Source organism: Eupeodes corollae, chromosome 1, assembly GCF_945859685.1.
Source record: "Eupeodes corollae chromosome 1, idEupCoro1.1, whole genome shotgun sequence".
Lineage (NCBI taxonomy): Eukaryota > Metazoa > Arthropoda > Insecta > Diptera > Syrphidae > Eupeodes > Eupeodes corollae.
In genome coordinates this window covers 234,232,301-234,376,479 of record NC_079147.1, presented here as the reverse complement: position 1 = coordinate 234,376,479, position 144,179 = coordinate 234,232,301, and the positions used below count along the sequence as shown (strand labels likewise).

General features: G+C 37.0%; 1 protein-coding gene across 1 annotated transcript; it reads left to right on the top strand.

Annotated features, from left to right (window-relative positions):
• The first annotated feature begins 23,499 nt into the window (after positions 1 to 23,499).
• Positions 23,500 to 61,568, top strand: LOC129939488 (tubulin beta-3 chain). The gene is made up of 4 exons (XM_056047511.1): positions 23,500 to 24,116; positions 59,188 to 59,296; positions 60,040 to 60,284; positions 60,347 to 61,568. Exons 1-4 carry the CDS (start codon positions 24,060 to 24,062, stop codon positions 61,295 to 61,297), a joined length of 1,362 nt encoding a protein of 453 aa, XP_055903486.1. The 5' UTR covers positions 23,500 to 24,059; the 3' UTR covers positions 61,298 to 61,568.
• The last annotated feature ends 82,611 nt before the right edge of the window (positions 61,569 to 144,179 follow it).

Here is a 144,179-nt window from a genome sequence, read left to right as displayed (position 1 = left end):
AGGGATTGTTTCGGTATACCAGATTGCCTTTCGGTATATCTAGTGCGCCATCAATTTTTCAGTCTGTTATGAACCAAGTATTATTAAATATTCAAAATGTGTCTTGTTATCTTGACGATATCCTTATCGGTGGTCAAGACTTTCAAAATTGTAAGAAAACCCTTTTAAAAGTTTTAACAAAACTTAACCAATTTAATAATAAAATTAATTTAGATAAATGCAGATTTTTTGAAAAAAAAAACATTATTTATTTAGGTCATTGTATAAGTGAAATGGGAATTTTTCCAAATCCAAATAAACTTAGAGCCACAAATGAAGCCCCAGTTCCAAAAAACGTCCAAGAACTACAGTCTTACTTGGGAATGTTAAATTACTATGGTAAATTTATTAAAAATGCTGCAAATGAATTGCATGACTTATACCAGCTTCTTAGAAAAGATACAAAATCTGTTTGGAATAGTAAAGTTCAAAAATGTTTTAAAATATCGAAGAAACTCATTACTGAAGGTAGTGTTTTAGAGTTGTACGATCAAAGTAAGCCTATAGTACTTACATGTGATGCAAGCCCACATGGTGTGGGGGCTGTCTTATCACATATAGTAAATGGTTTTTAAAAACCTATATTATTTGCCTCAAGCACTCTTTCTACAACTGAACAAAATTACTCCCAAGTACATCGCGAAGCACTCGCTATTTTGTTTGGAGTTAGAAAGTATCATAAGTATATTTATGGTCACAAGTTTAAATTATGTACAGATAGTCAAGCCCTAAAAGAAATTTTTAGTCCCAAAAAAGGAACATCAAAAATGTCAGTGTCCAGGTTGCAGCGTTGGGCTGTAGAGTCCCTCCAAACAAAACTGTCCCGCAGATGCAATGTCGCGTTTACCATTACCAGATAATACAGGTGTTGAGTATATTGGTATGTTGTCCACAAGTATTGATAGTCCAGTCGATGTAGAAAAAATAAATCAATATAGTAAAAATGATGAAGTCATACAAAATGTTTTAAAGTATATAAGAAGTAATTCTTGGCCGAAAGAAATTACAGCAAATGTCAAACCATTTCATAGAATAAAAGGAGATCTTTCTATAGATGGTGAGTGTCTTTACTATCGAGATAGAATAGTTATTCCTGTGTCATTACAAAATGAAATTTTAAGAATAATCCATGCTAACCATGATTATCAGGATGAAAATGATAGCTCGAAGTTTAGTATGGTGGCCAAATTTTAACAAACGTATTGAGGAATATGTACAAAGTTGTCCAAGTTGTCAAATGACTCAACATTTTTCAAAAGAAGTTGTTAGTACTAAATGGCCATCAAGTATGTTCCCTTTCCAAAGAATTCATTTGGATTTTTTTCATTTCGATGGAAAACTTTTTTAATTCTAATAGATTCCTACAGTAAATATATAGATGTACAAAGCTACGTAAAAACTGATGCAACTCAGTTATGTAAAGGTTCAAGACTGTTTTTCAAAACATTTGGATATCCTAGTGAAATAGTTAGTGACAATGGTCCTCCGTTCAATTCCAAAACATTAAATGAATTTTGTACTAAAAATGGAATTAAACTGACTAAAGCACCTGTCTATCATCCACAAAGTAATGTTCTAGCGGAGAGAGGTGTTCAAACAATAAAAAATAGTTTAAAAAAATATGTTTGTGATGTTAAATTTAAACATTTGGATGTACAAGCCAAAATCGATGCAATCATTATGGCTTACAATAATACACCTTCTACAACTACTAAGAGAACACCTGCATCTTTGATTTTTCTTATATTCCCCAAACTGAATTACATTTTTTGAAGAAAAAAGTATCTTTTTGTTTTGATGTTCTAACGCAAAATGTAACAAAAATGTTAATGAAAATAAAAAACAAATTTCGGGGGGAAAACTCAAGAAAAAAATAAATGTAAATAAAATACTATTCAGAAAATTCAAAGAAGGTGATAAGATTTTATATACAAATCATTTTAAAGAAATTGTTAAATGGATTAAAGCCACAGTTTTTAAAATTATAAGTCCATTAACTTATTTAATAAATGTTAATAATAGCACTAAATATGTACATCATAATCAAATTCGATTTTCAAAATTAAATGACAAATTCCATCCGGTTACTAAATCTGATGAATGCATTGATTTAAAAGTTTCAGATCCTGAAATCTCAAATAAAAAAGAAAAAAAAATTAACTGAATTAGAAAATCCTTTGCATGTAACAAGTAAACAGTTAATTTTGAGAAGAACTACAAGAACAAGACGAAAACCTGATAGGTTAATGTATGAATAAGAAGAATTGTTTAAAAATTAATTTAAAAAAGTAATTGCTTAAATTATTATTGAATTTTATAAAAAGGTAATTAGTATCTGAACACGAAATAAACGTGGGAAGATGTTATATATTAAAATTCTAGTACATTATTTTTATACTCGATGTAAGCTGGGTTTAAGTATAACAAAACATCAAAATATTAATCTTAAGTTCTTATTATATTTTTACTAAATAAATGACTTCCTGTTTGAATTGCAAAGTGATCACAAGTCTTTTTATATAATCCACGAACATCTTTTAAAACATAATAGTAACCAATTGGTATAATAATTCACAAATTTGAAAAAATGCAATTCAGCAAAAGAATATTACCTTCCAATCCTTTTCGTAACATTTAGTCAATGCAACATAATTAAAGAGGCAGATTAAAAAATGCTCTGAAGTGAAGATTTCAAACATGTTTGCAAATTTTTTCTTTTGAAGAAAAAAAAAACTTATGCAATACGGCAGAATTATTAGTCCTAACCGAAAACTTTGCACTTATGAATACAATCAGTTTTTGATCACTGAAAATGATATCATTAACAAAGTTTCAGAGCTTGACATTTCTTATAGTCCATATGGTGTACCTTCTTATATTTAAAAAATAATAGTGTCCTATTAATGATATCCTCTTCACAGTCTTGTCAGTGAATTTTTCTAAAACTGTTGGAAAATTTGTATAATCCCAATCCATTTAAAGAGCAGACTCTCCATTATTCTTAAGCTATTTGAGTCAATTTTTTGTAAGGCCCTATGATGAGATGATGTATTTTTAAGGGGGCTGTTTACCTTCGCAGTTTGAATATATTTCTAATTTAGACTTAATAAAAAACTTGCTATATGAAGGATTTAAAGGAAAGCATGAGCCTCAAACCCGGCCCGCCGCCCTGTCTATTTACATTGTAACATTTATCTTTAAAAGCGTTTTCCCAAAAGTAGTGTTTTTCAAAAATTCGATATCCTAAATCTATAAAGCGTAACTTACCCATAAAACATCTTGCAAGGTCTAGGCACAAGATTTTTTAAATTTTTATTCGATTTTATAGTCTTTTTTAGATTAAAAAACATGGTTAAAAAATGAAAATAAATTTTTTTTTTCAAATCACTGCTATTTTGTGATATTTTCAAACATTCAAAAAAGCTTGTTTCTAGACCTAATCAACGTTTTAAAAATTAAGTTAAAAAAATATATGTATTTGTTTCAAGTTCCTGAAGGTGACATATCGTGCCAGCCATTCTACTCTGTCGCAACGGCAATAGGGCATTCAACGAGGCGCCAAGAGGAATTTTATTTTTAAAAAAAAACACATTTTTCCTTGTTTTTAATTAAAGTTCAAGAATTTACTAGTTTTTTTGCAATTCATTCTTAAATAATCGGCCCGAAATTTGAGTTTAAAGGTAGACAACCCCTTTAATGGAAGTTACCACCAGATGACGCTTCCATGCATCAAGTTCTATACTTATTAATAGATATCTATGCGAATTCGCATAAATATAAGTTCGAAAAATATAATTTTTGGTGCTAAAAGTAAAATAAAACTATGAACTTTCCTTTCTTTCGTACACTGCGTGATATGAGAGGAAACAGACGGATCTTCGGTGGCGCCCTCATTTTATTGTCTGGTGATCTGGGCTAATGGCCACAAGCGTCCACAGGTTTTTTTCAAAACCCACCTCTGTCTATCAACTCCTATTCTCCCCGCGGTGAACATCGGGTGCCTAGTACCTCAACTGGAGATTGGGTTCCAACCCCAGTGGAAAGTTGTTGGGGGCAGCAAACGAGAGAGGGGGGAGAGGTGTTTCCACTAAGGCACCTCTCCTTATCCAGGCGGCAGCGGACGAATTCTCGAGATGGAATCAACGTTGGCGTCTACAGTTCCAGTAAGGTTGAACTACTTAGTGAACACCTTATAGGGCTTCTTCGACATATTCAGAGCCTAGGCCTGTAAGGAGCGGTTTATCCTGCTCCCCTTCCTTGGAGATATACTAAGGATCTGGCCCTCCAGGTTGGGTGTTGTAACCTCGGGGTGATTTACGGATACGGACAGATTCTCTGTTAATATCTGCTGCAAGGCAGATATTACCGCCATCCAAGAAGTGCGATGGGATGGACCGGGCCAACGCAAGCTATAAGACATCGATATATACTACGGCAACTGCTACCGAGAACAAAGACAGGGTCTATTTGGGTGTGGATTTGTTGTTGGAACTTGACTTAGGCAAAAAAGTCTTGAGGTTCAACAGTGTGAGCGAGCGCATCACGACAATCCGCATCAAGGCTAAATTCGCCAACATAAGCCTAATATGCGCGCATGCCCCAACTGAGGAAAAAGATGAAGAAAAAGGAACAGAAGACATCTTTGTTGGCATAATAGGGAGATACAGCCTGCACGACACCACCTCTGACAACGGATTCAGGCTGCTTGATTTCGCTACGGGGCGAGACGTTCTGGTAGCTAGTAGGAAGGTCACACATCTCAATATCCACAAGGGGACATGGAAATCTCCTGATCAATCAACCGTCAACCAGATTGACCACATTGCGATCGACGCACGACACTTCTCCAGTATCCAGGATATCCGAACATTCCGAGAGGCCAACATTGACTCGGACCACTACCTCGTTGTAGCCAAGGTACGGCTTCGGATATCCCGATCCAAGCCAAAACAAGGAAGTACTGTGGGAAGATTCGACGTTAGACGGCTACAATCGCAAGAAACTGCCATGTCCTTTTCCGATCGAGTCTCTAAGGAGTCCTATGCTTCCTGCATTAAGCATTGAAAACCAGTGGCAACATTGCCTTGCAGCCATCAGAGATGCCGCCTCTGAAGTGCTAGGTTTCACACGGCCACCACAGCGAAACCCCTGGTTTGACGACGAATGCCGGCAAGCGCTCGAAGCGAAACAAGAGGCATACAAAACGGCGCTGCATAAAAGGACTAGAGCTGCTCGCGAGCTCTACGAGCAGCAGAGGAGAGAGGAACACCGGCTTCTTAGATGGAAAAAAAGAGAGCATGAGAAGCGCGAGATCGAGGAGATAGAGGGATGTCACAACAGGAATGAGGTTCGTAAATTTTACCAAAAGGTAAAAAAAAACCTCCCAAGGGTACCAGAACCGAAAACTGTAAAGACGATCATGGGAACATCGTAGCAGAACCGCAGTCGATATTGAGAATATGGAAAGATCACTTCTCCAAATTATATGACGAACCAAATTCCGCTGTAAGGGAGATCAACAATTCCGCCTACCCGACTTTGACGAAGTGAAGATAGCTTTATCTAAATTTAAGCCAAGCAATGCTGCTGGAGCTGACGGCATCGCTGCGGAACTATTCAAAGTAGCAGGCGATGACTTGGTACGGAGCATACACCAACTCATCTGCAAAATATGGTCGGAAAAAAGCATGCCCAATGAGTGGAATCTCAGCATAGTGTGCCCGATACATAAGAAAGGAGACCCTCTAAACTGCGCCAACAGCAGATCTTGGAAAAAACCCAGGAGCTTCAAATCGATACCCACCATCTCTTTATCGACTTTAAAGCCGCGTATGACAGCATCTATAGGGAAGAGCTCTACCGAGCAATGTCTAGTTTTGGCATCCCTGTCAAACTTATCTGTTTGTGCAGAATGATGATGGAGAATGGACGCTGCTCTATCAAGTTCGGAAAAGATCTTACCGATGCATTTGATGTCAAAAAAGGTTTTAGGCAAGGCGATGCACTGTCATGCGACTTCTTCAACATCGTTCTGGAAAGAATTGTGCAAAACTCAACCGTCAACACTAGAGGCACATTGGGACGGAAGCGAAGAAGATGGGTTTAGTGGTCAATGAGGGCAAGACCAAGTATATGCTGTCATCAAAAAAGCACATTGAACAACAACGTCTTGGATAAATCGTGACCATGGACAGCTATAATTTTGAGGTAGTTAAGGACTTCGTCTACATGGACACCGCTATTAACACAGACAACGACACCAGCGCTGAAATCAAACTCTTGCAAATACCTGCTTCTTTGGACTTAGAAGGCAATTGAAAAGTAAAGTCCTCTCTCGAGCATCTAAAATCACTATAAGACACTCATCATCCCGGTTCTTACTTATGGCGCTAAGGCCTATACCCTGTCAAAGAAACATGACAGCGTCTTAGGATGCTTCGAGAGAAAAATTCTTCGGTTGATTTTTGGTCCCGTACGCATAGATGGAGAATGGATTAGAAGATATAACGACGAACTGTACGGGCTGTACAGCGACACTGACCTAATTAGCAGAATTAAAGTCCAACGGCTAAGATGGCTAGGTCATGTAGAGCAAATGGACATCAACGCTTCAGCCCGGAAGTTCTTCGAATCCAATCCCCAGGGACGGCGCAGTAGAGGAAGACCGCGACTCAGGGCACCCAGGTGGGAGAGGACCTCAACCAACTTGGCGTGCGAAACTGGAGACAGCTAGCTTGGGACCGAGCTGGCTGGAGACGCTTGTTGGTTGAGGCCCAGGTCCGTCCGGACTGTAGAGCCACCATAAGTAAGTAAGTGAGATCTGGGCTAATGGAATTTAATGAATCTACACTATATATCACCCTGCTATCATACTTCTGTAATATCACAGAAAGAATCGACAAATTGGTTCCAAAAATTTTCCTGAATATTGCACAAAACTATAAGAAAAAACATCAGCGTAGAATAGAATAGAGATCTCGGCCAAGAAAATGATGAACAATGTTATCAAAGCAACAGTTTTGATTGGAAAATTCGAAGGTGAAGACGTACTATTACCACGTATTCCAAAGATCCCAAAAGATATACCATTTGATTTCAAATGTTAACAGTTCCCGGTGCGACTCGCTTTCGCAATAGCTATACACAAAGCAAATGAGCAATCGTTACAAATGATTGGATTAAGTTTAGAGAACCTATGCTTCTCACATGGACAGCTCTATGTGGTTTGCTCACGTGTCGGAAAACCTTCTGTTTTATTCGTCTACACCCCAGATGTAAAAACAAGAAATATTGTGTACATCACAGCACAATAAACCTCGAATTGTCACAATTTTTTCGAAATAAACAAAATTGCTTGATACGTATTCAATATTTGTGTACTGATTTTTCTTCAAACTTATTTTTTCTTAAATGTATTTAATTTTTTTTACCTGGTTCGTGAGATGTTTGATTCAGATTTTAGGGACCTTGAAAAGTTCAAAGCGTCAAAATTTTCATTTATAAACTGACAGAGATAAAATAATCTCAAAAATGTACATATTCAACAGAAAGTGGTGTAAGCGATACATCACACGTTTTCTTGTTTACTGTGTTTTAATAATAATCAACTCAGCCGAAGTAAACAATTATCTGGAAAATAAAAAAAAAAAAGTTTAAGCTAAGTAAATTTGCAACCAAAAACTGTAGACCTAACATTTACCAATCTCCTTGAGTATGAAAATAGAATTGAAATTCTAATTTAAAAAAAAATCTATAACAATAACAAAAACAAAACCACAGCATAATATTTAACTCACAGTGTGCATTTCCTCAATTTGTTTTGGCCAACCAAACCTCCATTATATGCATTCGGCTATCGAACCAAACAATACGAATCAATGCCAAACTATCCACAGCCAGCGCCAATCTAATTACCTTCCAATCCCTGGCACAGAATTGAACCAAACTCAACGGAACCATAACAGAACAAAGTGCAAATACAATGTGGGCCTGTCATCTGCACACAACACTCATCCAATCCCAGAGCCCAGTACTCAGTTCCCAATTCCCAGTCAGTTCCCAGCACCCAGCACCCAACAGCTAACAGCCAACACCCAGTCCCTGTTTCTGATGTGAGTTTTCACAAGCTTCAGTTGCCTCTCTAATTCGAATATGCTATGTATTGTTGGTATAACGGAGTCTACGCCATTACCATCACCGGAAATATAATATATGTATTGTATATTCAGTTTATGCATATAAACCAAAATCTACACCCGAACTGAACCGACAATACTATCTCCTTCCTTCTGTATCGTGATCCTGTGCTCCTGCAAAATGCGTGCAGTTAATTACAAAACTGTCATCTGCAAAACTAGCGCTGATTTTGATGGCGGTTCTCCGTTTTGCCTAACTGTAATACTGAAATATACTGAAATTCCAAATACCATCCGTGTATCCGTATATGTATCTGCTATCAAAAGTCCTATACAATTTGTTTACAAGAATGCGAATACTGTTATAGTACTGGCGATGGCGATGACGATGGCTATGACGCTGGGCTGGGCTGGGTAAGGTATGCTGTACAATTTGTTTTTGTTAATTAATACGAGTAGATAGATGTGCGCACCTTTGGGATAATGGATTGTTTTGGCTCCATTTCTCTGTCTATAGTAACACACCCGCAGGTGCTAGGTCTCCCATCATCAGAGGCAAAGTAAACAATCGCTTAGTGATTATGATTCTAAAAATAAAATGCTGCGCTCTGCAAAATTTTAAACATGCAAATTCAATTAAAAATTTAAATTTCATCGCTCCGCTCGTTCAGTGCCCAGTGAAACGGAGCGGTGGCGGCGGCGGCGCGGCGTTGATATGATTCCCAACGACATGCATAATAAAAGTGTGGGGGTTTCACGTTGGGCGCCATTCGAATGGCGAGGTATTGGTTTGATTGGGCGTTGGTAATTAGCAAGCGAAATGCTTTCGCATTCCAATAGAGATTAGTTTACGAATCCAATTGCCGGCCACAAATGGCGTTTGCACAAGTGCAACAATTCCCAGCGTGCTCGAATGAGCAAGCAATTTCCTAAAAGCAACAAAAATCGTGCCACAAAAATACAAACGAGGAAAAAAAATCCAATATAGTAGTTAACAAATAGACGAAGGATAAAAGCGCATTCACACGCAATCCTTATACTCTCTAGCCCGAGTTCGAGCCCGGACTCTGTGCTGAACTGGCATCAGAGTGTGCGGCACTTCCCACAAGCATGTGAGTTAAGGGCGACGACGGACGATGGAGAGAAGTGACGCAGACAAAACGACGAACAAACCGGTATGGTGCGGTGCGGTGGCGAAACGACAAACGGACAGATAGATAGACAGGACAGGAGTGCTTTCTCTATGGATCTGGAATCGGTGAGATATGGCATTTCTTGTGGCTATACAGATGGGATTACCAGCATCATCCCAGACAGAGGGGAATGTGCCTAGCGTGGGCAATCGGTTTGAGATTGGGCTTGTGCTTGGGCATTGGCATCGGCAGTGGCATCGACAGTGGCAGTGGCGTGTGTCAATAGCTTTGGCCGCGAGATATAGAACACATGAGAATGAGAAATGAGGGTTGGTTATGTGTGGCATGTTCTGTGTCGAACTTTGGGAAGCGCGAATGAATGGGCAATAAAGAAGCGGCTTTGTATTTATTTACAAATCAAAAGGCGAATGGGGTGGTGGCATTTAGTATCAATTCAAAGTATCTATTGGGATTTGTATACGAGTTGATTGCAGTAGTTGCAGCAGTAACAGTAATATAGCAGCAGTGACAGAAAAAATAACCCTCTTACGATGGCGATGTGGCGATGGTTTAAAATGCTTTGAATTTAGCAATTCATTCGATTAATAGAAGGATTTAAGGGATAAGCTATAAAGTTTTAAGTTGAACGTAAATATGAGTATACTCGAGTGAGTATCGCATTGTATATGCATTAATTGTGCTTTGAAAATAAACTGTGTCTCGAACAGATGATCAATCTAAAATTGTTTCTTCTCTGCCATGTTAATTTAGGATTCACAGCTAAAAATGAAGAATTAAGAAATATTTTTGTAAAAACAAAAACAAAATTAAAGACGTCTTTGACATTAGTTTATAAAATGAACGTTGGCTAAAGCAACGTTGTTTTTGTAGCGAAAATGTACGGTTGTTTCAAAGGTCGCTTTTCTAAAAGTAATTCCAAAATATTGAAACAAGTAGAAAAACAGAATTTCACTCCGATTACGGAACATTCTTGGCAAACCATTGAGTTACACTTTAATCTAGAACCTAAAGAGATTAGGTGTTTTGCGAAAGATTAGACCTTGAAGCTTGAACTATACTTATTTCATGTACTTGGCTTTTAAATGTTTGATTGAAAACTGAAAAGCAAAGATTAATTAATGTTTTATAAAACAGCTGTTGAACAGTGAACTTGAATATTAAATGTTCCTGTTTTATTTTCAGGCCGTGGAAGTGGATCTAGTCCTGACTATTGCACCCTCGAATTTTCTGTAGTAGAATTTTAATATTAGTACACTGTTTTACGTAGAAGCTTAATTGAATGATTAAATTTCTCAGAGGTAAAATTTGTTACTAAATATTTTAGAAATCCAAAACTTATTTTTACTTCAGTTTGTATAATTTTCATCACGAACAAATGCATGAGTCTTCTTAATATCGAAACTCCGTAGCCAAAAAACCACTTGATTGCGTTTCGTTTTCAATAAAATTGCCTTGCTTAAACGGGCTGACGGCACAATCCAATGCTCTAATATTGTGAAAAATGTAAAACAAAGACAAATTATTATTGTTAAATAAAATCACATACTGCTACTACTACAGTAAACAGACGATAAAGGGGGGGAGAGGTGTTTCCACTAAGGCACCTCTCCTTATCCAAGCGGCAGCGGACGAATTCTCGGGATGGAATTAACGGTACAGATCCAGTAAGGTTGAACTACTTAGTGAACACCTTATAGGGCTTCTTCGACATATTCCGAGCCCAAGCCTGTAAGGAGAACATCGTAGTAGAACCGCAGTCAATGCTTAGAATATGGAAAGATCACTTCTCCAAATTATATAACAGCGATGACGAACTGAATTCCGCTGTAAGGGGTATAGAACCACTCAACCTCGGCGACGCAGATCAACAATTCCGCCTACCCTACCTTGACGAAGTGAAGAAGCTTTATCTAAAATTAAGTCAAACAAAGCTGCTAGTGCTGACGGCATCGCTGCCGAACTATTCAAAGCAGTAGGCTATGACTTGGTACGGAGCATGCAGCAACTCATCTGCAAAATATGGTCGGAAGATAGCATGCCCGATGAGTGGGCATAGTGTGCCCGGTACATAAGAAAGGAGACCCTCTAAACTGCGCCAACTACAGAGGTATCAGTCTCCTTAACATTGCGTATAATTTAATAAAAATATGATTTAAAATCATGAAAAATGAATTTAAAATAAACCAGCATGGTGTTCAAAATATGCGTTTCGCCCCGATGCAATGGTTGGGCTCATCAGAAGATGACCTTGCAAGGAAATAAAAATAGCTACAATTTATCTTCTCTGAAGACTTGTAGCAACCATATAATTCACAGTAGCTCTATGTAGCTCATATTATATGGATTCTCGATTTATTCTAGAAAATATGCGTCAAGACAAGGTGCAATGATCATCTTCTGATGAGCCCAACCATTGCATCGGGGCGAAACGCATATTTTGAACACCATGCTGGTTTATTTTAAATTCATTTTTCATGATTTTAAATCATATTTTTATTAAATTAAACGGTGTTCAGGAAATAAAAATTCGACTGTTAACAATCAAAAACTTCATCTTCATTGCGTATAAGATCCTCTCTGCCGTATTATGTGAACGTCTGAAGCCATTCGTCAACAACCTGATAGGTTTTTATCAATGTGGCTTAAGACCAGGAAAGTCCACTATCGACCAAATATTCACCCTACGGCAGATCTTGGGAAAAACCCAGGAGCTTCAAATCGATACCCACCATCTCTTTATCGATTTTAAAGCCGCGTATGACAGCATCTATAGGCAAGAGCTCTACCGAGCAATGTCTAGTTTTGGCATCCCTGTCAAACTTATCCGTTTGTGCAGACCAAGTATATGCTGTCATTGAAAAAGGAGACTGAACAACCACGTCTTGGACAAAACGTCACCATGGACAGATATAATTTTGAGGTGGTTAAGGACTTTGTCTACCTAGGTACCGCTATAAACACAGACAACGACACCAGCGCTGAAATCAAAAGAAGAATAGATCTTGCAAATCGCTGCTTCTTTGGACTTAGAAGGCAATTGAGAAGTAAAGTCCTCTCTCTAGCATCTAAAATCACATCTACAAGACACTCATCATTCCGGTTCTCATTTATGGCCTGGACCCTGTCAAAGAAAGATGTGAGCGTCTTAGGATACTTCGAGAGAAAAATTCTTCTGGTGATTTTTTGGTCCCGTATACATAGATAGAGAATGGAGGAGAACTGACCTTGTTAGCAGAATTGCAAGTCATGTAGAGCGAATGGATATCAACTCTCCAGCCCGAAAGGTCTCTGAATCCAATCCCGAGGGACGGAGCAGTAAGGGAAGACCACTGAAGACCCCAACCAACTTGGCGTGCGAAACTGGGACAGCTAGCTAGGGACCGAGCTGGCTGGAGACGCATGTTGGTTGAGGCCCAGGTCCAACCCGGACTGTAGCGCCACCTTAACTAAGTAAGTAAGTAAGCACCTTCTAAAAAAATTGATACACTTTTTCATACTTGGGTAAAAAGTAGTAGAAACATGCATATTATGGCAGCATAATCGTAGTCGTAAGTACACAAAATTTTCTTATGATACTTATTAATAAATTGTTTAAAATTGAAAGTAACGGGTTATTTCTTTTGCGGCTTTAAAAGTATAGGGCTGCAATTCGACACCTGTCAAAATAAGTTGCTAAACCAATTTTTTTTTCAGTTAAAGTCGGACATTTACAAAAATGCATCGCTTAACTATCGCACAAAGCATACAAATTGTTAAAACCTGCTACAAAAATAGTGACGAAGTTTTAACTAGCTAGAAGTTTTAGAAGCTAGCTGACCATTCAATACGTCGTAGATATGTACGTCGAATGGGTGCTTGAATCAACAGGTGGTGGATGGCAATTTTTCTAACAAAATTATCTTCAGCGACGAAGCACATTTCTCACTCTGTGGGTATGTTAATAAACAAAATTGTCGTGTTTGGGGTTTTAAGAAACCTCAAGTAATTGAAGAGACGACATTACATCCACAAAAAGTCACTGTTTGGTCCGGAGGTGTGATTGGATCTTACTTCTTCAAAAACGACTGTTATCGTCAATTCGGGGCGTTATTATGATATGATAAGCGATTCTTTTGCCTGCTATTAAAGAATACAACTTATAGAATATGTGGTTTCAAGAAGACAGTGCCACATTCTACGCAACTCGAGCGAATATGACTTTATTGCAAGAGACTTTTCCTGGCCGCGTAATTTCTCGTCGTCGTGGCGATATCAACTGGCCACTAAACCATGCAATTTGACACGTCTTGACTTTTTTGGTGGGGCTACGTGAAAGATCGTGCTTATGCAGATAAAACTTTAACTCTTGAGCACTTAAAAACCAACCAAATGAACTTCAAACTAATAAAAACAAATATCATGAAAAAAAATATTTTATATGTGTTTTTTTTTACGTTTACTTTTGAAACAGTTAAATGGATAACCATGTATTGATTTTGAGTGAAAATATAGCTTGATATATTTCCAGATCGTAAACTTGTACGTAGTACCCGTGGAATGATGGTTAGTGCGTTGGATTTTAGTTCTAGTTTTAAGTAGTTTATAGGTAGAATAGGTAGTTTAAGTTAGTTTTAAGTTTTATTTAAGGACCTTATTTTAAGTAGTTTGCGAGGAATTGACAAATTCTCCAAGATTAATTCTTGTCATAAAAAGTGCTTTCTCAAATTTTCCGTTCAGAATCGGCTTTAAACTGTAGGTCCCCTGCATCCCTGACAACAGTACTTGCACACAGGAATGGTTGAGAGTTGTAAGTCACTAGGCCCAGTTCTCAACTGACTGTTGCGCCACCCAATTTATTTATTTATTTAAACTTGTACGTGTCATAATAATAGGTATATATTTGTCATTTCAGCTTACTACAAATTTGGTTCTTCAACAAGTAGCACATCACGAAGATTATGATCGACCGACTAGGCAAGCATTATTAATATTGTGAAAAAACGTTACTGATGTCTAAGGGCTAAGCATCATTATAACGCACGTTCAATTGTTTCATTTTTCAGCACTCCATTGAACGTTTTGTATGAATTACTACATATGTCCGATGATTTTATTTTACTGCTTGGATGATATTTGGTCCCAACAAGGCAGGGTGAGAAGCTGAAGAATACTGATAATTATAGGATAATTCCCGAACTTCATAGCTCTATACTCATTAAACTTATAGTACCCAAGTTATGGCTAAGATAGCACCCACAATGTGGTTAAATGGAGTGCGTGAAGTAGGCCCCCTTTTTTTTGATTTTCCAATTTTGAAAAGTTGTTCCAGGTTGTTCCCGGTTTGTTCGCCTATGTTCCAAAGTTTTTTTGAAAAATACCCAAAAATGGGGGTTTTAGACCCCAAAAACTGTTTTTGACCTAGGTCCCCTTTTTTCGAAAATCGATTTTTTGAAAACTGTTCCAGGTTGTTCTAGTTGTTCTGAACATTTTTCCAAATTTTTGGACCTCTATGATCAAAATTTTAAAAGTTATGGGAAAAATTTGAAAAAATTCTAGCCCCATACTAAAAATCAAATTAAGAAACGAATATCAGGAACAATTTAGAAAAGCCGCGGAACAATTATGAACAAGTTTTGGAATTTTTAATTTCGGAAAAGGGGGCCCAGAATATGTTTAACAGAGTAGTACACTGTTAAGTTTTATTTGGACTTAATATCTTTATTTTTGAACATATTTGATTGGATATGAAAATATTTTTTAAATGTGGGTGTTTGTAAAGTGGGGGAGGGGTTGGGGATGTTTTTTTGAATGTAGGCATTATAATTATTAATTTCATAGAGTCGGAATCTTAAAGACATTTTGGTCTTTGCTGAAAGAATACAGCTTTGGCTTAAAATTTTAAAAATTTTCGAGGGGGGGCACTAGGGAGGATAAATATTATTTATTTCGTGTTTGTGCGCCTTCAGCTTTATTTGCTTATGGTTTTGGACGAAATTTGGATACGAGCTGGGAGAAGTATGGTTTGACTTGGAACACTTTTTTAATTTTTGATTTTTGAAAAGGGGAGGCTAAAATATTTTTTACAAAATAGAGATTTTTTTGAAAGATCGATCATCAGCGTAAATAATAGGTTATAAGCCAAGTTTTGGTTGCTGTGCATGTGCTTAATCACGTTTTATTAAAATGTATTCTTAAAAAAAAAAACAATTGGGAATTGCATTTTTGGAACAAAATTTGGAGGCGATATCTTTTAAAATATAGATTTTACGACTGTCATTTCTAGGAACAATGGTTACAAGACTTTTTAGAATCTAAAAAAAAAATAAAAAAGTTGGAATTTTGAAAAAGAGGGGGCAAGAATTTTTTTAAATTTTGATTATAGAGGTCCAAAAATTTGGAACAATGTTCAGAACAACTAGAACAACCTAGAACAGTTTTCAAAAAATCGATTTTCGAAAAAAGGGGGCCTAACAGTCAGGTCAGACAGGTCAAAAACAATTTTTGGGGTCTTAAACCCCCATTGTTGGGTATTTTTCAAAAAAAACTTTGGAACAATGCGGAACAAACCGGGAACAACCTGAAACAACTTTCTAAAATTGGAAAATCAAAAAAAGTGGGCTAACTTCACGCACTCGGTTAAATGTTGTTATTCTTCAAATAAGCATATTCGCTAAAATAAAGGGTTTTTCAATTGGAGCGGGTAGATTTTGGCGCCCCGTGGCGGTCATTTTGTTGAGGTGAAATCTGTCAAGTCTTTTGTTTATTATCCAGTTATTTATGCCAAATCATCAGGGCAAGTTACACGATTAAACAGCACTTACCAATTCAAATGAAAAAAAATTTAAAATATCAAAATGAATGTATTGCTCCCATTTTACGGTAGACGTGGTGACCCTTTACAGTCGACTCTTCTCCTTTTGATGGCCAAATTTTTGAACACCGGTTCAGTAAACAATCAGCCAACACCCGTTGGTTCAAGAAACTCAAGATCGGCCGAGAACAACGGCTCTATCCGTAAAAGTGTACAGCAGAACCCGAGGCAGTCTAAAACAAGTTGCACAAGAACTCGGCCTTCTAGAATTTTGAGTTGCGACTTGGGACTACACCCGTATAAGATCCAACTGACCCAGGAATTTAAAGTTCATGACCATAGAAAACGCCGTTTGTTCGCTGAGTGGGCTTCGAATCGTTTGGAAGAGGACCCCAATGTTGGCCGAAAAATCATCTTTAATGACGAGGCGTATTGTTGGATGAATGGTTGTGTTAACAATTAAAATTGCCGCATATGGGACTACACCAACCCAAGCGAGGTTCACCAGGTGATAATGCATTTTCAAAAAGTTACTGTTTGTTGTGAATTTTGGGCCGGCTGCCTAATTGGTCACCGTCAACAGCGAGCTCTACAGAACGATGATAACGATATGGGCCTAGACGACATGTGATTCCAGCAGTATGGTTCTACGTACCATATAGCAAATGCCTTAATTGACATTTTGCATGAACGATTTGAGTGTAAGGTTATCTCTCGCAGGGGTGATAGGAATTAGCCAACAAGGTCATGCGGTTTGGCCCCGCTAGACTTTTTCCTGTGGGGTTTCTTTAAGCGCAGGTCCTTGCAAATAAACCACAATCGACCGATAGCCTAAGGGTCAACATAACACAGGCCATCGCTCAAATTCAGTCGGATCTATGCCGAAGAGTCATTGAAAATTGGACCACTCGGATCCTTGCCACCGTAAGAAGGCGGATATTTGAATGATGACATATTCCACACTTAATGGCATACATGCGCCTTTCAAATAAAAAAAAATGTTGTTAACACCTCATACACAGCTTGTTTCATTCCATTTCACAGTCTACCCGCCCTTCTTCAAAAAACCTTCTGTATTGGCACACAATTTTAAACAACTAAATGTTAAGCGCTAAACATTTTACTCAATACTTTTCTTAATATTTATGAATTTGCTGCGGCGACTCCAAGATTTTGAACATTTCTTTTCGTTTTGCTAAATAGTAAATTTCTAATTCCATTTCTTTTAAAATCGGGCATCCGAACGTGTCTTAATAGTAAGAGTTCGTAATTAGTTTTAATCCACGAATAACAAAAAATAAACAATTTGAATATGAAGTAAAATTGGCAAGAAATGTTGTCTAGGATAATGCAAAATGCCAAATGGATTTAGCAAATAGGTCAAAGTTAAAGTAGCCATTTCGTGACTTTAACTTTATAAAAATGTTTAGAGATAGTAAGATGTAAAAACACTTCAGAATTTACTAAATTGGTTGAAACTTTGTGCCATTTTTAATTTTGTTTTTAAACAATTGCTTAAAACTATTCAATTGTACCAAAACAAAGAAATGAATAAGCGAACTATGCTTCAACCTAACTTTAGATCAAAGAGACTATATAATTTTAATGCTATAACATCTGCGTCTGATTTTAGCTCATAAACTATAAAATTCAGGTCAAATGTGCAAAAGAATATTTTTGCACTTGTAGGTTTGCATAACGTTTGCAAGAAGGTGTGCAGTCTTTCTTCCCTCATTTTCTCCCTAAGTAAATCTATTTACAGCACAAATTTTTGCGTAACGCAAGCCGAAAAATAATAAATATAATACCTGCGTATACGGTTTATTTTTGGTCACTTGCGTGTTCCACGCCCTTTAAGTATGCTCGATGGCCTGTTTGGGGCTATAGCCGAACTCGTCGTCGTCGTATTCTTCGTCATCATCGTCACATAATGCACCACACAAACTTCTATTTTTAAATAAAATCTTGTGACTAAAAAAATTTGGTGTGCAGTCTTAGTAGTTTTCAAGTTTTGTTGGTTTTAATGGTGTGGCTATCCAAAATGGATTATCTCTCGTCTTAAACTCCTCACTCGATCAATTCTTAATGAATAGGAACTTAACATGCAGTCGAGGCCACTTAATATCCATAAGATACCATATCCCATCATCCATAAGACCCATACATGTCATGTCAAAAGGCAACTTCTTCAAGAATCGACCGAAGAAAGCCATCCAAAAAAATTAACAACAAAAATGGACAAAATGAAAATATATGAAAAATAAATTTTAATTTGCAATAATGGTTGCCAAATGCGTTTAATTTTTCAAAAGCTGTAAAGGAAAATAATCCCAATTTACTTTCCATAGAAAATATAGAGCAGCATTTTTATTAAAAGTATTTTTTTCTTTTCAGTATTTTATTTAGTACTAGCTGACCCGGTGAACTTCGTATCACCTACATAGTTTTCTTGCACAAAAAAGGGAACAACGAATGAACGAATGAACGCGCAAACGTGATTTCACACATTTCAAAAAGTCAATTTCAAACAAAAAGACATTTAAATTATAAGAAACTAATTGGCACTTATGTGAGGATAATAAAATTTTAATTTTGTCCTCTTAAACAATTTTGTAAAAACAATTTTGTAGTAACGAATCTATTCGCGTTCCACATACTATCCACACTGCAACGAATAAATTGTTCGGGCGCAGCTTAACCTCAAAATTATAACACTTTTGTTTTGTTTTTTGTGTGAAAGATCATGGCTGAGGAAATTATGGTGAAAAGGGTAATTATAAATTGACAATTCGTCGCTGTCAGAAATAAAGTTCATGTGAAAGAAAAGTCAAAATATACGAACATTCACTGTTCGCAGTTCGTAGCTCATGTGCAAGATGCTTTACCAACCTTTGATTTGTGATGACTTTTTGTGCTATGTTTCTTTGAATTATTTATACTCTATTTAACAAAAATAGTCAGCACAGGCCTGATGGGCAACCTTTTTCCAGGGTAGTGGCACCTGATTTATCCTCACTACTCTGCATTGAGAAAAATGAACCTAAAAATGAGCCAGCCACTGAAATTCCTTAAAGAATTGTTGTTGCACACCATATGCGGCTAATCAGTCTATACGAAATACGGATATGCTTAAGTCCACCGATTGGCCTTGAGATTTGTGTATGGTCTGCTCAATACGAATACCAAGCGAACATGGAATTGTAGTCGCTTTAAAACAAACAACAAGTCCTTTTTAAATCATCGATATACGTGATTCCATCTAAAGATAAATCCCGCCTTGAAGCCTCTCTCTCTCTCTCTTCTTCGCTATTGGAACTATATTTTCTTGATAAAATCCTCCTTTCTGACTTACAGCAAATAAGCTGTATTAAAAACTAAAAAAATCTAATTCTCGATTTAGTATTTCTTCTGAAGCTATAAGTACTCTAGAATCTTGATCAGGAATTGCTAATATTGATAAATATCAACCTCCAATCCCTTGGACTAACCTTGAATTAAGTTATAATCTTACTGAACACAGTAATTCTTATAAAATTTTGATTTCAGAAGAGCTTATTTCCAGTTGTTGTCTGATGATTTAATCATTTCTGAAATTGTTAACATGTTACCATTTTCTAACATTGACGAAGCAGTTTCAACCTACACGAATGAATTAAATTTACTGAGTAACAAAAGAAATAAAGATTGGAAAACTTTCCTCAAAACTTTGTTATGTTTAATCAGATGGCTTTCTTGAAAAGTTATAAATTGTCATTCAAATGCTTTTGTTGCTCAATCTGGTGTTCCCCAGGGATGCCATCTTGGCCCTTTTCTATTATCTATTAACGACGTATCGTCATGGTTGAGTGGTAGTGTAGTTCTAATTTTTGATGATGACATGAAGATTCTTTTACAAACCGATATAGTTGGTTTCACATCATTATTTTAGTGTGGGAAAAATAGCCTAACTATCAGCCCTATTAAGGTTGTCAATTATCAATACGCTAGCTGACATTTTTCAATAAAATTGATGAATTGGTATTATCGTTGTCAGCAATCAAAATTTTTGATAAACTGTGAACGCTTTTCAGAAATTAGATCTATTGTGAATGATTCAAATTGACAGTCTTGGTATTATGGTTGTCAAAATATTTGTTAATTATCAAATTTTCAGTCAATAACAAATTCCTTGTTGATAAAATATTTTACGGATCGCGAAAGCCAAAAGCATGTCTACTATTGAACTATTTTTCGGTGAAAATGAAAATGAAGAAGAAAATACTTTGGAGCAAGCAAAGATTCGAAGAAACTACGCGATGCTTCAAATCCGATGGATTTAACTGAACATATGTAAGTAGATAAAAGATCTTTTTTAGTTACATTACAAAATCTAATTTGGCTCACTTTTAGATTCATTCAAAACTTTAGACTTTCGAAAGAAGCCTTCCTTAATGTATTTTTAGATATCAACGACAAGTTAAAACCAACGAAAAGACAACAATCCATCCCAAAGTAAATAAGCACTATTAACAATAGATTTTTGATCTGTGTTCAAATCAAATGGGGTGGCGCAACAGTCCGTTGTGAACCAGGGCCTAGTGACTTACAACTCTCAACCATTCCTGTGTGCGAGTACTGTTGTCAGGAATGGAAGGGACCTACAATTTTTAGGCCGAATCCGAACGGCTAGTTTGAGAAAGCACTTTTTCATGACAAGAATTACTCTTGAAGGATTTGTCAATTCCTCGCAAGAGGCAGTACCCGCGAAAATTATTTTGTTTAATTAAGGTGGCACAGGCAGGGATTGAACCCAGACCCCTTGCATGACAGTCCAACGCACTAACCATCATGCTACGGGTACTACGATCTGTGTTCACAATGGATCAAAAAATGATCAACTCGCGTTTATAATACTAATTTATCAATTAATTGTATTTGATTATTGTATATCACAGCAAAAACTCTGTCGCGTCTTCACTTTTAAGGGTTCAGGTGTTCATGTCTATTCTAACTTAGAATTTACATATCACATTTATTTTATTGTCAATAAGGCAAGTTTTATACTTGTTTTTATAAAACGCTCATCTTGAATAGGCTTCACCAATATGGACTCCCTATTACGAAATTCATAGAAAACGTATTCAATCAATCTTCCTTGGGATAATCCTTATGATCTGCCTCCCTATGAACATCGTATTCTGCTTCTTCAAATGCAATCTCTCCATAATAATAAATATAATTGTATTATTATGATTGGCCTCTGATCGTAGTTTGACGCTTGCTATAAGCTAACTACTTTCTGAAGTGTACATAATTATTCATGTGCTCTTTCACCAAAGGTCTTGGATTTAAACCCTGCCTGTGCCAACTAAAGTTTTTTTCATTCCCTGTCTGTGCCATCTAAAAACAATATTACAACACTTAGTTTTCAGTTTCGATTAAAAACAAATAGTACTGTTAAAAAATCTTCAATTGTAATTTTTGATTATAATAACATACTTCTGGCTTTCAAAACCAATATAAAGAAATTTATTAAATAATAATCATCTTTATTTTTTCAATTTAATACATTTTTTCTAAAGCTGCCCCTATCTTCGTAACGGCGGAAGATAGAACCCACATTAATAATTTCCCATCCATGCTTGTCTGTCGTTTTTTCAAAAACTTTAAAAAAATATTAGTTAAAAAAAATGTGTGTAAGATACAAAATTTGAATTCAATATCTTTCTTTGTTCTTATACTCCTTGAGTCGAAAACCATTCCTTATCAGTTTTGAGTTGTTTTCATAGGCTTTCGTGTTTTGTAAAAGAAAGTTGTCAATTGAATTTTTCCAAAAAAAAAATTACTTAAAGTTAGCAACAGTATTTCACATATAATAAAAAAAAATAATTTGATTTCAATATGTATTATTGTTTTCGACATTATAAGTCGAAAACTATTTTTTATCAACTTAAGCAACATTTTTTGAAAGTTTTTATTTCTTATACAAAATAATACCGGCTAGTTTTTTCTAAGAAATTAAATATTTTTAAAGTTAATACCTTATCTATTCTCCAAATATTTGAATCGAACATCTGCTTTTACCAATTTTGTAAAATATTTTAGTAGATTATTATTTTTATAAAAAAAAATACTGACGGTTGAATTCTTCTTAAAAAAAATGATTGTATGTTAAAAACAATAGTCTGAATATGATTAAAATAGGTTGAGTTCAATATTTTAAAATTTTCCTCGATATTCGAGTAGAAAACCAATTTTTACCAACTTTTAAAAGTGTTATATTTAAAAAAAAAAAAAAAAAAAAAAACAAATTGCTTCGACTTTCTCAAAATATTGTAAGGTGTTGAAAACCATCGTTGCATAAAACTATTCTCGAAAAACCGCTCATTACATTTTTATCAAAATTACACTTATTTGGTATCACGTCACATAATAAATTAAAAAATTTGATTGAAGTCGCTAGCGTTATTGGTTCGTGAGGTATTTGGAATGAAATAAAAGTCTTTTGAAAGTCTTTTTTGAATATTTTGATTATGATTATCTGTAAAGCAAAATTTATTTAAAGTCGATATTGCTACTGGTTCTTGAGATATGGACGTAGAAAAATGGTATCCAGAATGTACAAACGTAAAAACGGTAGAACGTTCGAAAGAACGTACAATTGGACATCTCTTTCAAAATCTAGAAACCTTGAAACGTTTTTAATTCCACAAATCGGCCTGCTTTCATTAACTTCAATAAATATCGGAAGTTTACAAAGATAGCCCAAAATGGATTTGTTAAAATCAAAATATACAATTTCGCTAATGTGGCAATAGTGTTCGCTCCACGCCGCCGCCGGCCGGCCGTTCCTTAAGCTAAAAAGTCATACAGAAAAGAAATTAAATGAAAACCAAAACCAAAAAAAAGAACATACAAGAACAAAACGACGAAAAGAAGGCCTAAAAATGAAGAACCAAATCGTTTGAGGAGGATGAGGTAAATATGATGGGGTCTTTCGTCTTTCACAAAGAAGAAAGAACAAACCAAAGAAGAGGAAGTCATTGCATGTCGACTTCAGTAGTACTTAACGTAGTATAGTAAATGCAATGTATCTTCCTCTTCGACATCGGCTATACGTTCAGATATATAGATTAAGCTGCATATACTCGTAGATAGAATGATGAACTGCTGAATATTTAAGTATGTCCCGCTTGCGTTCGACCCAACCCAACTTTGTTTCGAGTCTTGAGATTGAGAGAGTGAAGAAGTAGTAGATAGCATAGTTGGTGGAGTCGCATTATATAGCTAGCGTAGCGCCCCCTATCTTCTTCTTTTCTTTGCTCTACTGGCTGCTTCTTGTTTTGCTTTTTGACTTCTTCAAGTATGCTGACTTTTCACTCGATCCGCAATAAGTCTCATCATTCCAGAAAGTGACGAGCTGCAGTTCGGTCGAGTGTTCTCTTTATACTTAAGCGTTAAGGTTTTTCGTTTTGAAAAAAAAAAAAGAAAATCAATTTATTTTTAATTTTGTGCGCTTTCTTAAAAGTTGAGATATACTCTTTTATCGCCGCCTCCTAAACTAATTCGACTCCAGAGATCGACGAACCCCCAAGAGCGAACTCGCAGAGAACAATCGGGAATATATACAATTTTCGATTGAGTGTTTTCCTTTGGGTCTTAGAAAAGTATATTTAAAGTATCTATATACTTTTTCAACATCATCATATTATTATCAACATCGGTGCTTTGGAGGAGCCTCAGTCTTAGAACTTCTCTCAGTCAGTAACCGATCGTGCTTCGAAGTTGTCGCAGTTTCTTCTCTGCCTTTAGCTTAGCATACATTGCTCTAGAACTTCGGTTTCGATTTTCTTTTTTTTAATTGTAATTTTATTCGTGTGCAATCAAATTGCGTGTTTTTGTAATAAAATACATTAAACTTTTTATTTATCGACTTGAAAATAAAAATCTTTAAACACAAATATGAGGGAAATCGTTCACTTGCAAGCCGGTCAGTGTGGAAACCAAATCGGCGCTAAGGTGAGTTGATTTTTAGAATTACTAATAAACAAAAAAATTGTGTTAATGTAAGCAAATATTTTGTTATGAAAATGATATTTTTTGTAACTTGATTTGATTACCTAAACAGAAATTTAATACAATGATCGAAGGAAATTTAGATAACATGGAAATAAAATAAATAATGAGAAAAGATCGTTTTCGTATCTACGAGTTCTTTTGCATATAAAAAAGTATCTGTATATTTTTATTTATCAGAAAACCCTACATTAGAAGCAACAGACCACATTAGATACTTTTTAAATGGATTTGTTTAGATTGTGCGGTTTTAAACAAATTTTTCTGAGAGATATACCTATCTATCTGTATAGGCTTAGGTATACCTATACCCTACCCTGCCAATAAAGATAATCGTTCTGAATGTCGATCTTTTACGAGTTTTGATAATGGGAAAGAGTGGAAATGAAGATCTCGCGTGTAGAGTAGATACCTAAATAGACAAATAAATGAATATTTGAAACAATTATCAGATGGATTTTATAATTTTGTTTAATTTCTTTTTTTGCGTTCAATGTATAATAAAATATTCTTTTTTTTTTAATTGGAATTGTGCGATGTGTGTATAATGGTTAATTTAGGAAGGTTTTAAGAGCTTAAGTGAGTAATAAGATCAGATGGTTAACGTCGTCGTAGTCTTGAGATGTGCTGGGAAAATCTAATTGAATTGAATTTATATGTGAACAAGGGTATGTTGTTCATAAATTATAATTGAAATTTATGGCAAAACGAGCTTTTTTAAATTTGAAGAAAATGGTAATTTTGCAGTAATTTTTCATGTTGCAAATAAAAACTAGGGGCTTGTAGATTATTTTTTTAAAAGACATATTTTCTTGAAGGTTTATTGATCACTGAAAAAAATTCAATGCATTTACTATCTATTGAAATTAAAAATGTTTGATAGTTTTGAAGAAACATTATAGAAACATTTTAACGAAACATGATCGAGAATTTTAAAATTTGCATCGTGTGATTTAAAGAAAAAAAAAAATATCTGTCTTTATCTTAAATTTAAATTAGAACTTTTCTAAATAAAGTTGAAAGATATACAACAAAAAAAAAGATCCACTTAAATGCAACACAAAATGTGAAATAAAACAAAAATAAATAACGAATAAATTTTAATGTTTTAAATACTGATTTTTTAAGACCTGTTTTTGTTCTAGATCTTTTTGATTTCGAGCTACTTATTATAGCCCATAATAGCTAAGATGAATTTGTTATCTTTAGCTCGATATATATCCCGTTTTTGGAACCGCATTTTAATTTTGACTTAATTTTATTTGTATTCTTAAATTAAGAGGAGTTGGAGGGTGTGATAATTTATGTTTAAATGGCAGTATCCCAAAGATATGAGAAAATAAATAAATAAACAACTTCTTAAAAGCTTTCTATGTACCTAGTTAGATCGATAGGTAGGTACTTTATAAAAGACAAACACAAAAAGAATCTGTTCAAATAATCCGAGTAAATAATTCAGTGCAAAAATAAACGTACGAACAAATTACTTCGAAAACCAAAACAGATACAATTTCAAAAAAAAAAGAATAAATGTGAAAAAAAACAATCAATCCGATGTCTGAACCGTTTTCAACATTCAGTACTTAGTCTTTTTTAAAAACTTTAGTAACATTTTCTTACAAATTCATTCAATTGTGTATTTTAAGTTATTTTACAAAGCTTGTTTTAAGTAATAATTGCATTTTAGAAAACACACAGATTAATTAGCCGAACCGAACCGAAAAATATTTTTAAATTTATTATTGCAATCAGTATTGATATCTCAAACTTAATTATTCTTAACCCTTAGCTATTTAACCACTAATTTAGACACCTACATGAGGACTGTAGTAACCGTGGCATGATGGTTAGTGCGTTAGCCTTAATAAAAATGAATTTAAAAAAAAGTGTACAAAAAAAACCAAAAGTGCGTTGGACTTTCATGCCAGAGGTCTTGGGTTCGACCCCTGCCTGTGCCATCTAAAGTTTTTTCACGGGTTACGAGAAATTGACAAATTCTCCAAGAGTAATTCTTGTCATGAAAAGTGCTTTCTCAAATTTGCCGTTCGGATTCGGCTTAAAACTGTAGGTCCCTTCCATCCCTGATTCGCACACAGGAATGGTTGAGAGTTGTCAGTCACTAGGCCCTAGTTCTCAAACGGACTGTTGCGCCAACCAATTTATTTATTTAGGAGAAATTGAAAGTGCCTGTACCGTTTTTGACATTCAGTACTTTAAGATCTACATTTGTCTTTTTTAAGAATTTCAGACAAGTTCTTTGGCAGATTTATCCAATGCGTTTTTACTTGTTTTTAAAAAAAAAACATGTTTTAAGTGAAAAATTAGGTTTTAGAAAATAGTTTGCGAAAAATCACATAGATTTATTATCAGTCGAAGAATGTCTACAAATTTCTCAAACTTAATTATTTTTAGCCCTTATACCCATTTATCTCCTATTTTAGTCACCTAACTACCTACATAAGGACTTTTAAAAATGCTATTTGCTGATATTTGACGAAATTTATGAAACTCAGCAATACGATGCATAATCTTTGGAATATTAGATGAAAATTTTAGCTTATGCACACGCCTCTCAGATTTCCAGATCAGTCAGTGTTCTGACAATATAGCTGTCAATGAGCTGACATAACAAACCTTTTAGCAAATAAGTTTAGTTTAGTTGAGATACAAATTGATTCAATTTCATTATCATATGATTCGATATTTCTTTCGCACAGAAGATTTTTTGCATAAATGTCAGTATTTCTTATGAGAGACTTGACAACTTTGAATTTAATTTTTGAAAGCACGTTTTCACTAATCATCAAACTGTCATTGTCTATTTATTCAGTAAACTCAACATTCAACTAGTTTCAAAAGTTTCAGACTAAAAGTTTTAGTAATTTTTAGTCGGAAGTCGTACCACACTTCAAAAGTGTGCTAATTCTTAGTCGGAGGAATTTTTTCTGGCGATTTCTGGCCTGGTTGTCAAATTCAATTTGACGTTCACGGCAATTAATGACAGAAGGAAAAACTATTTTTGATTAGTGGTTGACTGAGTAATTGTTTTATTTTCATTTTAGTTTTGGTAAATGTGAATATTGTTTAAATATTGTTAATAAATCACATAATTTTCATGAAATGTATATCTTTTTAATAAACTGCTACTGAAGAAGAAATTTGTATTACAAAAAACATATATTTATTAAAAATGGTAGTGATTTTCATTTAAGTTTTATAATTTAAGGAATTTTTTGTATTTTTATTTACTTAAGTTGATATTTATTTTATTAGATTTTTGTTCATGATTAAGTTGATTAAAATTTATCAATGATCTTTGGTAACTCTGCTCGAGTATATTTTTTGACATTAAAAAAGTAGTCCAAACTCGTGCAAATTGGTGCGAAAACCGTTCCAGACATTTTGCTTTCACTCTGAAAGCATTTCATCAAATTTGACAAACTTTTAGTGCGAGAAATGTCTGGAACATAGCCCTTATCATTATGGTAAAGTACACGACCACATCTTGAAGAACTTGATCTCAAATTTTCGTTCGAAATTCTCGCACATTAGTAGAAAATTTGAATCTACATATTCGTTGTGTGATATTGCCATACGTGAGTGAGACAACGGGTTGCTAGAAACTGTAACACTACCGTTCAAACCTCCGTAGCAAACTATCCAAATCAATCAATTTTACGGCAGTCTCAAGAATTGGAAATCACTCAGACCACATTAAGGCGTATTTTACATTAGGACTCAAGAATTGATGCCGTAGACCATTATCAAATAAAATTGACGGCACGGCGCGGCGTCCGTTGCAAACTATTCAAATCAATCAATTTTACGGATTTCTTAAGAATTGGAAATCGCTCAGATCACATTATGGCGTATTTTACGTAAAGACTCAATAATTGAAGCCGTAGACCATTGGTCTCCAATTAATTTCGTTGGGGGTCCGTTTAAAGAAATAAAATGACCATCGTTGTTCGCACATTTTATTTATAAGAACAAATATTTATTAAACAAATGTAATTAAGGAAATAACAATGGTATTTTGTTACATAGGTATCAATACGAAAAATGATATTTTTTGTTACGAATTATTTGTCTGAAGTTTGGAGTAAAATTGGTGCAAAATATTGACTTTAAATCCTGGAGATGTTCAGTAGTAAGTCGAGATCTAAATTTATTCTTAATGAACTTCATCGTCGAAAATGCTGCTTTACAAATATATTTCGATCCAAACAAAGAAAGAAGTTTCAAAGGTAATTTTTGTAATTCTGGATATTTATTACCAAACACAAATTTTATTTAGAACTTTTCACTGGAAACTTCCGATTTTTTGTGTTGTCTTGGAAGTCGGTAATTTCCATATGCAGAGTAGCTTTATCCCTTCCGAAAACAATTGCAGCTTCATTGCTCTATTCACCATCAGAATGTAGAGAGTAAGAAATTCTACAAAATTCTCAATTTTCTTAAAATCTGCGAACCTTTTTTGAAATTCCGATTTAAGATCCAAAATGATCGTCTTGAATTGGCTGACGTCAGTCTCCTTGTCACTGCTGATTATTTTATTTAAATTTTGGAAGTGTAACCAGTCATTTCCAAGATCAATAATCAAGAGAAACTTTTGACATCTGACATGAGCTCGCATACCAGCTTTCCCTTGCCTTGAAGTTTATGGTTCAGGTCATTGATATGGTTTAAAGTATCCGTTCAGCAAGCAATGACAGCAACATTTTAGTTTTCGTTTAGAAAGCTTCAGTACACGTTTGTTACAGTCTGATCACTGTTAAAAAGATATGTCTTCAAGTGTTCTAAAATGCTGAAGAATCTTTCTTAAACGCAGCCTTTACTTAACCATTTGACTTTATTATGCAATAGTAGATCGTCATATTGTGCATCAACTTCTTCAAGAAATGATTTCAATTCACGATGTTGCAATGATGATTTAACAAGAAGAAAGTTTAGTTTTTTCATCACTTCTTGCATAAGCACAGTTTGATGAATAATACAGTGGTAGGAAATCAATTTTTCATTACATCTCTCATTGCTTCTCAACAAGTGAACTTTTGTATTGCCAACTTGTTGACGCTCCGTCAGTAGTTACCGATAAGAGCTTCTTCAAGTCTAACTCATCTTTTTCAAAATAATCTCTCACTGCTTTGGTCATGTCTTCTCCTCAGGTTCTTCCTAAGAGCGCCCAAAGAGCCAATATCTTCTTAACAAAAGTTTCTCTCGTTTTGTCCAGGTAGCGTACAACAATAATTAACTGTGTGACATCACATGATTCATCCATAACCAAGGCGTAATAGTCAACAACATCCTATTTGTTCTCAAATAAAGCATTTTCTGCCTTAAGAAAGCATTCTTTAACTACGTCAGCATCAGTAAATGGTTTCATATGTTAATCCAGAGTCTAAGAAATACGTAAAGAAGCCTCACTACATTTTTCCTGCTCAGTCATTAAGCGACTTATGATCTGGATCGAAGATGAGTAACTTGATAGTAAACTTGCAATTTAATTTGTGTCGGAAGTAGTCTTAAGTGTAAGTCTTTAGTGTGTTCTCGCGGGTCTGCAGAAAATGGGGCAGCGGTCCGGATGTGGACCTATTGTTTTAAGCTGAATCCGAACAGCTTATTTGAGATAGCACTTTTCATGACAAAAATTATTCTTGGAGGAGTTGTCAATTCCTAGCAATAGGCAGTACCCGTGTAAAAAAAAACTTTAGATCGCATAGGCAGGGTTTGAACGCAAGACCTCCGGCTTGACAGTCCAAAGCACTAACCATCACGGAACGGGTAAAGGTTTACTTTAGTACTAATAAATGTACAAGACTTCAAGACTCGTTGATATTTTCATTCTTTTAAGAAATTTAATTAATTACTTACTTAAGGTGGCGCTACAGTCCCGGCGGCCTGAGCCTCAACCAACATGCGTCTCCAGCCAGCTCGGTCCCTAGCTAGCTGTCTCCAGTTTCCCACGCCAAGTTGGTTGAGGTCTTCACCCACCTCAGTGCGCTATCTGAGTCGCGGTCTTCCTCTACTGCGCTGTCCCTCGGGATTAGATTTGAAGACCTTCAGGGCTGTAGCGTGGACTAAGTCGTTGGACTTTAAGTCTGCTAACTATGTCAGTGTCGCTGTACAGCCCGTACAGTTCGTCGTTATATCTTCTCCTCCATTCTCCATCTTTGCGTACGGAACTAAAAATCACCCGAAGAATTTTTCTCTCGAAGCATCCTAAGACACTCTCATCTCTCTTTGACAGGGTCCAGGCCTCAGCGCCATTAATGAGAACCGGGATAGTAATTGTCTTATTGATGGTGATTTTAGATGCTCGAGAGAGGACTTTACTTCTCAATTGAATTCTAAGTCCAAAGAAGCAGCGATTCTTGGTCTTGCCCTTATTGACCACTAAATCCATCTTCTTCGCTTCCGTCACAATGCTCAAAAACGCTCCACTGACATCACGCTTTGATCTTCCAATTATGTCAATATCATCTGCGTAACCGAGTAATGGACCTTTGGAAGATTGTGCCTCTAGTGTTGACGATTAAGCTTTGCACAGTTCTTTCCAGAACGATGTTGAAGAAGGCGCATGACAGTGCATCGCCTTGTCTAAAACCTTTTTTGACATCAAATACATCGGTAAGATCTTTTCCGACATTGATAGAGCAGCGTGCATTCTCCATCGTCATTCTGCACAAACGGATAAGTTTGACAGGGGAGCCAAAACTAGACATTGCTCGGTAGAGCACTTCCCTATAGATGCTGTCATACGCGGCTTTAAAATCGATAAAGAGATGGTGGGTATCGATTTGATTAATTCAAAATTAACCGAACATAACTCAAATCATTTTTATTACACCTTAGAGAAAGTAAACTTCTATCTTCATCAATGTTTGAAATGAATTTATACCATTCTACAAACTGCAGGTCTACTAATTTCAAACCCTATTAAATCCAATAAACCATGTTTGTACTAATACATAGTAAGACTTTCTTGAAAATTGTATTTCATCTCTTGATTTATTTACCTATCCTTCTAAATTTTTCGAAACCAAGAAAGAACAATATATTTACTTCCAGCAAATATACCCACCTAAATGTAATTAAGTATATGAAATGCATTCAAGCATGTTCAACTATCTCCACATATCCCAAAGCCCTCAAATTGTATGATGCTGGCTTTCGATTGCCACTATTTCAACACCGCAAAAGATCAATATGTAAAAGTTCTTCTATCGTTGTTGTTTAGATTTCTTAACATTAAGAAGAGAAAATGCATTTAATTTTCTATTTAACTTAAATGAAGATAAATGAAATCAAAATTAATTGAAAAAAAAGAAAGATACACAAAATATTTCTTCTTCCAAATAAATAAAAATAAAGTACCTACATACCTATGTTTGAAGTTTTGAAACCAACATTAAAGACTCTCCATCAGTTATGTACTCGGACTTGAATGTATGGTATGCAATTAGAAGGGTTCAATTTAAATGCATTTTCTTCGGGAAAACTAATTACGCTCCATTAACGAAGTCGAGAGAAGAATTGAAGAAATCGCCGCATATCATCATCTTCATCGCTGCTGCTGCTTCATCTCCTCCCAATCCAAATCCGTATCCAGTAGTTTGTAGTTTGGATTTCGATAGACTATCTCAAAAGATAACTCTTCAACCATATGGCTGCATGTGGCCGAATTACGTATGGTTTGGTATGCCACGCTGTATCGGTCGGGCGGACTCAGCCGCAGTAGCGTCAGCACGCAAGTGCTCAGATTAATTTCTTCTGGTTTATTAGTGCATGAGGCACAACCCACCAGAAGCTGATACTGATATCAAAGCTATTTAGAATAATTTCACTAAGAATTTCAAGTGCTTAACAACGATAGTCGTTGATTCATTGAAAAACATAACCTAGTCTACAGTACATAGAAATAATTACTCTAGAGTGATAAGGGTTTTCCTGTGAAAAGTTGTGAGTCACTTTGAAAACAAACAAAATAAACAACACATGACTTATGTATACTTTGTGTGTCATCATGACGTTCTATAAACCTGACGTATTTTTGTGGCTGCTCTTGACAAAAGTACCTACTCGTTTATAAATTCGGATATCCTTTTTGTGGTGACCAAACCAAAAAGTGCAACATCAAATGTTGGGTATAACATAATGGACATGTAACCATAACTTTATATACTCTTTATACTTATAGCTCTTCTTTTCTTATGCAAATGTCGTGTACATTGACAAGACTTCCTGTAATTTGAGACTTTTTTGAAACAATGTTTTATAGAGGCTTCCAAGGAAGTAGACACTCTTTATATGTCAACTTAATTTGAGTATGACGAATTCAATGATTGTTGTTTTTTTTTAAGTTTTGAATTTTGATGTTGTGAGTCTTCATCATTCAGAACCTATTGACCTATGCCCAGATATAGTCTTCTCTTGATATTTTATAAGTATTCAAAATGCTTTTGAATTAAAATTGATTTTCAAAATAGGACTTATACGATACGCTAAAATCGTTACTTATAATGGATTTTCCAATAAGAAGTTTAATTTTGATATTTTTTAAAAGTGAGAAGCTAATAGACTTTTATTTAATTATGAAGAGAAAGGTATCCAATTAATACATTTCAAGGCTAAGATTGCAGAACAATTTCCATTTCAAGACATTTTATATGTTAAATTTACACATTTGCGATTGTATGTTCTGGAAAACTTCACGAATTCCACTTTTGAGTTTCCAAAATTTCCACGGTTGTTGTCCACATCAATAACTTCTAATTTTGTCTCTCGGAAGTTCAATCTAATCACAGTTTACGAATCTTTTTTTTCGAATGAGTTAAATATGTACATTTCGAATGACATTTTAGAAATGAAGCGGCTTTTTATCAATGATTCATAGAGTTTCCGAGCTCGAAATGAAAAAATTCCACTTGTAGAACGCACCCATCACGTTCAACTTTTGAAACTGTCAAACCGGCATGAAGAGACTGAAAGATGACGTTCGATCCATATTGACGTTTTATCTATGATGATGGGCCTCTGGCTATGGAGTTTTCTCTGTCAAGTCAATCATTCTGTCAATTCAATTCAATTTAATAATGTGTGTGCCAAGACAAAGGATTGTTATTTTAATTTCTTTAAATTTAAACTTAAACTTATTAGATTAAAAAAAAATGCGTAAGAAGGCACTACGCCGAAACACCACTCGTTAACGCCCGGATCTTCCGGGTAAAACTGAACATATTTTTCGATGAAAATCAAAATCCTTATAATTTTATTCGATTTCGATTCTTAGACCAATAATTTGACGCAATAGCTGAAATTGGTCTGCTAGTTTTAGAATCGCTATCTGAGGTGATTAACGATGCAAAAAATTGTTTTCGTTTTTAGTAATAATTGTTTTTACTTGTCAAATTTCAAAAGCGATAGTTTCATCATTGAATAATAAATAATTGGATATTTTTGACAGTTTGGTAATAGCATTGAAACTTTTTGTCATTGGACACAAATTTCCAGATTGGAATCAAACATTTAGAATGAGAGACAAATTGACAGATGGCAATGAAAATTAAAAAAGAGGATGGGATGCGACCCACACTGATAACTTCCATCCCGTCTTTAGATTTGTTTTCCTTAAAAAGTAGGTTTTCGTGTTTTGTTAAAAAAGTTGTCAGGTGAATTATTCTTAATTTTTTTTTAAATGTTTGTATATGATGAAATAGTTTGAGATTTTTAGACGGAAATCATTTTTTACCAATTTTGCGTACTATTTTTTTCTGATTTTAATTTTTTTATGAAAAAACTGACTTTTGGATTTTTATAAAAAAATTAATGAATGTTTAGATTTTAATTTTGTATGAAAAAAGCTGACTGTTGGATTTTTATAAAAAAAATTTACCGAATGCCAAAAACAATATTTTCTATCAGATAAAAATAGTTTGAAGCCAATATTTTATAATTTTGAAAAGATATTTGAGTCGAAAGTAAATTTTTACTAAGTCTTAGTATTGTTTTTTTTTTAGGTTTTTATTTTTTGTAAAAAAACTGTCAACTCAATTTTTAACTTCCCAAAGGAAGTTATTGTAATGGGTCCGATTTGTCAAATTGAAAATTTTGACATTTCTCGACGTTTCAAGTTCCCTAGAGTCGAAATAAAAGATTTTTAGAAAGATGTCTGTGCGTGCGTGTGTACGTACGTTCGTAAATCCGTACGTTCGCGACGTTTTTTTCGTCCTCCATAGCTCAAGAACCAGAAAAGATATCAACTTCAAATAAACTTTGCTATACAGATAATAAGGTAGTACCCGTGGCATGATGGTTTGTGCGTTGGACTATCATGCAAGGAGTCTTGGGTTCAATCCCTGCCTGTGCCACCTTAATTTAAAAAAAAAAATTAATTTTCGCGGGTACTGCCTCTTGCGAGGAATTGACAAATCCTTCAAGAGTAATTCTTGTCATGAAAAAGTGCTTTTTGAAATTAGCCGTTCGGATTCGGCATAAAATTGTAGGTCCCCTCCATTCCTGACAACATAACTCGCACACAGGAATGGTTGAGAGTTGTAAGTCACTAGGCCCTGGTTCACAACGGACTGTTGCGCCACCCCATTTGATTTGATTTGATACAGATAATAAGTCAGAAAGTGCAGAAAAGGCTCTCAAGAAAATTGCGTGGGTGGATTTTTTTATCATAGCAGTTTGAAAAAAAGGTGAAAATTTTGGTTAACCCTAAATATCTTACGAACCAAAAACGCTAGAGACTTGAATTAAATTTTATATAATATATTGTAATGTGATACCAAACAGGTATATTTTTTGAAAAAAATGAATATAACGGTTTTTTTATAAATCAATAAAACTGAAAAAAAAAATTGTCACCTCCAAAATTTTAGGACTGAAATATGATTTCATCTCTAAAAAAATTTTGTGCAACGAAGAATAATGTTTTTGATATCTGATAAAATTTTGAGAGACAGTTCTTTTTATAAAAAATAAAAATTTAAAAAACACTTTACTCAAAGTTCGTAAAAATTGAATATCGATTCAAATATCTTTTCAAAAACTTGAAATTTAGCCTTCAAGCTTATTTTATCTTATAAGAAATATTGTTTTCAACATTTTGAAAAATGTTGAGAAAAATCAAATTGACAGTTTTTTTTACAAAAAATAAAAACCTAAAAAAAATGTATAAGAATTGGTAAAAATTGATTTTCAACTCAAATATCTCTTCAAAACTTTTAAATATTGGCTTTAAACAAATTTTTTCTTATAAGAAATACAGTTTTCAAAATTTGGTAAAATTTTTAAAAAATTCGAATTGACAGTTTTTTTACAAAAAATAAAACTCTAAAAAAAATAATACTAAAACTTGGTAAAATTTACTTTCGACTCAAATAGCTTTTCAAAAATTAAAAATATTAGCTTCAAACTTATTTTATTTCACAGAAAATATTGTTTTCAATATTCAGTAATTTTTATATAAAAATCCAACAGTCCGATTTTTCATAAAAAATAAAATCTACAAAAAATAGTACTCAAATTTGATACGAGTACATATAGCAAAACAAATCGACAGACGGGATGGGAAGTTATCAGTGTGGGTCGCATCCCAGCCTCTTTTTTTTTTATAATTTTGAAAGATGTTGAAAACAATATTTTTTTATAAAATAGAATTAGTTTGAAGCCAATATCTCAAAAGAGTCGTAAATTAATCAAGCCTCAATTTTTTACCAGTATTAGTAATGTTTTGTTAAGGTTCTTATTTGTGTAAAAATAAATTAAAAATTTAAGTAAATGTTGAAAACAATATTTCTTATGAGATAAAAACCATTTGAAGTCAATATCTCAAATTTATTTGTGTCAAAGATATTTGTGTCGAAAGTCAATTTTTAAAAACTTTTATTAAGGTTTGTTTTGGTTTTATTGTTTGTAAGAAAACTGTCTATTCGATTCTTCGCAAAATTTTAGCAGATGGTTAAAACGTTATTTTTCGTTGCACAAAATTTGTTTTGGAGATAAAATCATTTTTTGTTTGTAAAATTTTTGAGGTGACAAATATTTTTTCTTCAGTTTTTTTGATATATAAAAAAACATCTAGATAATTGGATATTTTTCAAAAAATATATTTGCTTGGTATTTACAATATATAGCATAGAATTTAAATTCAAGTCTCTAGCGTTCGTGAGACATTTAAGGAAAACCAAAATGTAGGTGGGCAGGGAAGTTCAGTTATGGATCTGTGTGTAGTGAATGGTGATTGGCTTGAGGCTGTTAATGATTTTGAAGTATTAATTGCAACTTTCGCGTCTCATTTAACAATTCTGGTAAATGAAAACTTCTTGCATGAAACACATAGCCCAAGCTTAGAAACAGTTTCAAGGCTTAAATGAATACCTCAGGAGGGAGAGATTCCGAGAAAGATTAAACCTTCATGTTGGGTCGCCGTTAAATTACACCCCCCAAACCCCTCTGCAATTGACCAATTAAGAGAACAAATAAGTGAAAGTGAAGTTGTCCCAAACAGCTGCAACCCCGAAATAAATGGTTTGATTCCGAATGTTTCTAGGCTCAGAAAAAATCTTTCGCTTTCCTTAAGTTATTTAGAAGATTTAATTCAGACCACTTTAAGTCTGCATATCTGGAAGCTAACAAAATATACAAACAGGTCTGCTAGGCTAAAAAGTTAAATTACACACTTAATTTAGCGACCAGCTTAGAAAGGTGTAAGGATTCAAAGAATTTTTGGAATAATGTACGGGAGTTGGTTGGAAATAATAGTTTGTATTCAAGTGTATTACAAGCTGAAGTTTTGACATCCCATTTCTGATCTTTGTTGACATTTCATTACCCTTGCTCAGACACAGCCTATGATTTGCTTGATTCTGTAATAGTCCTTGATGAACTGGAACTTGCTCTTTTTAATATGAAAAACAGTAGGTCCCCAGGAATTGATGGAATTCCCGTTGAATTTCTAAAAAAATCGTCTATATAATGCAAGCAATATCTTTTTTCTTTTTACAACAACTTGTACGATTCCGCTTGCGTTCCCACGAGCTTTAATGAAGCTGTTATATTTTCAATATTAAAAAAAGGTGATTCTAGCTGACCCGAGAATTACAGAGGAATTTCAATATTAAATTCCGTTAGAAAAGTATTTGCTAGAATCCTATACTTATCAATGGGGTAGAATCAAACAATCGCTTTTCAACAGTTGGCCATATTTTTGCTTTATCGAATATTGCTTACAAATTTATCCAAAAGAAAAAGACTTTATCGACTTAAAAGCTGCATTTGATACCATCAATCGACAAGCTCTCATTAACAAAATAGCCTCACTTGGTATATCTAAAAAATGTCTAAATATCTACGAAAATTTTGCACGTAAAACTTATGCGCCAGTTTGGGATGGGGCCGAGGTTTCAAATTGGTTTCAACCGACTGCAGGTGTACCCCAAGGATGTATCCTCAGCCCAATCTTGTTTGCCCTCTACATTGATGATATTTCAGATAATTTACCCGGTGACGTTTGTTTTTCTGATATTCGTATAAAAGTACTTCTTTACGCGGAAGCGAATATCCCATCTTCTCTGCAGCTACTAATCAATAGGCTCCAAACGTACTGCAAAACTCAGAGAAAACAAAGATAATGGTATTTGAAGCACGGAGTTGCAGAAGGTTGGGTTGAGAGAAGAAAGGTGGTTCCTTAACAAGTACAGGAATTCAAATATCTGGGAGTCTTGATGTCTGCTAACGGTAGCTTCAAAAAATATGTTTAGCATAAGAGTAAAGAAGCTAAATTAGCTCTCAACATAATGTGGCTAACTTTCTTCTCAAACAAAATATAGACTTAGAATCTAAATACCGAGCTTTCCAAGCACCCATTAACACTTACTTGTCTTACGGTATTCAAGTGTTTGGTCACAACTGTTTTGAAGAATTTGAGTTGATACATCGCCTCTTTTCAAAAGATTATTTTGTTACCTAGTTCGACTCCAACCTATGCAATTCATGTTGAGTCTGGAATTGCGCCGATTTATATTAAAAATTTGAAATCTCAAGGTCGAAACTTCACAGATCTATCATGAAGGCTCTTCTGCGAACAGAATTATCGTCATTTAAGGAATGGACTCAACTTGCCCGGTTGCATAATGTTTCTCTTGAACTGACTGAGTTTAACATAGATAATTGGCACGATAGATTTTGGAATGTTATCGCAAAAGTTGATGAAAATATATATCTTCAACATCTAAATAGAGCATCATAATCTTCAACAAGAAAAATTTATAGAAATCTAAGCCACCCCTTAAATACTAATCCGATAAATTGTTTCAATACTAGACTTTCTGCGAGAGCTATAGGCACAATTTTCAGAGCAAGTCTCGAAATATTGATCTTAAATTATATTCCGCATCGGTCAGATCTACCTCTCCTTTGCAATTATTGTAACAGAAATGAGCGTGACGATATTTACCATTTTAAAGCTATTTGTCCGATACTACAAGAAATTGGAAGGCTCCAGACTGCATTCGTAAGCAATAAAACCTTACAATAAATATGGTAACACTGAATAAAAGTTCCTTCATAAATATCTTAGTTCAAAACCAAAACAATGAGGTTCCTTTAATATAATTTGCCTTTGAATCTTGGTACCTTAATACATAGATAAACAAGACAAACCACAAAAGATCTTTGTTTTCCATCATCATCATTATTGACATTGGATGGGAAAACTTGAACAGAAAATCAGTTAACATTTTTTCAGGTTGACTAAGCAATTGACATCAATCAACAATTTTCTCACGATAGTCACCATCACTTTGCTTTAGACAATCATTTAATGGAGAAAATCCGAACCAAAGACGTAACAATTTATTCCAGTAGTTATCGTTCACTTAGTTCTTCAGCAATTACTCAAATTTTATCAATTATTCTGCTATGCGGATTATCTTAATCGGTTTGAGATCAATTTTATCGGAAGTTTAAACTATTTGCTCGTTATTATAATTAATTTCTCCGATTAGGTGGAAAATTAGAAAACTATCGTCAGATTTTAAACCCATTTTGAATAAAAAATCTGCCCAATGAAAAACTTACATCGAGACGTTGCGGCATTTTGCGTCCATGAACTTGTATATGCATCAAAAGCGAGTATCATATAAAAAAAACCCTCGTTCGTTCGCCTTGTTCAAGTTAAATCGCGAGAAGATGATGTTTATTTTTGCCATGCTGAGCTGCGCTACTCTCGGTTAGCTTAGCCTGTCAATTCAATTATACACTTGTATCTTGTATCTCCTCATTGGCTAGTCAACAGCAATTATTCTCATTATAATATATATCTGGAATGAGTTGCTCTTCCATATCTATACTACATATATACGATAATATAGCCTGACAAGGATAAGCAATATAAGCGTATATCTCAAAAATGATATATCTAGACACAAAAAAAAAGATAGATAATCTCTTGGTGTAACGTGATCTGTTTGCTAATAAATTGTAATATGCAACTTCTATAGATCTATGATCGAGTATACAATAAAAAAAAAATAGAGCCAGTCGCACTTGTTATGCCCCTTAAAACTAAACAATTAGTCCCCCAAAGTAGTCGTATCCATTGAGAACAGCTTTTGCTTTTTGAAGTCTTATGTGACTATGAGTGTTGTATTATAAGATGAAGTATTTTGCCTCGGTCAACATCAACTACATGTCACAACAAAATCACTTGATTGCCCACCGCCCAAATTAGGAATCATCTATGTGATAAAAATGCAACAAAATATATTCATTAAATGTTAAAAAGAAATTGAGAGCACCTGATTGAGCACGCGTTACATGTGCTGCTGCTGAAGCGAATAGAGCAATAATTAAGCTCGAGGCAAGGCTCGTGTTTATTTACGCACGGATGCAAATGTCCTCCCCAATTGGATATAACCTGAGACTTTTAAGTTGAAATCGGTTTTGGTTTTTTGTTTATGTGGATTTAGTGAAAAATAAAAATAAAACAAAATTAAATAAAAATTAAAAACTTAATAAAAATTCCCATGTTAAAAATTATAAGATTCCAAATTTGGAAGGCATGCACAATTTGCCATCAATGACTTGGATCGGGCTATAAGACAAGAGTGAGTTGTTATTAGCAAGGACGGAATAGAATAGGTTAGCGAACATGGTTTAGAGGGCGAATAAAATGTAAAGGCTTACGTCAATGGATATGATTTTCGTCATAGCAAAATCTGTTGACGCAATAGAAGCTGTATGGATTAAGAGGGCGAGGGGAAGACGGTAATCTATTAGAATCTGACGTATACTAAGTCAAACACTTTATAATAAGTCTCGAAAACTTCTTCTTTAGCAATCTCAATATCCTATCTGACATTTACTTGAAAACTTCTACTTTAGCAATTTCAGTATTCTATCAGAATCCGACATTTACTTAGTCATAATAAGTCTCGAAAACTTTACTTTACCAATCTCAGTATTCTATCAGAATCTGACATTTACTTAGTCAAACACTTTATAATAACCCTCAAAAACTTCTACTTCAGCAATCTCAGTGTTCTATCAGAATCTGACATTTACTAATTCAAACACTTTATAATAACTCTCAAAAACTTCTACTTTTGCAATCTCAGAATCTGACACTTACTAAGTCAAACGCCAGAATCTGACATTTACTAAGTCAAACACTTTATAATAAGTCTCGAAAACTTCTTCTGTATCAATCTCGGTATTCCATCAGAATCTGACTTTTACTAAGTTAAACACTTTATAATTAGTTTTAAAAACTTCTACTTCAGCAATCTCGGTATTCTATCAGAATCTGAAATTTACTAAGTCATAATAAGTCTTGAAAATTTCTACTTTAGCAATCTCGGTATTCCATCAGAATCTGACATTTACTAAGTCAAACACTTTGTAATAAGTCTCGAAATCCTCTACTTTAGCAATCTCAGTATTCTATCAGAATCTGACATTAACTAAGTCAAACACTTTATAATAAGTCTCGAAAACTTCTACTTTAGTAATCTCAGTATTCTATCAGAATCTGACATTTACAAAGTCATAATAAGTCTCGAAAACTTCTACTTTAGCAATCTCAGTATTCTATTAGAATCTGACATTTACTAAGTCATAATAAGTCTTGAAAACTTCTACTTTAGAAATATCGGTTTTCTATCCGAATCTGACATTTACTAAGTCAAACACTTTGTAATAAGCCTCGAAAACTTCTACTTTAGCAATCTCGGTATTCTATCAGAATCTGACATTTACTAAGTCAAACACTTTATAATAAGTTTTAAAACTTCTACTTTAGCAATCTCGGTATTCTATCAGAATCTGAAATTTACTAAGTCAAACACTTTATAATAAGTTTTAAAACTTCTACTTTAGCAATCTCGGTATTCAGAATCTGACATTTACTAAGTCCAACACTTTATAATAAGTCTTGAAATTCTTCTAATTTAGCATTCTCAACATTCAGTATTCTATCAGAATCTGACATTTAGTAAGTCATAATAAGTACCCGTGGCATGATGGTTAGTGCGTTGGACTTTCATGCCAGAGGTCTTTGGTTCGATCCCTGCCTATGCCAACTTAAGTCTTTTCACGGGTACTGCCTCTTGCTTTCTCAAGTTTGCAGTTCGGATTCGGCTTAAAACTGTAGATCCCTTCCATCCCTGACAACAGTTCTCGCACACAGGAATGGTTGAGAGTTGTCAGCCACTAGGCCCTAGTACTCAAACGGCCACCTTATTTATTTAATTATTTATTGTAATAAGTATTGAAAACTTCTAATTTATTAATCCCACAAAGTCAAACACTTTATAATAAATCTCGCAATCTTCTACTTTAGCAATCTCAGAATCTGACATTTACTAAGTTCTATGAAAATCTGACATTTACTAAGTTAAAAGCTTTATAATAAGTCTGGATAACTTCTTCTTTAGCAATCTCAGTATTCTATCAGAATCTGACATTTGCTAAGTAATAATAAGTCTTGAAAACTTCTACTTTAACAATCCCACTAAGTCAAACACTTTATGATAAGTCTCGAAAACTTCTACTTTAGCAATCTCAATATTCTATCAGAATCTGACATTTACTAGGTCACAATAAGTCTTGAAAACTTCTAATTTAGAAATCTCAGTATTCTATCAGAATTTGACTTTTACTAAGTCAAATACTTTATAATAAGCCTCGAAAACTTCTACTTTAGCAATCTCGGTATTCTATCAGAATCTGACATTTACTAAGTTCTATGAAAATCTGACATTTACTAAGTTAAAAGCTTTATAATAATTCTGGATAACTTCTTCTTTAGCAATCTCAGTATTCTATCAGAATCTGACATTTACTAAGTAATAATAAGTCTTGAAAACTTCTACTTTAGCAATCCCACTAAGTCAAACACTTTATAATAAGTCTCGAAAAATTCTACTTTAGCAATCTCAATATTCTATCAGAATCTGACATTTACTAGGTCACAATAAGTCTTGAAAACTTCTAATTTAGAAATCTCAGTATCTATAGCATAGCAATCTCGGTGTTCTATCAGAATCTGACGTTAACTAAGTCATAATAAGTCTTGAAAACTTCTACTTTAGCAATCTGAGTATTCTATCAGAATCTGACATTAACTAACTCATAATTAGTCTTGAAAACTTCTACTTTAGCAATCCCGGTATTCCATAAGAATCTGACATTTACTAAGTCATAATAAGTCTAGAAAACTTCTACTTTAAATATCTCAGTCTTCTATCAGAATTTGACATTTACTGAGTCAAACACTATAATAAGTCTTGAAAACTCCTACTTAAGTAATCTCAGTATTCTATCAGAATCTGACATTTACTAAGTCATAATAAGACTTGAAAACTTCTACTTTAGCAATCCCACCAAGTCAAACATTTTATAATAAGCCTCGAAAACTTCTATTTTAGCAATCTCAGTATTCTTTAAAAATCTGTCATTTAGTAAGTCAAAGACTTTATAATAAGCTTCAATTTTTCAAATGTCGGTAAATGTCAGCAAGATGCATGATTTGTGTTGTTTTCAAGAACAACTTCAACGATTTTAATTAAACTCTTGCTATTTCTAAATTTCTAGCATATCTCCTGTCATTTTTGTAAGACCTATAATTATGACTTAATAATTTATAGTTTTTTCAATCTTCCACTATCAAGATTGGTATGTCAATAATTCTTAGCAAAGTTCACAGAAGTCTTGAGGTGAAATTCTGAGTTTTTTTCTTAAAAATTTCTTACATATTTAACCATCCCGAACTTTTGTCAGAACGCATCTATCTTTTTGCCCTAGGAATAGTGCAGAGTGCATATATCTATATGAATGACAGCAACGCATGAGGACTGTTCGTTTCGAATAATTTCGATGCTATTTTTAAAATACCTCCACAAGGGGTGCAATTGTATCTATTTCAATCGTGATCCCCCCTTGAGGATTGTGCATCGGAATGAAACGTCCCGGTATATTCGAAAATATCATCGTCACCTTAAATCAGGGCATGTGGCACGACTCTGGATGCTGCTTATGCAGTGGGAGAGTTTATAAAAGTATGGTATTAAAAAATAAAACACGTAAGAAAATAAAAACTACTAAACGTGTGAAGTGACATTCTCTGAAATGCATCTTTAAGAAAAAGAAAAAAGTACCTCAGACAAACTATTTTTGGACAATTTATTTTTTAAAGTTTTTGGGTGATAATCGAGAATCTTCTCGGGCGGCAAGTCACTTATTCACGGCGTTAAATAAATATTATTCTTTTTTTTCTCTCTCTCTTTCTTTTTTAATCATAATGATTAACGACTTCCTTAATGGAGATGTTTGTTGACATGAGTTCTTGAATGGTACGGTGAGCGTACAGCCCATAAGATACACGTACAAAGCACCTTTTTGAATGTTTAGGATATTTTTAATTTTTTTAAGTATCTGAAGAAACTTTAATTGCCTGACAAGATGAAAAAAGATAATTTGATTGAATGTCTGTCTTTTTTGAAAAATACATATCTGAAGCGTTGTTTAGTGTCAATTTAGAATTGAGTACTCAATCATCAGTTTTGAATGCGAGTTCATTTTTATATACACTGAAAACTGGCGCCCAACAAACATTAACTACATAAAAGATAGAAGAAATGCAGTCAGTGAAGAGATATTTTTGAGCATTTGAGTTGGAAGACTTATATATTTTTCTTTAATGAATAAGATGAAAGAAGATTTTGTGATGAAAATGCATTGACAGATTTATGACTTTCAAAATAATTATTTAAAGGAATGAGCAAAGGAATAATCAATTTCGTTATATAAAAAGACATTTTATTATTTCTTTCAGCTTTATTTAGGTTAAGTTTTATTTTTACTTTTAATCTTACCATTTTTTTAATTTAACTTAAGTCATACAATTAACTTGAAGCTACTTTGAACTTTTAGTGACTTTGATAAATCTGTATGACTTTTAAGTTTCTGACAGTTAAAATTAATTTGTCCTGTCCAGTCCCAAAATTAAGGTTTGGTTGCCATGTTTTTGTTTTTCACAAACTGTCACTTTTAAGATGTGTTCACTTGTATCAGAATTAGTGTACTAGTAAATTGCTTTATCTTTAAAAAAACTGCTGAAGTTGTTCAAAGTTTTGTCCAATCTCAGTAAAAAATATAACAACCCATATTTTACAGCTGTTGAGATCAGAAGTAAAAGAGTAACAAGGTCTTCTTTTTAATTACCATTGTTTTTGAAGAAACTATGAAACAATAAATCCCTTAGCCGATAAAGCTGGCCATATGGGACTTTTTACTGCATTGACTATATTTTTGGCAATGAAACGTTTATTGACACATAGCAAAATTTAAAGTAGTCTCATTTTTCTCCCTTCAATCAATATGCTTGATAAATGGCATACCAAATCAAAATCAACAAAACCAAGGTCTGTGAAATCAGCTGCTCTTAAAAAAAGGGTTTCCTTATCAAAGCCTGACGATTTAGAAGCATTTAGGGATATATATAAAACATCATATAATTTGATATGTGAACTTTTATTTCTGCTTCCAAATTTTTATTATCATTCTGTTAATAACTTACCACAAAATGTTTTAATCGTAACTTTTTTATATTTAAGGTTATAATTTGTACATCTTAAAAATGGTTAAATAATGTTATGTCTTTGATCTTGAAGAAAAGTTTTTACAAATCAAAAAGAAACAAACAAATGATAATTATGCTCTAAAAAGTTAAGCATATAATAATTTTTACACTTTCTTGCTAACGTTGGCATATTCGTGGTTTAACATTGAAGAATACTCGTCGTAGTACGTGCGGAGCAGTTGTGACTTTTATTTGAATTCTAGGCCATGGTAGTTTATTTTAAAAACAGAAAATAAGCGAAAAAAAGAAATTGCTAAAAATATGAAAAGAAACCATCTGTTCTTTATATTTCCAGCAAAATGATAACACAATAATTTGTCATCTTTTTTAAATACTCTCCAAGTCAAAGTTGTTAAGACGATAACTTAAATATACCTGTTTTAAAAGTAGATAATGGGCTAGTAGTCTAGTCTAGTTTTGAAAAGGATAACGCTTTAGTCAAAATATTAACAACTTCACAATAAACAAAAATGGGGAATCTTTAGTTTTGCAATCATTGCGTTTCATCAACTCAAGCTTCTCAAATGATCAGGAAGAGTATGTTACAATTAACGAAGTTATTGGAGCACTCCTTGGATTAAAACCTCTAAAGTCAGCTGGCTTTGATAACATAACAAATCATATTTTTAAAAAACCTTTCAAGGGCAGAAATAAAATTTCCTTTAAATTTTTTTAATTTGTTTATCAAGCCATCTTACTTTCCAATACAATGGAAAAAGGCTAAAATCATTCAAATTTTGAAACCAGGAAAAGAAGTTAGCCATCATGTAAGTTATCGTCCAAAATAATTTGCTAAGTTCTGTGAGTACATGTTTTGAAAAAATAGTTAAAAACAAACTAATAGCACACATTAACATTTTACTAAAGGTTAAAGTGCGGATATGGTTTTACTTGACGTTGAAAAAGCATTTGATTCTGCCTGGCATGACATGACGGGCTCTTACACAAGTTTTTGATGCTCAACTGTTCTGTGCATATAATATAAATTGCGAAGTCTTTTCTGTCATCAAGAACTGAAGTTATCTATGTTAAAAAAAAAAATCTTTCGGAAATGTTTCAGTGTACTGCAGGCGTGCCTCAAGAATCCGTTCTTGGCCCAATACTATATACGGTTTTTACTGCTGATTTTCCTGCTTAGCAAAACTGAAATAGAGCTATTTTTGGAGATGACAATTGTGTATTTTCTTCTGATTCACTTGGTTCCGTTATTGAAACCAAATTGTAATCTTCTTTAAATGTACTTCAAAAGTGTTTTAAATGTTTGCTTTAAAAACTCAGGCTTTCTTCTTTAAACGAAAAATAAAACGACGTAAAAGCAAATCAAATACTAAATATCTTGGTGTCCACTTCGATAGTAAACTAAATTTCGGAATTTAGTTTACTGTCCAAGAAATCATACAAAAAGTAAATATAACTATTAAACTTTTCTATCCTTTTGTTAATAGTAAATCTAAGTTAAGTCATGAAAATAAAGTTATAATTTTCAAGCAATCATTCCATACGGATCACCTGCTCGGCATTACTGCTCAAAAAGGCATATTCAAAGGTTGCAAACTTCTCAAAACAAATTATTAAAAATGATGTTAAGCCTCCTTTGGAATTTTTTAACCAACGAATTACACATGTTAGCTAATGTTGAAAATATTTCTAACAGAATAATGAAATTAGAAGAACTATAAAAATTCCTGTGAAATATCTTACAATGTCAATCAATACATTTTTCAATGCGTTTTCACAAATTTTAAAATTTTGTTTAGCATTTTGTGTAAGAGAGACGTGAGTTTTTGAGACGTACATAAATAGCTTCTTAGAGAATTCATAGTTTCCCAGTTTATTTTTAATGTTTGGAAACTGTTAAAGTGCATAGAACTTTGAGGCGAATGAACTCTCCGTTCAATGTTTGAATTTTTAAGAAATCAGTTCTTACAACTGGATGAAGATTGATTCCACGTCTTGTTTTTCTTACCCCAAATTGATTGTTCTACGTTCGTCAAAACGGCTAACTTTTCAGCATTTGGTTTTGCTTCATCTTGAAACACCCACAAAGTCAACTGTTGTATAGGTTTAGGCTCATTGGCATAAATCCGTGGTGCCCTGCCACCACCATTGCGATTTAACGTGAACAAACCTTAAGAAATGTTCATGGGGTCCATGTCGGAAGTTATGGAAAGTTCTTGAGTGGGTAAACAAAGGTGTAATAGCAAATTTTGATCTCTCCATTGAAAATATTACAAGTTAAAGAAGAGCAGCTGGTTTTTAAAAATCAGTCTCAGAAGGCCTATACTATACTCTAGGTTTATAAGTAGCACCAATGATGTCCCGGTTAGACATACACTTCGTGTCACATGGATAGGGGCAAGCTTTTTTCGGTTTTTATTTGCCAATATTTCTTAAACCCTTAGGTTGTTAGAAAAAATTATTAAGTTGATAAATACAAGTCTTATGACGGCTTTTTCCCAAAGAAGTGCAAGTTAAAGTACCTGTTTTTAGGGTCGCATAAATACGGACAAGATTTAAATTTATCTATAAGACTCTTTAAAGTAAAGAAAATAACATGGTTTAGGTAAATACCGGTCTTAATGAATGGATTTAAATAATTTGTATTTAATTACTGATTTATGAATTACTTCACGTAACTAGTGGTGTATGGATGTCCTATTGCTGTACCAAATACGGGACCAGACCCGTTTATTGGCTTTAAAAATCTCTTCGGCTTTTTGGTAAGACCATTCTCCTTGGTAGACTTTTATTGAAAGTCTTCCCCACACATTACACATTTCCATGATGTTCAGGTCTAAAGAATATGGGCCATGGGGATAAGTTCACATTTTGACACTGAATCCAGGCTTTTGGTGTCCGTGCGGTATGTATTGGTGCATTATCTTTTTAGAAAGTCAATCGTTGTCCCACAAATAATTCATAAAACTGCGGAAAAGCTCGTTATAGAATTGATTTTGAATTGATTGCCGTCGCCGTTATTTTAGAACATTAAAAATCCAGCTCCACTGTTCCGTAATAGATGATTGCTTCAACCATTACACCGCCTCCTTTTGCTGTGTAGTTTTTTTAAGATTTATTTCTTCCTTTCTCAAATCATGAAAATCGCAGCTATATCCATTAGGTTCGTCCAAATTAATTTTCTTTTATCTAAAAAGACGACGGTATGCGAAGCTCGAGTCCACCTTCTGTGATTTTTGTAAAACTAAGACGTTGGTGGCTTTGTCTTCATTTTTCGGTGTCGTGTATGGTGTGCATTCTGTATCATCCGAGCAACAGTTGAGGTACTAACATTTACCCCAGCTTCTGCCTTGATTTTACTAATGGAAAGCCTTGAATTTGAAGCAGCGCTCACTATCGCCCGCTTTTTTTTGTCTGAAATAGTGTGACCTTCTTGACTCTTCCTTTGAGGTTTTTTCCATACCTCTCTGGGTCCTTTTAATACCCGATGGTTAGTGCGTTGGACTGTCCTGCCTGTGCCATCTAAAGTTTTTTTTTGCCTCTTGCGAGGAATTGACAGATTCTCCAAGATTAATTCTTGTCATGAAAAGTGCTTTCTCAAATTAACCGTTCGGATTCAGCTTTAAACTGTAGGTCCCCTCCATCCCTAACAACAGTACTCGCACACAGGAATGGTTGAGAGTTGTATGTCCACTAGACGCTAGTTCTTAACGGGCTGTTGTGCCACCTAATTTATTTATTTTACTCTGCGTCCTGAGGTTGATTGATTTTGCCGAAATCCTGGTAAGCTCTAATTGGGCTTTTTTGCTCCTTGGTTATAACCTTTCCTCTACCCATACTTTTTGATTCTATCAAAAAAAATACTTACTAAACTCTCAAATAATCAGAGTATTCTCTTATCTGATTTAAAACACGCTAATAGGTAAATTTAGATCTTGGCACTTCAATGTGACACAAAAAATTAAACTTAGCACATACCTCATTAAACATTTAGGTTTTACCAAAAAAAAATAAAGGTTTAAGAAATATTGCCTAATAAAACAAGAAAAAAACTTGTCCCTATCCATGTGACACGAAGTGTATTTAGCGGTGCTAGGCAGAAATGGCGATATCAAGGCAACCTAGCCTGAGATCCAATTAGCGCTGGATAGGATGCTTGAGGATAGGACTGCATTAACAAATGTGTAAATCGCTTTTCTCTTGAAAAAGAAAGAATTAAAGCCTATTGACTAAGAGCTCTCAACAGTTCCTATGTTTTGTTTTTTTGAGTTCGGATGCTGAATCCGATCGACTACTTTTAGAAATCACTTTTCATGATAAGAATTACTCTTGGAAGATTTGCCAATTCCTCTCAAGAGACACTACCCCTGTAAAAAACCTAAGGTGACACAAACCGGGATTGAATCCAAGTCAACTGTTGCATGAAAGGCTACGCACTAACCATTACGCCACGGCAACCCACTAAAACCCACGTACTTATTGACTTATAAATCATTCGAAAATATGCGTTACCGCTTCCGAATTAACTGACATTTTAGATCATTCTTTGAACTTATTACTCAATTAATGTGTCCTGAGATAGATATCTTAAAAGTCATAAAATGATCTTACATAAAGAGGCATTCATCTAGATTAAGCATCATCCTCACTTGTGACTTCTGTCATAGAATCAAAGTTAACAACGAAAAAAGAAGACTTTTTTTATAGTTTTTCTGGTAAGAAAAAGTAATTAATTTAAACAAGTTTTAAGCTTGTTTCTGTCACACATAAAAATATCTTCGTCAGTTTTCTCATTAAAAAAGTAAAAACCTGGAAAATATTTGATATAGCCATAGCCTTAGCCATAAAAATATCTACGTATGTCATATTGAAACCCTCGCACATATACAAACCTCTTTGTAATTAAAAAACCATAAAATTGTCACTTGAGTTTATGCTTCTCCAGAGTTTCTCACTAAACCCCTTTCCGTCAAAAAACGTGCCTTTTTACTTAAGTATTGTATGTGCCGTAATCGTATACAGCCCAACCAATAATTTTCACATGATTCTGTGAACTCTATTTTGTAGGTTAAGTTCAATGTCTGAAGGCTGATGGGTTGTGCTAGTACGTTTTTCTATCTTGCTGAAATTGATCAAACCGAGAGAAAGTAATTCAGCAAACAGCGTTGCTAATTAAGTGCTTTTATAAGAGTAGATATTTTTCTTTATCACATTCTCGACGGAAGTGCATGACTGTCACGTTGAACTATTCAAAGACTCAATCGCAAGTAGTCATTCCACCTGCATTCCGTGCCATGTCGCCGTGTCGTTATTCGTGGTTCGTCGACGCGAAGGCAGCAGCGTCTCGCTTAAGTTGAACGATGCGATGGTAAATTTAAATCTGACACTGACAGCTATACTCTCTGCGAGTTCAAGCAGCTAGAACTGTTGCTTGTCACCTATTGACAGCTTGTGATTCTTATCACAAATTGTTGTATGGCTTCATTCGTTTTGGTTCGCTACTCACTTTTACATTAAATATTCATCTGTCTCTAGGAATAAAACACTTTATACCTATGCTTGTATTGTACTCGTAGCTATAACCTACTCGATAGATGGCGTAATAATGAAATTCAATGATCTGGCTTTTTATTTATACGAGTAATATACATTTTTGACAGATGCCTGACATAATGATATCACTATCTCTCCGTGATAAGTTTTCAATCTTATAAGTCACTCGCTGGATGACAAGAGAAAGAAATGTGGGGTTAATTTACGCTTTATTAATAATACCAAAACGAAGGAGGTATAATAATTGCATTACTTGCAATGCAACAACGAGAATGAGGCGATGCATCTTCGATAATGGCGGCGAGACGAGACGCGCCACTCAGAATCAGGCCGTTGCTCCCTCTATCGGGAAACAAAATCAAAAAAGATACAAATTCATAAGGAATACAAAAAGTTAAAAATCGTGTTCTATTTTGAGAGTTTTGTTGTTGGGAATTGGAATTGGGATTCGGATTGGTGTACGATGTATGCTTTTTCGCCCAACAAAAACAACAACAACAACAACAACGAAAACGAACGCACCAACGGGTAAATAAGTCTGTTGTTGCGCTCAGTTGAGTTTGATGCCAAAATAAATTAGAAAATAAAGAAGCAAAGTGTATCGAAAGGAATTTTCTTTAAAAACGCTTCGTCATTTCTTCTAAAAAAGTCTGGAGTCTTTTCTTTTTTTTCGTCTTGGTCTTCATTTTGTCTTCAAAAGATTTCTTGCATGTTAAGACAGAGAGGTATTATTATATATTTTTTATTTAAGACGCAGAGGGTGAGAAAAACCAACCAAGCGTTAAATATGTTAGTTTCAATTTTTGTTTTTTTATTTTATTAAAAAAATCATTGAAACAATTCAATTTTGTTTCTAGTTAACTTACCTTTGCACATCAGCCAAAGCAAAAAACAAGGTCAATCAATGACGGGAGTTGGTACTGGTACTGGTATTGGTACACGTATCATTTAACTTTATTGCAAGGAAACCGAAGTTGAATTGAATGTTCACAAAAACAATATAAAAAACGGGCATCCGCTCTGAAGACTTTTAAATATTAATGAGCTTTAGAGACTTAGACAAGGCGATAGGAGAAGCAAGTTAATGTTTCTACTTTTTGTTTTAATAGGTTCTAAAAAAATAACGTTAGAATTAGAATGATAATTGTTTGATAGTGTTTAAGTAATTAATTTATTCATCACTGAAGAAATTGTAGTTTTGTTTTTTATGCAAAATAAAACTTTTTTTTTGAAATCAAGTTTATCGAAGTAAAAATATAAATAAATAAACAGGGCATGTGCTAAATCTGTTTGCTCTGTGAAGCTTAGAAGTAGGAGGGTGTTGTGATCAATAATAACGTTAAGTCTTTTTTAAAAAAACATTACAAAATCATTTTTTCAGGCTAAATTTTGTTGAACTGTTTCTAATACTTTGAGTTGAAGGATAAAAACAGATAAACAAGCTATAACTTGTACTTGAAGCTTTTAACTACAATTCATGAGTACTTGGTTTCGAAAAATTGGAATACCAGTCTTGAGACTTTTATTTGTACCTCTCAATTCCATTTCATCTTGACACAATTATCGACATAGTTGTGTGCAAGGTGATAAAAAGAAATTAATTAATTAGAATTAATTAATTATTGATTTTAACCAAACAGCCATGACCTTATACTTTTTAGGAAAATGGACAATACTCTAAGAATTCTTATTGAGAACAGCAATTTATTAAAAACTGAATTGTGAAGAATCTGCGAAAGTGAATTTTTAGGTTAGGTTAGGTTATAGTGGCTGTCCAAGATGGAAACGAACACACTTAGGCCAGTTTAATGGCCCATTGTGATACCACATGAATCTTGAGGCTTTCTCCTAAGCTCAATGGAACCAGCTTGAGCCCCTTACGAAACGTGAGAGGCTGATTATACCGTTCTGATTTAGATCGTTTAGATCATTAAAGAAAAATTCTGATAGGTAATTCTTGCGTTTTTGAGCTAGACTAGGGCATGTGCAGAGAAGATGAAGAACCGTTTCTTCCTCTTCCTCGTCCATACAGCTTCTGCAAAAGTCATTTGAGAATACGCCTAGTCTCGTGGCGTGCTTTCCTATTAGACAGTGTCCGGTTATGACACCTATAATCGAGCTTATATGCGATCTGCTTAGAGAGAGCAAGCACCTTGAACGTTTTAAATCCAGTGTTGGCCAGATGTTTTTTGTGGCTTGACACGTAGTGATGTTGTTCCACCTGGTGCCTGCCCTCCTCACAGCGTCTTGCATTAGCAGCAGTTTACAAGTTTACGTTGTAGCATGGGCTGAACTGTACCGTTCCTGGCGAGTTCATCTGCCTTACAGTTACCTGGAATGTCTCTATGGCCCGGCACCCAGCAAAGGTGAATATTAAACTGTTGCGCCATCTCCATTAGAGATGATCGACAGTTATGGACTGTTATAGAGTTTGTAGAGACAGAGTCCAGAGATTTGATAGCGGCCTGGCTATCAGAGAAAATACGGATATCAGATGTTGATATCACGTTTTCTTTGAGCCAGGACAAGAATTATCGACTTTATCGCCAAAAGTTCCGCCTGGAACACGCTACAATGATTGGGAAGGCGGAATGAGAGAATTAATTTCAGTCGTTCGTTTGTTTTTCACCCATCTTTGTAAAAATGGATTGACTCATCCTCCAAGAATGTCCTATCCTCCCAAAAAGATCTGGTAGGTATAGAAATCTGGAAATTCCTGTCGAATTGTAGTTGGGGGATGGTGTAGTCTGTGTGCTTTGGAAATGATTCTAAGTAGCTTAGAATTACGGAGTGGCCAATGTTGTTGTTAGTCCACTGCGACGAAGTTTTGAGGGGAATAGCAGAGCTTGCAGCTATTTGTGTGTTAAATATTCCAAGCGGTGTTAGGTAGAGCAAGGTGTGCAGTGCCGCAGACGGGGTCGTGCAAAGCGATCCGCTTATACATAGGCAAGCTGAACGTTGGACTTTATTTAGCTTACCCCTGTTTATACCTTTCTCTAAAGCAGTCCACAATACTGCCACACCGTACGTTAAAATCGGTCTGATTACCGATGTGTATAGCCAATGCGTGATTCTGGGTTGTAAACCCCATTTATTACCAATAGCTTTTTTGCAAGAAAAGAGAGCTACAGTTGGTTTTTTGACTATTTCCTGAACGTTGTGTTTTCACTTCAGTTTTTTATCTAAGACAAGACCCAGGTATATAGCCTTGTCTGAGAATTTTGATTCGATTCCTTTAATATAGGGAGGGTTGACAAATGGAATTTTGTATCTCCTCGTAAAAAAGACCAGATCCACACCGATCAGCCCAAAGTATTAGTCTGTCGAAGGCATTTTGTAAGAGTTCTTTTAGGATGTTAAGATGCTTTCTTGAAACTACTATAGCAACGTCGTCCGCATAAGCTATCACTCTGAAAGCCTCCGCATCCAGACTAGTTAGGATTTTATTCACTACTAGGTTCCAGAGGGGAGGGGATAGAACACCACCTTGCGGTGTCCCTCTACTAACGAATCGTCTACTAGAAGAGTTGCCAGTTTTGAGTTAATTATTCTGCTAGTAAGCATTAAATGAATTAACTCCCTAAGCGAACTCTCTAAGTTTAGAGATGTCAGTGCAGATGTAATTGCAGATGTGTCCACGTTGTTAAAGGCACCTTTGATGTCAAGGAAAGCAACCATAGTGAACTCTTTATGGTGGAGGGAATATTCGATTGTGCATACTAAAGTGTGTAACGCTGCTTAGATTGATTTACCTTAACAGTAGGCATGTTGAGACGAAGACAGAAGTCTTGCATCGATACGTGCCCTTAAATGGATATCAATCAATCTTTCCAAGGTCTTAAGAAGGAATGATAATAGACTTATAGGTCGTAGATCTTTAGGATTGACTTGGGAGCATTTACCTGCTTTAGGTATAAAAACAACTTTAACTTCTCTCCATGCCGAGGGAACATGGACCTGGTATAGGGGATAAATACTTAATTCATAGAGTTCACTCTTAAATTGTATCGAGGATTATTTCTTATTGATAGATATCCACTTCTAATAAAAAAAAAACCCTCAAGACTTTGAAATAGTGTAGATGTCTTAAAGGAAAGGAACTTTTAACTCCTGAAATAACTATTATGAAAGCAATTTTTGTATACATGTTTTTGAAGAATAAGAAACGGATTGATTTTCTTTTTATAAGCCCTTCCCCAACAAGTTATTCCATACTGAATTTAAGAGTGAACAATACCAAGGTCGATTTCATAACAAGCATTTTTTCGAGCAGTACAAACTAAGTGTATAGAACTGTCTATAGCAACATAGAAAATATTTTTTAACGATCGGACCAATTAATTTTACTATCAAGTATGACAGCAAGGTGTTTGAAGGTATTCACAAAATCTACCCGAAAGCAATGAGTAGAACAGGGCTCTCTAGAGACAAAACTATCAGATTCATTAACACTGAATTTAAGTTTTTGGCAACCTGAGGAATGATAAAATAGATCGCAATCAACTAAGTTAGAAGATCCTGACAGTCTAAAGTACATTAGTTTTGTTTTATTTCTTAATACCATTTTATTTACTGCAAACCAGCGTCTTAAGATATTCAAGCCTGAGTTAATTGCAGAAATTAAGTTAACCAGAACTGCAACCACATGAAAAGGCTTTATCATCAGCAAATGCTGTAATTTTGACTTTGAAATTCTGATTGAAAATAGGATTAATACAAATCAGAAAAAAGAAAGTACCAAAAACAGAACCGTGGGGAACACCAATACTAATATCGCACAAATTGAAATTATGTGTGAAATTTTACACCATTTAAATTTCGACCACGCGAGAAATTTTCGACTACAATTTGACACATTTTGGGCCGAACCTCAGCCATAACAACTGCTCAAGAGTTAAAGGTTTATCTGCATAAACATGGTCTTTCGCGTAGCCCCACAAAAAAAGTCGATTTTTGGTTTTCAGTTGATATCGCCACGACGAGAAACTACGCGGACATTAAATGGATTTTGCAATAATTTTGGGAAAGGAGACGTCTTGTTGAAACCACATATTCTCCAACTCGTATTCTTCAATAGCAGGCAAAAAATCGGTTATCATACGACCATAACGCTCCGAATTGACGGTGACAGTCGTTCCATCATTGTTATCGAAGAGGTAAGGCCCAATTCCACCTCCGGACCAAACAGTGACTTTTTGTGGATGTAATGGCCTCTCTTCAATTACTTGAGGATTTTCGGAACCCCAAAATTTTGTTTATTAACATTCACATCGAGTGAGAAATGTGCTTCGTCGCTGAAGACAAATTTGTTGGAAAAATCGCCGTCCAACGTCTGGACGTTGGATTCATATTTTTACATGACCAAAAGTTACCGCAAAAAGTACTGCAATGTCCCAAAGGCAGTAAAAAAGTTTGGTCATTTGTAAAAAACATGAGGAATTCTTCCCCTTCATCGGTTCCTACGCTCGTTGTCAATGACACTCCTTTTGTTAGCTCTTTAGAGAAATTTTAATATCTTTGCTAGGCAGTTCGCCAACAATTCTACGCTGCCAGTGAATGTTATGACTTCGTCTGTACTTGAGCGAGTTAGCGATTTTATAGGTCCAATCTTGTTTCGCACTCGTACTGTGGCAAGAGTCCTTAGAGTTCTAAACACATATAAATCAGCAGGTTCGGATGGTTAACCGCTATTGTTCTGAAGAGGTATTCTTCAACGCTGGCAAAACTACTGCGTAAGCTTTTTCATCTGTCCTACTCCTCAGTTCTCGTTCCGAGCGGATGGAAAACGGCATTTGTCAAGACTACCTCTAACTACCGGCCGATTGCACTTATCTACGTCCCTTCTTTCCAAGGTCATGGACATGCTGATTAGTTATCAGCTCAAAAAATATTTCGAAGTTCAAAAGCTGTTTAATTACCGACAATACGGCTTTCGTACCAATAGTTCCACTGGTGATCTCATGGTCCATCTCACCGAACAGTGGAGCAAATATTTACATCGTTTTGGAGAAAGAAAGATTATTGCACTTGATATTTCAAAAGCATTTCATAGCCTGATTGGCATCGGGCTCACGTATCGAAAATGCGTGCTTTCGGTTTTCATGAATCCCTGCTTCATTGGATTAGAAATTACCTTTCGAATCGTTCAATATAAGTTGGATTGGATGGATTCAAGTCTGAAGTCTATAAAATAAATGCTGGTGTGCCCCAGGGCTATATCCAGCACTCTTTCTCATTTTTATTAATGATCTCCTGTCTGCTACTTCTAATGTAATACATTGTTTCGTTGACGATAGTACTCCTAGCTTTTCATATTCGTTTAAACAATGGGGATTAAAAAACCGCCTGGAATTAAATGCTTCGAAAACGCATATCTGTTTTGTAGCGTTAAAGCGAGATTTACCCCTTTTGCATAAACTAAAGATGGCACTTGCATCAATGAGACTGAACACCTCGATATTCTCGGTATGTTTGTCACCAACCACCTCTTGTGAAAAGATCACATACGCGATGTCGCCAAAAATGCTGCAAGGTGTTTGGGTTTGCTTAGGCGATGCAAGAAAAGTTTCACACCTTCTGATCTGGTTATTATCTACAAGACTTATATACGTCCTAAGCTTGAGTATAACTCCCATCTCTGGGCTGGTGCTCCTGCAACGTACTTAATCCTCTTTAAAGTATAATTAAAGGGCTTTCCAATAAGAGGTTTACTGTTGAACAATCCGCTATAAGATATATGTCTGTTGTAAGGCTTATTCGCTTAAATAAATAGTGAACAATTTGCAGCCATAATATTCGCAACACCAAAGCACTTCTGGGTCGTGAAGCACTGTCTTGGCCTGCAATAGTGAAACAAGTGAGTTTAAATATGAGCTAACACAAGAACTGATTGAATATGTGGAGCTTGGAAATTCCAAGAATGATTGTTCAAATGTCTGTTCATCCACAACTTGTCAATCTTTATCACTGACAATTCGGTGCAACTGTTACAGTGCTACACTGTTACCGATCTATGATTAATAATTTTGTATGATCAGAATCGGAAGATATTAATGTGGAAAACTTTGATTTTCAACAAAAAGACTGTGCCACAAAAGCAATGAATAAATCGCAACATTTCATGAAAATTTTCCTCACTTTTGTATTTCTCGAAGAATTTATCACAATTGGCCATCAATATCGTGTGATATATGACCTTTTCAATTTTATCCACGTTAAAGATAAAGTCTATTCCAATGCCTTACATGTCGATTAAAGACTATAAAGATGGAAAACGTGAAGTTATCAAGTACATTTTGTCGCATGTTTCATTTTAAAGTTACAAATTTTGAACATCGAACACTATACCCTTGTTGCAAAGGAGCTTCAAAGTGTTGTCTTATTTAGTGTTACTTCCGTCAAAAATATTTTTGATATACCTATCGTCAGACGTCGCAGAGACCGTTTATGATAACTTCGAACTTTGTCCCACAACATTGTAAGTTTATTCACAATGTTGACGATTTTTGAAGTGACAATTCTGACAATATTTTTTTAGGACCTAACAATCGTTTGTCCTAAGCTTATACATTTTTTTAAAGATCAATTTTGTCAAAGTTTAAAAATTCGTCAAACACATTTTGCCTAAATTTCTTTTAAAAGAAAACGAAACGCTCTTTGTTCACTTTGTGATAAGTCAGCAAATTTCCTCAAAAACAACTCTGTCTAAAATATTCATTTGAACTAATTCTACACAAAAAAAACTCTTCCAAGTGCTTTTTGTAGTTTGGTAAGTTAATATCTCAAACTATCATTTCCGAGTACACAACTTTATAACTTGTTCCCACAAATGAAATTAACTTGCTCATAAAACTAAGACAGCTTGCATCGGTATATAAAAGCATCATTATCAATCAAAAATTCAAAACACAAAAGTCAGGATTGTAAGCCACACTGTGCCGTTATTTTCAATGTTCCTTCTGACTTTACTGCTTTTCCATTGACTTCTCTCATATAGAAGATATAAAAACCAAATATCTTAACTGAAACCCAACTTGGCCCCAATCTGTTTGAACATCTGAAACTATAAACACAACATCTATGAGGCAATGCTAGCTTTCGCCTAAGTCTAAGTCTAAGAAAAAGAAGAAGAAGTCGACCCCCAGGTGTAAGAGATCTAACTTATAACAAGATCAGCATATCTGTCCGTTACTTATAAACTTATCCTCACACAAAACAACATCAACAAAAGTATCTATGTACATAGCTTTCTATAGAAACATTTTTCGTTCTCCATTAACCTGTCCAGAATAATTGCAAATTAAAATTTATGTTTGTTTTTCTTATTACTATTTTTTTTTTTTCATTTCATTGCAGTTCTGGGAAATCATTTCTGAGGAACATGGAATCGACCCAAACGGTATCTACCATGGTGACAGTGACCTGCAACTGGAAAGAATCAGTGTCTATTACAACGAGGCATCAGGTAGGGCAAAACAGTTTTATATGTTCTTTTTTAATTTTATGGCTTATAAGTTGGGGGGACACAAATCTGTCTTGGAGTTGGAGATACTATTTACGGCGACGGCGACACAACGACCGACGACGACGCACGGTGACGCCCTCCCTTGATAGAGTTTTAAAAATAAATGCCTGCACGGCTTGGGCTGCCATAAGCATTTTTTCATTTCTTCCAGTTCCAGCAAGTGCAGCAAAAAAGTCCATAACTCATTTTGCTGCCTCGGAAAACTATGTGGTGGCACATTCTAGCAAATGATTCATTACGTGAGACCTAAGAGCCATTCGTGGGGAGTTATCCAGCTCGGTCTCAGTCATCAGCGAGGAACACATATCTATGCAAAGCACTTGCGGCGACACGCCGCACATCGTCTCGGTCGTCGTCATTGAAGTTCGTTGGCGTTTGGAGGTTCATTCGTTAGCAGCTGAAAGTATATATACGCACTGCGCAAACGAATGATGTCCATTTTCAGCATGGAACGTTTCAAGACTGTTTTTATGGACTTCCTTTCCAAGTGAAAAGATCAGCCAAACGTGCTAAGCATTGGGAATCGGGGAATTATGACTCTTGGAGTCAGGCAGTGGGGCAGTTAGTCACCTGCGTGGTCGTCCACCTGTGTTCTATGATTAATTCTTTTTTTCATTTGTTTTTCTGACTAAGAAGGAGCTTTTAGTAAACGGTTTTTTTCTTTTTATTTGTCAATTTTATAGCAGTGACACGTTCATCAGGTGGTAAATATGTCCCACGTGCCATATTGCTCGACCTCGAGCCAGGCACCATGGAATCCGTCCGATCCGGTGAATATGGTCAACTCTTCCGTCCTGATAACTTCGTGTTCGGACAGTCTGGAGCTGGCAACAACTGGGCCAAGGGCCACTACACCGAAGGTGCTGAGCTGGTTGACAATGTGCTCGACGTAGTGCGGAAGGAATGCGAAAACTGCGATTGCTTGCAGGTAAGTTTTTTCCCTGAAAGCCCATGATGTGTCCCTAATTTCATGACATCTTTCTCTATTAGGGCTTCCAACTAACGCACTCGCTTGGTGGAGGAACCGGTTCTGGAATGGGAACTCTGCTTATTTCCAAAATTCGTGAGGAGTATCCCGATAGAATTATGAACACTTACTCCGTAGTGCCATCCCCAAAGGTCTCTGACACCGTTGTAGAGCCATACAACGCCACTCTGTCCATCCATCAGCTGGTCGAGAACACTGACGAAACCTATTGTATCGATAACGAAGCTCTTTACGATATTTGCTTCCGAACGCTGAAGGTATCCAACCCGAGCTACGGCGATCTCAATCATTTGGTCTCCCTTACCATGTCCGGTGTGACGACTTGCCTTCGTTTCCCCGGCCAATTGAATGCTGATCTACGTAAGCTGGCCGTTAACATGGTGCCTTTCCCACGTTTGCACTTCTTCATGCCTGGATTTGCACCCCTCACATCCCGTGGATCGCAACAATACCGAGCCCTAACCGTTCCCGAGCTGACACAGCAAATGTTCGACGCCAAGAACATGATGGCGGCATGCGACCCCCGTCACGGTCGCTATTTGACAGTTGCCGCAGTCTTCCGAGGACGCATGTCAATGAAGGAAGTCGACGAACAGATGCTCGCCGTGCAGAACAAAAACAGCAGTTACTTCGTTGAATGGATTCCTAATAATGTGAAGACCGCCGTGTGCGACATTCCACCGAAGGGCCTGAAAATGTCATCGACCTTCATCGGAAACACAACCGCCATTCAGGAACTCTTCAAGCGAATCTCAGAACAATTCTCGGCTATGTTCAGGCGTAAGGCCTTCTTGCATTGGTACACCGGTGAGGGCATGGACGAAATGGAGTTCACAGAGGCCGAGAGCAATATGAACGACTTGGTGTCCGAGTACCAACAGTACCAAGAGGCGACCGCTGATGACGAATTCGATCCTGAATTGGCTGAGGACGTTGAAGGAGAATGTGTCTAACGGAATGAGAATCTCCTTCCTTCCTTCCTAAAAAAAACCATTGAAAGCGTAAAAAGTTCCAAAGTTCCATAAAAAAGAACGTTTAACTCAACTCTGCCTTAAATCATATATTTTCTACTACATTTTACTTCAAAAAAATAATTACATTATCATCTTTTAAAATATAGTGACTCTCTAGCTCTATCTGTATTCGTATTCACATCTATAAATTTTTGTATTCATGACACATCAAATCGCCAATCATTAATTTTAGCTGTTTAAGGATGAGAAATTAAAATTCCTATATGAAAGTACATAGTTTAAGTTTGATAGCTTTCTCTAATTTTCTTAAATATTTATAAAAAATCTTTTAAATGTCATTTTTGTTCGTTTTCCTCATTTTTATCTTTGTGCTTATTTTTTAGTCAGTTTCACCCCAAAGAGGTTTTCTTTGTTTAAAAATTCATTTTTTATACTAAATAAATATGTTTGTCCTTTTGTTCTTCAGCATTTTCGAAAACTTTATGATTTACATTTTATTAATAAGAATTTTCTTTCATAGCAAATAAGAACTATATATGTAATATTATAAAAATATATCTGTCGAATTTTATTTAATTTTTTGTTCACAAATAAATTTAAAAGAAAAATCATTATTTAAGAAATTTTGTTTTATTTTTTAAGACCACATCAAAAGAAAAGTGAAACTGGTAAATCACCCAAATTATTTTGATAAGAAGCAATATTTTTGAAAATGAATAATTTTTAAAACATTCAAAGTAAGGTTTTACATATCCACAAGGTCTAATCACAAAGGATAAGCTTCAATGGGCTCTCAACAGCTTCAAACCATTTAAAGCTGCAGGACCAGATGGTATAATACCAGTCGAATTACAAAAGGCTTCTGATATAATTGCACCAATCCTTGAGGCAATTTTTACCAGCTGTCTTTACCTGGTCCATGTTCCCTCGGCATGGAGAGAAGTTAAAGTTGTTTTTATACCTAAAGCAGGTAAATGCTCCCAAGTCAATCCTAAAGATCTACGACCTATAAGTCTAACTTATTCCTTCTTAAGACCCTGGAAAGATTGATTGATATCCATTTAAGGGCACGTATCGACACAAGGCTTCTGTCCTCGTCTCAACATGTCTACTGTAAAGGTAAATCGGTGGAAACAGCGTTACACACTTTAGTACGCACCATCGAATATTCCCTCCATCATAAAGAGTTCACTTTGGTTGCTTTCCTTGACATCGAAGGTGCCTTTAACAACGTGGACACATCTGCAATCACATCTGCACTAATATCTCTAAATGTAGAGAGTTCGCTTTGGGAGTTAATTCATTTAATGCTTACTAGCAGAATAATTAACTCAAAACTGGGCAACTCTTCTAGCAGACGATTCGTTAGAAGAAGGACACCGCAAGGTGGTGTTCTATCTCCTCTCCTCTGGAACCTAGTGGTGAATAAAATCCTTACTAGTCTGGATGCGGAGGGTTTCAGAGTGATAGCCTATGCGGACGACGTTGCTATAGTAGTTTCAGGAAAGCATCTTAACATCCTAAATGAACTCTTACAAAATGCCTTGGACAGACTAATACTTTGGGCTGATCGGTGTGGACTGGGTGTTAACCCACACAAAACCGATCTGGTCTCATTTTCGAGGAGATAAAAAATTCCATTTGTCAACCCTCCCTATATTAAAGGAATTCAATTAAAATTCTCATACGAGGCTAAATACCTGGGTCTTGTCTTAGACAAAAAACTAAATTGGAAACGCAACGTACAGGAAAGAGTCAAAAAAGCTACTGTAGCTCTCTTTTCTTGCAAAAAAGCTATTGGTAATAAATGGGGTTTACATCCCAGAATCACGCATTGGCTATATACATCGGTAATCAGACCGATTTTAACGTACGGTGTTCCAGTATGGTGGACTGCTTTAGAGAAAGGTATAAACAGGGATAAGTTAAATAAAGTCCAACGTTCAGCCTGTCTATGTATAAGCGGATCGCTTCGCACGACCCCGTCTGCGGCACTGGACACCTTGCTCTACCTTACACCTCTTGACATATTTAGCAAACAAATAGCTGCAAGCTCGGCTATTCGCCTCAATGCTTCGTCGCAGTGGACTAACAACAACATTGGCCACTCCGTAATTCTAAGGTACTTAGAATCAATTCGACAGGAATTTCCAGATTTCTATACCTACCAGATCTTTTTGGGAGGATAGGACATTCTTGGAGGATGAGTCAATCCATTTTTACACAGATGGCTCAAAAACCAAAGAAGGGGTTGGTGGAGGTGTGTACTCTGAACGACTGAAATCAAGTCTCTCATTTCGCCTTCCCAATGATTGTAGCGTGTTCCAGGCGGAACTTTTGGCGATTAAGGAAGTCTTGTCTTGGCTCAAAGAAAATGTGATATCAACATCTGATACCCGTATTTTCTCTGATAGCCAGGCCGCTACCAAATCTCTGGACTCTGTCTCTACAAACTCTATAACAGTCCATAACTGTCGATCATCTCTAATGGAGATGGCGCAACAATTTAATATTCACCTTTGCTGGGTGCCGGGCCATAGAGACATTCCAGGTAACTGTAAGGAAGATGAACTCACCAGGAACGGTACAGTACAGCCCATCCTACCATTTTTGGCAAGTACTGGGATACCAATCAACACTTGTAAACTCCTGCTTATGCAAGACGCTGTGAGGAGGGCAGGCACCAGGTGGACCAACATCACCACGTGTCAAGCCACAAAAAACATCTGGCCAACACTGGATTTAAAACGTTCAAGGTGCTTGCTCTCTCTAAGCAGATCGCATATAAGCTCGATAATAGGTGTCATAACCGGACACTGTCTAATAGGAAAGCACGCCACGAGACTAGGCGTATTCTCAAATGACTCTTGCAGAAGCTGTTTGGACGAGGAAGAGGAAGAAACGGTTCTTCATCTTCTCTGCACATGAACTGCTTTGGCTCGAAAACGCAAGAATTACCTAGGAGAGTTCTTCTTTAACTATCTAAACGATCTAAATCATATCGGTATAATCAGCCTCTCACGTTTCGTAAGGGACTCTAACTGGTTCCATTGAGCTTAGGAGGAAGCCTCAAGATTCATGTGGTATCACAATAGGCCATTAAACTGGCCTAAGTGCGTCCGTTTCCATCTTGGACAGCCACTATAACCTAACCTAACCTAAGGTTTTCCAATGAGGCAATTCATTTTGAAATGTTTGATAAAAACGAGTGTTTTTTAAGAGGTATCAAAAGTTCAGTATCGGCCGCTACGGCTTTGGTTTCAGCAACGTTTCCTTTTCATGAAAATTTCCGTGACCAATTCACACATTTGCTGCTGTATGTCCGCGGTAACTTTTTCTGTTAAGGACTTTAGTCGATTGTGGGGCCTTGACATATGCCAACATTGTTCACCTCTTCGAGGAATAACGCTGTCAAGAAGCTTTTCTTGCAAAATTTTTGTTTAATTAATTCTGTTGCACATAGTAATGTCTTTTGAAAAATAAATTTAGTCCATATAGAGATATCATGGTCATAGCTTGGAAGTGAAATCCATTCCATAAGTAAGGTCCAACATAACCACCACGTTGGGGCCTGAGAGGGCTTTGTTGCAGCTGTTGCGTCTTGAGTTCTTGTGTTTACTGAACTTTAAGATACTTAAGACCTAAGCCTTTATGAAAAATTCGGTGTACAGCTACAAGACTCAACGCCTTATCTCAACACCACCAACAACAATGTGGGACACTCCATCATTTTGAACCTCTTTAGTTCTATACCAAAGTACATAGACTACACTATTCCTAAACCCCTATTTGGAAAAAACTACCAGGTATCCATTCCATCCAGAGATGAATGGGAAGACAAAAAAACTCCTGGATGACGACAAAACAATTAATTTTTATACTGATGGATCCAATACAATGAGTTGGTAGTGGTGTGTACTCAGAAAAGCTTAATCTAAGCATCTCATTCAGTTCAGCTTAACAATAGAACACAGAAAAGAGGTAAAACTCTGCAGCAGCTTCAGGTAGATATCGAGCGATTGGTTCACCTGGCATATCCAACAGATGGTAACGAGATAATAAATCAACTTGCTGTTGAAGCCTTTGTAAGAGCTGTGGGCGATATACACCTCCAAAGGGCTATCTGCACTTCCGGAAAGCGAACACTACCAGAAGCATTGCCTTTCGCTCTAACGATGGAAGCTTCAGAACAAGCTTTCCAAAACGTGCATCGCGTAAGAGAAATAGGAGTCCAAGAACGTTCTTGTCAGAAGGCTACTGTGCAAAGGATTCAGCGAGACGGACCAGCACGATGCTGGAACTGCAATAAGACTGGGCATTTACAGCGACAGTGCAGATTACCGCGAAGAGGAACCGCGTGCCAATACTGTGGAAATAGAAGTAATTCAACCGGTCAAAGCAACAGAAACAACGTAGCTACCATTGACACCGGTGCCACGGCGTCAATCATACGGCAAGACCTCGTTAAGAAGGCATGGCTCCACAACACCAACAGCTATCGTCTAAGGACTGGAACTGGAGAGGCCGCAAAAGTTTATGGTGAGGTACGTCTTAAGATCCGGATGGCAGAGTTGGAATTCACTCACCAGTTCCTGGTAGCAGATATATGCAACGAGTGTATTGTCGGCGTCGATTTCATGAAAGATCACGGGGTGATATTGGACATCGGGAACCAAGTCCTGAAATATTGAAACATGGAGATTCCGATGATCTATGGCACTAACTGGTATGAGACCTTGTTATCTGTGAAAATTGTAATCAAAGAAGATTTCACTTTGCTTGCTTCTTCAGAAGTATTCGTGTAGATGAAATTGAAGGGTAAGCCTGGCAGCCATCGATACCACATGGTCGAACCAGCATCTGTAAAGTCTTCCCAAAACGTCACCATTGGGAAGACTCTTGTGAGACCTTTAAAGAACATGGTTCCGGTACGAATACTGAACACAAAGCCATATGAAGTTAAGCTTAGAAAAGGTGAGATTGTCGGACAATGCGAATCTGTATCAGCGATAACAAGGACCAACGAAGAAGAATCAGGGCAATCCTTGAAGTCCGAAGAGCAGCTCTCCATAAAGACGAACATTCTCAAGTCATCTAATCTTGGCCACCAACAACGAAGAACTGCAGAAGGTCTCCCCGAAGAATTTGCAGACATCTTTTCATCATTGAAAGGGAAATATGGCAGAACGCAACTGGTGCAACATCGAATCAATACCGGGGATGCAAGGCCGATTCGTCAACCTGCAAGACGCTTTCCATTAGCCAAACAAGGTGAAGTTGAAGAACTGATAACCACCATGAATGAAGAAGAGCTAATCGAAAACTCTAAAAGTCCTTGGACGTCTCTAGTAGTCCTGGTAAAGAAGAAAGACGGATCAACCCGCTTTTGCGTGGACTATCGAAGGTTGAATAATGTGACCAAGAAGGATAGCTACCCTCTGCCTAGGATCAGTGATACTCTGGACGCAAAGAAAGGAGCACAATGGTTCTCAACTTTGGACTTGAAAAGTGCTTTCTGGCAAGTCGAAATCCATCCTGAGGACAAAGAAAACACAGCATTCTCAACAGGAAACGGATTGTGGCAGTTCAAAGTGATGCCTTTTGGACTTTGCAATGCTAAAGCGACTTTTGAGCGCCTAATGGAATGCGTCCTACAAGCACTCACATGGAAATCTTGCCTGATCTATTTGGATGATGTCATAGTATACGGGAAAACATTTGACGAACATTGTACAAATCTAAGAGCCGAGTTTCAAAGACTTTGAGAAGCCCCCAGAAAAGTGTTCACTCTTCAAAACCGAAATGAAATATCTGGGACATATCATCTCATCCCAAGGAGTAAAAACGGATCCTGATAAGGTTGACACCGTGAAGAATTGGCCAACACCACAAGACAAACACCAACTCCGAAGCTTTCTGGGTCTAGCCACCTACTATAGGCGCTTTGTGAAGGACTTTGCTCGAATCGCCAAGAGTCTACAGTTTAAATGGTCAGGTGAGTGCGAGCGCAGCTTTCAAGAGCTCAAGCAACGCTCGTGTAATGCACCAGTGCTGACCTACCCAACTCCAGGAAAACCGTTCATAATTGATACTGATGCCAGCAATGTCGGGATAGGTGCTGTACTTTCGCCGGTGTATAATAGAGAAGAAAAGGTGATTGCCTATTACAGCAAGGTACTCTCGAAGTCGGAAAGAAACTATTGTGTGACCAGAAGAGAACTTCTTGCACTGATTTTGGCAACAAAGCACTTCCATAAGTATCTCTATGGACAGAAGTTTCTTCTCCAAACTGACCATTGAGCCCTGAACTGGCTTTTGAATTTCAAGAATCTAGAGGGTCAAGTGGCAAGGTGGATTGAGAGGCTCCAGACGTACGATTATGAAATTCAACATTGGAAGGGGAAGCTTCACTCAAATGCAGATGCACTGTCTCGGAGACCATGCAAGCAAGACTGTAAGCATTGCAGACGACAAGAAGAAAAAGAGGTGGTTACTGTCCAACGAACCAGGAAAAACCAGAATGGACTGATATCTCCGATAGAAGTCCGAATCTGAAGGCCTATTGGGCACAGTGGGACTCGTTTCATGTCCAAAAGGGTGCCCTTCGACGTAAATGGGAATCAGCAGATGGAAAGTCTTATGTAATGCAGCTAGTCTTACCGAGATCGAAGGTTATGGACGTTCTGCGAGAGATGCACCGTGGAATTTCGGGAGGCCATCTAGGAGTGAACAAGACGGTGGAAAAGGTTCGACAACGATTTTACTGGCTACATGCAAGGGAAGATGTCGAGAAGTGGCGCCGAAAATGCGATACCTGTGCTGCCACCAAAGGCCCGAACAAAAAGAACCACAGCCAAATGCAGCAGTATAATGTCGGAGCACCCTTCGAAAGGATTGCAGTAGACGTGGCCGGTCCGTTTCCGGAAACAAATAATGGAAATCGTTACATTCAAGTCGTCATGGATTACTTTAGCAAGTGGCCTGAAGCGTACGCTTCAAACCAAGAAGTCAAAACAGTCGCAGACAAAATTGTCTTCAACTGGGTGAGCAGATTCGGTGTTCCGGAAAACCTAAAGTTGTACATCGCGACCGACTACATCGCTACATTGGTGATGAGAAGGATGGATTTGTTCGGGACGATCAATCCTAAGGAGGGGGCAATGTAATATGTATACACTCTTTATCTCTTTTAATATCATATTAAAGTAGAATAAAATAAGGGGCAACATATAGTTGCGGTGACAATCTGTTCATTATTATAATGAACAGTTCATTATTTGAAGAAAATATTCATTATGAATTACTGTGTGTTGGAAAACATAAAAATGTTCATTATTTTAGAAATTGCTCATCATTTGTTCATTGTTTTATGACTTTTTTTTTTAAGGAAAGCCTAAGCATGAAAACCATTAAATGTTTATTGAAAACGTACCCTAAAATCATAATTGGTAGTCTTTCTTTTTCGGAACACTTCCTACTCTCCCAATTACAAAAATCAGATCATATTATTCATCCTTACAATTCAGAGTAGATTGTTGAAAATTTTTTGTTGGCATACCACCATACTGTTTCATACAGGCCAGCTGTTTTGGCACTAAGTAAAACGCAAGTAGGTGAGGATTCCGATCCTGCTGAATTTTTTATTCATGGGTATAGCTTGGTGCCTTTATTCTTTTCCCACCATGGCCTCGCCATATACAGTGGTGAACACGAAAATAGCAGTAGGTAAAAAATAAAAGAAATATCGAAACGAAAATTAAAACTTTAATTTATTTTAAAATTTAAACTGTTCTACAGAAAGGTATTTTAATAAGGTAAATAATAAAGAACTTTTTTTAATTTCAGCGTTTTTGTTAACTAAAAAAAAATGTAAATTAAATTTTCAAAGGTAACATTGAAATAGCAGTGATAGTCTCAATTAAGCTTATATCACTGTTATGTGATATTAAACAATTGAAATAATAATAAAAAAAGGATTCTGCTTCAGTACTTTGTTGAATTTCCCCGATTTTTAATAACAGCCTGACACCGCCGCCGTGGCATAGAATCTACCAAACGCTTGCAACGCTCCGCTGGTATACTATACCATGCATTTTTAACTGCTGCCCAAAGTTGATTGTTGTTGGTTGGATTGGCATTATGCACAGCTCTTTTAAGGTCGCCCCAAAGGTTTTCAATGGGATTCAAGTCAGGGGACTGGGCCGGCCAGTCCATAACATGAACCCCATTGACCCGAAACCACTCCTTTGCCTTCCGACTAGTGTGTTTCGGGTCATTGTCTTGCTGGAAGACCCATTTCACTGGCATTTCTTCTTCTGAGTATGGTAACATGATATTTTGTAAGATGTCAACATAAACATTTTGGTCCATAATCCCATCGATTTTGTGTATTGGGCCAACACCGTTATAGGAAAAACATCCCCATACCATGAGCGATGAACCACCGTGTTTGACGGTTTTCGTTGTATATTTTGGTAGGTATTCGGTGTTCTGAGGACGTCTAACAAACTGCCGGGAACGAGTGCCACCGTACAGGACAATTTTGGACTCGTCCGTCCATAAAATGTTTCGCCATTTTTCCACAGAAAAGGAAGCAAATTTTCTTGCGAACTCCAGACGTTTTTTTTTGTGAATTTTTGTAAGTAAAGGTATTTTTCTTGGGCTACGTGCTGGTAATTTTGCTTCCAAAAGCCTTCTTCTAACGGTCATATCACTCACATTCAAATTCAGCTCTTTTCTGATTTGTACAGCTGACTTTTTTGGATCTAGTTTGGCTGATCTCACAATCCTTCTATCATCCTGGCATGTTGTTTTTCTTATTCCACCTCTGTTTTCAGGTTTTTTAACAAATTTTATAGCAATGGCTATCATTTTGGCGGAGCATGAACAAATGCGCTGGATTTCTGTATAAGATTTACCTTCTCTGCGCAGCGAAAGTATATTAAGTTTCGTTGCTCGCCGGTGCAATGCTTACCACGACCCACTATTGTGAATTCAAAAAGAAAACAGATTGTGTAAAAGCCAGTTCCTGGTTAAAACTATTTAATTAAGATAACTCACTTATTTTAAAATGATTTCTGAGTGAATTTTTCAAAATAAAAACAAAAAATATAAAATTTTTACAGACCACTGCTATTTTATTGTGCACCTGAAATAAGATCTACAAAAGCAAAAGTAACTGTTTTTGCATGATCATGAATTGCTTGCTATTGTTTTCTCTTTTTTTCTACTGCTTAATATTTTATCTTAATCTGACCGCATTCATTTTTAATGAGTGAGTTCGGAACTAAGAGAAGTAATGCATTGCTTTATTTTTTTGAAACTACTGCTATTTTCGTGTTCACCACTGTACATTAGGAATGATGTTGCTTATCAGCTCTTACCACAACATGGCCTTTGCACCAATTCCTTTTTTAATTATTAAAAATAAATTTAAATTGGGTGGCGCAACAGTCCGTTGTGAACCAGGGCTTAGTGACTTACAACTCTCAACCATTCCTGTGTGCGAGTACTGTTGTCAGGAATGGAAGGGACCTACAATTTCAGGCCGAATCCGAACGGCTAATTTGAGAAAGCACTTTTTCATGACAAGAAATATTCTTGAAGGATTTGTCAATTCCTCGCAACAGGCAGTACCCGCAAAAATTATTTTTTTTTTAAATTACGATGGCACAGGCAGGGATTGAACCCAAGACCCCTTGCATGACAGTCCAACGCACTAACCATCATGCCACGAGTACTACTCCTTTTTTAATTATATGTGGTTTTAATTCTCCGTAAATAAGCGAATCATTCACTACTGCTTCCTTTATCGAAGCCCAAATTTAGACAGAGTATCAACTTCTCGTGAATTTGATGCTTTGTCTTATTCCCTTATTCCATCCAAAAAATTGTTTCGTCCTATCCTCGCACTGAAATCGTTGTTACGCGCGATTTCAATGTACACAATTCTTCATGGCTTCAACATTCAGGCCAGACAACACCCGATGGACTGTGTGCAGAAGTCTTCGCTGAGTTGAACCACCTAACTCAGCTTGTCAACGAGCCCACCCGAATATAGGAAGTTGAAGGTCGAGCAGACACTCTTGACTTGTTTCTTACCTCTGACCCTGACAAGTACACTGTTAGTGTTCTATCTCCTCTAGGCACATCTGACCCTTGTGTTATATCAGCAAATTTCTCGTGTCAAAACTGTTCACTTAAAGAAAGATCTCCTAAGAGAACCGTTCGGCAATACGAGAAAGCCAACTAGGACGGTCCCAATAATTACTTCTGGATCTTTAACTGGTCACTATGCTTCCTCGATAGTGATGTTGATGCCAGCGCTGATATGATCACAAGTTTAATTCTCCGGGGAATGAGAACTTTTATACTGAACAGGGTTAAAAGTATCAGACCCAAGGAAAACGCATGGTTTGATGCGAGCTGTAAAGAGGTTATTAGGGCCAAAGAGGTTAGTTTCCGTTGCTATAAAGCCAACCGTACTGAGGAAAGCCGGAATAAGTTCAAACAAGCCAGGAAGGCCTGCAACGCCCATATTCGACGGACCAAATTTTTACATGACCAAAATTTACGGCAAAAAATACTGCAATGTCCCAAAGGCAGTAAAAATTTTTGGCCATTTGTAAAAAACATGAGGAATTCTTCCTCTTCTTCGGTTCCTACGCTCGTTGTTAATGACACTCCTTTTGTTAGCTTTTTAGAGAAAGCTAATCTCTTTGCTATGCAGTTCGCCGCCAATTCTACGCTGCCAGTGAGTGTTATGACTCCGCCTGTACTTAAGCGAGTTAGTGATTCTATGGGACCAATCTTTTTTCGCACTCGTACTGTGGCAAGAGTCCTAAGAGATCTAAACACACATAAATCCGCTGGTCCGGATGGTATCCCCGCTATTGTTCTGAAGAGGTGTTCTTCAACGCTGGCAAAACCACTGCGTAAGGCGAATCTTCCTCACCCTCTAACTACCGACCGATTGCACTTACGTCCCTTCTTTCCAAGGTCATGGAAACGCTGATTAATTTTCAGCTCAAGAAATATCTTGAAGATCGAAAGCTTCTTAATGACCGGCAATACGGCATTCGTAGCAATAGGTCCACTGGTGATCTCATGGTTCATCTCACCGAACAGTGGAGCAAATCTTTACATCGTTTTGAAGAAAGTAAGATTATTGCACCAGATATTTCAAAAGCATTTGATAGGGTTTGGCATCAGGCTCTCTTATCGAAAATGCGTGCATTCGGTTTTCATGAATACCTGCTTCATTGGATGAGTAATTACCTTTCGGATAGTTCAATACAAGTTGTATTGGATGGATTTAAATCTGAAAACCATAAAATAAATGCTGGTTTGCCGTAGGGCTCTGTACTAACTCCAACACTCTTTCTCATTTTTATTAATTATCTCCTGTCTGCAACTTCTAATCCAATACATTGTTTCGTTGACGATAGTACTCTTAGCTTTTCATATTCGTTTTCAGATTCACATCCCTCTTCTTCGGATGTGGAACTGCAACTAAATTCCGACCTAAACAGCATTGTCCAATGGGGAATAAGAAACCGCGTGGAATTTGATGTTTCGAAAACGCAATGCTGTTTTGTATCGTTAAAGCGAAGTATACCCCCTTGCCATTATCCATTTATGGCACTTGCATCGAGGAAACTGAACATCTCGATATTCTCGGTATGTGTATCACCAACCACCAACGATCACATACGATGTCGCCAAAAATGCCGCAAGATGCTTGGGTTTTCTAAGGCGATGCAAGAAGTTTTTCTCCCCCTCTGATCTGGCTGTTATTTAGACTTATATACGTCTAAAGCTTTAGTATAACTCCCATATCTGGGCTGATGCTCCTGCAACTTACTTAAGCCTATTGGATAGTATTGAATGTAGGGCATTTAAATTGATAGATGATAATATCATCATAAGTTCATTTACATCGCTTGAACATCGCCGTAAGGACTCTTGTCTTACCCTTTTTTACCGCTATTTTAACGACTTATGCTCTACTTATGTTCAGTATACCCTCGAGCCCAACTTCGGCCGTACTGTCAAATAAAGAGATTCGTTCTTTAGCCGTACTACGCGAATGTGGAATCCCTTACCACACTCTGTCTTTCCTAGTCGTTGCAATATTCAGTAATTCAAAACCAATGTGCACCAACATCTCATTTTAAACCCTCTCTCCTCTTTCTAGTGCTCACAGTGTGCCTCTGCATAATAAAGGTAGTAATATCCCCTTGAGTGTGTGTTTATTATAAAAAAAAGTGTAAATAAGTTTTAATTATTGTCGAACCAAGCCGAATATTACAATACAATAATAGTTTAATTTTTTTAAACTGGCGGAACTTAGTTTCATAATTATACGATAAGCTGTACTATTGTTTGTTGTTCTGCAAAAAGTTATTGCTTATAAAAAATATAACAATTTATCAACGATACTGCCAAATTTTTTTTATTGAAGAACCGTTTTACCAAGACCATAAACTACGAACGAACCCGTTTCCTACAGTTCTTATTTAATACAGATTCAATTTACAAAATGACAAACAAAACAAAAAGTTAAATATATTTAATTCCTGATATTTTATTAACATTTCATAAAGTTAATAATTAGTTCTGTTCTGAATTCCTCTTAATTTTTACAATTTTGTTTTAAATTATTCTGACAAATTTTCAGTTGTATCAATTTTTAATTATAAAAACCGGACTACTGTAAGTCATAGGAGGATAATTCTATCTATAATCTGTTTGAACTTAAAAACGTCTTAAGTGCAACATAAAATTTCGAAAATAGTGACAGGAAACGGAAACTTTAATGGAAGCAACGAAAAACTCAACGAAGTACTACTTTTTCCGGTGGATTTTATCAGAGACACAAACCAAATATAACGAAAACCGATTCAAAACATTTACTGCATAAACCTTTTCTCATATCCATAATGACATTGCATACATTTAGGATATATATTTGCAACAGTCATTCTCAAAGCGTTTCAATACAAATTCTCAAATTCAAAAATAAGAAAGACATGGTTAACTTTCGTTCTTCATTTTTACAGTTTGGATTTCAAATCAAAATAAAAACTATATATTATTCGGAAAGTAATTAGGTGGCAAAAGCAATACAAATTCAATTTGACCTAATTTGCTAAGTAAAATGAAAACCTCCGTAGATAGGAAAAACCAACATAAGCATTAGCAGCTTCGGCAGCTAAATAATAAACCACAATAATACCTACACAAACACATGTATATGTATGTATCTCAGTCAGCCATCATCGTTCAACATTAGATCATAAAAATAAAAGAAAATGGATGCAAAAAGAAAACAAATCATAGACAGATGAAAGAAAAATGAAAAACAAGCTTGAGACCGGCGAAGACGAAGACCCCATCATAAAGCCATGGAGCGTTGAGCACGTTACATAACTTTCATAATAATTTTTATTCGTTTTTTTATTTTCTAGCTGGTATATCGTGAAGTTTCACTTTCATGCCCACAAGTCTATCAAAAGAAACCCCAGCCATCGTTTTCGTTGTCGTTGTCGGCGGCGTCATTTCTGTCAAGACTCTCAAGAAAACTGCAAGCTGTAGGTAACTAGAGGTATAGGTAAACCTATAGAGCTAGAGTTAGAGGTAAAGACAACTAAGCCAACGAAGACAACGAAGACGCTCTAAAGCCACTAATCCAAGTCGAATGGCTTAGATGGGCATCGTGCATGCCATGATTGTTTGCTTATTTGCTTTAACCATTTTCCCGCTCCGATCGCGGTTCGTTGTGTATTTTTGTTGTTAGAGTAGTTTGTGGCGCTGCTGGTACCCAGATTATGTGCGAGGCTCTTTTCTTCTTCGCCTGCGTTAAACGTTAGAAGAGGAGGAGAGGCAGCCCGATGAAATGGAAATGAAAAAGACCCACAAGCTCACATCAAAACATCATCGGAGCTCTAAGGAGGAAGAGGCGCAGAAGAAAGGCATTATGTATGCAAAATGTGGGTCAGTGCGATGAAGTGCAGATTTTATAATCATATTATGCGAGCTTAGGAAAAAGATCGACAAAAACAAAGTACACATGATTTTGCTTAGAAAGCGAGAGTGAGAGAGATGAAGAAAAGAGGTCCTCTGATGCAACCAACTGGCTCCTTAAACGAGACTCGCGATCTAAGGCTGTGGCGATGGTGGCGGCAGCGTGGTGTTTGGATGTAACTCCATCAAGAGTGCAAGTTCATAAAAATAGAAACAAATAGATTGTAGATTGCCCACAACTCGCATCGCGACTTACATAGAAGACGTTAAGTTTGTTGCTGTGGTTGGAGGCGTCATTGGCGTCCACGATGACGATTACAACGACAACGAGCTGCTGCTAGTTGCTCCGCCAAATCCAAACCAAGATGAAGATCAGGAAAAAGTATTTTTAAATGCTTCAATTTGTGTTATATACTTCGGTTTGGATTTTGGATCTTTTTGACTGAATGGAAGCTGAATTCGGTTGGAAATCGGAATCGGTAGTCCGTGGGTTGGATTTGGATGCCAAAGATGACGATGATGATGACGATGATAATGGTGACTGTGATGATGATGGTGATCACGAAGGGACTGGTTTTTGTGGTTCTTTTTGATTGTCAGGCACTTGGAAGTTTATCTTGATTATAGACTTTTATAGAGAGGGATATCGCTGGTTTGTGCCCTGATGTTGAGCGAAGAGACTACAATGGAAATGGGGACAAATACGAGCGAGATGGATTGCGATTAATTTTTGGTTTTCAGTTAGAAAATTTAGCAAACAATAGAAAAATTTCAATGCACAGCATGAAAAAGAAAATTACGTAATCCTAGAAAAATATAGAAACAGAAGAGCTTCTGATGGAAAATGGAGACAACAAGAACACAATTAAGATTGATTTCAGGTCCATATCGTCATATAATGGTTAGCTTTAGTCTGATTTATGTGTTCGTGGTTCCGTAAGTTCCAAAAAAATAGCCGAAATAATAAATAATATAGGATTGCATAATTTTAAGTATGAGTAACTTAATCTTAGACATTTTGTTAATGGTTTTTAATTTGTGGTCCTAAAAAATTATAATGTTTAGCAAAGTTTTAGAGGATATCTAAAAAATAAGAACACTTGGTAAAAATTAACATTAATTATTAAAATTAATTAAAATTAACAACCTATTGTTGAGGCCTAACATTTTAATAAGAATCAATTTTCTAAATATTTATTAATCAATACGAAAAGGATATCCGAACATGTCTTAAAAGTGACAGTTCGTGAAAATAACAAAACAAACAAACTTAAAATGATCTATTAATTGGAAATCCTAACTGAAGACTCCCATTTTGAAGTTTACTTAAAAATATCAGCCTACGATATGTTATTTGTTCTTGGGCCCCCGCAGACTGCAGACTTTTTATCGACCGATAGTTTGGTCGGCTTCTTAATCAGCATGGAGAGGAATGCATGTGCGCACACACAGTTAAGCACAGTGTGCTTAATCAGTATTGGCGCATACATGCCTGGGCATACATGACCAGTGTTCCCATAACGGCATTATTAATGTTAGATCTAGCATTATAGAGAAGAGAAAAGCATTATGAAATTTTAAAATAATGCTAAATGCTTTTCTGGCATTACCCAACTAACGATGAGCGTTGGATCCATGAGCTGAGTCACCTGAGTTATCTTTTAATTAATTAGGAGCAAATGAACAGAGATATCGCTCTGAATGCACCAGCTTACGATTCAATACAAGAGCGTCTGACACATATTGTGCGGCACACTGGTCTGTAGCCTGTAGGGCGGCTGAATATAAAATATGGATAGAAGTAACTGACATATTTATGGTACGAACACTAAGTTAAACAAATTATGGCAACGAACAAAACGACTAGATTAAATACCCCAGGTGGCACTCCAGTGAAACTGCTAAATCCACTCTCTTTCGAGGTCGGTCCTATGAATTCTGGGAAGGACCAATTATTGCTTTAAAATATTGAGAGACGCAGTTTAAGATGCAAAACATCAGCGAAAAAAAAAACCAAGATCAACGAAGTCAAAGAGAAAGACCAATCAAAATCAAAGAACTACTTTGAAGAATAGCGGCAAGAAAACAACTTGAAGTTCTAGTTCAAAGTCTTCAGCTGCAAGTGAAAAAGCTCAAAGAGAAAGTTTCCTTGCTTGACAAGAAAGATTCAGAATCCACGCTTCAGTTAGGGGCAAAATATGTTGAACCTGAATATCAAACTGATGAAGAAGAGCTCTTGCTTGAAACTGAGAAAAAGAAAAATAAGCATACCACAAAGAAACGTAAACGTAGTCCCGAGACTCGTTCGAGAAATCAGAAAAGCTCTTAAACCGAAAATAACAAAGAGTTGATTACAGGAACTAAAGAAGCGAATAATGTGGTAGCCGTTGCTAAATCAATATCTCACGCTATAGGCAGCAAAAAAATTACACCACCACTAATTATGATCTCAGGATTTGCAGTTTTTGGAGATCTTAAGAAAATAATAGAAAAATGTACTTAAAAGGTTGCAAATACACATCGTACAACAAAGACAACTATAAAGTCACAGTAGAAGAAGCTGACGAGTATAGATCTGTCACTGAAGAACACCAAATACAATGGCACTCATATGAGAACAAAGCTACAAGGTCAATAAAAGTAGTAGCCAGAGGTCTTCATTCCTCGTGCTCTCCTGAGGAAGTAGTTGAAGATCTTGTACACCAAGGCTTCCAAGCTCTTGACAGCCAATCTATTTAAGAATGAGACAATTAAAAACTCCTCTGGAGAATCAATGACCAAGTAACAGGTTACTACCTTTATTCATGCTTGCTTTTGACAGCAAATAAAGTATCGAGGAGATTTATAAAGTAAGATCAATCTTGAGCATAGCTGTTAAAATTGAAGCACTCCGAAAATCTAAAGTTCTTCCGCAGTGCAAACGTTGCCAAGCTTTTGGTCATACCCAAAAATACTGCAACCGAGAGTTTGTTTGTGTAAAGTGCGAAAACATGCAACTAAAAATTGTCCTATGAGCAAAGATTAAAAAGCAAAATGTGTGAACCGCCAGGGTAATCACCCGGCAAGCTCTAGAGGCTGCCCAGTTGCCAAAAAATTCCAAGAGTTCAGAAGCGAAAATAAATCTGCTAGAGACAAACCCAGAAAGACAGTAAATACCGATTTAACTGCTGAAAGCAATACTAAAAAGGCTGTTCAAAGTAAAAGCGATGAAAATAAAGCCTATTCTCAGATTGTTAAAAATGTGCGGAAGAATGAATTTGTTTGTTTTTTAATCATCGATATGGACGTTTTATATGAATTTTAAAATTTAGCATTTTGCTTTTTGAACTCCCATACGATATAGCATTATAAAATTTGAAATACCTATAGCATTATGAAATTTGAGATTATGGCAACACTGTACATGACTATTCTTTAGTCGGCTGATAGTTCAGTTCGCTCTGTGATTTGGCGTCGCGTGCGTGTATTTTGTATATGGCGTCACCCAAATCACAATTCGGACGGCTGTTGGATAGTCTGCGCCCTGTTCAAAAACCAAACTGTTTAGTTGGCTCGGTGTGCGCACTTTCAGCCCAACTCGACTATAAACTATCGGCCGATAAGAAGTCTGCAATATGCGGGAGCCCTAAGTGTTTAGGTTTTCAACCAAGAACTAAACCGTTGAATTGTCAATTCTATACCTAGATTCAAATTTTACATCATCCAACTCTTTGAAGGGAATTGTTAGGGACTTAAAACATCGCACTTTTCTGCACAGAGCCAAGTCTTCACATATTTCGAAATCTTCGTCTTCCGAAAACATTTTCTTAATTTAAAACCAACAAAAATTGTACCATACAACCTTCATCCGCCTAAAAATTAAGCCAAAAATAGTTACACTTTGAGGATGAAGATGATCGTACAGAAAGCGCACTAGGGCCTCACCCAACAAACTTCCCCATCCAGCTCGGTCCCTAGCAAGATGTCTCCAGTTTCCCGCTTCAAGTTTGGTGAGGTCACTTTCTATTGATCCGCGGTCTTCCTCTACTGCGCTGTCTTGTGAGTGTGGATTCGAAGACTTTCCAAGACGGAGCATAGATTTCCATGCGCTCTACGTGACCGAGCCATCTTAGTCGTTGGACTTTTACCCTTCTGGCTAAGTCTACGTCGCTGTACAGCTCGTCGTTCCATCTTCTCCTCCACTCCCCTTCGATGCATATGGGACCGTAGATCACACGAAGAACTTTTCTCTCGAAACGACCCCAGGTGCTTTCATCCGCTTTAGTCATATTTCATACTTCTGCACCGCATAGCAGGACGAGGATGATAAGCGACACTTTGGTCCTTCGAGAGAGGACTTTTCCACTAAATTGCTTTCTTAGCCCAAGGAAACAGCGGTTAGCAAGAGTTATTCTTCGTTTTATCTCAGCGCTGGTGTTTTTTTCTGCGTTTACAGCGGAGCCTAGGTAGACGAACTCCTTGACTACCTCAAAGTTACGTCTGTCGATGGTGACGTTTTGACCAAGACGTCGGTGTTGTAGGTCCTTTCTTGACGACAGCATGTACTTTGTTTTGCCCTCATTAACCATTTAACCCATTTTTGCCGCCTCTGCCTCAATACTCACAAAAACCCCATTGACAGCACGCCGAGTTCTTCCGATTATGTCAATGTCATCAGCATATGCTCGTAGTTGGACAGACTTTTGAAAGATAGTGCCTCTAGTGTTGACGTGTGAGCTTTGCACTATTCTTTCAAGAACGATGTTAAAAAAATCGCATAACAGCGCATCACTTTGTCTAAAGCCCTTTTTAACATCAAAAGATTCTGTTAAGTTGTTTCCAACCTTTATGGAGCAGCGTGAATTCTCCATGGTCATCCGGCACAAACGGACGAGTTTGGCATGGATTCTATACAGCTTGTCCCTATAGGTACTATCATATGCGGCCTTGAAATCGATGAAAATATGGTGGGTGTCGATTTGGTGTTCTTGGGTTTTTTCCAGGATCTACCGTAATGTGAATAGTTGATCAACTGTGGACTTTCCTGGTCTAAAATCGCACTGATAAGGACCTATCAGGTTATGGACGATGGGCTTTAGACCTTCACATATTACGGCAGAGAAGATTTTCTAAGCAATGCATCTTTGCATCTTTTTCCGGAATCGGACAAACAATACTGAAGTTTCATTCATCGGCATGCTCTCTTCCGGTCATATCTTACAGATAAGTTGGTGCATGCTCCTAAACAACTTTTATAACTGCTTTAAAGAGCTCGGAATTCTAGCCATCTACTCCAGCGGCTTTGTTAGACTTCAGCTAAGACATGGCAATCTTTACTTCGTCTAAGTCGGGAGGATGGGATTGTTGGCTTTAGGCGTATATGTTGAATGGATTATCCTGCCTGATAGCGAAATTCGGTTCGTCGTCGCCGTTATACAGTCTGTAGAAGTGGTCCTTCCATATCCTCAGCATTGACTGCGGTTCCACCATGATGTTTCCACTTTCGTCTGTGCAGCCTTCGGTTCTAGGTTTATGTACCTGTGAATTTCGTTTCACCTGTTCATAAAACTTTCGAACTTCATTCCTGCTTTTAAACCTCTCAACATCTTCGACCTCACGCTTCTCATGCCCTCTCTTTTTCCTTCTGAGAAGTCGGTCTTCCTCTCGGTTCTTCTGCTCATAGAGCTCATGAGTAGCTCTCGTCCTTTTATGCAGCGCCGCTTTGCGTGCCCGTTGTTTCGCTGCATTTACCTGCCGACATTCCTCATCAAACCAGGGGTTTTTCGTTGGTAGCTGCTTGAAACCCAGCATGTCAGAGGCGGTTTCTCTGATTGCATCTTGGCAATGTTGCCACTGGTTTTCGATACATTGTGTTGGCGGCAGAGAACTTCGAGAGAGGTTACTGGTAACTCGGTCGGAAAAGGATTTGGCGATCTCTGGCGATTGTAGCCGTTCGACGTTGTATCTTCTCCCAGCACCTCCCTGTTTTCCCTTGGGTCTGGAAATCCGAAGTCCTACCTTGGCTACAACGAGGTAGTGGTCCGAGTCGATGTTAGCTCTTTGGAAAGTTCGTGCATCCATGATGCTGGAAGCGTGTCTGGCGTCGATCGCAATATGGTCAATCTGGTTGACGGTAGATTGATCTGGAGAAGTCCAAGTTCCTTTGTGGATGTTGTGGTGTGGAAAACGCTTACTGGCTACCTTGACCCTTGACGTTTCGCCCCGCAGCAAAATCTATGGGCCTGAATCCGTTGTCGGAAGTGTTGTCGTGCAGGCTGTTCTTCCCGATTATTCCACCAAAGATGTCTTCCCTTCCTAGCTTGGCATTAAAATCGCCCAGGACTATTTTAATATCGTAGCTAGGACACTGCTCAAACGTTTTGTCTAAGAGCTCGAAGAACTTATCATTGGTGTTGTTGTCTTTCTCTTCTGTGGGGGCGTGCGCGCATATGAGGCACAGGCTCATGTTGCCGAATTTAGCCTTGATACGGATGGTCATGACACATGATTACATGAGGTGGTCATTTATGCACCTATAGCTCAAAACTTCTTGCCTAAGTCTGTTTCCAATGACGAAGCCGCATCCAAATAAGCGCTGTTGGTTTTCGTGGTAGCAGTCACCATAGTAAATATCGCAGTTTTTCATCCTCTTTTTGCCCGGCCCGGCCTATCCGATCGTATTTCCTAGATGGCGGTGATGTCCGCTTTATAGCAGTCTAGTGCCTCCGCTAATTCTTCGGTTGCACGTGGTCTGTTAAGGGACCTAGCATTCCACGTGTATATCCGAAGTTCGTTGTCCTTAATTCGTTTCCGTAGGTTGTCAACAGTAAATACGTCCGTATCCGAGGCCTGTTGGTGCTTCGCATCTAGGATATAAGTCATCCCGACGGTACAACCCCCAACCTGGGGGGCCGAAATGTATTACACTTTTTTTAAAAACGATCTTTACATCGCAGTGTCAAGCGATTTTTAAGTTTCACATACATATGTTTAATAAACAAAATGAAGAATGTAACAATATATTAGTGGTGGTCGTAGCCTAAGAAGGTGACAAATTCCTTAAGAGTTAGTTTGACAGAAAAAAAGTACACACATTAAAAATATATAGATTCCCTCCATTTCTGGGGCATCCAAAGGTTTGAAAGTTCTATAAGTCACTAGGCCCTGCATTTTATGATCTTTATCATGGTATCTTTCGGATTCTTAAAAGCGGTAAGAATAATCTAATCTAAAAGACAGAATTGTGTTATCGAATCATCAACACGCTTTGGTTAGAATTGTATTGGTCTTTTTAACTTCTGCCGCTTCAAATGGTTTTGCTTAAAGAATAAGTCTTTGAAATGTCAGTTAAACACTCCCATAGACTTGTAGTCATCATCATCTTTAACATCACCGTCATCTTCAACATCTCAAACAGCAGCACATCAAAACGCCAACTTAAACAATCATACTACTCATCCGGAGCTGCCATCATCAGATTGTTATCACACACGCCAAACAAACATCACATAAAATTATGTAACCAATTCCTCGTCTACCGAACTGTCTGCCACAAGATAAAGACCACATCATCCACATTCGTTCCTATCTGAGACAGCCGCTCCAATTGACCATATACTACTCGCCGTATCGTTGAGTTGGTGAGTTGCATAGTTAGAAGCCCGATCTTTGGTAACAACAACATAACAGCCGCAGAGCGATGCACCCGACCATTTCCGCTGGCAGAACCAGGAGGCCAGAACACTAAATTTAACAAGCAGTCTTTAAGCCGGTGGCTGTGCTAGAATAACGTGCTGTGCGGTAGGTTCTGCGCGCACAGTTCGTTCCGGGATTTGAGTTTTGGATTCTTTGACTTGATGATGGCTTGGAGCTCTCGTTGTCGTTGCTTCTTTTTGCAGAATTTCATTTGTGTTTTTGCCCAGCGAGAAGTCTTCGTTGGCTTTATCTAACGTCTGGGTTTTGTTTCTTTTCGAGCAACTATAGCATTACCACTGCGCAGTGCGCAGCGCAGCGCCACCGTTTGCTTCTGCTACTGCTGCCATATCGAATCGTAGAGCTGTCTTTGTTGTTAAGGTGGATGGAAATTTAGGTCAAACATTATTTAAATGGACAAACGAGCGTTGGTACGCTGTGCGATGCCGTAGCCGTGTATATACGAATACGTAGTCGTAGCTCGTAGATACACACTGCGCGCGCAGCTATGATATAATCGGCGACGTCTCTCCGCTTAAAGTCAAATGTTGCGCAACATCCACAATAGCGTAGCCGCAGCTGAATACGAAGACGAAGAAAGCCATCAGACCAAGCGCAAACGTCCGAGTCTGAAGCCGCAACCCGGTGTATAATGGACTAACGACGACGACGAGCGAAGACGTCGGACGATGATGATGGTGCTTGAGCTAGTGGTTAGTGCTAGAGCTAGACGAGAGACGAACAATTTGGTCACTCGGTGCTGTCCAGTTCTCTTTCTGGTAAAGCACACACACTCGAAAGTCGAGAAGTATGGATGGTCTTAGATGGATGGGCTGGATGCCAGAGACGCTGCGCTGCTAGCTTAAAGCTGGTATGTATACGAGTACCTTATCTATCTAGGAGGTATGTTGCAGCTGCATTTGCAGAGCTACGAGTATATACCTAACTATACGCCTGCGCTTGTGAGGAGGAGCTCGACAGGTGATGAATGGTTCAATGTTTGCTTCTTCTACAAAATTTTTATCTTCTGTTTGGGTGTGGCGGTGGCGAAGTGCTTGCTTTGGTCTTTAACTGGAATTGTTTGCTGTTTTGCTTTTGCTATTTTATCAGGGGGGCTGTTGTTGTGTTTTGTGGTAGCCTGCGGTCAATTTATTAACCATGTTGTCTAGATAACTCGCAGAGAATTGCTGGTTAAATAAAAATTATAGAAAGAAAAAGTCGACAAGTTTTTTGGGCCAATTGCTCATCGGAGCGTGGCACATTCAACTCCCAGAGCCGGGTTTCGCTCTTTCGGAACCGAAAAATGAAACCGAAACTGAAAACGAAACCGAAAATCTACAACTCACGCCGCCACTACCCTAAGCCTCTCCGTTCGCCGCCACCGCACCACAGTGGGTTCATATATACTTCATTGGTTGTTGGTGAACTGGACTGTGGACTGCTGAACTGCTGGATTACTGGACCTGGGACCTAGGACGGTCGTTAATGCCAGCAGTTGCCAGAGTCGTGGTTGTGTGTTCACCATAAGTCTTTCAAATGGATAGGGTTTCATTTTTCTTCCTATCCGTACGTATCTCTGACCATTCCGTATGGCGGATTGCAAAAGAGTTCCTTTCGGTACTTTAAGTCGGATCTAATCCATTCGGCACAAGTGGTGAAAAAATGCTTGTGGAGCTTGGTTCGGCTAGTTTATGGGATGTTAAGGAATTTCCATGAAGTGGAAAATTAGATTCGGTTATCTCGCGCTACGAAATTAATGAAAGTGTCTTATTGGCTTTTTTTCGAGTTTTTTTCGAGATGCTGAAGCTGATGCTGGTGTGGTGGAGGCACATTGAGGAAGGTAGAGGTGACAACTTTAAGTTAATGAAACAGAAAGGCGTTTATCAGCAGTCTCCTTGTGGTACTATTGAGAAGAAGTTATGTGTTTTTGGTTTGAGGAAGTCAAGAAAAAAGGTTAAAGGTTGAGAAATGCTTAAATTGTCAAACGAAAATGTTTGAAATAATAATTTATGAACTGCAGTCTTATAGAGTTGCAAAATAACAAACTTGTAGGTACCTTGTGTTTCTAATGAAAGAAGCTTATTAGCCTTAAACGTTTGTATGTTCTTTGTTCTGTGATAAAATTTTTGGAGATGCCTTACTAATAGTTTGAGGTACGAAATATGAGCCTGCTTAAATATAATTGCAGTATCCGTGGCGTAATGGGTAGCACGATGGTAAGCGCCTTGAAATTTCCTGCCTTCGCCACTCCCTTTTTTTTTATCATTGAGTGTCTTTTGTAAGGAATTGACAAACCAAGAGTAATTCTTGTCTAGAAAAATTCTTTCTCAAATTAGCCGTTCGGTTTCGGCAGTATGTCCCCTCCATTCCTGATAACCACCTTAACAACGAATTTCAACGAATTTTTGGCAGCAATCTGCTCACCATCGTGGAGAACGCAAAAGCACTGTCCCAGAGAACTACACCAATCTGAGTGAAGCAGAAAAGTCCGTGGCTTTGGCCTTTTTCATCTTTCAGATATGCAATTGAAGAAGCTCCGCATCCTGACGTATAATGTGAATTTATTGTACAGCTTGGAAAGAAGGACATCATTCAACATATTTTTGAAGAACAACAAGCCGGATATCGCTCTCATCAGTGAAACCATCGTTGCCCGCAGAAACAACATCGATATCGTCGGATACAAGACCTTCCGACAGGAAAAATCCCAGAGCCGTAGAGGAACAACCATCTTCGTGAGGGACAATATATCCTACAGAATTAGCGAAGTTATCATCCCAGGACTTTATACCAGCGAACCCACTGCAGTAAGAATAGATTTGGGACGAGTAGAGTCCCTTACAATTATAAGCATTCATTTTAAATGTGGTTCCACCAACGAAAACATCCGAAACGACTTGGGGGAATCCTCAACCATGTTTTGAAGCCTACTACCTACGGACTCATTGGAGGCGACTTCAACGCACGTTACCATCAATCCCAGGATACAACTATCATTATCGAAAGGAAAGCTATAGTGGGCTGGTTGGACGATCATGTTGATGAGAATTCTTTGGTAGTAGTGTCACAGCCAAAGCCAACATTCCCTAGAACTCCATCAACTCTTGATTTTTTTCTGTCTTTGTCATTCCAGACATTGCAACTTTACGTATTCAACTGTCCCACGAAGCAATACTCCTGTCCATAAAACTCAGCCAACCAGTCATTTCAGCAGCGAGACCTCAAGCGGACTTCATCGACTACAAGAGACGAAATTTCGAGGGATTGCAGTTGGACATCGAAGGAAACCACCAGCGAACCGAAACCTCCAGGACAACGAAATTGATGAGGCTGTTGAGTCCATGGAATCAACCATTACAATTGCACTTGATGCCCAAAAAATCCACACGACAATACCGGACTGTCAAGAGCGAACTACTGGAATGTGTGAACATCATGTTCCGAAACTCTATCCGACACCACAACGACATCTCCTTTAAAAAGAGATTGAGGGAGATAAAATCGGGACCAAATGCCTTCAAGGTAGGAGAAAACCACTGCCGGAAATCATGATGAGCAACAACATCGAGCTAACTTTAACGAATGACAAAGTGGAGCTTTTGCCAAACAATTTGAACAGAGTTTCACTCCAAAACCATCAACGCACCAAGCCTTCCTGAACGAAGTAGAAACCTCCATCCAGTTGATTTAACAGCCAAACATTGAAGTTCAATTTGACGACAACTGCAAAACCGATAAACCAGTTAATACCCATAAATTCTGCAATCCTGAGGAGATAGCTGAGATCATTAACAACTTGAAGCCGAAGAAGTCAACTGGAATGGACGGGATTTCCAACTTTATCCTAAAAAGACTTCCGCAAGTTTTTATGATAAGCTTGACTATTATCATAAGTAACTGCATCAACAACGGCTACTTTCCAAAAAAGTGGAACACAGCCAAAGTAGTGGCAATTTCGAAGAAAGGCAGTACCAATATGATCTCCAACTACAGACCTGTCTCACTCCTCAACAACATCAGCAAAATTCTGATAGAAGTCATTTTAAGGAGACTGAAGAAATTCTGCAACGAGCATAGCATCATCCCCGACATGCAGTTTGGATTCCGACAAGCTCACTTAACGATCCATCCACTTCTAAAGTTTCAGTTCGACGTCACCGCTGATGCTTTTTGGATGTCAAGAAAGCTTTCAACAGCGTATGAATTGAGGCCCTCATCCATAAGTTTCGAATTTTTAATATCCCACAGCCAATAATAAAAATGTTAGTTGTTTTCTTTCTTTTAGAAACTTCTTCGTAAAAATAAATAGTTGCAAGTCAACGATTAGAGACGTAAAGGCTGGAGTCGCCCAAGGATCGAAACGTGGAACATTCCTCTACAGCCCGATGACATCTGACTAGCCAGTGCCAACGGATTGTGAGAACCTGCTGTTTGCGGATGACTCACTCACCTATTCATCTTCCATGTTTCCTACAATCGCAGCCCGAAGAGTAGTAGCACACATAAGCAGACTTTATAAGTACTATCAGAAGTGGGGAATAAGGATAAATACCTCCAAATTGGAACTGGAATGCTTCCGAAGACCCGTCACCAATAACAGCCGCTGTAGATCGGCGGCAGTGGCCCAAAACCTTGTTCTGACGTTCCCGGATGGATCAAGGATTAAAGCCAAGAAGAACGTCAAATACCTGGGAATGCACTTCAATAAGCTGCTGCACTTCAACCCACACTCTAAGGCTGTGATAACAAAAGCCAACATAGCAGCCCATCGAGTTCATCCTCTCTTGAAGAAAAAACTGGATTAAGTAAACCAACTAAACTGTTGATACACAAACAACTGCCAAGACCGGTTATCAGCCAGTTTTCCGATATTGTTCACCATATCAAAAACTGCAATTTAAAATCTTAAAGTCGTCGAGAGGAAGATACTAAGGATATGCACTGATCTACAATTCGACCGTCAACGACAGAAGCACTATAGTAATCGTAGAGTCTACGAAGAAGCTGAAATCATGCCAGTTGACCAGTTTATTGCACAGACAGCAAGGAAGATAATCACCAAAGTCGCTAGCCACCCTAACCAATTAATGAGAAGGATGACCAATTTGGAACGACACTCGGACCCGAGAAACCTTTGTGGTATGGATATCTTGGACAAACTCCCCACTGACGACGACGCACGTCTCCTTCTATGCTGGCCTGGAGTCAGCATACTACCGCAGCTGAACGCCGCCACACCCAACCAACCTCTATCAGGATAACCGGGAAAATTCCATCTCGTTTTACTGTTGCTGTTCCAATTTTGTACTGTTCCTATCACATCATCAAACATTATACTGATGAAAGCAACAGTAAAAAAACAAACTTTTTAAATAGAAACTTCAAAGTGACATTAAGTTTAATAACATAAAATTTACCGAATGCTATAAAATGCTCATCAATAAAACATTTCAGATTCCTCTTGTTTCAAATTTTACAGATGGATTTTACTGACAACTATAACCGGCCCTAACTGATCATTGACAGTTGTGAATAAAAAGAAAATGGAACGTGTTCAGTGAAAAAGTGTAAACAAAAATTGTACAAATCAAAGGAAAGCAATGATAGCTCCATGTACACTTTGTGTAACATGAATAGGGACAAGCTTTTTCAGTTCATTATTTGACAATATTTTTTAAAACCTTAGGTTTTTTGGGGAAATCCAAATGTGGAATGAATTAGGTAAGTATGTATTGCAAAAAATATGTTGGATTAATGTCAAAAGTACCTGTTTTTTTTCGGTCACATAAAATGGGGCAAGATCTTTATTAACCTATTAGCGTGTTTTAAATCAGATTAAAGGATTCTCTGATTGTTTGGGAGCTTAGCTTAGTGGAGGAAATAAGCCAAATTCGAGCTTACTAGGATTTCGGAAAAATCAATCAAATCGTTTTATAGACGGGGAAATTAGAAGTTCAGAGAGGTATGTAAAAACCAAAAAGGAAGAGTTAAAAAAGCCACATTATTTCAGGAAAAGCGGGCGATAGTAAGAGCTGCTTAAAATTCAAGGCTTTCCATGAGTAAAATTAAGTCAAAAGCTTAGGTAAATGCTAGTCTAGTCGACTTTTGCTTGGGAGTAAAACTTACTATCGTGTAGATGCAGGGATGATATATGCTTGACTGTAAACTGAAAGGAGGACGTTCGAATTCTCAACTTGTGAGCAAACGCAAGAAGCTATGGTTTACTTCCTTCCTAAAATTAAATTTTACGATTGATAGTAAACACAGGACTATCGTCCTTCACTTAGGGCCAGGGGTTGACTTACTGATAAAAACTATACAAACCCAATAACTTTCAGTAAATATACAAATCGAATGACTTAGGGTCATCGATATTTAATATAAGTTTAAAAAAGACTGAAGTGGAATTAAAAATCATTTTTAAGAATGATGTACATTGTAGATAAAGCTCGGCTGATTGCATTCCACAAGATGTCGGGCGACCACTTCTAGGGTTATCTTCCCTGGATGTCACTTCATCAAAGGCTAATTTGTCATACCACTGATGATGTGGTACCACGGGACATGGTTAAGCCCACTGGTTAATTCCAGGAACATATGTTGATGTTGAGATAGCCTCCTTGTAAGAGTATCGTAATGGCTGGTGGTTTAACCTATGTGCATACGGTATTGATTTTTATATTACTCAAAAAATCAATATATAGGTGGACAAAGCCAATATCAAAGGTTAACAAAGAGATGAATTTGTTATGTCTTGGTAGCTTATAAAGAGGAACTCACTCAAAGCATTTAGACAAATAAGAGAGAGTAAATCTTTGCGTAAATCCTTTTGGTTAATTTCAAAAACTAAGCGAATATACAATGCAAGTGTAAGAACTTGCCGTCATATTATGGCTAATAGCTAGGTGTTGACGTTGTAAGCAATTATTCTTGTTTGGTATGTGTTGAAGGTAGACCATATACGACACCTATAAATTAAGAACAAAACTACCATTAAATGCTGCACTCAAACGCCAACGTCCAACATCTGGTGGAATCGACCTTGGCACACACCGTCGTCTTTTTCGTAAAACAAAATTAACTTCGACGGTCCTGATGATTATATGTAGGTGCTTTTTCCATTATTAAAGAAAGGAAGAAATCTATCTTGAAAAACGCAGAGCAAAGGAGGCTGTGTAATTGTATGAGGAGCAGTCTTCTGTTACGGAACCGTGGTGCTGAATTTTAAAAGCTCTAAAAGAACGCAATCACTAAAAAATCGATTCTGGAACGAGCTTTTCCGCTGTTTTCTGAATTATTTCGTGGATAATGATGGACTTTCGAACTATAATATGCACCAATACATACCGCACGGACAACAAAAGCCTGGCTTCAGGGGCAATAGGTGAACCTACTAACATGAGCCCCATATTCTCCTGAGCTGAACATCATAGAAAACGTGTAGACATCCCTTTTAAGAAAAGTCAACGTAGAAAGACGGCAATACTAAAAAACCGAAGAGGTTATTGAAGCCACAAAATGATAATGGACCAAAATTTATCTGACAGCACTCTATGAATCCATCCACCATAGCCTACTTTAGTAACTCAGAAATCAGGAGACAGAACCTCTTACTAAAAATTATTTTAATCCACTTAATAAAATCAATATTTACCACAAGACGTGTCGTTATTTTCTTTACTTTAAAGGGTCTTACGGGAAAATTTAGGTCTTGCCCCTTCTTCATGTGATACAAAAATAGTTACCTTTTATGACCTTCTTTGGAAAAACCGCCATAAAACGTGTATTTATAAACTTTTTCCAACATTTTTTTTGCAATAGGAACTTAATACGCAAATGTGGAATGAATGAAGTATTCATATAAATGTGGAATGAAGTATTCATTCCACATTTGCGTTTTTCTAAAAAAAAACTTAGAGGTTTCAAAAATATCATTAAATACAAAAGCAAAAAAGCTTGTCCCTATTCATGTGACACGAAGTGTTACCCAAGAAGAAAAATATTTTAATACCTAATTGTTGTGATAAAATCGTCCCTTAATGTTAAAGGAAATATAAAAAGCACTAAAGTTTTATAAATTTTACTTACCAACAAAATTAAATCTGCCCAATTTATCGGGATGTTTCTTTTCAATTAAATGAGAAATTCACTGCACTTCACTTCACACTATTTATCACAATAAGTCTAATTTGTAATTTTAAATTATAACAAGGAATTAAACGGTAGAAATATAATAAATGCCGAAAAAGCCAAAGATTACTAATAAGGGATATGATGATACAGTTTTTTCTATTTAATCTATTTTTAATATATTTTTGTAATTTTTGTGTTATGATCAATTCGTTTCTCCGATAAAATCAAAACTAAACTGCTCAGATTCGATCAAGGTTCGATAACATTGGTTTTTAAGGGGAGAACCCACTACGCAACTTAGTTGCCGGAAACTTAAAATGGATTGTGGAATTTATAAGTTTCCTTATTATATTATGTAATTGTGTTCTTTTTTAATTTGTGTTTAATTTGTTTAGATTTAATGTAAGTTTAATTTAAAATTACATCAGTTTTAATGCAAGCCCTTAAACGTTACGGAGATGGGAAAAATTGACACTTTAGGATGAGACTTTCTACAGAACCATTACAGAGCATTGCAGTGATAGGTGCATTTGAACCTAAGAAAACTTCTTAAACGGGAAAAATCTTTTCTTGGTAATTTTTTCAACAATTACTTTTTTCAGTTCAGGTAAATATTTAAAAATGATTTGTAGAATGTCGATTGCACTTTATGTGTAATCAGCATAGAAATAGATCTGGTGAATGTATCAAATTCTCTAGAAATTATCTTTTTCAGCTGAAGGGGTTAAAGTGGTATTCTTTTCTGTCCTTTTATAAGCGTTCAAAGGTGGGCAACTAGCGGACGATTACCCTTTGGGCTGTCGTCTACTCCTTAAGATGGAATGGTGAAAATCTATCCATAGTGTAGTAAGATTTTACACGAATAACAAAAACAATATGAATACCTATCACCGATAAAAGTTAGAGTAGAATCTCAATATGGATGGGTTTTTGACATTTATACGAGTCTCGATGGATTTTATGTCATTTCGTTTTTAAATGTTGGTACGATTGATATTGCATTTGTATTTCGATGGATGTGTTTGTCCAGTATTTGTGCATTAGTTCATCACAGACCATAAACAGACCATAATGGCATAATGCATTATCAGTAAAACCAACTCCTCCATACAGGTTTTTCTTTACAAATTTTTACTCGACTCCGATCCCCAACGAGATTCGAGTAGAATCAAGCTCATTTCAACTCGATTCAAGTATATGAAGAATTGAGGCGAGCTTCAAGCTCGCTTCAACACCACATGTTAATGTAATAGTCTACGAACAAACCCCCTTTTTTAAGCAATTGTTAAATGGCCTTTTATATAGAATCTTACCATTTCTGTTTGAAAATTGTCCATTTTATTAGTTTTAGTTAGTTTTTTTTTTGCTAAGTAAATTTTAACTTTTGTTTTTCACAAAACTTTCTTCTATTTGTGTATGTTTTTTTTTAAATTATTATTCTGACAGATCTTCTTTCAGTTGTACCAATTTATACAAAAATTTTGCTACTGCGGATCGTTTTGTTGGCAATATCTTACTGTGCCATATATGGAATTTCATAAAAAACACACTTATTATTGCAGCAGAAGTGAAATATATGTTTTCAACAACATCTTTTAGTTACTTGTGGCTGCGACAGCGAATATATATATTTGTACTTTTTTTTTGGTCTTCAGGCTCTCGGGAGCTTTAAAGTTTTTAGGAGTTAGAAAAAGAAGAAAATTGAAAGGATCTCCAATAAGTCATAGTTACACCCGCGAAAAAGAAAAAAATATGAACCGACGCAACAAATAACGCAGAAAATAAAGAACCTGTAAAATTGTATGTTTAAGTTCTTTGCTAAAACAAAGGCGAATAAAGAAATATTTACATTGGATATTTTAAGTTGATTTTAGTCGACATGAAATAAATAATGCCTGATGCAGGCATTTGTAAAGGTTAAAGATTTACATGGACAATTGGCACCCTATTTACTTTACGACTTTTAGAGAGAAGTCAGTTTCGTTCACCTTTGTATATATTTAAAAAGGACTTGCAGGGCTTAATAGCTTGAGATCACTATAGGATTTGGGGTGGGTGCGAGATTGGGTATATGCAAATACTTTTAGCATTTGAGCACTAAAATCAAAGAAATCCTCAACAAAAAAAATCAAGTATGGCAACACTTAATAAAAACAGGGAAGAAATGTCAAAATCAAAATGTGAACTTTGAAAATTAATTAAAAATGGAAATACATTTTCCCTCGCCCTTAAATTGCTATGCTCATTATTTGTTTGCACATATCTATGAAATAAAGAACCGCGTGTCGAAATTCGTGCTGTGGTAATGGAAAGTTGAGCCTAATAACAAAAAAGAGGCTGGGATGCGAACCGCACTGATATCTTTCCATTCCGTCTGTCGATTTGTCTTGCTTAAAAAATTGTCTATATGTACTTGTATCAATTTTTAAAAAATTTGGGGATTATTTTTTGTAAATTTTATTTTTTAGGAAAAAACGGACTGTTGGATTTTTATGTAAAAATTACTGAATTTCGAAAACAATATTTTCTATAAAATAAAATAAGTTTAAAGCCAATATTTTTAAATTTTGAAAAGCTATTTGAGTCGAAAATCATTTTTTACCAACTTTTTTTTAATTTTTTTTTTGGTTTTGAATTTTTTGTAAAAAAACTGTCAATTCGATTTTTTTCAAAATTTTATCAGATGTCAAAAACATTATTCTTCGTTGCACAAAATTGTTTTTTTGATTTATAAAAAAAGCGGTTAAATGATTTTTTTCAAAAAATATATGTACTTCTTTGATATCACGTTACAATATATTTTATTAAATTTAATTCAAGTCTCTAGCGTTTTTGGTTCGTAAGATATTTAGGGTTTACCAAAATTTTCACCATTTTTCAAACTGCTTTGGTAAAAAGCCACAAACGCAATTTTCTTGAGAGCCCTTTCTGCATCTTTCGGCCTTATTATCTTCAGCTACGGACGTACGAACGTACGTACACACGCACGCACCGACATCTTTCTAAAAATTTTTATTTCGACTCTAGGGCCCTTGAAACGTCGAGAAATGTCAAGATTTTCAATTTGACAAATCGGACCCATTACAATAACTTCCTATGGGAAGCCAAAAAAAAAAAAAAACAATAAAATACGATCTTTTTGATAGTGGCCAATCCTTTTAGTTTTATTGACATATGAATTAATTTAAATACTCTGCTTTTTCGTATTCTATTGTTGCCTCTAAGGGTAAATAGGGTCTTGAGGCGGACATTTTAAAAAAGAGATTTTTGAGATCCCAGAATACGATTTAGCATGCTCGAACGCAAAGGAGGAGACCGATACTGAAATCTAAATGTGATCTTAAAGTACGTAGTCCTCAAACTAACAAGTTGGGGTATTTAAAAAAGACTTACATATGTACAAAGCACAATATTGAACATTCCATTCCTTATTTACTTAATGAGCTTTGCCAAACCAAAATTTTCGAAAAACGTTATTTTTAATTTTAACTGCACCTCTAGAACCTCAAAAATGTAGTCTTAACAAATGTTTGGCCAAGAAAAGCCTTAAAGTGCTCAATTTTTGGATTTAAGTACGAGTGATAAAATTGTTGCAAAAACATTTATGAGTTGCTACCACTAACCATACGTTGTACATTTTTTAACTGCATTATTATTTTGTTATTAACAACTCCTGACAATCTAATTATTAGTTGTGATTAACAAAATGCATTAAATTGTTTCTATTACAACCGTAATTTTAATTTAAATCGGTAGAAATCGTTCTTTTTCTATGATCTCGATTTACTTTGTACTATTTCAGAAGAGAAAAAAACGTCACCAATTTCAATTTCAGAATTGTGGTGACCTAAAATGACCCCCTAAAATGATGTTTATGCACCATGACACTCGGATTTCGTTTTAGGGAAAGCAAATGTGAAGCGCATGCACAAAGTCCTTAAAAGCTTTATCAGCCATGTAAACATGTCCCCAAACCCAGTATTTTATTAATACTGGTTTAAGCGGGAGTAAAATGGGTGAAATGTAACTAACTTCGCTCTCAAAGTAGTCAATTAAACGGGGTGCCATCGTCCGAGTCAATCTATAACTCTTACAGGTTGCCTACACTGGGAGTAATTCATTGCATTCCGACAAGAATTAACCTAAAATATCCAATGGGGGCTTGTCTGGGTTGTCATCCCAAGTTATGATTCGATTCATTGGCTTCAATTTTTGCATTGGAATTTTGTTTTAAGAGAATACTTTAGCAAACAATTTGACAGATGCTATCTTTTCTGTGTTACTAGTTATGTCACTTCTTAAATTATTTTCTTAGTGGGTGTTATTATGACTTATTGGAGTCATGCTTTCATTTTTAAAAGTATGGGCTCTTCTAACTCTGGAATATTGTCTTGCTTTTCCAAATAGATTAATTTTTTTTTTTCATTGAAGACTTCTTTTCTTTTAAAGTGTTGTTTTATCTCTTTAAACAAATTAAACCACAAACAAAAATAAATAAAAGTCATAAAATAAGACAAACTTTTAATGTAAGTAGGGTTAGAAATAAGTAAGTTTAAGAAATTAGTTTTTAGTTTCGCATTAAACTTATACTTTTGCACACGAGAGCTGAGCTTAAAATAGTTATTTTTTAATTGGAAAGATTTATACCGATTAAGAAGTTTCATCCCAAAGTTTCAAATTATTGAATGTCCCAAAATGTTTAAGGCCGTCATTGTGAGTTAGAATATTTTTTTTTAAATAAACTAATATTATAACTAAATACATTAAATAACATTGAAAACAGAACACTACGTAGTGTTTATCTGAAGGTGTGTTATATATGTGAGAAAACTTATGGCACAACTGCATAATATAACAAGGAAACTTTCACAAGCAATTTTAAGTTTCCGGCAACTAAGTTGCGTAGTGGGTCCTCCCCTTAAAAACCAATGGTATCGAACCTTGAGTGAATCCGAGTAGTTTAGTTTTGATTTTATCGGAGATACGAAGTGATCATAATATAAAAGTACAAAAATAAATTAAAAAAAAGGATAAATAGAAAAGATTGTGTCATCATATTCCTTATTAGTAATCTTGGGTCATTTTGGCATTTGCGTACATATATTTCTATCGGTAAATTTCTTGTTATAATTTAAAATTTAATTTGTGTTGATAAATAGTGTAAAGTGTAGTACAGTGACTTTCTCATTTGATTGAAAAGAGACATCCCGATAAATGGAGCAGTTTTAATTTTGTTGGTAAGCAAAAATCACAAAACTTTAGTACTTTTTTTATTTTCCTTAACACTGAATGATGATTTTATGACAACAATAAAATAATTATAATATTATCCTTCCAGTTATGTTTATGTAGCTATCAATATTTCAAATTCAGTTGTTTAATTTTTGTTTACACTTTTTCACTGAAACGGGATGGAAAGTTATCAGTGTGGGTCGCATCCCAGCAATATGGTTTTAGTTTGTTCCATCATCGTCAAAGTCAATTCACCGAAGTAATTGCATCTTTTGTCTCTGAAGATAGGACATACTGCTAAAAGGTGAAAAGTGTCTTCTTTTGCTCTCATATTGCATATTATGCATAGAGTTTTTCTTTATTTATGTATGTTGAACCATTTAAATTAAGCATATCACACCTAGCTCTGCAAATTAAAGGTATCGATTGGATGTTGTTGCAGTTTAGGCTAAAGGTAAACCTGTTTCTAGCGTTAGAACGTAATTTGGCGTATTTATCGGCAGGCTGAAGTGTTTTTTTTTTTAAATATCGTAGCAGTTTTTCAACTTCTTCATATGAACGGTAACACCAAGTTTGGCAACTAAAGCACATTGGGCGAAGGTCTTAATTTCATTGTTCCCGACTATATCTTTCCAGGAAGAATTTATAAGCTTTTTAGCGGAAACCAGTTTTTTCTCAAGGTGGAAAGAAAACTTCTTGTTTGATTGCAGTATAACCCCAAGGTATTTGTATTGTGTGACTGTTTCAATTGATTCACCATCTAGAAACCTTTTGCGCGTTTCCTAATTTTGTTTGCTTGTTTCGAATGATCCTAATTTTTGATTTTTCTAAGTTAATTGCAAGCCTCCAGGTTTTACAATAAGTATTGAGGTTATTGATCAAAAGTTGAAGACCCTGTAGAGATTCAGCAAACAGAACGATGTCGTCAGCATAAAGAAGCACTTTAATTCTTATTTCTGCAACGCGTTCTTCGAGCTCCTAGACAAAACATATGAGCAGTGCCCTAGCTACGACATTAAAATAGTCCTGGGCGACTTTATTGACCAGCTAGGAAGGGAAGTCATCTTTGGTGGAATAATCGGGATGAACAGCCTGCACGACAACACTTCCGACAACGGATTCAGGCTCATAGATTTTGCTGCGGGGCTAAACGTCAAGGTAGCCAGTAAGCGTTTTCCACACCACAACATCCCCAAAGGAACTTGGACTTCTCCAGATCAATCTACCGTCAACCAGATTGACCATATTGCGATCGACGCCAGACACGCTTCCAGCATCATGGATGTACGAACTTTCCGAGGAGCTAACATCGACTCGGACCACTGCCTCGTTGTAGCCAAGATAGCACTTCGGATTTCCAGACCGAAGGCAAAACAGGGAGGTGCAACGTCGAATGGATAGAATCGCCAAATCCTTTTCCGACCGAGTTACAAGTAACGTCTCTCAAAGTTCTCTGTCGCAACACAATGTATCGAAAACCAGTGCCAAGATGCAATCAGAGAAGAGTCTCAAGAAGCCAGCAACAAGGAATCCCTGGTTTGATGAGGAATGTCAGCAGGCAAATGCAGCCAAACAACAAGCACACGAAGCGGCGGCGCTGCATAAAACGACGAGAGCTACTCATGAGCTCTATGAGCAGCAGAGGCGAGAGGAACGCCGACTTCTCAGAAGGAAAAAGAGAGGGCATAAGAAGCGTGCGGTCGAAGATGTTGAGAGGTTTAAAAGCAGGAATGAAGTTCGAAAGTTTTATGAACAGGTGAAACGAAATTCACAGGTACATAAACCTAGAACCGAAGGCTGCAAAGGCGAAAGTGTAAACATCATAGTGGAACCGCAGTCAATGCTGAGGATATGGAAGGACCACTTCTGCAGACTGTATAACGGCGACGACGAACCGAATTTTGGCGTCAAGCAGGATGATCCATTCAACATAGACGACGAAAGCCAACAATCCCGTATCTGTAAGATATAGTCGGAAGAAAGCATGTCCGATGAATGGAACCTCAGTATTGTTTGCCCGATCCTAAAAAAAGGAGACCCTCTTAACTGCACCAACTATAAAGGAATCAGTCTACTTAACATCGCCTATAAAATCTCCTCTGTCGTAATATGTGAACGTCTTAAGCCCATCGTCAACAACCTGATAGATCCTTATTAGTGTGATTTTAGACAAGGAAATTCCACAGTTGATCAAATATTCACATTACGGCAGATTCTGGAAAAAACCCAAGAACACCAAATCGACACCCACTATCTTTCCGTCGATTTCAAGGCCGCATATGACAGTATCTACAAGGATGAGCTGTATAGAGCCATGTCTAGTTTTGGCATCCCTGTCAAACTCTTCCGTTTGTGCAGGATGACCATGGAGAATTCACGCTGCTCCATAAAGGTTGGAAACAACTTAACAGAACCTTTTGATGTCAAAAAAGGTTATAGACAAGGTGATGCGCTGTCATGCGATGTTAAAAAACATCGTGATTGAAAGAATAGTGCAGAACTCACACGTCAACACTAGAAGCACAATCTTTCAAAAGTCTGTCCAATTACTGGCATATGCTGATGACATTGACATAATCGGAAGAACTCAGCGTGATGTCAATGGGGCTTTTGTGAGTATTGAGGCAGAAGCGTCAAAAATGGGTTTAACGGTTAATGAGGTCAAAACAAAGTACATGCTGTCGAAAATGGAAGGTCTTACAACAGTGACGTCTTGGTCAAAACGGCACCATCGACAGACGTTACTTTGAGGTAGTCAAGGACTTCGTCTACCTAGGCTCCGCTGCAAACGCAGAAAACAACAATAGTGCTGAGATCAAACGCAGAATAACTCTTTGTAACCGCTGTTTCTTTCTACTAAGAAAGCAATTGAGTGGTAAAGTCCTCTCTCGAGGGAAAAAAATGTGTTGCTATATAAGACCCTTATCATCCCCGTCCTGCTATCCGGTGCAGAAGTATGGACTAAGACAAAAGTGGATGAAAGCACCTTGGGTCGCTTCGAGAGAAAAGTTCTTCGTGTCATCTACGGTCCCGTATGCATCGAAGGAGAGTGGAGGAAACGATGGAACGACGAGCTGAACGGGCTGTACAGAGACGTAGATTTAGCCAGAAGGGTAAAAGTTCAACGACTAAGATGGCTGGGCCAGGTAGAGCGCAAGGAAACTAATGCTCCGGCCCGGAAGAGGAAGACCGCGGATTAAGTGGCGCGCATAAGTGGAAGGTGACCTCACCCAACTTGCAGCGCGAAACTGGAGACATCTAGTTAGGGACGGAGCTAGATGGAGAAGTTTGTTGTGTGAGGCCCTAGTTCACACAGGACTGTAGCGCCACCTTAAGTAAGTAAGTAAACGCTACAACATCTTTAAACTCCTCAAGCACCATACCGGTTCTAAAGGAGTTTAAAGGAAAACTAAATAGATTATAAAAATTAGTTTAATTATACAAAATAAGGCGGGAACTTAAGTTCAAAAAAAGCTGATCAATTTATTTGTTTTTCATAATTTAAGAAAAAACCTTACGTTGGGCCTTAAAAGGAACCCCTGCTCCAAATAAGTGCTATACGTTTTTTTTTTCTCAGACAATGTTGAATTTCTTCCTGAAAAAAGTAAAACTTAAGCAAAACAGACAAATTTTATGATACATATTGTTTAATATATTTCAAGGAGAGTTTTAAAATGTCTTCTTGACAAAATAGTACTTAAAAAAACTTAAAACTAAAAATTAACACAAATATAAATTCAAATTGAAAAATCAGCCTTTAAAGTAAATCAGTTAATTTTGTAATAAAATTAAAAATAAAAACTTAACATCCACCTAGACATTCAAAAGCCCCGTCCGCTTTAGTCAATACGACGCATAGTTCATGATACCAAGCGCCGAAAGCCTGGCGTTGCCTCATGTCTTCCGTCCTACATAATCTACTTTACAGGCGTGATAATACCACGCTCCTGTCCCTGGTTTGGGTTCAGAAGCTATATCCAGTTCCTTTTGCTTCTCTCCGAAAAAATATTTCCTAACTTCCTGGCCTTTTAAGTTCAAGGCCTTTTTTCGATTTGCCATTCGACTTACCTTAGTTTTAGGTGTGGGAAGCAGTTTTTGAAATGGAGGTTTTTCATCTGATTTTTTATGCTCCGCTTCCTCTAAAGTTAGTTTGTTAATTTTTGGCGCAGACTTTAAACTCGATGTTTGAGCTACTAATGTTGAGAGTGCAGCATTGTCAGAGTCATCATCCGAGTTGTAGGGGTCTGGTATAATGTGAGGCTGCTGCGTTTGTTTACCAGATGTGCATAGAACACTTTTTTCTAAATTTGTTGGGCATTGTAACCCGGAGAGAGCTGATGGAGCTGGAATCACTTCTGGATCAAAAGTATACAATCCTGTTGCTCTAAACCCCGAAGTAATGTTGTCATATGTCATGAATTTTGACCAAAAACTTTACGATATAACATTGAAGCTTGTTTTATTAAGTTTCCTTTCTGCAAACTTCGAAGTAAACTTCAATACTTCTTGATCCCAGTGATGCTCGAAATATCGGTACACGGCTTTATCCAGAGGTTGAAGCTCGTTTGTGGTGTATGATGGAAGACAAAAGAGCGTTATTTCATGTTTTTCTGCTTCCTCTACAATAGTGTAATTCAAATGACAAGTAGCTCGGTCAAAAACTAAAAGTCAAGGTCCGGCAGCTTTGAACTTGTTAACGCAGCCTACAACAGTTTTTTTTTTGACAGGAGGAAATCTTCAAAAGACACTTGGCATTATTCGACACCAAGTAGTGTGGGACTCTTAACCACTAAAACCACCTCTTCATCAGGACCAATCTTGAAGGATCGACTTCCGATTTTTCTTTCTTAATTTTGTACAATCACTTTGGGGGAAGTTTAAACTTTTAATACTTTCCCATATTTTTTTTTAGACAATAAGCTCACGAGTCTTGGTTCTTCTCAATCTCCGAACATGGTGTCTTATATTCAAGACGAACTCCATTTCAGAATTAGTATGACTTTGCAGTCTCTGGTTGTGCGTATTTTTTAACAATTTCTGTAATCATTTCTATTTGTAAGTCACGATGTAGATCGGTATTTCATATGTACCAAGGTGCATTAACTATAAGGACTTTGTTTTGGAATTTTTGGATGATTTTGGTATTTGTACAGCCCTATAATTGGATTCTATAGGTCCAAACAGTACTTGATTATAATACAGCAATATTTTGTTTTGGATTGATAAATCAGCGTTGTTACCAAGTGACCAGTACTTTTTTTCTATATTTCAAGTTTAGTTCTTGTCTTTTCTTTTTGATGTGCTCTTTCCACTTAAGCTTTGCATCCAAAGTCATTCCGAGGTATTTGGCCGTATTGGCGTAAGGTACAGCTTGATTATTAATGATTATTGGAATATTGTTTATCTTTTTATTTGTAAAGTTTATATGTGAAGATTTTGTTTCATTGAGTTTGATACGCCATTTTGTAGTTTTACTGCTGCCTTAGAGACACATTTGTCGGGTATCAAAATTGCGATATCATCTGCAAAAGTAGCCATTATAGTGTGATTACCAACTGGAATATCCCTTGTGTATAGTAAATACAGGGTAGGACCTAGGACACTTCCTTGTGGTACACCGGCTTCTATTTTCTTCAATTCCGAGTATTTTTGATCGAACCTTACTCTAAACAATCGGTCTGAGATGTACGATTTTAATATTTCAAAGTACTGCCTGGGAAGATCCCTTGCAGTTTGTACTCAAGTCCCTCATGCCAAACCTTGTCAAAAGCTTGAGCAACATCTAAGAAAATAGCTGAACATACTTGTTTTTCTTCTAATGCTTTTTCTATTACATCCGATATTCTAGGAACTTGGTCTATCGTGGAATGTTTATTTCTAAAGCCAAACTGATGGTTTGGGAATAACCTTCTTTCTTCTTTGATTTTGCTTAGTCTCTTCAGAAGCAGTTTTTCAAAAACTTTTGCCATAATTGGTATAAGCGATATTGGTCTGTAAGCCGTCACTTCAATAGGTGGTTTTACTTCCTTTGGTATGACAATTGCTTCAGCAATTTTCCAATGGTGTATGTCCGTTGCTTAAGGCATGCATTTATTATATATTGGAGTTTTATGGAGGCTTTCAATGGCATTTCTTTCATAACCTGAGCAGTAATTAGATCGTAACCTGGTGATTTTTTATTTGGTAGTTGATGTAAACACATACTTTACATTCGCAAGATGTTCAGCGAAAAGGTTAGCTTTTCCTTTCGGGTTACCGATCCATTTCCCATCTTGAGATTTCAAGGGCGAGTTTTGTAACTGTGGTCTTTTCAGGCGCTTGGCTGCTTTCCAAAGCGAAAAATCGGTTGAAGCATCAGTCGTTAAATTCCTTAGGAATGTACTGAGTTAATCATTTTTGAATTTGTAAATTTGTTTTTTAAAGATTGTTGCTTATACGGTTAAACGTTGTTTTATCATGTTTTTATGGTAACATGAATAGTTTTCTATTACATTATCTAGACTTTGCCCATTGGAGAAATGAGTTTCGGACACCAGGCAAATATCGATATGTTCTAGATCTAAACAGATTTTTAATTCGGATGAATGTAGTATAAGACCGTTTGCATTCCATGTAGCGATTTTAAGTGTTCTGTCCATCATTGTTTTTTGAGACCGACTTTTTCGCTTAGCAGTTTGATATTCAAATCCTGTTTATCAATTCTTTTAAGAATAAGTTGTAGCATTTCTTTTATGGAAGTGTCTTCATTCTTCCGCACATTTTTAACAATCTGAGAATAGGCTTTCTTTTCATCGCTTTACTTTGCACAGCCTTTTTAGGCGGTTCCTTCTTAGTATTGTTTTTTTTTAGCAGTTAAATCGTTATTTACTGTGTTTCTGGGTTTGTCTCTAGCAGATGTATTTTTGCTTCTGAACTCTTGGAATTTTTTGGCAACTGGGCAGCCTCTATTGCTTGCCGGGTGATTACCCTTGCAGTTCACACATTTTGCTTTCTGATCTTTGCTCATAAGACAATTTTTAGTTGCATGTTTTACTTCGCACTTTACACAAGCAAACTCTCGGTTGCAGTATTTTTGGGTATGACCAAAAGCTTGGCAACGTTTGCACTGCAGAACAACTTTAGATTTTCGGAGTGGTTCAATTTTAACAGCTATGCCCAAGATTGATCTTACTTTATAAATCTCCTCGAGACTTTGTTTGCAGTCAAAAGTAAGCATGAATTAGGGCAGTAACCTCTTACTTGTCATCAATTCTCCAGAGAAGTTTTTAATTGTCAAATTCTTAAATAGATTGACTGCATCAAGGGCTTGGAAGCCTTTTTGTACAAGATCTTCTACTATTTCATCGGGAGAGCAGGAGAAATGAAGAGCCTACAACGGTGACACTTTCCGTATGTTCGTTTGATATTTGATGCACTCTTTTTGACCCTTTAAGAGCCAAGACGTTTTTTTGTGATTCAAATTTATTCTACAGCCTTTTGCATCGATATTGTAGATGTACTGGGGTCTGTACTTTATGCTTAATCTGTCTAGCAGGACCTCTAGCTGTGTGAAGTGGTCAGCCACGATTTTTTTATTTAGTTTTCCTTTTTAATCGACAACTCTGGGTTCTTCTTCATAAACAAGTTCATCCACCTTCTTCCTGCCAGAATTCTGAGCCTGCTGAAACTGTTGGCGATGTTGTTGGCCTCACAAAATACTGCGACTTGATGCCTTACTACTTTCTGTGTAAACAGCATACCAACTTGAGCCAATCTCACAACTCTGTTGCACAAGTGAATGAGTGTAGCCGACCCAATTTTTTTATTGAACCGCTCTTTATGTGGTTCATGAGGGTCCTTCTAGGTACACTAAAGCTCGCCTAGGCTTCACGTTGTGACAATAACCCTCTTCTTACAGATTGTATTCCATTTTCCATTTCGGTTTCGCTTCAGCTTGTCCGTTTATTTCGCTGTGCTATTTTTGCTGAAAATAAGTGCAAAAAATAGAATGAAAATTTGTATAACCTCACTCAAGACTTTGATGGGCCTTAATAAAATACTATAAAGGTACGCGGCGCCCGGCCGTACTATCAATTCCAAAAAAACTTCTTTAAGGCTCAAAAAAACGAAATACAATAAAAGTAGGGCTAAGTCCGAAAAAGAAACTATTTTTTGTATGACTTAAAGGTCTTAATATTTAAAACATGTACTATTGAAACCCCTAACTAACTGTAGAAAAAAAGAATCAGAAGGAAATTCTTGCTGCAGTAATGAAAAGTCGCCCCTGTTGTTATTTTAAACACTCGTTCCCGAAGTTTCGATCCAAATTCCGTCTTAAGGTTCCTTCCTTTATTCAAATAAAAGTTCCTCAATCCGACTTAAAGCTGACAATTGACATCCTCAGCACGACCGCGCACACAAAAAACATGAATAATCTCACTATCGAACTTTGTTTTTCTCACCATGACTCCGTGGGCGACTCAAGAGTCAAAGCATCAAGAGAATAATAAAACCAATATAGCGTGTTTTTTTGGTCTTTTTTCACTCACAAGCTTCTCTAAGGTTTGACATAGAAAACGAAATCTACAAGCCAAACAAAGTGCCCAACTACCCTGCAACGTCGCGTCACCATCCGTCGTCATTGGCGTCGTCGGTCGTCGTCGTGTTCACTTTATGGCAAAGCTATACCATCGTCATTGTCATCATCCTGTTCCCCAAACCCCAACTTACTGCCGATCGATGATGGTGGAGCCGGAGCATGAGCGGTTTTCAGATTTGCGATGCCTCTTTGCTGTGCAAATCGAGTATTCCGCACCAACTTCGCACCAATCCGAAACCAAAACAAAGAATTATTATTTTTATTATTGAAGGCAAGCGAATCATGCATTATTAATGTGCCGACTGCAGCTCAGGCAACCTATAGTAAACTCCTGGCTCCGAACAGGTCGTCCTCTTCGGGGGGGTAGAAGTACGCTGCGCTGCGCTTCGCTTTGCTGTATTGCTGTTGAGCTACTCTGTTTTATGCTGCGCAGTGCGCTGCGCATGCCTACAAGCCTTACCACAAAAGCAATCCAACAACCGGTGTTGTGGTGGTTCAGCAGGCAGCAGGCAACAGCAGCAGAAGCATCAACAGCAATAGCTTTTAATGTAGCTAGTTCCACAACTGACCTAGTTTCCTCGACGACGACTACCACGACAGCGACTACTAAGACGAACGACGCCGCCGATGCACGTTCAGGCATCGCAAGTAAATCTTGTTCCACCACTCGAACGTGCTCTATGCAAACCCAGGCATATCAATATACTCGTAGCTAGATACACCTAGATATGGAGATTTGCCCACTCTCGGTTTCGTTTGGTACACAAGTCCGTCTCGCTCTTTTAGTCTACGTTTACGTGGTGTGTTATCGAATTCTATCCGAAAACTAGCCGCAAATACGAAGATACAGATATATCTGCATCGATAGATACTAAAAGACCCAACATATGGATACGGAACGGCGGAGCAGTGGTGGATGGAGCAGCGCAGGGTGAGAAGATTGGAGTTAAACCAGAAAAAGACTTAGCATAGACAATGGCAGCCATCTAGTGTGCCATCCGTTGCAGAAAGTCTAAGTCTAACGTCTAAGTCAGCAAGAAGCAGGCTTCACAGATCGACGACCTAAGTCACCGCCGCGGTACGGCAGAGTTGTGCATTGTGCAATCTCAAGAATTTTCCATTGTGGCAGTTTCTTAGGCGACTGTGCTTCTGATGGTGTGATGGATGCGAAAGCGAACGTGAGGAGAGAGCAATGTGATACAATAAACTCAAACTAGAGCACTGAACCCAGGTGAACCGGCTACATGAAAAGTATCTAGTTTGGAGCTCAGCTAAACTACCTTCCGGGCGGGCGGTGCGGTGGAGGTGGTGTTGGTGTTGTCGGTGTCGGGTGAACAGTGAGCCTGCAGTTCTCAATGAATTTCGGTTCCACCTCACTTCCTGTCATCCACAGAGAAAATCACATACGTGATGGATTTTGGTGGTTTTATGGATGTGACCTGGTGCCCAGATTTCTGGAAGTTCTTTTCTCTATCGCTCTTTGCATCGCACCGTTAAAGTTCATCAAGTCAAGAATAAAGGGTTTATCTTCTAAAGTCATAAACAAAATTAAGAATACTTCGGGCAATGCCCTTAGTGCTGAAAATCAAATTTGATATAAGCCGCCACCACCGAACCCGGACCGACGACAAAGAGCTTGATCGTAAAGAACGAAAGAAAAGAGCAAGAACCTTTTAAGTAGACCGGTCCGTGTGGTATAGTCGTCGTCGTTGTCGGTGGGCTGTTCGTTATGGGGTTTTATATTAAATTCTTAAGACTATATGGCATAGGAAAGGTAGTTAAAAGCTTTACAGAGTGCACTGAACATGTTGCCAGAGGCGGCGGCGGAGGTTCGGAACTTAAGCGTTGACTTTTGAGGGTCAGTCCGCAGATCATGGAAACCAAGATGACTGACGACGACGATGATGACGCCAAACGTATACGAATATCAACTGTGACTGGGAAGATTTTTCGTTTGTCTTTGAAGATGACAACAAGACCACACTTTATTTTATAATTTTTATTGAAAACGGAAATCTTAAAACAAACGGATATTGTACGTTTTTCGGCTTTGAGATTGTATCATCAGGATTCGTTGATTCGTAGCCGTTTAATTATTTTGATGCTGTAAAGCAGTTGCATCAGTTAATAGTTTGTTGAACCTGGCTTGTGTTTGAATAGAGCATCATTAAGATTCTATCGACGCTACACTTTTTTTAAGCAGCTACAATCCCAAGGTTGGTCTTTTAAGGGGACGAAGCCGTAGAACTGGATTTTATTATTTTATGACTTATTTTTCTGCAGCTGTTTTTTGGGTTCTTAAAACTTTGCCAATGCAACCATAAAATTTTAATAAGATTTTTCATAAAGGACACCACACATCTTAAACTTTAAATATTAAGTTTTTGTTTGAACTTCGGAGCGGTAGGTCTCTACCGAATTCTATCATGTTATGGTTTTTTTCCATACATACTCAAGGGGATAATAATACCCTTATTATGTAGATACAGTGTGAGCACTAACAAAAGGAGAGAGGGGTTGAAAAACAGAGTGTGGCAAGGCATTCCACATTTGCGTAGTACGGCTAAAGAACGAATCTCTATACTTGACAGTACGACCGAAGTTGGGCTCGAGGGTATATTGATGAGCTATCCTAGGAGCGCGAGTATTACGGTTGGACGGTTTAAGGGAAGGGATCCAAACGGCGATTTCTCTAGAGCATAAACTATTAAAATAATGGTAAAAGAGGGTGAGACAAGAAACATTTCAACGATCTTGTGATGGTGATATAACCAAGTAATCTTAATACTCTTTAACGATACAAGACAGCAATGGGTTTTCAAAGCATTAAATTCCACACGGATTTTTATTCCCACAATTGTACAATGCTGTTTAGGTCGGGATTTAATGAGCTTATCATATTTTGTCGTTGCATTTCCACATCCTAAGAAGAGGGATGTGAGTCTGAAAACGAATATGAAAAGCTAAAAGTAATATCGTCAGCGAAACAATGTATTGGATTAGATGTTGCAGACAGGAGATCGTTAATAAAAATTAGAAAGAGTGTTGGAGTTAGAACAGAGCCCTGGGGCACACCAGCATTTATTTTGTATTTTTTAGACTTGTATCTATCCAATACAACTATTGAACGATCCGAAAGGTAATTACTAATCCAATGAAGCAGGGATTCATGAAAACCGAAAGCACGCATTTTTGATAAGAGAGAGCCTGATGCCAAACCCTATCAAATGTTTTTGAAGTATCAAGTGCAATAATCTTACTTCCTCCAAAACGACGTAAAGATTTGCTCCACTGTTCGGTGAGGTGAACCATGAGATCACCAGTGAAAATATTGCTACGATAGCCGTATTGTCGGTCATTAAGAAGGTTTCGATCTTCTCGGTATTTCTTGAGCTGATAATTAATCAGTGTTTTCATGACCTTCGATAGAAGGGACGTAAGTGCAATCGGTCGGTAATTAGAGGGATGAGGAAGATTCGCTTTTTTTGGAAATAGCTTGAACCAATGCGGTTTTCTATCCGCTCGGAACGAGACCTGAGGGGTGGACATATGAAAAAGTTTATGCAGTGGTCTTACCAGCGATGAAGAACACCTGCTTTCTCTAAGGAGCTAACAAATGGAGTGTCATTGGCAACGAGCGAAGGAACCGAGGAAGAGAAAGAATTCCTCATATTTTTTACAAATCACCAAAAATTTTAATGCCTTTAGGACATTGTAGTATTTTTTCCGTAATTTTTGGTCATGTACAAATTTGGTCCTTTGAATATGGGCAGGCCTTCCTGGCTTTCTTGAACTTATTCGTTTTCCTCAGTTGGATTGGCTTAAAAACAACTTAAGCTTACCTTCTTGGCCATAATAACATCTTTCAAGGTCGCATCGAACCATGCGTTTTCTCTAGGTCTGATGCTTTTAACCCTGTTCGAGATAAAAGTTTCCATTCCCAGGAGAATTAAACTTGTGATCATATCAGCGCTGGCTTTAACGTCACTATCGAGGAAGCATAGTGACCAATTCCTGTGTGCGAGTAATGTTGTCAGGAAAGTGAGGGGACCTACAGTTAATATGCCGAATCCGAACGGCTAATTTGAGAAAACACTTTTTCATGACAAGAGTTACTTTTGGAAAATTTGTCAATTCCTCCCAAAAAGGTGTAGTACCCGTGAAAAGACTTAAGATGGCATAGGCAGGGATCGAACCAAAGACCTCTGGCATGATAGTCCAACGCACTAACCATCATGCCACGGGTACTACATAGTGACCAGTATAAGATCCTGAAGTAATTATTGAGACTGTCCCAGTTGGCTTTTTCGTATTGCCGAACGGTTCTCTTAGGAGCTCTTTATTCAACTGAACAGTTTTGACACGAGAAATTTGCTGATATAACACAAGGGTCAGATGTGAATAGAGGAGATAGAACACTAATAGTGTACTTATCAGGCCAAAGGTTAGAAACAAGTCAAGAGTGTTTTCTGCTCGACCTTCAACATTCGATATTCGGGTGGGCTCGTTGACTAGCTGAGTTAGGTGGTTCAGCAGCGGCCTCAATGTTGAAGCCATGAAGAATTGTGTACATGAAATCGCCCGTAACAACGATTTCAGTGCGAGAATAGGGCGAAACGATTCTTTGGATAGAATCAGACAAAGCATCAAATTCACGAGACGTTGATACTCTGTCTAAATTTGGGCTTCGATAAAGTAAGCAGTAGTGAATAATTTGTTTATTTACGGAGAATTTAAACAACATATAATTTAAAAAGGAATTGGTGTAAAGACCATATTGTGGTAAGAGCTGATAAGCAGCTCTTACCACAATATGGTCTTTGCACAATCAGTACCTTTCACTACTAGTGTTATGCCTTTTACTTTTGTTATGACTCCGCCTGTTCTTCAACGTTGGCAAAACCACTACGTAAGCTTTTTCATCTGTCCTACTACTCAGGTCTCGTACCGAGAGGATGGAAAACTGCATTTGTCCAGCCCATCCCCAAAAAAGGCGAATCTTCCTCACCCTCTAATTACCGACCGATTGCACTTACGTCCCTCCTTTCCAATGTCATGGAAACACTGATTAATTATCAGCTCAAGAAATATCGGCAAGATCGAAAGCTTTTAAATGACCGACTGGTGATCTCATAGTTCATCTCACCGAACAGTGGAGCAAATCTTAACATCGTTTTGGAGAAAGTAAGATTATTGCACTTGATATTTCAAAAGCTTTGAAAGGATTTGGCATAAGGCTTTTTTATCGAAAATGCGTACTTTCGGTTTTCATAAATCCCTGCATCATTGGATTAGTAATTACCTTTCGAATCGTTCAATATAAGTTGTATTGGATGGATTCAAGTCTGAAGTCTATAAAATAAATGCTGGTGTGCCCCAGGGCTCTGTTCTAACTCCAACACTCTTTCACATTTTTATTAACGATCTCCTGTCTGCTACTTCGAATCCAATACATTGTTTCGCTAACGATAGTACTCTTAACTTTTAATATTCGTTTTCAGACTCACATCGCTCTTCTTAGGATGTGGAACTGCAACGAAAAAATATGATAAGCTCATCAAATTCCGACCTAAACAGCATCGTTCAATGGGGATTAAAAAACCGCGTGGAATGTAATGCTTCGAAAACCCAATGCTGTCTTGTATCGTTAAAGCGAGATATACGCCGATTGTCTTTATCCATGGATGGCACTTGCATCAATGAGACTGAACACCTTGATATTCTTGGTATGTTTGTCACCAACCACCTCTTGTGGAAAGATCACATAGGCGATGTCTCCAAAAATGCCGGAAGGTGTTTGGGTTTCCTTAGGCGATGCAAGAAATATTTCACCCCTTCTGATACCGTTACTTTAAAGGTTTATACTCTAGTGAAATAGCCAGTTGCATTCCTCCCCTTAAATAGTTCAATCGAAATACTCGCCCTTATGGGGAATGCTCATCAGTATACCCTCGAGCCCAACTTAGGCCGTACTGTCAAATACAGAGATTCGTTCTTTAGCCGTACTATGAGAATGTGGAATGCCTTACCAAACAATATTCAGGAATTCAAAACCAATGTGCACGGATAACTCCTTTTAAACCCTCTCTCCTCTTCTTAGTGCTCACACTGTGCCTTTGCATAATAAGGGTAGTAATATCCCCTTGAGTGTGTGCTTATTTCATAAAAAAAAAATGAAACATTGAAATTGTTGGCATCCAACGTGATGGAGACATCTATGACTCAATGGATAAGAAAAACGAAATAGTTAAAGAAAATAATTCGAATGTTGGCAATACCTCTGAACTCAACGATGAACTTAACTTAAAACATTACAGGTAACTCTTTTAACAAGACAAGTTAAAAATCAAATTGTGTTAGAAAGTAGTTCAAATGATTTTTTGAAGAACATCAATGAAAATTTAAATGGAATTTTAAAACATACAAAAAGACAAAGCTAAACCAGCAAAAAAGTGTAGCCATTTAGCGACACTATCCAATTCCAATATATTTAAAAAAAAACATGTTTAATCAATAATTGAAAGTTTTCTTCTTCTAAAAAACTAAAAACTTTTATGTTAAAAAACGTCGACGTAAAATTATCCAAATTCATTTAAAAGGAAAGGAAAAGCCTTTGAATTCGAAACAAAAAACCCCGATATCTAAAATGTTGATCGAAGTTATCATACTTCGTACAAATGTAAGCACTTTACTTTCACTTCTCAAACCCAAGTCATCTCACATCTCACATCATGTTATATTTTGGAATTCAATAATTCAATTGCAAATAAATATTTCACTTCATGTGCTACGAGTACCTACCATACAAAAAGTACAATGTTCATTTCCCTTAAATTGATCGTTTTGATGCATCTCTAACGGCACACATATGACATATGTAATATTGTCTATCTATAGTCTCTTATACTCGAGCTTTGATGCTGGTAATTGGGTAGTCACGATTTTTCATCATCATCATCAGAGCACCGAAATGCAACCCCAGTTCATTCATATCAAAATGGCATCTACAAATGTCCCGAAAATTCAATATAAGTTCGAAAGGAGAAAAGTCTTGTCTGTTGGTTTGGTTTAGATACATTGGTACTTAGATAGTTTGACACATTGCTCGTGTCCTGTCTAAAGTGACAAATGGGGTTAAATCTATGAATTATAACCTCACGAAGTCTTCAGCGTCAAGCGAGTCCTTTCAAAAGAAGCTAGGAAATGCATTGCTCTGCTGAAATCATGAGAAAATAGGAATCTCGTGTCAAAAATGTGTAAACAAAAATTCGAAGATCACATTCTAACATTTTGCAAACCATATTTTTACAATCACAATCTTTTCTCAAAAATATGGTTTTGGTTGTTGGTAAATGTAAAATTGTTTGCAAGACAAACTTAAGGCTTACATATTTAAACAAAAAAAACATTAATTTCGTTTGTTTTGGTAACAACCACCGACCGGCCTTTAACCCAAAATTGAGTGGTCAACTCCTTTATAGATTGCTTTGATCTCTCATATAACAACGTACGACAACGGCTACAACGACTACGACGACGGACAGACATTTATGAAGCCAACATATACACAAGATTGAAGCCGGTTTATTTTTGATAGCTTAGTTTTGTTTAATTAATTTTTGTCAACTTTACATAACAAGATAAAAAATGATAGATACTACATGAAGGTAAACAAAAATTGTATCTTTATGTACAAAATAACAACAAACATACAATACACTAGGTACATATAAGATTTGACCATGTTAATAATTGTGGATAATAAAACAAACAAACATCTTGTACATAACTTATATTGTAAGAAAAGTCGGTACATACTTTTTGGTACTAAGTAAAATCTTAAGTCGTCTTGTAGATACTTGCGTCTGCGTGATGAATAATAATTGAACGTGCACCGTTTTAGTACCGTTTTGCGTGCGGCTACTTACGTTGACAGCCTCATAAAATTATGCGAAAATAGCGGTATTAAAGTTGCTTTTATTGTTTATTACACTTTTTTGTTTGTCGCTTCTTTTTTAAACATTTAAAAAGTGCTACTGGTTTTTATTGGTATTTTTCGTGGAAGTTTTAGGTAAACGTACCTCTGCCTACTTTAGGCTTAAAAGATAAATTATTGTTACAGTTAGGCTTATAGTTAACTAGTTTTCTTTTAAATTTCTGTGAACTGCCTGCGTGAAGGGCAGCGTATAGATAAATGTAATTTCTAGGAAATCACTCTAAATTTTTTTAACAGCACTTGGAAATGGGTCACTGTTCAATTTTGTTTAAGTTAGTTTCTTTAAGAAATTTAACCGAAACATGAAACATCAAATGCGGCTTTTGATAATTCTAATTTTTTTTTTCAATTTTCTGCACATGTGGTATTGAAGTTTCAAAAATACATTAACTTAAATAAAAAGCAAATCTGGTCGTTTTTTGCCATTTACAATCACGATAAACGTCATCATTTGAAAGATAATAGGCTCATAGCAGCCACAGCGAATAATTAAACTTACTAACAGAAACTTTTCAATTGTCGTTTTCGAGAAGAAATACAACGCATTTGCAAACGTTGTTTAGAAAATATTGAACAAATTCAAACAACATAAAGGACTTCATTTGTAATGAACTTCATTCTTTGAACGTAAAATTTCTACAAGGCAGTATTAAGAATACCAAACTCAGAACTTTACTTTACTAATCTCTACCTTCAGTTCATCGTTCGAAAGCTAAAAATAAATAGTAAGGTGGCGCAACAGTACTTTAAGAACTAGGTCCTATAACTCTCAACCAATCCTGTATGCGAGTAATGTTATCATTGATGGAATGGCTTATTTGAAAAATCACTTTTCGTTACAAGAATTGCTCTTGAAGGATTAGTAAATTTATCGCAAGAGGCAGTACCCTTGCAAACAGGCATGGATTGAAAGCATGACAGTTTGCGTGACAGTTCTACGTACTAACAATCACGCCACGGGTACAAGAACTACCTGGCAAGCTACAAGTCCATCACGATTTTTAAATATTACTTATTTTCTTTCCAATTTGACAAGAAACCTATTTCCATTTGACAAGACAGCAATTGATGGAATTGTACAGAAAACAAATAAAGTAAAAAGTTCAGATTTCAGTTGAATGAAAAAACATGATCAACTACAGACTTGACTTGATAGTTACAAACATTTTTCTCGCCTAGCTTTAAAGCCAGCCTTGTTGGAAGGAAATTTTTTGACAGCTGTCTTATCCAATACAAAAAGCTTGCGTTTTCAAGTCCTTTGTGCCGTCTGAATCTGTCTATTGTCAGATTGAGAACAGCATTACATGAAGTTTCATTCAAATCTATTGAAAGACAGTTTGTTTGGAGATCAGTCTTTTATTGCGTTTGCTTTGAGCTCTAAGCTCAAAGCAGAATTCAGAGCCTGACAACATCGTGTACGCTCTGACACACTGGAAAAATGAAATATAGCTTAAGAATTGCCAATCTGTCTATTTCATACCAAACGTTAGAAACGTGAAGTCAACCGAATGCAGCTTTTAACTCCATTAGCTCAGTTATTTTATTGAGAGCTAAGCAAGCTCTGGTTGAAAAAAGATCCACAAACCGAATGTTCTGATATCTCTGAGTAATAAAAGAAACAAAGATCTTTTTTGACAGCTCAGTTGTTGCTTGTTTGTAAGCTTAAAAAGAAAAACGCCTGTTGAATCCTCAACTTTGACATCAGTTTGGTAACAAATCGTAGTGAGTTTTTTGGGTAAATCTTACTTACTTATTAACTTACTTAAGGTAACGCTACAGTTCCGTGTGAACTAGGGCCTTACCCAACAAACTTCTCCATCTAGCTCGGTCCCTATCTAGATGTCTCCAGTTTCGCGCTCCAAGTTGGGAGAGGTCACCTTCCACTTGTGCGCTCCACCTGATCCCCGGTCTTCTTCTACTGGCGCTGTCCTGTGGGTACGGATGCGAAGACTTTCCGGGACGGAGCATTGGTTTCCATGCGCTCTAAGTCCCTTCTGGCTAAGTCTACGTCGCTGTACAGCCCGTATAGTTCGTCGTTCCATTTTCTCCTCCACTCCCCTTCGATGCATAAGGGACCGTAGATCACACGAAGAACTTTTCTCTCGAAGCGACCCAAGGTGCTTTCATCCGCTTTTGTTATAGTCCATGCTTCTGCACCGTATAGCAGGACGGGGATGATAAGTGTCTTACATAGCAACACTTTCGTCCCTCGAGAGAAGACTTTACCACTCAATTTCTTTCTAAGTCCAAAGAAACAGCGGTTAGCAAGAGTTATTCTTCGGTTGATCTCTGCGCTGGTGTTGTTTTCTGCGTTTACAGCGGAGCCTATTTAGACGAAGTCCTTGACTGCCTCAAAGTTACGTCTGTCGATGGTGACTTATTGACCAATACCTGTCGGTCTTGAATGTCATTTCTTGTACTTTGTTTTGCTCTTAATAACCGTTAAACCCATTTTTGCCGCCTCTGCCTCAATACGCACAAAAGCCCCATTGACATCACGCTGAGTTCTTCCGATTATGTCTATGTCATCAGCATATGCTAGTAATTGGACAGACTTTTGAAGATAGTGCCTCTAGTGTTGACGTTCGAGCTCTGCACTATTCTTTCAAGCACGGTGTTAAAAAAATCACATGACAGCGCATCACCTTGGCTAAATCCTTTTTTGACATCGAAAGGTTCTGTTAAGTTGCTTCTAACCTTTGTGGAGCAGCGTGAATTCTCCATGGTCATCCTGCACAAACTTACATGTTTGGCAGGGATGCCAAAACTAGACATGGCTCTATACAGTTCGTCCCTGTAGATGCTGTCATATGCGGCCTTGAAAAGATGGTGGATGTCGACTTGGTGTTCTTGGGTTTTTTCCAGGATCTGCCGTAATGTGAATATTTGATCAACTGTGGACTTTCTTGGTCTAAAACTACACTGATTAAAGCCTATTAGGTTGTTGACGATGGGCTTAAGACGTTCACATATTACGGCAGAGAAGATTTTATAGGCGATGTTAAGTAGACTGATTCCTCTATAGTTGGTGCAGTTTAGAGGGTCTCCTTTTTTTTAGGATCAGGCAAACAATACTGAGGTTCCATTCATCGGGCATGCTTTCTTCCGACCATATCTTACAGATAAGTTATCTCCAGCTGCTTTGAAGAGCTCTTCATTCAAGCCATCCGCTCCAGCGGCTTTATTAGACTTCAGCTTTACTTCGTCTAAGTTGGGAGGACGGTATTGTTGGCTTTCGTCGTCTATGTTGAATGGATCATCCTGCCTGACAGCGGAATTCAGTTCGTCGTGGCCTTTATACAGTCTGCAGAAGTGGTTTTCCATATCCTCAGCATTGACTGCGGTTCCAGGTCTTCGGTTCTAGGTCTATGTACCTGTGAATTTCGTTTCAATTGTTCATAAAACTTTCGAACTTCATTCCTGCTTTTAAACCTCTCAACATCTTCGACCGCACGCTTCTAATGCCCTCTCTTTTTCCCCTAAAAAGTCAGCGTTCCTCTCGCCTATTGTGTTCATAGAGCTCATGAGCATTGAGCTCATGCATATTTGCCTGCCGACATTCCTCATCAAACCAGGGGTTCCTTGTTGGTGGCTGTTTAAAACCCAGCACATCAGAGGCGGCTTCTCTGATTGCATCTTGGCAATGTTGCCACTGGTTTTCGATACATTGTGTTGGCGGCAGGGAACTTCGAGAGAGGTTACATGTAACTCGGTCGGAAAAGGATTTGGCAATGTCTGGCGATTGTAGCCGTTCGACGTTGTACCTTCTTCCAGCACCTTCCTGTTTTGCCTTGGGTCTGGAAATCCGAAGTGCTAGGACACTAATCATATGTTTTGTCTAAGAGCTCGAAGAACATATCTTTGGTGTTGTCGTCTTTCTCTTCTGTGGTGGCGTGCGCGCATATCAGGCTAATGTTGCCGAATTTAGCCTTGATGTGTATGGTCATGAGGCGCTCATTGATGCACCTATATCTCAAGACTTCTTGCCTAAGTCTGGCTCCAATGACAAAGCCGTATCCAAATAAGCGTTTTCGCAGTAGCAATCACCATAGTAAATATCGCAGTTTTTCATCCTCTTTTTGTCCGGCCCTTCCCATCTTATTTCCTGAATGGCGGTGATGTATGCTTTATAGCAGTCTAGGGCCGCCGCTAATTCTTCGGCCGCACGTGGTCTGTTAAGTCAGTTGTCCTTAATTTGTATGCGTAGGTTGTCAACAGTAAATCCGTCCGTATCCGAGACTTGTTGGTGCTTCTCAACTATGAGGCTTTTACATGGCCAGGAAGTCACCCCGACGGCACAACCCCCAACCTGGGGGGTCGGATCCTAAGTATAACTCCAAGAATGGGGAGCCGGATAAAACCTCTCGCCGCCTCTTTCGTTTGCTGCCCCCAACAACTTTCCACTGGGGTTGGAACCCAGTCTCCAGTCGAGGTAATAGGCACCCGATGTTCACCTCGGGGAGGTGAGAGTAGGAGTTGATAGACAGAGGTGGGTTTTGAGAAAAACCTGTGGACCCTTGTGTGTGTACCATTTAAACATCAAAACCCATCAAAACACCACTTCTAAGTTTTGTAAAAAAAAGAAAAGCAATAGAAAACACAAAACATAATCTAGGCACAACAAATATGGATGAAGGGGCGTGGTATCCCACCTACTTTCTTAAACATGGTATAAGTCAAAATTAACGCTTTTAAGAATTGTAAAGTAATGCAATTCAGCAGAATGTGGGTAGTCAATGTGTGTACAAAGACAAAAACCAAAATTATAATGTTATACACCAATGGGGCGTGATATCCGCCTACTTTTCTTGTATTTGGGGTCGTTTATATGAATTTCGCAGAGTAGAACTGTATTCAACGACAAAACTTTTAAATTGGAGGTTATACACTCATGGAGCGTTGTTTATTTATTAGAATTATTATTTTTCAACGTGAAACATGATGAAATTTGTGATAATGTTAAAAATTTCAAAAAATGGAGCAATACTCTCATTTACGATTAAAATTGGTTGAAATAAATATAATTTAAAATCATGAAAATGGAAATAACTATTAACCAGCATTAGTATTCATATATGCGTTTCGCCCCGATATAATGGTTGGGCTCATCAGAAGATGACCATTACACCTTGTCTTGACGCATGTTTACTCGAATAAATCGAAATCGGACTTTTGACAAAGAAAAATTTGACTGTTAACAGTCGAATTGTTTTTTCCTGAATACCGTTCAAGACAAGGTGTAATGGTCATCTTCTGATGAGCCCAACCATTATATCGGGCCGAAACGTATATATGAACACTTATGCTGGTAAATATTTATTTTCATTGTCATGATTTTAAATCATATTTATTAAAATAAACGGTTCTGAGGAAAAAACAACTCGACTGTTAACGGTCAAATTTTTCTTCCTCAAAATTGATTGAGTTTATTTGGCAATTTTTCATTTACTTTGTTGTTACCCACATTTTAGTGTTCTAAAACTTAATAAATAAAATATTCAATAGCAATCACCTGACATTATTTAAAAATGGTTGCTTTGATATAACTTTTCCAAAAATAAATTGATATTAAACCTTCTAAAATTGACAACTTGACGTATGCTTAGACCTCATTTCTTTTCGCTGCAGACTTTTTACTCAGATTTTTTGTATACAGTTTAACTTGGCGCTTTTTATTTAACATTAATGTTTTGGTGTGTTACTTTAAAAAAAATTAAAATAAGTAAGACCGCTGTTACTGGAATAACATATTCTTCAGTGATTTTAAACGAAAGCTCGATTTTCAAATTTTTAAAGAACCTTAAGTAAATGAAGCTTAGATGAATTTCCTTCCTTTGTTACAGATACTTTTACTTTTTATTAAGATACTTTATAGCTAACAGCCATTTTACACTTTATTTTATTTCTTGATAATAAAATTTATCAACATTTATTGCTACTATTAGGAATTTATAGTTATTCGGTTTAAAAATTGCAAAATTCTGCTGCAACTCTAACTTAAAGTTAAACCAAAGTGCTTTATAGTGCGACTAATTATACATGTACCTCAAGTCTCTATAGTAATTTAAAATCTCAATTAAATTTAACAATTAAAGCTGTGGATTTCGAAGGAAAGCAAACAACAACAAAAAAAATACATTATTTTGCTCAGACACAGCAGTTTGAGTGATTCATTTAATTCCCAATTTCCAAAGCACAGAATCGCGACCATTTCGACCCGTTTGTCCATTAAATAATGAGTTTCCTCCTCTGGAATGCGAGATTGGAGTGTTGGTTGGTGTGAATGTGAATGCGAATAGTTTGACTAAGATTAACACCTTCATCTTAACGCTGCTGTTGGGCTACCTTACCTCACTGGCCACGAGATGACTAGAAAAACATTATTCACAAACAATCTGAGCTTTTTCATTCAATTCGCATCCATACAAAAAGTATCTTTCTATCTATCGGCATTAATGCTTGGCACCTGGAGATTTGTATGGTCGAAGCCCGCCGCCGTGCGTCGCCGCCGCTGCGCTGCCACCACTTCAGCTGCCTTTGTTATGCATTTTCACGCTAAATTTACAAAAGGCAAGGAGTAGGAAGAAAACCTCAAGAAAAAGCAAAACCAATCAACCTAATACGAGAGTGATTATAATTTTCTAAACGAATTGTGTTGTTTCTTCTTTTTGCCGAGCTTAGCTGGAGCTGAACTGAATTGAACCGAAGCACTGCGCAAAGGTTTTGCAACTCTGCCAATAGATGGATGATGACGATGATGCTGATGTGGCTGGTACTGGTATTGCCAAAGGAAGTTAGGTGGAGCAGCTTAGACGCTTGGGGATATGAGAATAATATAATCAGGGCAATTCATCTTTAGTCCAGCTTTTGCACTACGCCATGGCGATGTATGTTGTACAAGGACTTTATCTCCCAAAAGGCTAACCAGATTGAGTCTTTAAGTACAGTAAATTAGACAATAGACTAACTACTCGGGGCTTGGCACGAATATGTTGTGATGGTTATGATTGGGAATATCATAACATTTGAGCGAGTTGTAAGTCGCTGATGGGGTAGAGCGGTGTGGTGGTAACTGAGTCAGCGTCACTCTAGTGGCTGTAACTGTGGCTGCCTGTTGTTCCCATCTTGCGATTTGCTGTTGTTGCACTTTTGAGACTAATTAACAACTTCTCTGAGCTGCACATTAATGCAAACATTGTTCCTTGCATAATGTGATCCAATTTCCATTGTGGAGCGCCATCACATCACATCACCGCCGAGCATTATTATTATCATCGAATATGACTCTGAGGTGATCGCGTTTTGTTGCGGCATGCATCACACATATTATGTATGCTGCATGAAAGGCCATCTAAGAGGCAGATTGCATTCAAGAGGGATGTAAATATGAACGGAGATTGCCTAAATTTTGATTAGGTATGCTATTGCAAGAGGATTTGAGAACACGCTGGCGCTGGCTGTGCTGGTGTCAGAAATGATGTTCAGAAATATTGCAAATATGCCTTTCTGAAGCCATTCTGCTATCAAAATTCGGCTGATTTTGATTTGGTTTAAGGAAGGGTTCGATTTATTAGAAACATTCAAATCTTTTCAAATTCATCGGAAGAATGGTCATTCTCCAATATCTAAGGTCCCATATATTTTCATCATTATCCACAACAAACGCTAGTTACTGTTGGATTGTTCGTCTATCGAAGCTCAGTACTAATTTTTGCGTACCTATATGATGTACTTAGTTGGAAGTACCTAAGATACTGCAACTCCGTCACGATCGTGCCTTAGAAGAGATATGGTGTGGTGGGAATATGAAGACTCTTGGAGTTAGTGTCTTTTGCAATCGAAGATTGGTGGTTGAATGACTGAGGTCTGAGGTTGTTGTTGTTTGGCGGTGGTGTGGTGACTCTACGGCGGCGGCGGTAGTAGTGGCGTGGTTTATGATTGAATTATTGGAGTAGAACCACATGCGATTGCTTATAGTATAGATCACAGTTCGTTGGTCTTTTTTCCCTTCATTTTTTTGTGAACATATTCTCTCATAACTTTAAGTTATGACTTATGGGAATTTTATAACTTTTTGTTTTTTGATGGAAATGTTAAGGTTTCGAGATAAATATTGAATTGGTTTGAATAAAATAAATCCCCTGTGAAATAATTGCCAGTAAGGTTTGTCTCATGCTTAACATTTTAAGTCTTTTGTCAATTTTTTGAGGAGAATTTTTAGTACCAGTGGCGTGATGGTTAGTGCGTTGGACTGTCATACCAGAGGTCTTGGATTTAAACCGCTAGATCTAAAGTTTTTTTTCACGGATATTGCCTCTTACTAGGAATTGATAAATCCTCCAAAAGCAATTCTTGTCATGAAAAGTGCTTTCTCAAATAAGCCTTTCGGAATCGGCTTTAAATCGTAGGTCCCCTCCATCACTGACAACATTACTCGCACAAAAAATTGCTTGAGTGTTGTAGGACCTTGATCTCAAAAGACTTTAATTATTTTTATATTATTTTTTCTTAAAAATGTTATGAAGTAAATATCTAGGTGGAAAATGAGTTCAAATCGTTTGGAAACATTGTACAGCATTTAGACTTGTAACTAATAAAACGAAATTTATATTTATATTCGTAGCAATAGTCTACTAGTTCATCTCACCGAAGAATGGAACAAATCTTTACATCGTTTTGGAGAAAGTAATATTATTGCACTTGATATTTCAAAGGTGTTTGATAAAGTCTGGCACCTTGGTCTCTTATCGAAAATGCCTGCTTTTGGTATTGACGAATCTCTTCTTCGTTGGACTAGAAATTTTCTTTCGAACCGTTCAATACAAGTTGTTTTGGACGGATTCAAGTCTGAAACCCTTAAAATTAATGCTGGTGTGCCTCAGGGCTCCGTTCTGTTTCCGACCCTTTTTTTTATTTTTATAAATTATCTTCTGTCTGCTACTTCTACTACTGTCTACGATACAAGCAATTTTTCTCTCCGTCTAATCTGGCTACAATTTACAAAACCGGATCTTGAATATAACTCTCATCTTTGGGCTGGTGCTCCAGTAACTTATTTAAGTTATATCATAAACTCGATTACGTCACTCGAACATTGTCGTAAAGTTTCTTGTCCCACCCCTTTTAACCGTTATTTTAACGAATTATGGTTACCTTTGAGGAAACTTTAGTGTCATTTTGACACCTTTTCAGCAGTCGGACACAAGGACACCTTTTTTTCAAAAATAAGTCTATTTGGACACTTTTTATAAATCTAGCAACTCTTTGGATACTGTTAAGGGAAAAAACAATTTGTTGAAAAAATGGAACGCAACTCGTCGCAAACAACCAAAATCTCACAAAAAATAATAAAAGAGTATAATACTCTGGAGTCAAAAGCTAATGATGCTGATTTTGATAGTATTTCTAAAATCTTAAATATAGAACAATTTTGGTTCATGTGCTGAGAGAATATTTTCCAAGCTAAAGCTTATGAAAAACAACTTACCAATAACTTTAAATCGTTTCACTTTTAAATGGTTTCCTAGTAATGTTCTTAAACAAAAGTATAGAGAACAAATATCAAAGAAATATTGTGGTTTTAAATACCAAGACTTTTTAAAGCTGTTTTCTAAACAATTTTTCTAGTTCATAATTGCTGATGTTACCTGAATTTATGCAATATTTGATTGTTCTTTATTTAAAAAAAATCTTAATAATTTAAACTGCGTATTACTTGACAATTCTATGGGAAACTTTTTTTCCTTTCGGACGAATTTTTTTGACACTTTTTGGAAATTTTAAAAGGTAACACTGGACTGCTCTAATGAAATAGTAAGTTGCATTCCTCCCCTTAAACAATTTAATCGTTGTACCCGCGGTTCTGGGAATGCCCAACCGTTTACCCTTGATCCCAGCTTCGGCCAAACTATGAAGTACAGAGATTATTTTTTTAGCCGTACTACGCGAATGTAGAATGCCTTGCCACTCTCTATCTTTCCTTATCAATGCGATGTTCAGGAATTTAAAAACAATGTACACCTCCTATCCAACCCTTCCCTCTTTCTTTTCTAATGCTTACACTGTGTCTTTGGCATATTAAAGGCATACAAAACCCTTTCAGTGTTCGCTAATTCACTGGTCTCCAGTAAAAAAGTATTGGGAATATATTTTAACTAATTTTCACATGTATTCCAATGATTTTTTTTTTCAAATCCGTTTTTATTACTTCAATCTCAAAGCTAGACAAAAATTCATAAAACTAGCCTAATTAACCATAACTTACAACTAACTTATACGAACACTCAAAGTCAAACCATAACACTTAATTTTAATGCCTTTCGGCCCTAAGATCTATTTTACTTCAATTTATATTGTATTTATTTTTGTATTTATTAAAAAATTTGTATTCCATGTTTTTTTTTTTTTATTTTTGTATTTTTTCTTTTGTATTTTTTTCTAATTCTTTTTGTGCCACCATGTCTATTCTACTTAAAACTAAACCCTAAAACTATAAATCAAGTATGTAAGCCGGCCAAGGCTTAAAACCCCATCCCAACTACCCAATATCAAATGCCGATTGAAGCCACCAAAACTGGTTCTCCTGCTTCACCCTATCAGTTCGCCGTTCGGTCCCATTCGGACACAGCCCTACTGAACCGAAGGAGCTCTGCTTCGCCTTGTGCTATGACGTCCCGATTGTACAGGAGTCGCCTATCCACGGTTCGTCATCTGATGTGGTAGATTAGCGGAACTGCAAATCTATCCTGTATCAGACCGCATCTGTCTAAAAAGAGGAATGCCTCTGGTGAAAGAAAGCCGCTTAAGCGTGCACTCTCAAAATAATTGTAGTTCTAATATCTTTCCGCACTCTACAAAAGGAGTTCCAACGATATATCGAAATGGATGAAAGTTTAGTTTTTGATGGCAGCCCTTAACATAACGTATAAACGGAGTATATGGAGACTTTTCATAGATAGCTCTAAGTTAAACTTAAAAGCTGTGCTGCTACATAACCGAAATATTTTACCTTCGATTCGTATTGGTTACGCAGTTCATATGAAGGAGTCTTATTTAAATATAAAAAAAAATAATTGTAGTTCTAATAGAACGCCCCGAAAATTAAATTGTTGGTCGAGGACATACCTCTTGCAATGTGACCTTGAACGAGTTTTATCACGAAATTGTCAATTCTGTTCGAGCCCCGTTGTATAGGACCTCGTTGGAATAGTAATGCATGTAGGAAGATTCGGCTGTTCGATATAAGCCGGTACAGCGTCGTAAACACTGGCGCTTGAACACCCGAAACTTCTCCATCTGGGATGGAGCAACGTTAAACCACACAGGAGAACCATAAATGATCATCGGCCGTATGAGGGCCATGTAGCAAGTTACGTTTACACTGGAGTCAAGCCAACTTCTAAAAAAACAGCAGCAGGTCAGAGCAGCTTTTATATGTCTGTCGAAATATAAATACTGATCTGACCAGATACCGAGGTACTTAACTACACTTTTGCTCGCTAATGGCTGCCCGTGAAGATCAACGATGACCATTTTGCGCCAATTCTTGCACGTATCCCTAGCCAACGGAGTCCGGAACAGAATTGTCTCCGACTTCTGGACATTTATTTTTAGTTTCCAGTCGTCGCAATATCTCTGAATCTTGTCGAAATCACGCTGCAAGAGAATTCTAATAACCTCAATCTTTCGGGCCGTTCTGTATGCAATTAGATCGTTGGCGTACGCAATTGCCTTTGTAAGACTACCTATCAGATCGCTGGTGTAAATGCTGAAGAGAATCGGCGAATTCACCGCTCCCTGTAGAAGACCATTTTTAATTGTGAATGTTTTGATAGAAGTTGATTTTGGGGAACATACTAGGGTCACTGGAATTAACTGACCGGATCTTGCGGTCCCAGTGCTTGTTAATTGACTTCAGTGTCCTAACCTCCAAGTCGTGTTGGTCTGTACAAGCTCTTGAGTCACTCTTGTGCCTACGTAGTGCGTCAATAGTCGCGTTTCTGTAAGCGTCCATTTGGTCCCGTTCTTTGTACTTTGGGATTGTCCGTTCCATCATTCGTTTTATTGTTTCCTCCATCGTTGTTGTAATTGTCAGGTTTCTGTTGTTTGGTGGGGCTATGTCAAAAGTCATTTTTTAGATTATGTAAGTTTTTGCGATGCGTGAATTTTTCGGATTTATTGTTTTTTGCAGCTCGGATTATATTTACTTTGGTTATTTTCTTGCCAAACACTTTAATTGAAAAAACGTATTATATTGAAAAATGTCACGAAATTTGCGGTTAAGTTGTATTTTGTAAGCAAAGAAGTTCCATAACGCCGACAATAAAAGAAGCCTATTCCTACTACTTTAAACAAAGTATAAAACATCAAGATAAAAGCTGGGTTCCGCATTTCTGTTGCAATGCATGTGTGACAGGTTTGGAAAATTGGATAAGTGGAAAAAAAGAATCATTTCGGTTGGCAGTACCAATGCAGTGGCTTGAATCAACTAGTCATGCATTGGATTTTTATTTCTGTCTAACCACTCAGGTGTTTGTGAAAGGCAAGGCATTTTCTAAAAAAAAGAAGAAAACTTAAGTGTTTGCAAATGTACCATCGGCTACTCGTCCTCTGCGACCCAGCGATCTTCACCCCATTCCGAAAAGCCCTCACTTTGACGAAGAAGAAATAACACATAAACCTGCTTTGACAACAATTTTTTCAATGTCAGAATTCGAAGTACCTAGCACACCATCACAGCCTCACCGGATAACATGAGCTGATTTGAATGATCTAGGTAGGGACTTAGAATTGCCCAATAACAAAGCAGAACTTCTAGTCTCGAGATTGGAACAATGAAATCTTTTAGGAAGGGGTGTGGTTATAACATCTTTCCGTACTTGACAAAAGGAGTTCAAGCGATATTTTAAAATGGATGAAAGTTTAGTTTTTTCCAATGATGTCAGTGCTTTGATGGTAGCCCTTAACATAACGTATAAACGCAGTGAATGGAGACTTTTCATAGATAGCTCTAAGTTAAGCTTAAAAGCTGTGTTGCTACATAACCGAAATATTTTACTTTCTACTCGTATTGGTATTATATTAAAAAGTTGTGGCCTCATCATCCACTCATTGTTACACAAAAGGCGTTACTTCTGCCCTTGCATATAAAGCTAAGACTCGTGAAAAACTTCGTAAAGGCAATGGACATGGATGGAGATGCTTTTTAATACCTTCGCCAAAAATTTCCAAGAATAAGTGAGGCTAAAGTCAAAGAAGGCATATTCGTCGGTCCGCAGATAAGAGATTTATTTAAAGATGTCAACTTTGATTTGGTTTAAGAAAGTAAGGGAAAAAAGACTGGGATGATTTTCGCCTTGTAGCACAAAATTTTCTGGGAAATTAGAGGAGTGACAACTATGTTGAACTTGTTGAAAATATGCTTTTGTCATACTAAGAGTTGGATTTTAATATGTCTTTAAAAATCCACTCTTTATATTCCCACTTGGAGTTCTTTCCGGATAATTGCGGAACTTTTAGCGATGAGCACGGTGAGCGCTTACATCAGGACATCGCCAATATGGAAAAGCGGTATCAAGTACATTGGAACGCTTCAATGTTAGCGGACTTTTGTTGGACTATTTATAGAGATATTAAGAAAAAAGAAGACGTTAATAAAATGTAAGAGAAATTTTTGGTATTCTTATTTTTTGGGAAAAAGAAAGAATTGTTCTTTGATAATCATTAAAAACTTTACCACTTTTTAATACAATCATCCTTGACAAACCTAAACTACCCCTGATTATTGTAATTGTTCGTTCTCAAGATATTACTAAATCTATAAAGGAATCAATTTCCTTATCATCCCATAAAATCTTATATCTGAAGTAATACGTGAACGTCTAAAAGCCCATCATCAACAACCTGAGAGGCACTTATCAGTTTTGACCAGGAAAGTCTAAAGTCGATCAAATATTTACGGTACTATAGATCCTGAAAGAAATTTAAAAACATCAAATCGACACCCACCATCTTTTCATCGATATCAAGTCCGCATATGACAGCATCTACATGAATAAACTGTTTAAGCGGTTAATGAGTACAAGCAAATCACATGTCTCATCAATAGAAGAACTACAGCAATGACGACTCTGTCCAAACGTCACTATCGACAGACGTTACTTTGAGGTAGTTAAGAACTTTGTCTACCTGGACTCCGCTATAAATGCAGAAAAGAGATCAAAGGAAGCATTACTCTTGCTAACCATTTTTTTTGCCAGATCGTCAAAAAGTTTAGGCTAAGGAAGCATTTGAGTGTAGTAAAGCCATCTCTCGAACAAACAAAGTCGTTATACCTACTGTGCAGAAGCATGGGCTATGATAAAAGCGGACGAAAGCATCTTGGGTCGAGAAAATAAAACGACAAGCTGTACGGGTTGTACAGCGACGACGTAGACCTAGCCACAAGGATAAAAGTCCAACGCTTGAGACGGCTGATGGGTTTAACCCTCTGCTTCAGCCGGGATCATGATTTGAATAATTCATTTTCAAAGACTTAATTATGTTCATTTCATTTTCATGTCCTCAAATGATTGCAGATGGTAGGTCAAAATGTATTCCCTCAAAGTAATGTAATTTGATCACTGTAAAGAAAATGTTAAAATATTTATTTAAAATTAAGGCTACATTTTTAAAAATCTTCTATAGATCCATAGAAACTTGGAACCATTCGCTTAGCACAACTTGATAATGTTTAAAGTAAAGAAATACTTTGTATTTTTGTTTTGTTATTTTTTTTGTTACATAGATATTTACAAACAATGATTTATTGTAATTTTTTATTTTTCTATAGCAATAAATAAACGAGTATCAAATTCAGTGAATTGACCTTCCTCAATCAATTTTATCGATTCGTAAATTGCAATCAGAATCAGAACTCGTGTTAGGTTTTAATGTTTTTGTTTTGTTTAGTTGAAAAAAATGTAATTATTTTACTCAATTAAAATGCATTCGATTCTAATTGCAGTCGTAGGGTTCAATGGCTCTTTATGTATTGTTATTAATTTTTGTACTTCTCTAAGCTGTGAAAAAAAAATCGTTGGATATGTGATAGACATCAGAGAATCAGGTGTTTAAATTATTTAAAATTTTTGCTGGAAGTGGCGTATGTACACATTTTTGGGTATGCGGCGCCATCGCCACTATAGCGTAGAAACAACAAAAGTTATAAGTTATAAGCAATATCTCCAGAAGATTACAATAATGGTTCTAAATATTTTTTTGTATGGGCTTTAAGAAGGCATAGAGCTCTTAAATTCTATCATGTCTGTAGAACTCGGTTTGAAATCATGTTTGAGTTCTAGGAATTTTAGATCTCAGTTAAATGGAACTAAGTTCTAACGGTTTGTTTGCTATTTTTGTAACACCCTATTTTTGACTCAAAATTCTGTAATTTTACGAACAAAACTAAAAAATTCAGTTTTGATATTCTCCCTTTTTTCAAACACAAATTGGGTCATATTCATAGTTCCTTTATAAGTTCTGATTTTGTCTTTGCTAAATTAAACTTCAGTTTATGTTATTCATAGACGATTTAAACCCATTTTAAAACCGTAATCTGGAGTCTAAAAATAAATACGACAGAACCTATGTTTAAGCTGTTTCTTAATCTAAGACTTAAGCTTATATACATCAATATTTATATATTTTGCTGGACGTTAGAATGCTACCAACTAACAACAAACGAAAACTCTACTTAACCCGATTGGACCCCTTTGAAATAGATGAGGACGATTTGTATAAAAGGTATCGATTCGAGAAAAAAAACTGTCAAGTTTATGATTGACTTTCTAAATATTAAAGATCGAAATTCAATGAAATGTTTGCTAACATCGTCGTGCTTCCAAGTTTTAAAACCACCAGCCCGACATCATGTTCAAATGGTAGACATGTGCATTCAAGAGGGCACAAGCGTCAACAGGTTTTTCTCAAAGCCCACCTCTATCTATCAACTCCTACTCTCACCTCCCCGTCGTGAATATCGGGTGCCTAGTACATCAACTGGAGATGGGATTTCAACCCCAGTGGAAAGTTGTTGGGGTGAGCAAACGAGAGAGGGTGCTAAGGCACCTCTCCTTATCCAGACGGCAGCGGAGGAATTCCCGAGATGGAATCAATGGTGGCGTCTACAGTAGACATATTTGGAGCCCAGGCCTGTAATTAGCGGTTAATCCGGCTCCGCGTCCTTGGAGTTATACTAAGGATCTCACCCTCCAGGTTGGGGGTTGTGCCGTCAGGGTGACTTCCTGACCACGTAAAAATACATTAGGTGCAAAGCACCAACAAGCCTTTGATACGGACGGATTCACTGTTGACAACCCTCGCAAACGAAATAAGGACAACGAACTTCGGATATGTACGTGGAATGTTAGGTCCCTTAACAGACCACGTGCAGCCGAACAATTAGCGGAAGCCCTAAACTGCTGCAAGGCAGATATTACAGCCATCCAACAAGTGTGATGGGATGGACCGGACAAACGCAAACTAAGAGACTGCGATATCTACTACGGCGACTGCTATTGAGAACAAAGACAGCGTTGGAAACTGCCACGCCCTTTTCCGATAGAGTCTCTAGTAACCTCTTAAGGAGTCCTATGCTGCCTGCATTAAGCATTGAAAACCAGTGGCAACATTGCCTTGCAGCCATCAGAGATGCAACCTCTGAACGGCCACCACAACGAAGCCCCTGGTTTGACGTCGAATGCCGACAAGCGCACGCAGCGAAACCGTCATCTTAGGTGGAAAAAAAGAGAGCATGAGAAGCGCGCGATCGAGGGGATAGAGGGATGTCACGACTGGAATGAGGTTGTTAATTTTACCAAAAGGTAAAAAACACCTCCCAAGGGTACAAACAACGAACCGAAGCCTGTAAAGACGATCAGGGGAACATCGTAGTGGAACCGCATTCGATGGTGAGAATATGGAAAGACCCCTTCCCCAAATTACATAACGGCGATGACGAACCGAATTCCGCTGTGGGGGAGATATAACCACTCAACCTAGGCGACGTAGATCAACAATTCCGCCTTACCTTGACGAAGTGAAGATAGCTATATCTAAACTTAAGTCAAACAAAGCTGCTGGAGCTGACGGCATCCCTGCCGAACTATTCAAAGCAGCAGGCGATGACTTGGTACGGAGCATGCACCAACTCATCTGCAAAATATGGTTGGAAGAAAGCATGCCCGATGAGTGGAATCTCAGCACAGTGTACCCGATACATACGAAAGGAGACCCTCTAAACTGCGCCAACGACAGAGGCATGAGTCTCCTTAACATTGCGTATAAGATCCTCTCTGCCGTATTATGTGAACGTCTGAAGCCATTCGTCAACAACCCTGATTGGTCCTTATCAGTGTGGCTTTAGACCAGGATAGTCCACTATCGACCAAATATTTACACTAAGGCAGATCTTGGAAAAAAACCCAGGAGCTTCAAATCGATACCCACCATCTCTTTATCGATTTTAAAGCCGCGTATGACAGCATCTATAGGGAAGAGCTCTTCCGAGCAATGTCTAGTTTTGGCACCCCTGCTCTATCAAGGTCGGAAAAGATCTTACCGATTCATTTGATGTCAAAAAAGGTTTTAGACAAGGCGATGCAGTGTCAAGCGACTTCTTCAACATTGTTCTGGAAAGAACTGTGCAAAACTCAAACGTCAACACTAGATTCACAATCTTCCAAAGATCCATCAAATTACTCGGATATGCAGATGATATTGACATAATTGGAAGATCAAAGCGTGATGTCAGTGGAGCGTTTTTGAGCATTGCGTCGGAAACGAAGAAGTTGGGTTTAGTGGTCAATGAGGGCAAGACCAAGTATATGCTGTCGTCAAAAAAGGATATTAAACAACGACGCACGTGTTGGACAAAACGTCACCATGGACAGCTATAACTTTGAGGTAGTTAAGGACTTTGTCTACTTAGGCACCGCTATAAACACAGACAACGACACCAGCGCTGAATCAAACGAAGATTAACTCTTGTAAATCGCTGCTTCTTTGGACTTAGAAAGCAATTGAGAAGTAAAGTCCTCTCTCGAGTATCTAAAATCACCATCTATAAGACACTCATCATCCCGGTTCTCATTTATGGCGCTGAGGTCTGGACCCTGTCCAAGAAAGATGAGAGCGTCTTATTATGCTTCGCGAGAAAAATTCTTCGGGTGATTTTTGGTCCCGTACGCATAGATGGAAAATGGAGGAGAAGATATAAAGACGAACTGTACGGGCTGTATAGCGACACTGACCTAGTTAGCAGAATTAAGACCTCAACCAACTTTTCGTGCGAAACTGGAGACAGATAGCTATGGACCGAGCTGGCTGGAGACTCATGCTGGTTGAGGCCCAGGTCCGCCCCGGTAAGTAAGTAAATTCTCAACTGCATCTAGGGGTTTCTGTTCAAATCATTTCTTATAATAGGTCTGTCTGTGCTGCAGGCATTTGTAATACAGGGTTATCCATTTTGCGGTTACAAAAGTAAACGTAAATAAAACATAACCACGCTAATCGATTCTTTTGAGTTAATTTTCGAACACTTTTTGACATATATTAGACACGGTTTTTTGCGTAACTCCAACAAAAAAAGGCCAGCGGTGTCAAATCGCATGATCGTGGTGGCCAGTTGATATCACTACGTCGCTACGAGAAATTACGGGGCCAGGAAATGTCTCTTACAATAAAGCCATACTCGCTGTGTGACATGTGGGACCGTCTTGTTGAAACCACATTTTCTTTAAGTCGTATTCAATAGCAGGCAAACAAAAGCTTGTTATCATATGACCATAACACTCCGAATTGAAGGTGATAGTCGTTCCATAGTCTTTTTCGAAAAATTAAGAAAGCACTCCTGCGGACCAAAGAGCGCACTAAACAGTGACTTTTTGTGGATATAGTGGCCTTTCTTTAATTACTTGAGGACTATCACAGCCCCAAATACGACAATTGGCTTATTAACACACCCACCGAGTGAGAAATGTGCTTCTTCGCTGTAGAAAATTATGTTCGAAAAATCGCCTTCCACCGCCTGTTATTCAAGCACCCATTTGACTTATCTACGACGTTATGAATGGTCAGCTTGCTTCAGTTGTGTAAGCTGGACTTTATATGGATGTAGGTGTAAATCTTAATGCAAAATATGCCATAATGTGCCGTAAGACAGTCTTAATTCCTGAGAACGACAAGGAATCGACGCATTCAGGTCTTCGCCAATACTTTCACTTAAGGCAGCGATATTTTTAGTGGTAGGGGAGATGTAAAAGTTTTCTAGTACAACACTTCCAACAGCTTCTTCTACTCCAAAAGTCCAAAATGTGTGGTCTCATCCTAGAGGCTAGCAGTGTACAATAATTTTTGTTTCTTTCGTTTTCCAAAGACTTTAAGAATGAGTAATATTTTAGTAAGCTGCCAAAAATGCAATTAAAAATTTTACCCTATTGTATTTTTCTGTTGCAATAGTTTTAAAGTATAGCTAAGGTGCATAACTGCACTCCATATCATGTTGTAAAATTGCACTCTTTTGCTTTTTTACAACGATTATGAGGTCAGTTACATCGGATCGGTAATACCCTTACTTCCTTCGAAGATCATCCTCACTGCCGTTTGGACATCTTTTGCGGTTGAAATAGCTTAACGAACCTATTTTTATCACCACAGTGTCCAAAATACTTTCCAGTCGAAAAATGAGCTTCTAACTCAAATAACTAAAAATAAATAAATGGTGCTTCTACATCTTTTATAAAAGATATCAGTATTATGCATCTATAAACAAGACAAGAAAAAAAAATAATTTTTACTTTGAATACTTCGACTTCTTTTATCAAACGAAACCGGAGATAAACTTCAAGATCCGGTGATTATCTGCGCACTTTGATCACGCAACATTCTTCGCTCATACGTCACTAAAATGCGGCTCCAACAACATAACAACACAAACTCTGTTTCTGCGATCAGCTGACTGTGTAAACATCATCTTACAGATTGGAGATCAGAAAAAAGCGCGGGATTTTGTTGTTTCAAGCCCACATGTTTGACTAATATTGACAGAGTACAACAAAAAGACTATAACGCTTGGTACAACAACAAAAAGCAAACTTAAAACTTCAAACCCGACTTTCAGCTTTACGAAAAGGCGCCCCTCACCTGACTTGACGCGGCGTATTTTTCTGTGTGATTTTGTGTTTGTCTTCTTTTTTCTTCCATTTCAACAACAGCGACTTGAAGTTGTATGGTTTGCATTTAAATTATGCTTTTTTCACTTCTTCTTCTTCGTCTTCTTTATCTTCGGTCTCTGTTTGGTCTTTGGTTGATCTTCTTTCGTTGCACCGCTCTGCTCTTTGCCGTTATGTTCCGTGTTGTTTGTTATGTTTCTGTTTTCACTTTCTATAAAAAACTAACCAAATCGACACGCTGACCTAGTTAACGTACGGAGGCTTGAGTTTTGTTGTTGGTTTTCTGGTTTAGTGTGATACGCCATACGCTCGTTCGTGTTGTTATTGTATTTTTGTTTCAGCTGCTATAAATTATTGGTATTACTGGCTTCTTGCGTTTAGTTCTTTGCTTCTAAAATTTTTACTTAAGTTTTGATGAACAGATTTTCGTGAACAGTAGCAGTGGTAATTTGTATTCATAACAATTGAAAGTTTTCTTATTTTGGTCACGCATCCTGCAAACAAAAGTTAAGACTATTGACGAGTTCCTTATGTCACTCAATGGCCAGCTTATGGTCAAGTTTTTATAACCGACTTATCAGCAATGTAGAAAGAGGTTTTGGAAATAATATACATTAGCTTTTTTGTAATTAGTTAGTGAAAATATAGATCAATTTTGAATAACAAAAGTAAAGAATTAGGCTTCCGTATATTGTTTGATAAAATTAAGAATCAGAAAACGTTTTTATCCCTAACTGGCAGAATCAGAACAATTTTAACTTCAAATATAATGATCTTGTTTACCAAAACACACAAAAGTTTAAAAATGTTTTTATTTAAGCTTATTTCTTGTTTAAGTCCATGATAAAAATGTTCAGTTTGCTGAATAAATTGCCAACGACATACAGGTCAAAGATTAGGTACTTGAAGGGTGCCGTCACAAATTAAATTCAAATTGTTTAAATGGAATCACCTGTCAAAAACTTTATTCTTCTTTGCAAATATTTATTCTGTATTAGTACAATTTTTTGTTCGTAAAATATTGGAAGTAATTTTCAGCTTTTTGATTTATACAAAAAACTACGAGCTGATTTTCTTTAAATATAAAATTTAATTGAAGTCGATAGCATTCTAAGTTTCTGAATTATTTGACACCTCTCTAAAAACCATATAGATTTAGGTTCTAGGGACCTCGAAACGACGAAAAATTTCAATCCGGCACAATTCGAGTGCAAACTCAAAACATTGATTTTGAAAAAAAAAAATAAAAGTTAGACCAATCTTTTTCAAAATTGTGAATAACGCAAGCTCTTATACATAAGATGTTTAAGTAAATTTAAAATGAGAAAACATTAAACAATCTAACAATGGCTTTCGCAAAACTTACGGCCAATTTCTCGACAGAGTTTTATTATCTTAAACTCGATTTATTGATAAATTAGAACTCGATTGAGCTTCTAAATCATTTCTTCATCAACATTTGAAGCGTTAGAACTCTGATTTAAATCACATTCTAGGTAGAATTTCGATTCAACAGACCTTCACATTTGGAAGTCTAGAATATTAGAACACGGTTGAGCAATATTAGCTGTGTACAGTTAAATGTTCTGGACGCTGACAGTTTCATAAAGTGAAGGTTAAATAATGCATTTAAAACCATTAAACTTTTTGTTTTTCATGCCCTTTGTTCTACTAAACCAAGAAAAAGTAGAGCTAAGTGAATTTGGAAAAACTTTAAGATATATAAAGAAGAAAATATTATGCAGGAAAATCAATTAAAAAATCAAAAACATGTTTGAGTAATAAACATGAATGGATTACAAGAATGAAGGACCAAAATACAGCTGGTATAACTAACCGAAAAGACATCAATGAAAACGCTACTAAACTTTTTGAAAAACTGTTCAACTCGACTAAAAATATCACAGAAGAAGATACAATAGACAGCATAGATTCAATAACTACTCGCACACCTTTGTTCAGCAAACAAACTATCGAAAAGACCATAGACGATCTGAAGAAAGACAAATGCACCGGAAATGGCGGAATATCATCAGAAATATTAATTTATGGGAAAAACTCCCTTTCCAACTTTGTAACAAATATATTTAACGAAATAGTACAAACAAAACAAATCCTTTAACAATGGAAAGCAACAACGATAACATTACTTACTTACTTAAGGTGGCGCTACAGTCCAGGGTGGACCTGGGCCTCAACCAACATGCGTCTCCAGCCAGCTCGGTCCCTAGCTATCTGTCTCCAGTTTCGCACGCCAAGTTGATTGAGGTCCTCTCCTGCCGGGATCATATTTGAAGACCTTCCGGGCTGTAGCGTGGACTGAGTCGTTGAACTTTACTTCTGCTAACTATGTCAGTGTTGCTGTACAGACCGTACAGTTCATCGTTATATCTTCTCCTCCATTCTCCATCTATGCGTACGGGACCAAAAATCACCCGAAGAATTTTTCTCTCGAAGCATAATAAGACGCTCTCATCTTTCTTTAACAGGGTCCAAGCCTCAGCGCCATAAATGAGAACCGGGATGATGAGTGTATTATAGATGGTGATTTAATATGCTCGAGAGAGGACTTAACTTTTCAATTGCCTTCTGAGTCCAAAGAAGCAGCCAGCGATTTGCAAGAGTTATTCTTCGTTTGATTTCAGGGCTGGTGTAGTGGTCTGTGTTAATAGCGGTGCCTAGGTAGACAAAGTCCTTAACTACCTCAAAGTTATAGCTGTCCATGGTCACGTTTTGTCCAAGACGAAGTTGTTCAATGTCCTTTTTTGATGACAGCATATACTTGGTCTTGTTCTCATTAACCACTAAACCCATCTTCTTTGCTTCCGTTGCAATGCTCAAAAACGCTCCACTGACATCACGCTTTGATCTTCCAATTATGTCAATATCATCTGCGTATCCAAATAGTTGAATGGACCTTTGGAAGATTGTTCCTCTAGTTTTGACGGTTGAGTTTTGCACAATTCTTTCCAGAACGATGTTGAAAAAGTCGCATGACAGGGCATCGCCTTGTCTAAAACCTTTTTTGACATCAAATGCATCGGTGAGATCTTTTCCGACCTTAATAGAGCACTGTGCATTTCCATCGTCGTTCTGCACAAACGGATAATTTTGACAGGGATGCCAAAATTAGACATTGCTCTGTAGAGCTCTTCCCTATGAATGTTCTTATACGCGGCTTTAAAATCGATAAAAATATGGTGGCTATCGATTTTAAATTCTTGGGTTTTTTGCCAAGATCTTCCGTAATATGAATATTTGGCCAATGGTGAACTTTCCTGGTCTGAACCCATACTGATAAGGAACTAACAGGTTGTTGACGAACGGCTTCAGACGTTCACATAATACGGCAGAGAGGATCTTATATCCAATGCTAAGTAGGCTGATGCCTCTGTAGTTGGCGTAATTTAGAGGGTCTTCTCTTTTATGTATCGGGTAAACTTTGAATAGTCAGCCCCAGCAGCTTTGTTTGACTTCAGTTTAGATATAGCTATCTTCACTTCGTCGAGGCGGGTAGGCGGAATAGTTGATCTGCGTTGCCTTGGTTAAGTGGTTCTATCTTCCTTACAGCTGAATTTGGTACGCCATCGCCGTTATATAATTTGGAGAAATGGTCTTTCCATATTCTTAACATAGACTGCGGTTCTACTACGATGTTCCCTTGATCGTCTTTACAGGCTTCGGTTCATGACTGGTACCTCTGGGAGGTTTTTTTACCTTCTGGTAAAATTTACCATCCTCATTCCTGTTGTGACATCCCTCTATCTCCTCGATCGCGCTCTCTTTTTTTAACTCTCCTCTCTCTTCTTCTGCTTGTAGAGCTCGCGAGCAGCTCTGGTCATGCTGTGCAGTGCCGTTTTGTATGCCTGTTGTTTCGCTGCATGCGCTTGCTGGCATTCGTCGTCAAACCACAGGTTTCGCTGTGGTGCCGTGTGAAACCTAGCACTTCAGAGGCGGCATCTCTGATGGCTGAAAGGCAATGTTGCCACTGCCTTTCAATGCTTAATGCAGGCAGCATAGGACTCCTTAAGAGGTTACTAGAGACTATCGGAAAAGGTCTCTTGCGATTGTAGCCATCTAACGTCGAAACTTCTCACAGTACTTCCTTGTTTTGGCTTGGACCGGGATATCCGTAGCCGTACTTTACTCCTTACGAAATTCAAGACTTTTTATGTCTGAGGACGAACAGACAGATTATGTTCTTGGCCATACAAAAAATATATATTCACAACAAGCAAAATAACGCTTAATTATTTGCTGAGTTGAATCACTTTCAAATGAAAGAAATGAGCTTCCATCAACGCCAGCAATAACCCAGTTTCAGGCAACCATTATTGTAGAGATATTATTGGGCAAACAAAATTCCAGGAAGAAACGAGAATTGGAATTCTTAATTAATTCTTTTAAAATTGAAATTTTCAAAACAAGAAACAAATTTTAAACTCATTTTAACCTTACTTCAGTGGTGCAAGCAGATAAGAAAAAGTGCGTCTACGATCTACTAAACAAAATTAATTTCGCATTTACTAGCTTTGTTGCAGCAGATCGGAGTAGGACACAATTACTTACTTACATCAGAACTTAAAACTCAAAACAAATCAAAACTTACCATGTGGATTAAAAATCACCAACATTTAAGCGAAAAACAATGTTTGTATCAATTCACTTAAATAGAATTTCCAGTCTTCCAGTCCACTTTCAAGACCTTTGCCATTTAACCCTCTGATTTTTTTTCCAAACTTCATCACCAGATCGTGTAACTTATCCTAATTGCACTTCCCAATAAAACCAGGTGAGACGCGAATAAGAAAATAAAAACTTTTGTCTCCATCAACAATCAATAGAAGTTGACAACTTTAACTCATTTAACCTCGTTCCATTATCCTGCTTCTAAATGTGCAAGATTGTTGAACTTCCGAAAATCAGTCCTACCACATCGCCAAATCGTAGTCGCTTGTCGTCGTTCGTTGTCATTGCTGAAGGAAGGCATTTGAGAGCTAAGCATGTTATATAACACCTGGGGAATGAATGGCATTTTAATGATGTGACGTGTGAACCTCAAAACGAATCGAAGCAAGACAGAAACACAATTGGATCACGAATTACGAAGAAGGGAATTCAATATCCATTATCTCGAAGCAAGCTTCAGGAATCTATGAATCAACCTTACCTTATACCTTACTAACTTCATCCAAACGAAACCGGGGGGCTTTGTTGTGGGAAACTCAAGAATCATCATCGCATCGGTTGGTCTAAATCTCAAGCCGGAACGAGCAAACAAAAAAGAAGAAACAAGAAGGAAAGAATCGAAGAAATAACGATAATAGTCGACTGAAATCACTTTCAATTTCATTGTACAGCTCGTAACCTAACCAAAAGAAACAACATTAAACCGGAGACAAGGAGTCATCGCTTAGACAGAAGTTGTATTGTACCTAGCCTACCTTACCTAGTAATGTCTATCGTCGCGTCGGTCGTCGTCGTCTTCGTCGTTCGTCTCAATACTCTACTCCGGAGGAGCCACACAGACTCTTCTTCTTCAGAGCTCAAGTCAGATCAAAATGTCTTAAAGTGGATCTAACTTCAGATTTTGTGTCTCTGACGATCGTGTCTTTGCCGTTTGAACAAGCTTAGATTACAGCCACCATCGCAGAAGACAGCAGCAACAGCAACAGCAGCAGCAGCCGGTACAAAAATAAACCTCAAGCCAGTTCGTGGCTTGGGAAACTAGGTCGCAGCTTTATTAGCATCTTAGTGTGGAGACGCCGAAGGGAGGGAGGGATGCAGAGGAAGGTGTTTTTCTTTTTGATCATTTGAGTGGTTTTGTTGTTTTTCTTATTCAGTTTTGTTTTTTGACGTCTATCGGCAAATGGACGAGAGGCATTGTTATTATTTTTCATTTGGATGTGGGATTTTCTGGAAACCAAAGACGTTTCTGGTATAATGAGGGTTTCAGTGCTCGTTTTGGTATTCATCCTTTGTGATTCGTGACAAGAGGATAGACATTTGTTCTATTGGTTCGTTATGTTTTTTTTTTTATTTTTTTCTTACGATGGTTATTGTTGCACAATCGGTTTTTAGTCTTTGTCAGGCGGCCAGTGCTAGAGCAGAGAATAGACAACTTAAAAGATTATCTAAGCTTGGATCTTTATGGAAGTTATTGGCTGAATATTGGTATTAACGATACAAAAAATAAAAGTGGTTAAGTAAGTCGAAGAAGAAGAATTTTTTGGAGATCACATAGGCACATAGCTCAAAGCAAAACATAGGAAGATGGTTGTGCTTAACGATACTTCTGGAAAATATTTAAATAATGGTTTTTCATCACAATTGGGATTAACATTCAATAACTCAAAATTTATTGTTTTAACCTGAATTAGATACCCTAACCGTCTTAAGTAAAGACTGAAATATAAGAAGTTAGTTAGCATTTGCCTAAACAATTCTTGATTTTCATATAAAAGGTTTTTCAATTCATTTGAAATAGCCCGCTTTTAGTACAGCTGTTATTTTAACATTTGGCAAAGGCTTCAAAAACGCTTTGAATGCGGAGTTGAGTGACAGCAGCACTAAAGAAGAGTTAACCCATGTTCAACGAATAGAGTGCAACGGAAGTCTAAGGGTTCAGAGTCTTTAAACTTTGCGTGAACTATTGGACCCAGTTTCTCAATCTTGGTTGAGAAATGTTTTTCTTTGGATTTTTTTCACTGTGTGTTTAAAAAAATCTGTTTTTTTAATTCGTCGCTTTTTTAAGCTCCATAGACGACATTACACCGGTTCAGCTAACACAAGATCATTTCGGTTGATCACCAGAAATATCGTATCTTCGCTGATAAATTTCTTGATGCTGATTTTCTTTTTAAATTCATCTTAAGTGGTGAGACTTCGTAGACTCCCTTCCGACCCTACGTCAATATGCAGAATCTCTCATTTTGGGCTTGAAAAATACAAGAATTATTGTGTTAAAAGCCTCTACATCTCCAATATTTCACTAAGTGCCGTCCCCAACATTTTACTTGTATTTTGCGGTTTTTGGGTGCCGGGCAGTGTAACTGTGTTTTGGTTTTGGTCCTGAGCTCCGATTATGATTCTAAGTGCACAAAATTGATATGGCGTGGTGCTACGTGTCACACAAGCAACTAAACAGTCGGAACTTAGCAAGAAAAGTTTCCCGACCGTTTTATTTCTTGAAAAGTTGATAACTAGTATTCACCAAGTTCTCTTGGTTAAACATCTTTTGAATTTTTTCTTTGGGCTACCTGCCGTTGCGAAATAGTAGCAAAAATCATACTGGAGGGAATACCTTGAGGCTACACTCAATGCCGAAGCAGCAGGATTCTGTGCTGAATCCTCCTGCATTGATCATATCAACACCCTGCGGATCATTATTGAACATTGAATATCGAGCACCACTTCACCTTCTGTTCATTGACTTCTGGAGGGCCTTTGATAGCGTCAACAGGGAGTACATCTGTCTAAGCTTTGTGGAGTAGAGGCATTCCAGAAAAAACTAATTGCTATTATAAAGGTAACATATGTAGGATCTAAGTGTCACGTTCTGTACGATGGTAGGTTGTCAGAGGATTTTGAAATCCGGAGCGGGGTTAGACAGGGCTGTATTCTGTCGCCAATATTCTTTTTGTTGGGGATAAGCGATGTACTGCGCGCAGATTTGTCAAGTAGTGGAGGGATCCAATGGACGATGTTTGCTTACTCTCTCATAATATCATGGATCTCCATCAAATGACAACAAGTGTGAAGAGAGAAGCAAGGTCGTGGGGCTAAAAATAAATTCCGGCACAACAAAAATGATCAGCTTCTGAAGTCTGAATCCGACCATCGCATCCCAAATAAATATTTCCTCGCAAATGGTGGAAAAAGTGGAGAGCTTTCAATACCTTAAAAGACGCCATCTGCAAAGCAATAACGGAGTTCGGAATGCTGTCAAAAATTTGGAGGAATAACTCTATCAGCTTAAGAACCAAGCTACCACTGTTGCGCACAAATGTCGAATCTGTGTTTTATATGGGTGCAGCACCTGGAAGGTTGACTACCCGTGGCATGATGGTTAGTGCGTTGGACTTTCATGCGAGAGGTCTTGGGTTCAAACCCAGCTTGTGCCACCTAAAAAAGTTTTATTCACGGATACTGCCTATTGCGAGGAATTGACAAATTCTCCAAGAGTAATTTTTGTCATGAAAAAGTGTTTTCTCAAATTAGCCCATTCGAATTCGGCATTTAAACTGTAGATCCCCTCCATCCCTGCAATTACTCGCACACAGGAATGGTAGACAGTTATAAGTCACTAGACCCTGGTTCTCTACGGTCTGTTGCGTCACATAATCACACAAGAAGGAAGAAGAGCTGGACGACCAAGAAGCACATGGTGCAGGACAGTTGAGGCGGAATAAGCGTCACTAGGCAAAAGTCGGAGGGTTAGGTTAGGTTAACGTGGCTTCGGATTTAGAATCCAGACACTCAGGCTAAAAGAAAAGGCCCATTGTAAAGCGAAGAAGATATTTGATATCCTTTTTAGCTAGTTCACTAGAATTATTAAAAGAGTAGTCTCAAAGATGAAGTTTGCATCTTAGCGAAAGAGCAGGACAAGTGCGGAGAATGTGAGAGATTTTTTCCTCTTCTTCTTCGTCGCTACAGCTGCTGCAGAAGTCATTTGAGGCTACATCAAGTCGTATTGCGTGTCTGCTTATAAGACAGTGTCCCGTAAGGACACCTATTAGGGAGCTAAAATGAAGTCAGCTTCAAGATAACAAGTCTTTAGAGCGCTTTAGGTCCAGTGAAGGCCATTTTAAGCGAGTTCATCGGCTCTACAATTTCCCGTGATGGCTCTGTGGCCCGGCACTCAACATAGGTGAATGTTAAATTGCTGCGCCCACCATCTCCATAAGAGACGATCGAAAATCGAGGGCCGTTTGAGATTTGGTTGTGACACCAAAAAAAAAAAAAAATGCCCAGCTTATACAGAAGCATGCAGTGCGTTGGAATCTGCTGAGTTTGTCGTAGTATGTGACTTTCTCCAGTGCAGTTCACCATACTGCAACCCCTTACATAAGTATTGGACGGATGACCGATGTGCATAGCCAGTAGGTTATCCCAGGTTGACAAACCCATTTGCTATCTATGGCTTTCTTGCAAAGGAAAAGAGCTACTGTAGCTTATTTAACTCTTTCCTGTTTATTAGATTTCCAACTTAATTTTGTGTCCAATATCAGACCAAGATATTTGGCTTTATTGGTTAAAATTAGTGGTACACTTTTTATTGAAGGAGGTACAATTACTGGGATCTTGTATTTCCGTGTGAAAAGGACGTGGTCTGTTTTTTTGAGGATTAATACTAAGTCCGCAGTGATCAGTCCATCCAGTGAGCATATTGAGTGCGTTTTGGAAGAGGTCTCTCAGTATATTAGGATGTTCCCCTGTAACGGCGATAGCAACATCATCGGCATATGCAACCACTCTGTAGTCTTCCCTCTCAAGGGATATTAGTAGTTCGTTACCTACTATGTTCCCCAGGAGAGGGGACAGTGCCTCTACTAACAGACCTTTTTGTGCAAAAATCCCCCAACTTAAAGTTGATGATCCTGTTTCTTAGAATTAGATTAATCAACTCACTGTTTGAGTATTCGCCGTTTAGAGTCGTCATAGCAGAAGTAATAGCCAAAGTTGTTGAAAGCGCCCTCAATATCCAGGAAGGCCACCATAGTATATTCCTTTTCCTCTAGGGAGTATTCGATAGTTCTTACCAGAGTGTACAATTCTGCTTCTACCGATTTCCCTTTGCAGTAATAATGCTGAGATATTGATAGTCACTTATCAGTTCTATTACGTATATGGGTACCAATCAATCGTTCCAGAGTTTTGAGAATGAATGATGATAGGCTAATAGGTCTTAGGTCTTTAGGCGCATTAGAATTCCCATGCCCCTTAAGGGGTTCTAAACTAACTTTACAGGTCAGGAGGAGCCCAATGCACAATTGATTCAAATCCTTCAACATTTAAGAACTCGCAAATGTGCGAATAAGTCATGTAAAAATGTCAGCCATTTGACTGGTATCGTACTTCATGGTTAGGAACAACCCTTCCTCTTTATAGAAAATTAAACATCAATTGACGTCTTTTAAGTATTCTCGTTTTTTAATAAATAAAAATTAAATATTTAATTGGAAGACCCTGTATAATCAATCAATACATAATCAATATTAGCGGACGCAAAATCGAATCCGCTTATATGGAATTACTAATTATCAGCAATTATCAGAGCTCTTAAACTGATCTAACAATATTGTTAAACTTAACTCGTCATTTAAAATATTTTTCCCGGCTTATTCCTTTAATATTTTCCCAATTAAGAGTTTACCGCTAAACCTGTGATTTTATTTAACTTAGTATTTTTTCGCTCGTTTCTAAATTGTTAATAAACATTTTGGTCTTAGAACAATTTTATTAAAATAACTTTGATTTATTCTAACGTCCGAACCCTAGTTTTTAGAGAATTTATCAATATTTTTCTTACCCTGCAGTTTTTTTTAAGAGCCGTGTTTTACAAGTATAAGCTTAAAAAGTTCACTCATATATGGTCGCATAAACATTTTTTTAATTAAAAATATTGAACTTCATTTTATAAAATGGCTTCCCTAAGCTTTTCCCCAGATCGAAAGTGTAATTAAAGCAAACTTCCCACCTTAACCCGGAACTGATTGTGATTAAGCATAATATCTATATATGTACTTGGAAATACTTTTCAACAACCTAAAAACTAAAAACCCAAGTCGATTCCCACTAAACTGTAAACATGTCTTATTATGAGGCCCAAATGTGATAGGTACCATATCGATGGCATCTCTTACAGAATCATAAACCCAAAAATAAAAAGAAAAAACTGGGACGTGTCCACTTCCATTTTTGGAGTACCAAAAATTTTCTCTGCGCTCATGCCAATTAAAATGCGCACATTCATCCCACGCCGCCAAGCAAAACAACAGCACCAGAAGCAAGCAG

What these genes read in the sequence shown, in the direction of transcription:
- LOC129939488 (XM_056047511.1), top strand. Translation starts at nt 24,060, where the DNA reads ATGAGGGAAATCGTTCACTTGCAAGCCGGTCAGTGTGGAAACCAAATC. An exon ending in GAAACCAAATCGGCGCTAAG is followed by an intron (nt 24,117 to 59,187) that starts GTGAGTTGATTT and finishes ATTTCATTGCAG; the next exon opens with TTCTGGGAAATCATTTCTGA. An exon ending in CTATTACAACGAGGCATCAG is followed by an intron (nt 59,297 to 60,039) that starts GTAGGGCAAAAC and finishes TCAATTTTATAG; the next exon opens with CAGTGACACGTTCATCAGGT.